The sequence below is a fragment of the Tachyglossus aculeatus genome, chromosome 23, assembly GCF_015852505.1.
Source record: "Tachyglossus aculeatus isolate mTacAcu1 chromosome 23, mTacAcu1.pri, whole genome shotgun sequence".
NCBI classification, from domain to species: domain Eukaryota; kingdom Metazoa; phylum Chordata; class Mammalia; order Monotremata; family Tachyglossidae; genus Tachyglossus; species Tachyglossus aculeatus.
This window is the reverse complement of record NC_052088.1, coordinates 13,143,871-13,288,049: the sequence shown is the minus strand read 5'-3', so window position 1 is coordinate 13,288,049 and position 144,179 is coordinate 13,143,871. Positions and strand designations below refer to the sequence as shown.

General features: G+C 43.9%; 2 protein-coding genes across 3 annotated transcripts; both read right to left on the bottom strand.

Moving 5' to 3' along the window:
- Positions 1–5,861: 5,861 nt before the first annotated feature.
- Positions 5,862–36,931, bottom strand: GCNT4 (glucosaminyl (N-acetyl) transferase 4). 2 transcript variants are annotated; one of them, XM_038765764.1, is made up of 2 exons: positions 36,903–36,931; positions 5,862–8,983 (listed from the first exon to the last, which is right to left on the bottom strand). In XM_038765764.1, the coding sequence occupies exon 2, from the start codon at positions 8,980–8,982 to the stop codon at positions 7,615–7,617; it is 1,368 nt and encodes a 455-aa protein (XP_038621692.1). In that variant the 5' UTR covers position 8,983; positions 36,903–36,931; the 3' UTR covers positions 5,862–7,614. The 2 variants fall into 2 exon arrangements, with proteins under 2 accessions (XP_038621692.1, XP_038621693.1); XM_038765765.1 differs by lacking the exon at positions 36,903–36,931 and adding an exon at positions 9,241–9,256.
- Positions 36,932–49,176: 12,245 nt separating this feature from the next.
- On the bottom strand, positions 49,177–143,335 carry ANKRD31 (ankyrin repeat domain 31). Its single transcript, XM_038765988.1, has 25 exons — positions 143,134–143,335; positions 138,206–138,279; positions 134,003–134,079; positions 130,161–130,207; positions 128,923–129,017; positions 127,804–127,850; positions 123,191–123,859; positions 120,661–120,929; positions 118,472–118,596; positions 117,294–117,452; positions 111,300–111,442; positions 105,792–105,936; positions 104,760–104,806; positions 100,447–101,266; positions 98,544–98,789; positions 89,505–89,696; positions 83,312–83,454; positions 81,526–81,688; positions 80,248–80,366; positions 77,921–78,008; positions 75,330–75,426; positions 68,826–69,870; positions 66,852–66,992; positions 61,241–61,340; positions 49,177–50,447 (listed from the first exon to the last, which is right to left on the bottom strand). Exons 1-25 carry the CDS (start codon positions 143,328–143,330, stop codon positions 50,287–50,289), a joined length of 5,409 nt encoding a protein of 1,802 aa, XP_038621916.1. The 5' UTR covers positions 143,331–143,335; the 3' UTR covers positions 49,177–50,286.
- Positions 143,336–144,179: the final 844 nt, after the last annotated feature.

Here is a 144,179-nt window from a genome sequence, read left to right as displayed (position 1 = left end):
GATAACCAAGTCCTACATGGGGCTCACAGTCTAAGTAGGAGAGAGAATGGGTATTAAATCCCCATTCTGTAGATGAGGGAAGGTCCACAGAAGTTACGTGACTTGCCCAAGGTCACATAGCAGGCATGTGACGGAGTCAGGATTAGAACCCATGTCCTCTGACTCCTAGGCCTGTGCTCTCTCCACTAAGCCACACTGCTTCTCCGGCTACTGCTTCTTAGGAGCCAGGACTTGCCTCACCAATGCTTTGACCTTTTTCATTACAGCTGCATAACTACAGTATAGACATCGTATCCCTTTAATTTCACATTAATTGTTACCCGTAAAATGCCACATTATGTTTTTTAAGTCATTGTAATTGATGGAAGAAGTGGGTTGAAGATTTTCAGAGTGGGAGGGATTATGAAGCTGTAATGGCAGGTAATTTCAGTTGTTAGCCGAAAAAAAAAAAAAAAAGGCAAATATCCACACAGGAATACTGTTGGGAACACAAAGCTAACATGATGGAAAATGCATTTCTGATCCAATTTTTTCTGTCCTGGGTGGGGAGGTATGTAAAATCATACTGACAGAAGAGAATTCCAAACCTGAATTCCCAGAAACAGACAATAATGGGGAAAGGACATTGGGACATTGTACAAATTTACTGACAATAAGAAAGCATGCCCATCAAAGTTTAAGATAATATGCCAATTCTCCTAGATCTCTTCTGGATTCATCGTTCTTTGTTCACTAAGGCACCTACAGATCCAAAGCACGTTTGTACATATTTCCATACCCTATCAATCAGTGGTACTTATTGAGCACTTACTCTGTGCAGAGCACTATACTAAGCACTTTGGAAAGTACAAGTCAACTGAGTTGGTAGACATCATTCCTGCCCAAAAGCAGCTTAGTCTAGAGGGAAAAGCCCACAGTGACCTATTTAAGCAGATTCATTTACATGTCCATTTTTTTCTCTTTTCTTCCAGTAAATTATTTTCCAGAAAATAACGCTCATGGTAAATTCCCTGTAAACACCATTGATTAATTGATTGACTCCAGGTTAAAGAGGAGGATGAAAAATGTTTCCTTTAACTTTAGTTAAGAGGAAGACTCTGTCCCTTTTTTCAGACTAAGGACTTTTGCTAAACCTGAAATCCATTATCCAGACTGTACTCAATTCAGAATCTAACCAGAAGTCTATGCAGAAAAGTTGGCAGACACTAGGCATATCACTGTTGCATTCTGATTTCTTCTCTAGCCTCGAATTCCCTCCTCTTTCATATTATAACACACCACCACATTCTCCATCTTCAAAGCCTTATTAAAATCACATCTCCAAGAAGCCTTCCCCAAATTAGATAAGCCCTCATTTCCCCTACTTTCTCTCCCTGGCACTTGAATCTGTAGCTTCTAAGCACTTGATATTCACCCCATTCTCCACCGCACATCAGTCCTCATGGTCTTCATCAACGGTATTTACTGAACGCTTACTGTGCGTAGAGCACTGTACTAAGCACCTGGGAGAGTACAGTACAACAGAGTTGGCAGATGATTCCTTCCCAAAACGAGCTTACAGTCTAGAGGGAGAGCTTACACATGTACCTATCTGTAATTTGTTTAAATGTCCATTTCCCTCTCTAGACTGTAAGCTCTTTGTGGGCAGGGAACATGTCTTTCAATTCTGTTGTATCGTACTCTCCTAAACACTTACTACAGTGCTCTGCACACAATAACCACTCAATAAATACCATTGATTAATTCTCTGCTTCCTTATTGTGTACAGGGTTAAAAACATGATTCTTAAGAATAAATTAATCTTTGCTATTAAGATCATTAGTGGAACCAGATCTGCTATGAGGAACTGCCTCACTTTTTGGCCATGTTAACACTGAATCTACCTTATGTTAGGTTGAAAATAACTCTCAAGTCGCCTCTTTCATAAAGGGACAAACCATATCTAACTTACAAGCAACTAACCTGGGGGATTTGAGACTCCAGAAGTACTTTTCATCACAATTTGGCCCAAAAAGGTTGAAAGCATTAAATTGAAGTTATCACTGGTTTGTACTGAGCACCCTAATCTGTGCTTAACACTATCTTAGGTGCATGGGGGACATTCAGAAACAAGTAGAAGATGTGACCTCTGTCTTCAAGGACCTTACAGTCTAATGGGAGAGTCGAGCAAACACAAGGGGTCAAATACCCAGTAAATGAAAATAAGTGAATATCTGTAAATAAACACACTTGGATAAATAAATCAATAGCAAATAGAAAAACAGATGAGTACATGACAGGTGGCTGATGAGATGGCAGCACTGAGAAAATAGGGGCATTATTCCTTTCACAGAGAAGTTTTCTTCCTTCCTAAATGTTTACTCATAGACTAATGTATTGATTTTGTGTTATGGGAATAACCCAGATGGCAGGGAGATTGCTGTTTGATCTGTAATTTTCTGTCAAAAAATTTAACATTTCACAGACTTGTCATTTTCCCTCTTCCCCTTTTACCCCACTGCCAGTTTCTCTTCTTTCCTAGAATCTGCAAACTCCTCCACACCTCATCAATAATCACAAATCCCTACTCTTCTCAGAATATTTCCTTCATTCCCTAATCTTTTCCAGACATATGCCTAGAAATCAATCAATGGGATTTATTACCAGTTTACATGTGCAGAGCACTGTACTTAGTGTACTAAGTATTTCTAGGATGTAAACTCCTTGTGGAAATGTGGAAACTCATTTCATTCATTCATTCAATCGTATTTATTGAGCGCTTACTGTGTGCACAGCACTGTACTAAGCGCTTGGGAAGTACAAGTTGGCAAGTTTCACAACTCCTTTGTGAAAATGTGTCTACCAACTCTGTTAAACTATTTTCTCCCAAGTGTTTAGAACTGCTCTCTGCAAACAGTAAGTACTCACTAAATACCATTGATTAATTGATTGGGAGAGTACAAGACAATAGAGTTGGTATACACGATCCCTGACCTCAAGGTGCTTAGCGTCTTAGAGACTTTAAGTCTAGAAATTTTCCTCTGCAGGCCCTAAGAACCCCTACATAAATTATGGTGGATTGACAGGAGACTGCATAGGTTGGGACATATCGGTTTAGAAAACCCTTACGAAGAATTTTAAGTTACTGAAGATTGAAACCAATGCTTCCATTAACACTTGGTGGGTATCAAATGTACCCTGAGGCCCAACCTCATTCCACATAAAGCCAACTTTATTTTTAAATTCAGATGAGAACATTTAGCAGCACTGCACTACAAAAAAATCCACCACTAATATGTCTAAAATCAATCCGATGAAATGATGTATTTGAAAACCACAATCCACGAGGACTTAAGAACCATTCAATCAAAATGCTAGAAAAAACCATCATCATCTGTCATTACAGTAATAGTAGGCATTTACACTTTACAATTTTTAAGTGCCTTACAATAATCATTTTCTAGGAAATGTCAAATATACACATATTGTCACAATTTTTTCAAGGGCAAAGGACATCTTCAATGACACATAAATAGAAATTACATTTAAGAATACCAAAAAATGGAAAATAGCAGTGACATTGATTTTCAAATCTGTTTGACCCCACAGTGGTCTGCACATATAACACAGATGCATGTGGTTGGCTCAGCTCGTGACTCTCTCAGACTTCAAAACATTTCTGATCTGAGTTCCACAAGCCTGATCTCAGCTCTACAGAGCTTACAGTCTCAATACAACACATTTGATGTACAGGATCATCAAATGAACACACGATACTGTGAGAGACAGGAAAAGGAGCAAAGTTAAAAGGCTTCACTGAAAGAGCAGGTTTTAAAGCAGCATGGAAGGAGGTACCTGAGCGACTGCTCCCCCAAATCAAGAATGATGGGATAAAAGGTGCTCAGCCTTTGGCTTGGTGAAGAAAGATGAGAAAATAAAATTGGATGTGCCAAGATGGCAGAGACTGAGTCTTTTATTAGTTTTTGCTCATTTTATTGGCATTGGGCGACAGCTCCATCAACATTAAAGTTTCAATCAGGTAAACTGAAATAGAAAACAAAGCATGAAGCAGAATCAGTATGAGGAAATCCTTGAGGGCACTGTTTTGGGGTTTGTCCTTCAGCACGAAGGCTGGAATGAATCCCCCAACGATCAAGAGGCAAAATTCAAAACCACTTACTTCATTACAAAACATGCATCTCATAGGCCTAATGTGGGTTTTTTTCCTCATCAAATTGGGGTCAGTTTGTTAACACTCCTTAATACAGATGAATGTTTCATACTGAACTAGTAGACCAGCCTGGCTGGTTGACCTGCAAGTGAAAAACACCTTTAGGGAGTGGGGATGAGGAGGGAAGCAGAGTGGTCTAGTGGCTAGAGCCCGGGCCTGGGAATCAGGCAGAACTGGGTTCTAATCCTAGCTCCACCACTTGTCTGCTCTAAGACCACGGATAAGTCACTTCACATCTCTGAACCTCAGTTACCTTTTCTGTAAAGTGGGGATTAAGACTGTGAGCCCCACTGTGAGACAAGGACTGGGTCCAACCCAATTTGCTTGTATGCAGCCCAGCACTTAATGCCTGGCATATAGTAAGCATTTAACACATGCCACAATTATTATTACAGAAGGAATGGCTCCTCTTGGGATCCCATGGACTCAGTACCCCTCACTGTAGAGGACGCTGATGGAGAAGTAGGAGTTAAGTTTTCTGTCAGATTCCTCAGCTGAGAAAGAAGCTATTTCCTTGTGGGCAGTTATTTCCTTTTGCCTTCTGCTGTACTCTCCCAAGTACTTAGTACGCTGCCTCACATTCTGTAAGTGCTCAGTAAATACCACTGACTGCTTGATAAAGGAGAGCTTTAATTAACCTTATCCCTTGTGCCCAGGCAGAAATGCCAACGGACTGCCAAGGCATAGTGGCAAAGCACGGATTTGGGAGTCAGAGGCCATGGGTTCTAATCCCGGCTCCGCCACTTATCAGCTGTGTGACTCACTTAACTTCTCTGCCTCAGTCACCTCATCTGTCAAATGGGGATTAAGACTGTGAGCCCCACGTGGAACAATCTGATTACCTTGTACCTATCCCAGCATTTAGAACAGTGCGCGGCACACAGTAAGCGCTTAACAAATACCATCATTATCATTATTATTAGGGATAAGAGTATTGGATTGGTTGCTTCTGATGACTGAAAGCCTAGAGAAGAGGATGAAAGGGAAAGAGAGGAGAGGAGAAAGAAAAGAAATCCCACTTAGCAGCAAATATCATGTCCTTTTTCCATAAGAGAACTAAAGTGCATATAAGTGCACTGTTTTTATAAACAAAAACTCAGACATAACAAAAGACATACAGAAGTTCTTCATACTGTCTTCAAACAGGTTGGTTTTATTTTGGCCTAAATTACTGTTGGGCCCCCTCTGGTCAATTCAGAGGCAGGCTCTGAAACCCCCCCAAACACCCAACCCAAATGACCTTAAGTAGCACATCGTACTGAAAGTTAAAAACTGGAACCCCAGCAGCCCCTGTTGCCACCTCTTCACAACCCCCACTGTCCTGGAGGCAAGTGGGCTTGGGTGGGGAGGAGGAAGGGGTGGCAAGAGTAAGAGCAGGCTTTTGGGGAGGAGGCGTCCAGCCAGCCACTGGCAGTGATGCTGGGCATGCAGTCTGGGGCCTTGGGGAGGAGTAAAATGGCAAGGGATCCCTACTACAGTCAGCACTGGTGACTAAAGAGACCACAGACCATGGGAGTTGGAGGCCAGAGCATCCCCAGAGCCCCAGAATGCCCGTTCTGAGATGTTCTTGTACCCGAGACAGGTTCAGGACAGCAGCTTCCTGAGGGAAATGGTGAAACTCTCGAACTTCATCCGTAAAACAGCCCCCAAATCACTTCAAGCATAACCCAGTCATGGTAAAATTGCTTAGCTTCACAGTGAGGCAGCGTGACCTAGCACATGGGACTGGAAGTCACGAGACCAGGGTTCTAGTCACCGACTTGCTGTGTGACCTTGGGCAAGTCACTTAATCTCTCTGAGCCTCAGCTTCTTTATCTATACAACGGAGATAAGAGACCTGCTCTCTCCACCTCTTAGATTATGAGCCCAGAATGGGAGAGGGACAGTGTCTTGTATGTATCCCAGTCCTTAGCCCATAGTAAACACTCAGTAAATACCATTAAAAATAGTTCCCCCCTTGAAGGTAACCTATGTTACAAAGTACTTAGGAGTGGAATCTGGACATTTTCTATACTCTAATGACTTGGTATATTAGAAAAAATATCTTTTTTTTCTGTAATGCGACGCAGGGTGGAGAGGCAGGAGGTATTTGCAAGTTCTGGAGGTTGGAAACTTCTACAGTAATAAAAAATTTGAATTGCTCCATAGGAGGTAAGTTTCAAGGAAAACTTTCCCTAAAAGCAAATTTAAAATGATCAAGTTAATTTAGAAAAGTTGTCACTTTTCACACCTACTGCCTCTTTCCAGAAAATTTTACAGTGACTGTTAGCTTGACAGTTCAACCCACAGAAACAGCACCGAACCCATAGGTATATATCTATTATAGAGGAAGGAACTGTTTCTTGAATTGTTAAACTGTGTTTCCTGGAAGCCTCCTGTTTTGACTCCTTGGCATCTTAATCAATTCTCACTTTAAAACACCACTGTCTGCTAGAGTTTCCTTGATACTATATTGTAAAAAACAAGCCCTATTAACTAAAAAAAACAAAAAACCCAAAAAACCAACATGCAAATCTGGCTCAACCTCTATAAATATCAAACTAGCCTATTTTGCCATTTAAGGTAACACCAACCTTTGGGTTGACTGCAGGAGAAATGGAGTTCCATTTTTAGTCTTTGTGCCTGGTGTGCTTGTTAAAAATGGATGTTCTTAGAAAAATATAATTGGTGAGAGGCCGCTTGGGCTGAGCTGGGTTGCAGTCTATCCAGACTCCAACGTTTGCTGATATTCTTTTCTAGCTTCCCAAGATTATGAAATCTTACCTGCAATGGTCAAGATAATGGGGCTTTTGGCCATTAGGAAGAGCTGCAGATGTAAAATTTTATCCAGCTGAGGATAAGTTTTCAAGAAACACTGGTCAGTGAGAATCCCAGACCCGTGACTACCGCACTGCGTAATGTGGCACGTGAAATCCCATGAATCTTCCTGAACGCATACTCCCTGCTCCCAACCCTCAATCAACTACACCCCCAAGAGGGGCTCAATGCCCTCTGCCAATTTGGCGAACTACATGGTATGCCAACTGCCTTGGCAAGAAATTGGACATCTTTTCACACTCTCTTGAGGTAGCAGACAAGGGGTAGTCCTTCATTCTAACATTTCCAAGGTTCAGAGAGCAAAGGTGACAGAAGCAATCACAAACGGAATGTTCTTCACAACTCGGATTGAGACGCCTTTTATGTATTTCGCTAGCGAGCCCCCAAGCTCTCCCACCAGCCCTGGGCCTCTTCGGACCTCTGCGAACAATAGTAAAGATATTAAGGTCACGGTGTGAGGAGGGATGTTCCTGAACAACTGCTTCAGGGTGGAACGCAGCACACTATCATTATTATAATGATACTATGACTCTTTATCTATTAACTTGGATTTTCCAATGCCCTTAGGGCCTGCCCAGGGCAGGCTTTTAAAGGGATGTGGAGAGGGAACTTCTCAACAGAAAGAGCTTTTCTGAAGACAAACTGACCCACTCCCATTGTTGCTGGGCAAGCTTCTCCGCCAGGCATTTGATGATAATGGGATCCACCTTGGAGTCGAATTTATTGGCAAACCAATGACCGTACTTCAACAGCCACCTCAGTTCCGCTGCCCCGTAGATACACACACTGCGGAGGTGGGAGCCAGTGCACGGGGGATAGAGGTGGTCTTCCAGGTAGTTCCATTTGACGAGACGGGTTTTACTCTGCAGATCGGTGATGTCCTGGGCTGATCGGGAAATCTCCCCAGGGATTCCTGGGACGCGGGTCAGGGTGGCCCAGAAATGTTCATCTGGGGAATAGGTGTCCTTAGACCAGTGGAAAAAGTCCTTAGCTAGGGAACTGTTCACAGCGTATTGGGCGAATGCTCGACTTACAACGAAGTAGGCACTGCCAACAAAAACCTCAATGTTATGTGGCGGTGGATTCTTGGAAATGTTTGTTCTTACAGGCATCTGCATGTATTCGTAAGGCACGCTTTTCAGTTCATGGCGATAAGTGAACCTCTCCTTTTTGCTCTCGCTCGGCTTCACAGTCTCCAGCATGTTGGCCCCTTGGAGTTTCTTCAGCTCCGAAACCAATTCGAAGTTGGACTTCAAAGGAAAGTCTTGTCCACACAGGTTAATCACATATTTCCAGGGAACTGAAGATTTCATCAGGTCTGACAAGCAATTGAGGTCAGCTTGGAGTCTGGAAATGTGAGCATATTCCACTCTCTCTAATTTGGACGCAATGAAAACGTTGGCGAAGCACTTAGCTAAATTGTCCATGGCAAATTTGAAGGTGTCAGGTGACTTCAGGTCATAGTGGATGCAATAAACGTTGTGTTGGTTGTATATCGTGTGAATGAGCCGTTCAACCATAATTGCTTCTTTGTGAACCACCAGAGAATAGGCTATTGGGAATCTTTCCTCCTCTGGTGAAACAGGCTTTAGGTGATATCTTCTTATGGTCTGATAAACCTTGCAGTCACTTGTCATCGCAATGACATCTTCATCATCTAAATCAACGATGTCCTTTTTTCTTATCTCTAAGGTCTTGCCAATTTCCCCTGGCTCTTGCTCATAAACATAAGAACAGTTCACTTCATATTTGAAGTCGTTCCTGACATAGGCATACCTGTTTCTAACTAAAGAGGAGGTGCTTAGGGAGTGCTCCACGAAATAAATGTCCTTTTTAGGGAATAAAATTTTTTTAACGTTCAGAAGTTTTAATAGCGAGACTAACCAAAGGGTCAAGAAGAGGACAACGATCTTCTGTCTCAAGGGGTATTTTGAGGGACACTTGTATCTCTTCATTCTGTGGGGAGAAAAAGGGAGAGAACGATTGAATTATTATTACTAAAGAAAATCAGACTCACACTGATGCCGCAGCTCTTTTATCAGGAGACTTCAAAACAGTGATGTGGACCAATCAATAGTGTGCAGAGTACTGTACCGAGCATTTGGGAGAGTACAAGAATTAGTAGATAGGATCCCTGCTTTACAGTCTAGCTAGGGAGATAGACACTATGTAGATATCGTGGATAGGAGGCAATAGAGTTTAAAGATATGTACATGAGTGTGGAACATGTTGAGTACCCAAGTGCTTCAGTGGGGTACAACTGCTGAGTGGCAGTTGGGGGGGGGGGGGGTGAGGGAGATGGCCCAATCAATGATGGCATAGAGGTTGGGGGTGGGCGGGGGGGGTCTGTTGGCCAGAGGAAAGAGAGAAGTCAGCAGTGTGGGAGACACCTTAAGGAAGTAAGAGAAGAGGGGCCTCCTTTCTTCTCTCCCCAGCAACTCTGGGCTGGCTGATTTCCCGGCCTTTCTTCTCCTGGACGTTGACTGGCCAGAAGTTCTGGATATCATTCACAGGTGTCTTTGATAAACAACCAACATCTAGACGGAGCCAACTGAATAACTGAAAAAAGGCAGTTCAGGACAATGGTTGGACTTGATTGTCTTTGTTACTGTACACCTTCAAAGGTACTCTGGGGAGGTGGGAGTCAATCTGGAAAATGTTTTCATAGGTTTAAACTGAAGTATATTCTGGGAGCTATGTGACATTCTGCTGCCATCTTTATTCTGAGTTTACTTTTAATTGTTCATCAGGCAGAAACTCCTCACCCTGGGCTTCAAGGCTGTCCATCACCTTGCCCCCTCCTACCTCACCTCCCTTCTCTCCTTCTCCAGCCCAGCCCGCACCCTCTGCTCCTCCGCCGCTAATCTCCTCACCGTACCTAGTTCTCACCTGTCCCGCCATCGACCCCCGGCCCACGTCATCCCCCGGGCCTGGAATGCCCTCCCTCTGCCCATCCGCCAAGCTAGCTCTCTTCCTCCCTTCAAGGCCCTACTGAGAGCTCACCTCCTCCAGGAGGCCTTCCCAGACTGAGCCCCTTCCCTCCTCTCACCCTAGTCCCCCTCTCCATCCCCCCCATCTTACCTCCTTCCCTTCCCCACAGCACCTGTATATATGTATGTACATATTTATTACTCTATTTATTTATTTATTTATTTTACTTGTACATATCTATTCTATTTATTTTATTTTGTTAGTATGTTTGGTTTTGTTCTCTGTCTCCCCCTTTTAGACTGTGAGCCCACTGTTGGGCACGGACTGTCTCTATATGTTGCCAATTTGTACTTCCCAAGCGCTTAGTACAGTGCTCTGCACACAGTAAGCGCTCAATAAATACGATTGATGATGATGATGATCAGCTGACTTGGTGCAGATACAGAGTACTCCCTGGCGGTCAAGGGATATCACTGTGATCTTTTCTGCCGCCAAAAGAAAGTACAGGGAAAGTACAGGATAAGAATGAGCCAGTGAAAATTGGCAAGAGCTTAGAGATAGGAAAAAAGGACATCATTGAAGATGTCATTGCGATGATAAGTGAAAGACTAAGACTGAAGGAGCAGAATGGTGTTGTGGAAAGAGTATGGGCCTGGGAGCCAGAAGGTTGTGGGTTCTAATCCCGGATCCACCACTTGTCTGCTGTGTGACCTTGGGCAAGTCACTTCACTTCTCTAGACCTCAGTCAGGGATTGAGACTGTGAGCCCCACTTGGGACAGGGACTGTGTCTAACCCGATTTGCTTAGATCCACCCCAGCGCTTAGTACAGTGCCTAGCACATAGTAAGCACTCAACAAATACCACAATTTTGGTTATTACTGAGTCTCAGCCAGAGTTGGGCCCTTTGAGCCCAGCTGCCAAAGGGGGTCAGGTGAGGGTATACTTGAAGATCACTTCATTTGCTTTCATGGACAGGGTGGGGAGAAAGGAGACAGTAGTATCGGTATGGAATCCAACAAGAGTTCTAGTCACATTTTGCCTCAAGTATAAGGGTGTTTCCTCTTGGAATGAAGTTAACAGTCATTTACACATGGCTCCAACCTCTTAGATAGAAGTTGGAACTGATTGACAGTAAAAGAAGAAATTGGTAATTCTGGGAGGAAAATCTGGCCGTGTAGAGGAAAACAGAGTGAGCAAAAAATCCATGTGAATAATCTCTGAGAGTCATCCTCTTGGTAAACTATTTCTTACTTTATAAAACTTGTCGGAGCTCCTGCTGGATATGCCATATGCATGTACACTCATACAAAATGCCAAACTCTCCCCCCGCTACAAAACCCCCACAAAACCTTGAGTAAATCTGAATAACACAAAACAAACCATTTCAAATATTTTAATAACCTAAATTGAAAAGCATGGGCCTCTTGAAAGGGCTAATTCAAGCTTGAAAACAGTAAAAGTGTTTCTGCCACGGCCACCTTCAGTTGGTTCCCTCATTCCGCTGACCTAAGTACGTATAGGGCAGACAAACATAACAAGCGACACTGGGTTGAGGGTGGCACTGGGTAACAAGAGAAAGAGAAGGACGGGGCTCATGATGAGATGGGAGAGGGAGAACCAAAGAGCACTCTGACCATGCTGCTATCAGACAAAAATTCCTCACCACTGGCTTTAAGCGCTCAATAACCTTGCCCCCTCCTACCTCACCTCACTACTTTCCTACAACCCAGGCCCGACTCTTCACTCCTCTAATGCTAACCTTCTCACTGTGTCTTGATCTCGTCTATCTCGCCACCGACCCCTCGCCCACGCCCTGCCCCTGGAACGCCCTTCCTCCTCAAATCCGACAATTAATTACCCCCTTCAGACCGTTATTGAGGGCACATCTCCTCCAAGAGGCCTTCCCTAAGCTTCCCTTTCCCCTTCTCCCACTCCCTTCTGCACTGCATTGACGTGCTCCCTTTGTTCATCCCCTCTTCCCAGCCCCATTATATATATGCAAATTATCTGTATTTGTATTCATGTCTGTCTCTCCCCCTCTAGACTGTAAGCTTTTTCAATCAATCAATTAATCAATCATTTGTATTTATTGAGCACTTACTGTGTGCAGAGCACTGTACTAAGCGCTTGGGAAGTACAAGCTGGCAACATATGGAGACAGTCCCTACCCAACAGTGGGCTCACAGTCTAGAAAGGGGAGACAGAGAACAAAACCAAACATACTAACAAAATAAAATAAAATAAAATAAATAGAATAGATAGGTACACGTAAAATAGAGTAGAGTGGGTAGGGAATGTGTCTGTTTATTGTTGTATTATACTCTCCCATGTGCTTAGTCCACTGCTCTGCACACAGTACGTGCCAATAAATATGACTGAATGATTGAATTCTAGAAAACAGTAATGCTGGACAAATTGGGTGGTTGTGGAATACAGAATTACCCCACATCAAGAAGCCCTTTTGGCACTGATGTCATATGAATGGGCCTCTATCTTGTGGATTCCTGTCCATTAGTGTCCCCTGTTCTTCAAGAGGAAAGAGGAAGATGCACTCTGCTTTTACCATATTCTGGGCATGGGCTGAGTTTTTTCACCACTGTAATTTTTCTTCCATAAAGCCTGGACAGCTTGCCAAAGCATTTTTTAAGCAGTTCGATGTTTGATCTTCCAGAGTTCCTTTTTATAATCATGTGAATCGGGAATAAATCTTGGGGAATATTGAGTAGTGTTTATTTTGCTTTTCTTGTATTCCTCTTAAGAGTTCAATCAACATACTTAGGAACGGATAAAAGTGAATCTTTAAGCCAAAGGATTTGATAAAAGCCTGCCTCAGGGCATACTTAGCCAGATTCTGGCATCAGCTATGCCTTGGCATTAGTAAATAGATGAGTAATTGGTGTCAGAATTAGACAAGAGAAACTGATGGAAGAATTTGGCTCATGTTAACTGTAAACTTCTGAAGAGTTTTAGCTAAGAAAAAATATCCTGCACATATAAAGCTTTCCTTCTTTCCTCTTTGAAATCTTGAAATTAGCAATGTCTTAAGCTACCTGCATTTGAGATTTGCTCTAGCCTAATTCAGGCCTCATTTTGACAACTTTGATTGATTGATTAAAAGCTCCCATGCGGTTTACTGGGAATACAAAACACAAAGACTCAAACCCCAAACCAATTTACAAAAACAAAGTCATTTTGTTTTTAGTCAATCAATGCTATTTATTGAGAGCTAGGGGTAGGGCACTGTAATAAGCACTCAGGAGAGTAGCAACAACAGAGTTAGCCGATACATTCCCTGCCCACAACAAGCTTTTAAGAAGTGAGCCCCCGTTAAGGGAACTAATTTGAAGCAGTTCTTAGCAACAACACACTGCGTGAATAGCCAGGACAATTTTCTACTAGGGCAGAATGGCAACCTTTTAAATAGGGGAAGGAATAAAAATGCAATGCGGGATATTCTACAGATTCTACTACCAATCTAAGAAAATTTCCTCGAGACCAGTACTGCCCATGTTGTTTGGGTTGATGAAATCTGATCCCTTGGTCGGCAATGAGGACTGGGTTGGAGAGGGGTGAAGGGGTGCTTAGACTCAAGCCCCTTTAATCATTCCTTTTGGGTCCTGGAAAGAGGCTGGGGGATTGAAGGAAGTTTGAGAGGAGACTTTGTGGCTCCAGGTTTGGTGTGATGGCATCTTTAAATTTCTACCTCCCTGAGTAGTATGTAAGTATGTATGTAAGACAGATTGGAAGCAGCATGGTGTAGTGGATAGAGCATGTGGTGTAGTGGGAGTCAGAAGGTCGTAGGTTCTTAACCCAGCTCTGCCACTTATCTGCTGTGACCTTGGGTGGAGAAGTCACATCACTTCTCTGTGCCTCAGTTACCTCATCTATAAAATGGGGATTGAGACTGGGATCCCCATGTGAAACAGGGACTCCACCGCAGTGGTTTAACAAATATACCAATTATTATTATTATTACTATGGGCAGAGATCTTGTCATCTTCCATTACACTTTCCCAAGTGCTTAATACAGTACTCTGCACACAGAAGGTGGTCAGCAAATACTACTGTGTGACTGGTTGGTTGGACAGAGACTCCAGGGATTGGGTCCACAGTATCCCTTATTATATGTGTCTGGTTCCCTGGACCCTTTGGCCCTGTGTTTGGTAACTATTGTTCTCAAGAGACACACTCCCCCTCTTCCCCGCCGCCCAGCTATCTTTCTGTGAAACAGCTTGGTGTAGTGGAAAGAGCACGGGCCTGGTTGTTGGGGGGGAGGAGGTCATCCAAGGACAGGGGCTCTGCATTTGTCAGTCATGTGACCTGGTGCAAATCATTTAACTTGTCTGTGTCTTAGTTTCTTCATCTGTAAAATGGAGATTAACACTGTGAGCCCCATGCTGGGACAATATTCTGTCAACCCCTGCCTTTAGTACAGTGCCTGGAACATTGTAAGCCCTTAACAAATACCCTCCGCAAGCCGAAAAAAAACCAACAACAAACTTACACCACACTGGCTCCTAAACCGTGGTGAAGTAGGAGACTGTCCTCCCTTCAGATTCATTTCCTCTCAGCCCAAGGCAAGGGTAATGAGAGAGGAGGGGAAGTGAGCAGAGCAGTCCATGACATCATGATGCTGCAATGCACTGTTGCAACAGCACAGAATTCTAGGGTGGTGAATGCTGCTTTAAATGGGTCCTTATGGCCAATCAAAAGATAAGTCCGTATGAAATTCTATGTTAGGTCTGATTACACTCTAACGCCACTTTTCCCTGGAGAAGCAGTATGGCCTAGTGGATAAAGCATGAGTCTGAGAGTCAGCAGGACCTGGGCTCTGCCACTCATCTGCTATGTGACTGTGGGCATGTCATTTCACTTCTCTGTGCCTCAGTTCCCTCATCTGTAAAGTGGGGATTAAAACTGTGAGTCCCATGTGGGATGGGGACTGTGCCCAGCCCAATTTGCTTGTCTCCAATCCAGCACATAGTAAGCATTTTAAAATACCACAGTTATTATTATTATTATTATTCCCTTTGTGTCCTTAAAATAAGCATAAGCCAGCGAACTTCCTAAAACTGGATTTTTCTGATCAGCACAACTAGCCAGCTGTCTACAAATTTAAACTGCTCTGCTGACTATGAGAACCATGGAGTGTTTTCTTTCTAAAATCAAAAACTTTGGTAATAAAAGTTCTTTATGTTGCAAAACTATTTCAACAACCCAAAAGAACTTGTTCTATCATTTCTATGGAGAAAATCAACTCCAAGGAGAATGCAAATTCTCAACAGTGTTGAAGTATTTGTTGCTGAATTGTACTTCCCAAGCGCTTAGTATAGTGCTCTGCACACAGTAAGCGCTCAATGCGATTGAATGAAGTATTGAAATTTGACCAAGCACAAACAGACAGCTTTTTTTTAACCCTTCAGTATATTGATTTATAAATCACAAGATAAAATGCTGCCCCAAAGCAGACAGAAAAATCAGATGCCAGCCCATTTAGAGATATTTTTATTTTAGACATTCATCCCTGAAGTCATTCAGAACTGAAATCACCCTGTGAAGGTTACTGCCTGCTTCACATTCACAAGCTCTAAGGCTATAGTCAAGACTAAAATAAATGGTATTTTACACCCTTCTTACTACCTCAGAACTTATGCCTTCACAACCTCATAGCACTTTTGTTAACAATTCAGTACTCTTTTAAGCACCTGTTGCCGTCATCTCCCCCCACCCCTTGGAGGCAGGGATCCTGTCTCTTACCTCCACTGTACTCTTCCAAGTGCTTAGTACAGACTTCTGTACACAGTAGGTGCTCAGAAAAAAACTACTTCTCACTGAATACGCTTACATATGTTAGAAAATTCACAAAAAGGACCAACTTTGGCATTATTGTGACTTATTAACAAATTATTTTTGTTTCTTTTAAAATATGCATGTTGCCAAAAAGCCTCTAGTACATGTACTAAGAAACCCAATTAAATAATGGCAACAGCCAAATTTCAAAGCAATTTAGGGTCGTGGTAATAGTGGTATTTTCTGAGCCCCTCTTGACTGCAATGTACTGTAATAAGCACTTGGGAAGATTCAGTGGAAGCAAAACATACACTACCTCCCCACAAGGAGCTTACACTCCAATGATGATGATGACATTTGTTAAGCACTTACTATGTGCCAAGCACTGTTCTAAGCACTGGGGGGATACAAGGTAATCAGGTTATCCCACATGGGGCTCACAGTCTTAATTCCCATTTTACAGATGAGGTAACTGAGGCACAGAGAAGTTAAGTGACTTGCCCAAAGTCACACAGCTAAAAAGTGGTGGAGCCAGAATTAGAACCCATGACCTCTGACTCTCAAGCCTGTGCTTGTTCCACTGAGCCACGCTGTTTCTCTTAATGGGACCACTAACAAGGAGGACTTTGCAAGAATGGGAATTCCAAAAAAACGGTCCTTCCTGGAAAATGTTCCTCTCAAATTTCAACCTCTAAGGATTGTTAGAAAGCACACGAGGCTATTTATTCTCCAGAACCAGAGTAAAAGCGTATTAATTCAGGATTTAAGAAAACTAACCCCTAAAAACCCCAAAGTTTAAAAACTCTGTTAAAAGTGATCTAACTTTCTGATCACATTTCCTCATTTCATGACTCTGCAGACTATTACTGTTTATAGGCTCTGGTATACCAAGTCCTGGCAGATCTCAAGTTCTATGCCAAGATCAGAGATCCCCCTGATCTCTGAGTGCCCTTTCACTGCTGCTCTGGTAAATTAGCTACAAGTAAAACCTGCCCCAGAAAAGCTTCCTAGTGCATGGGGAAACAGTTAACTAATTTCTATAAAATGGTGCTAAAATGGTCTTTTCAAAAAAATAAAAGTTGAGCCCATGTCTCCCCACTCTTCAAGAGCCTCCAGTAGTTGTCCATTCTCCTCTGCATCAGAGACTCTTCATGAGCAGCTTTAAAGCAATCAGTCACCTTGCCCCCTCCTACCTCACCCAGTCTGAACACTTAGCTCGTATAATGCCAACCTACTCACTGTTCCTCGATCTCATCTATCTCACTGCTGACCCCCTGCCCAAGTCCTGCTTCTGGCCTGAAACTCCCTCTCCTTTGATATGTCATTGAATGTTTTTTTATCAATTCTGTTATACTGTACCCTCCGAAGTGCTTCGGACAGTGCCCTCCACCCGGTAAGCACTCAAAACGACAGATGGATTGATTTACAACAAACCACCACTCTCACCTTCAAAGCGTTATTGATGATGATGGATTTGTTAAACTCTTACTATGTGCACTGTTCTAAGCGCTGGAATAGATACAAGGTTATCAGGTTGTCCCATGTGGGGTTCACAGTCAATCCCCATTTTCCAGGTGAGGGAACTGAGGCCCAGAGAAGTAAAGTGACTCGCCCAACGTCACACAGCAGACAAGTGGTGGAAGCAGGATTAGAATCTATGACCTTCTGACACCCAGGCCCGTGCTCTATCACGCTGCTTCTTTATTAAAATTACACCCCCTCCAGGAGGCCTTCCCTGATTAAGTCCTCATTTCTCCTACTCCCCCTCCCTTCTGCTTCGCAGATGCACTGGATCCGAACCTTTTGAGCACTTGATGATCACCATTATTCATGGTGTTTTTTGAGCGCATACTGTGTGAAGAGCACTAAGTGCTTGGGAGAGTACAATACAGCAGAACTGGTAGATGGTAGACACTTTTCGCCTCCACAATGATCACCCCACCCTCAGCAATTATGTCCATATTAATAACTTCTTTTCATGTCCGTCTCCCCCTCTAGACAGCAGAACTGGTAGATGGTAGACACTTTTCGCCTCCACAATGATCACCCCACCCTCACCCTCAGCAATTATGTCCATATTAATAATTTCGTTTCAGGTCCGTCTCCCCCTCTAGACTTTAAGTGCCTCGTGCAGGGAATGTGTCTGTCTACCAACTCTGTTGGATTGTACTCTCCCAAGCATTTAGTCCAGTGCTCATTGATTGACTAATGCAGGTAGAAGCGAAAACAACAGCAGGCACTGCAAGCCACAAACATTTCAGCACAACAGCTGTCAGCCTCAGTATGTCTGCAACGCAGCCAGGACTCTGCCAGAGGCCACCCACCCACCCACAGGTGAATTTCATCAGTGGTAGCGTCTTCTTTGAGAATGAAGAGGTTATAGATCTAGATCCATATGCGTAAGGTGTACAGTGAGAATAAAAATTCAGCACCAACTCAAATCATTAGATTACATTTAGAAAAAAAAATTGCAACATTATTTCCCAGTAGGTACTTTGTGGAATTTACTGGTGAGAAGCAGCCTAGTCTAGTGAAAAGTGTGCAGGCTTGGGAGTCAGGGGACCTGAGTTCTAATTCCCACTCCGCCGCTCGTCTGCTGTGTGACCTTGGGAAGTCACTTCGCTTCTCTGGACCTCAGTTTCCTCTTCCGTAAAATGGGGATTAAGAGCATGAGCTTCATGTGAGACGGGCACTGAGTCCAACCCTATTATCTTTTATCTCCTCTAGTGCTTAATACCGTACTTGGCACATAGTAGGCACTTAAATGCTATAAAAAAAGAAAGTCCTAAGAATCAATTATATGATGCCTGCACAGGCATTTCTCTCCTGACGAATTCATTTATTCATTCAATCGTATTTATTGAGCGCGCTTACTGTGTGCAGAGCACTGTACTAAGCGCTTGGGAAGTACAAGTTGGCAACATAGAGACTGTCCCTACCCAACAGCGGGCTCACAGTCTAGAAGAAGACTGTGAGCCCCCCGTGGGACAACCTCATCACCTTGTAACCTCCCCAGCGCTTAGAACAGTGCTTTGCACATAGTAAGCGCTTAATAAATGCCATTATTATTATTATTATCTAACTGGACATAATGAGTAGAAGAAATCAGTATTCTAGCTGAAGCTAGAAGAAAAAGGTTCTAAAAGGTACAGTACCTGCTTCTTCGATCTGCCTGGGTTCTTTCAGCCCTCAGCGAAGACAGGGAGAACTACTTGCAGGGACTCTGTTGTAGCCTATCTGGGTGATCGCTTTAGGGTGGCCACACCCCTGTTTGCACACTGGTTTTCCTGGGAGGAAGGGGAGGGGTGAGTGATGTAGGGGTGAGCTCTGACCTTTGTCATCCTTCCTTGGTCCTACAATGATACCCTGTGTCAATTTGCAAAGGCCCCAGCCAAGCCAATCTTGGGTTGAGAAGGTTAGGGCTTTATTCTGGCTAGACCTGACTGTCCTTAGTGAGGTGAAAAAGGGAGGGAGGAATGAAAGGAGGGAAAGAACCTGTTCAAATAATAATAATAACAATAATGACGATGACATTTATTAAGCGCTTACTATGTGCAACGCATTTAAGTGCTTACTACGTGCCAAGTACCGCATATGCTATCTTGATAGGGGAGATCCCACATCCTTTAGGTTGCAGGCCCCCTCGGGGCATTTTGCTTCTGTTGTACACTCCCAAGTGCTAAGTAATAATAATAACAATAATAATAATGGTATTTGTTAAGCGTTTACTATGTGCCAAGCACTGTTCTGAGCGCTGGGATAGATGCAAGGTAATCAGGTTGTCCCACGTGGGGCTCACAGTCTTAATCCCCATTTTACACATGAGGGAACTGAGGCACAGAGAAGTTAAGTGGCTTGCCCAAAGTCACACAACTGATAATCAATCAATCAATCAATCATATTTATTGATCGCTTACTGTGTGCAGAGCACTGCACTAAAGTGCTTGGGAAGTACAAGTTGGTAACATATAGAGACAGTCCCTACCCAACAGTGGGCTCACAGTCTAAAAGGGGGAGACAGAGAACAAAACCAAACAGACTAACAAAATAAAATAAATAGAATAGCTATGTACAAGCAAAATAAATAAATAAATAGAGTAATAAATATGTACAAACATATATACAGGTGCTGTGGGGAAGGGAAGGAGGTAAGATAAGGGGGATGGAGAGGGGGACGAGGGGGAGAGGAAGGAAGGGGCTCAGTCTGGGAAGGCCTCCTGGAAGAGGTGAGCTCTCAGTAGGGCCTTGAAGGGAAGTGGTGGGGCCGGGATTAGAACCCATACCCTCTGACTCCCAAGCCCGGGCTCTTTCCACTAAGCCACGCTGCTTCTCTACAGTGTACAGAGTACAGTTCTCTGTCCACAGTACTCGCCAAACACTGTTGTTTAATACACATAACTGATTTAACACAAACCTGGCACCCCTCTCTGGGGCTCCCTGGAATTGCAGACAGAGGAAATGCTGGAGCCCAAAATCAATCGATGATATTGATTGAGAGCTTACTATGTGCAGAACACTGTACTCAGCGCTTGGGAAAGTGCAACAGACTTAACAGACACCTTCCCTGCCAATAACGAGTTTCCCATAAGGTTCAGATTAAACTGGGGATTAAATACCTTTTGTCTCTTCCTCTTGGACTATGAGTCCCTAGTCGGTCAGGGACTATGACTGACCCGACTGTACTTTATCTACCCAAGTGCTTAGTATTGTACTTGGCAGGTAAGTAAGCGATTAACAAGTCTTCGAATTCTGTTGTATTGTACTCTCCCAATACAGTACTCTGTATATTCATTCATTCAATCATATTTATTGAACGCTTACTATGTGCACAGCACTGTACTAAGTGCTTGAAAAGTACAATTCAGCAACAGATTCACTCATTCATTCATTCATTCAATCGTACTTATTGAGCACTTACCGTGTGCAGAGCAATCAATCAATCAGTCGTATTTATTGAGCACTTACTGTGTGCAGAGCACTGTACTAAGCGCTTGGGAAGTACAAGTCGGCAACATATAGCAAAGGTCCCTACCCAACAACAGGCTCACAGTCTAGAAGGGGGAGACAGACAACAAAACAAGTTCACAGGCATCAATAGCATCAATATAAATAGAATTACAGATATACACATATCATTAATAAAATAAATAGAATAATAAATACAAATACACACAAGTGCCATGGGGCAGGAAGTGGCAGAGTAGAGGGAATAGGGGCGATGGGGAGGGGAGGAGGAGCAGAGGAAAAGGGGGGGCTCAGTCAGGGAAGGCTTCCTTGAGGAGGTGAGCTTTCAGTAGGGCTTTGAAGGGGGGGAAGTGTGCTAATCTGGCGGATGTGAGGAGCATATAGTAAGCACTCAAATACCATTGATTGATTGACCACAATAAACAATTATAATAATGACAATAATGATAATCTGGTCTGATGGGCTTTGGCTTCCTTCTCCAAAGCTCAGGGGCCCAAAGGGCTAATGAGGGAAGGCAAAAATGGGGATTCCTTACTGCTTGCTTACTTTCTCTCCTAGACTGTAAAGTCGTTATGGGCAGGGAAAGTGTCTGGTAATTCTGTTGTACTGTTCTAAGCACTCAGTACAGTGCTCTTTGTACATAGTAAGCACTCAATAAATGTCACTGATTGACTGATTCCTTCTAAGCACTCTTTCATTCTTTAGCTTACAGAGCACTCCACCCCCACATCCCTAGAGAGAGTCAAGACTCGCAGCCGTTTGGTCTTTTGAGACTTCGAGGGGCCCTGGGGGAAGGGTGTGTTCCGGGAATCCCACCCGAACCCCTCCCCAAAGCAAGAAATGGGGGCACCCTGGTGGGCTTCCAAATATTTCCTGCTTTATAATAATAATAATAATAATGATGGCTTTTGTTAAGCGCTTACTATGTGAAAAACACTGTTCTAAGCACTGGGGGGATACAAGGTGATCAGGTTGTCCCACGGGGGGCTCACAGTCTTAATCCCCATTCCACAGATGAGTTAACTGAGGCTCAGAGAAGTTAAGTGACTTGCCCCAGGTCACACAGCAGACATGTGGCAGAGCTGGGATTAGAACCCACGACCTCTGGCTCCCAAGCCTGTGCTCTTTCCACTGAGCCATGCTGTATGTTCCCTTTAAGTAGTAATGCACACTTAGCAATGCAGTTAAAGTACTTTAAGACGATGCATTGTCCCAGTTATCAGGGTATTTAAAATTTCCTTTTTTGAGTTACCAAAATCATTTGTCGTTTTCAGCATCCCTTTTTCCTCTAGATAACTTCCGCGTAATTCTTATTATTATTGTATTTGTTCAGTCCTGACTATGTGTACCGTACTAAGCACCATTCAAGATAAATCAGGTTGGACACAGGCCCTGTACCACAGCGTAACAATAGTAATAATAATGATGGTATTTCAATCAATCAATCAATTGTATTTATTGAGCGCATACTATGTGCAGAGCACTGTACTAAGCGCTTGGGAAGTACAAATTGGCAACACATAGAGACAGTCCCCACCCAACAGTGGGCTCACAGTCTAAAAGGGGGAGACAGAGAACAGAACCAAACATACCAACAAAATAAAATAAATAGGATAGAAATGTACAAGTAAAATAAATAAATAAATAAATAAATAGAGTAATAAATATGTACAACCATATATACATATATACAGGTGCTGTGGAGAAGGGAAGGAGGTAAGATGGGGGGATGGAGGGGGGGCGAGGGGGAGAGGAAGGAAGGGGCTCAGTCTGGGAAGGCCTGGAGGAGGTGAGCTCTCAGCAGGGCCTTGAAGGGAGGAAGAGAGCTAGCTTGGTGGAGGGGCAGAGGGAAGGAGGGCATTCCAGGCCCGGGGGAGGACGTGGCCGGGGGTCGACGGCGGGACAGGCGAGAACGAGGTACAGTGAGGAGATTAGCGGTGGAGGAGCGGAGGGTGCGGGCTGGGCAGTAGAAGGAGAGAAGGGAGGTGAGGTAGGAGGGGGGCGAGGTGATGGACAGCCTTGAAGCCCAGGGTGAGGAGTTTCTGCCTGATGCGCAGATTGATTGGTAGCCACTGGAGATTTTTGAGGAGGGGAGTAATATGCCCAGAGCGTTTCTGGACAAAGATAATCCGGGCAGCAGCATGAAGTATGGATTGAAGTGGAGAGAGACACGAGGATGGGAGATCAGAGAGAAGGCTGGTGCAGTAGTCCAGACGGGATAGGATGAGAGCTTGAATGAGCAGGGTAGCAGTTTGGATGGAGAGGAAAGGGCGGATCTTGGCAATGTTGCGGAGCTGAGACCGGCAGGTTTTGGTGACGGCTTGGATGTGAGGGGTGAATGAGAGAGCGGAGTCGAGGATGACACCAAGGTTGCGGGCTTGTGAGACGGGAAGGATGGTAGTGCCGTCAACAGAGATGGGAAAGTCAGGGAGAGGACAAGGTTTGGGAGGGAAGACAAGGAGCTCAGTCTTCGACATGTTGAGCTTTAGGTGGCGGGCGGACATCCAGATGGAGATGTCCTGAAGGCAGGAGGAGATGCGAGCCTGGAGGGAGGGGGAGAGAGCAGGGGCAGTGTATTTGTTACATGCTTACTATGTGCAAAGCACTGTCCTAAGTGCTGGGATTGATATAAGGTAATCAGGTTGTCCCATGTGGGGCTCAGCCAATCCCCATTTTACAGATGAGGTAACTGAAGCACAGAGAAGTTAAGTGACTTGCCCAAAGTCACACAGCTGATAAGTGGTACAGTCGGGATTAGAACCCACGACCTCTGACTTCCAAGCCCGGGCTATTTCCACTAAGCCACACAGCTTCTCTAAGTCTAAGTAGGAAGGAGAGCAAGTAACCCCACTGGTCAGTAAGTGCCTGGCACATAGTAAGTGCTTAATAAATATCATAATTATTATTAGATCAGTCATAGTCTCTGTCCCACATAGGGTTCCCAGTCTAAGAAGGAGGGAGGTCAGTGGTTAGGTGAATAATAGTAATAATAATCATAGTATCTGTTAAGTGCTTACTATGTGCTAGGCTCTGTACTAAGCACTGGGATAGATACAAGCAAATCTGACCAGACATAGTCTCTGTCCCAAATGGGAATCACAATCTTAATCCTAATGTTATAAATGAGGTAACTGAGTCCCAGAGAAGTGATTTGCCCAAGGTCACACAGCAGACAAGGGGCAGGGCCAGAATGAGAACCCTTCTGACGTATGGGCCCGTGCTCTAGCCATGCTGCTTCTCTGGAAGTCAGAGGACCTGGATTCCAACCCCAGCTCCACCACTTGTCTGCTGTGTGATCTTGGGCAAGTCACTTCACTTTTCTGGGCCTCAGTTACCTTATCTGTAAACTGGGAGTTTCAATACCTGTTCTTCCCCCTACTTAGACTGGTGAGCATCATGTGGGATAGGGACTATCTGACCTGATTTATCTTGTATCTTCCCCAGCACTTAGAACAATGCTTGACACAGAGTAAGCGCTTAACAAATGCCACAATTACTATTACTATTATTATCACCATCATTATTACTGGGAGAGCTGTAGGCAGTTGCATTTGTTTTCACCCCTTACAGCATTTAGGGTGCGTGTTTCTTGTGAGACCTACAAAGCACTGTTGAACAACATATCGGAGAAAAATGAATTAGAAAAAGGGATATTTTGCAATAGGAGTTTAAGTTTCCAGCTCAAGTCCAGGCAAGAACAGTGATCAGTACTTTCATTCTTTCAATTTTATTTATTGAGCACTTACTGTGTGCAAAGCACTGTACTAAGCTTGGGAAGTACAAGTTGGCAACATATAGAGATGGTCCTTACCCAACAACGGGCTGTACTTGTGAGTGGATCCTGATTTTGCAGAACCCTGAACCCCCCGCTGCAGTATAATCGGCCAAGGTGCTAAGTGCTCTGCAGCATAATTTGTAGCCTCCTGAAATAAGGCCAGCACTTGCAGATACCTTGGTTGCAAGTTTAACCTGTCCAATCACAGGCAGGCTGGTTGCACAAGTCAAATTAAATAGAATTTCTCTAAAGTGAGCCATTCCTGTTTCTTCTTCATAGTATGTATACTGATTAAACTAATACCTAGCAGCACTATTTATTTGGTGAAGGCACTTAACGTTACCATTTACAGAGGCTTCCACCCCTACGTAATTGATCAGTCTCCTGGATACTCTGGTGAGTAACAATGCTCAAGTTGCTAGGCCCTGAATTTTCAACAGTGCTTTCTGTTTAGGTTTTTTTTCCCTTTACCTGCCTAGCTAAACTACAAGGATCTTACCTAACCTCTATTCTAACCATCCTGTAGCAAACTTCACCTCACCACCACCTCCTCACCATCCTTGACTCTGCTCTCTCATTCACCCCACACATGCAATCTGTCACCAAATGCTGTCGATCTCACCTTCGCAACATCGCCAAGATCCACCCTTTCCTCTCCATCCAAATGGTTACCACATTAGCACAATCACTCATTCTCACTCTTCTCATCGGGAAGCAGCGTGGCTCTGTGGAAAGAGCACGGGATTTGGAATCAGAGGTCATTGGTTCAAATCCCGGCTCCACCACTTATTAGCTGTGTGCAGTGTGCGACTCTGGGCAAGTCACTTTACTTCTCCGTGCTTCAGTTACCTCATCTGTAAAATGGGGATTAAGACTGTGAGCCCCTCGTGGGACAACCTGATCACCTTGTAAACTCCCCAGCGCTTAGAACAGTGCTTTGCACATTGTAAGCGCTTAATAAATGTCATCATCATCATTATTATTATTATTCTATCCCGACTGGATTGCTGCATCAGCCTCCTTTCTGACCATTCAACCTCCTGCCTCTCCCCACTTCAGTCCATACTTCACTCCATTGCCTGGATTATCTTTCTACAGAAACGTTCAAGGCACGTCACCCCCACCTCAAAAATCTCCAACGGTTGCCTATCAACCTCTGTATCAAATAGAAACTCCTCACTATTGGCTTTAAAATTCTCCATCACTTTGCTCCTTCCTACCTCACCTCCCTTCTCTCTCTGTATATCCCAGCCCACACCCTTTGCTCCTCTGGTGCTAACCTTCTCCATGAGCCTCGTTCTAGCCTGCCTCACCACCAACCCCTGGCCCACATCTTAACTCTGGCCTGGAATGCCCTCCCTCCTCAAATCCTCCAAACAATCAATCATTCATTCATTCAATCGTATTTATTGAGTGCCTACTGTGTGCAGAGCACTGGACTAAGCACTTGGAAAGTCCAAGTTGGCAACATATAGAGACGGTCCCTACCCAACAATGGGCTCACAGTCTAGAAGGGGGAGACAGACAACAAAATAAAACATGTGGACAGGTGTCAAGTCATCAGAATAAATAGAAATAAAGCTAGATGCACATCATTGACAAAATAAATAGAATAGTAAATATGGACAAGTAAAATAAATAGAGTAATAAATCTGTACAAACATATATACAGGTGCAGTGGGGAGGGGAAGGAGGCAGGGCAGGTGGGATGGGGAGGAGGAGAGGAAAAAGGGGGCTCAGTCTGGGAAGGCCTCCTCGAGGAGGTGAGCTCTCAGTTGGGCTTTGAAGGGAGGAAGAGAGCTAGCTTGGCGGAGGGTGCGGGCTGGGCTGTAGAAGGAGAGAAGCGAGGTGAGGTAGGAGGGGGCGAGGTGATGGAGAGCCTTGAAGCTGAGAGTGAGGAGTTTTTGCCTGATGCGTAGGTTGATGGGTAGCCACTGGAGATTTCTGAGGAGGGGAGTAACATGCCCAGAGCGTTTCTGCACAAAGATGATCCGGGCAGCGGCGTGAAGTATAGATTGAAGTGGGGAGAGACAGGAGGATGGGAGATCAGAGAGGAGGCTGATGCAGTAATCCAGTCGGGACAGGATGAGAGATTGAATGAGCAGCGTAGCAGTTTGGATGGAGAGGAAAAGCGCTAGGGTAGATTCAGATTGGACACAGTCTGGGCCTCACGTGGGGCTCACAGTCTATGTAAGAGTATGATTTAATCCCCATTTCCCAGATGAGGAAATTGGGGCACAGTGAAGTGACATGATCTGCCTGAGGTCACAGAGCAGGCAAGTAGCAGAGCCCCATTAGAGCTCAGGTCCTTTGACTCCCAGGTTCATGGTCTTTCCACTAGGTGAGGTCATTCTTGAAGAGAAATAGATGTAGAAGTCTAGGAGCACATCTCACTATTTTGAGTCTAGGGGTGAGTGGCAGGCTGAGCTTGGGATGGGAGGGGAAGTGCTTCTCTCTCATTCATTCATCCAATCATTTTTATTGAGCACTTACTGTGGGCAGAGCACTGTTCTAAGCACTTGGGAGAGTACAGCATAACTAGCAATAGACAAATCTGCCCACAATGAGTTTACCCTCCCAACCCCATTCGCCATCTGCCCCCTCCCCTCTCAGCCAGTCTAACTCCCTTCCCAGCTCCTGACTGACCATGCCCAGAAGCATCCACTTGTAGCCCCGGAGTCTTCTGCTACCCCTGAGAGGTGCTGCTTGCAAGGACTGCGATTGTCATCCATGGGTAGGATGGAGGGAGGATGTGGGGAACTGCTCAGTCCTGGGCTATGGAAAATAAGAAGTTTTAATTGTCCTGAGAGTTATTCTCAAGAGACTGAGGCAAACTCTTAACAGGACTGTCCAAGGAAAATCAGAGAAAGTGCCCCCATTTGGAGACGGTCTATGTTTTCCACCCTCATCTATATTGGCTGCCTTTTTTTCTTCCATATACCTGATTTGGAAGGAGGGCTAACTGGGTTTTCTTTAATAATTAAGTTTCACAAAGCCAAGTTGTGGGTTCTTCTTCTCTTGGACTTTCCATTTTTGCAAGGTGAATTCTCTTATATTTAAAGCCACGGAAACTGTGCAACCTCTGATCTGTAGCCTGAGCCGATATTTGTGGTCAGGTGATTCCTAGTAGTAGTAGCAGTAATAGCAGTAGTAGTAGTCATTCATTCTTTCCTTCAATCATATTTATTGAGTGCTTAATGTGTGCACAGCACTGTACTAAACGTTTGGAAAAGTAACAATGCAGCAATAGAGACACAATCCCCTGCCCGCAACAAGCTCAGTCTAGAGAGCGTGCATTCGATCTGTCAAGCCATCACCAAATCCTGTCAGTTCAACCTTCACAACATCTCTAGAATCTGCCCTTTCCTCTTGTTGTCCACAGCGGACTTGACATGACTGACCCCATTTTGTGTATGCTGACAGTAACCCTCCATTTCTGCAGGCTGAGAGAACAAGTCTGTACAGGATGCCTTCAAGGCCATCAACAAGTAACACCCATCCGAAGAGAATTTACATCACTATTACCTATCTATGCAAGGCCATAGGGCACAAGAATTTACATCCCTATTACCTATCTATGCAAGGCGTGGGAAATGGAGAACAAAGATAATTTGTAACATCCTGCCGGTCCCAATTCCTGAAATTCCTGAAATTTCCAAATGCCCCCTCCCATGTTGCTGTAACTCAATAAAAGACACAGTGATATTGGGATCGGGGCTGCTTGTCACTCGTACCTCTCCCGGGAGGTGAACGGGCAGGTAGCCGCTTTCCTTCTTTGCTGCTCTATCGGAACTCATGTCTTCGAGTCATTTTTCCTATCTGCATCACCACCCTGGGTTCAAGAACCCTGTGGCCGATTTACACTGATTAACCTATTTTGCACCCTACTTGTCGATAACACTCTCCATCCAAACTGCTACCACGCTGATCCAAGCACTTATCCTAGCCCGCTGGACTACTGGCATCAGCCTCCTCACTGACTTCCCTGCCTCCTGTTTCGTGCGCCCCTCCACCCAGTCCATAATTCATTCTGCTGCCTGGATCATTTTGCAGAAAAACTGTTCAGTGTTCATCTCTCCACTCAAAGATCTCCAATAGTTGCCTATCCACCTCCACATCAAACAGAAACTCCTTACCATCGGCTTAAAGGCACTCAATCAGTTCGCCTCCTCCCACCTTACCTCGCTGATTTTCTAAGACAACCTTGTCCACACACTTTGATCCTCTAATGCCAACTTACTGTGCTTCCATTTTTCTATCTCATCACCTATCCATTGCCTACATCCTTCCTCTGTCCTGTATGTTGCCTAAGCTCCCCCTCTAGACTGTAAGTTCGTTTTGGGCTGGGAACCTGTCTACCAATTCTGTTGTACTGCACTCTTCCAAGCACTTAGTACAGTACTCTGCAAACAGTAAGTGATCAATAAATACCATTGACTGATTGGCCTGGAACTCCCTCCATCTCCATATATGACCACCACTCTCCTTACCTTCAAAGTCTGGTTAAAATCTCCTTCAAGAAGTCTTCCCTGATTAAGACCTTTTCCTCTACTCCATCTCAATCAATCGTTTTTATTGAGCACTTACGGTGCACAGAGAACTGACCACTTGGGACAGTACAACAGACTTGATAATAATAATAATAATAATAATGATGATGGTTTTTGTTAAGCGCTTACTATGTGCCGAGCATTGTTCTAAGCACTAGGGTAGGTACAAGGTTAACAGGTTGCACCATCTGGGGCTCACAGTCTTAATCCCCATTTTTCCCAAAGTCACACAGCCAACAAGTGGCGGAGCAGGATTTGAACCAAAGACCCATTGCTCCCAAGCCTGGGCTCTTTTCCACTAAGCCATGCTGCTTCCCTAATGGTAGACTCATTCCCTGCCCACAAGGCACTTGCAGTCTAGGTGGGGAGATGCACAAGACATTAAGTGCTTAGTACAGTACTCTGCACATAGTAAGCCCTCATTAAATATGAATGATGTGCTGTGGGGCTAAGGGTTGGGTGAATAAAGGATACAAACCCAAGTGCAAGGGTGACGCAGAAGAGAGAGGGAATAGGGGAAATGAGGGCTCATTTGGGGGAGGCCTCTTTGAGGAGGTGTGATCTTAATACGGCTTTGCAGGAGGGGAGGGGAGAGTGACAATGGTCTGTCAGATATGAAGGGGGAGGTAGTTCCAGATTCGAGGCAGGGCATCGAGGAGAGGCAAGAGGAGATCGAGGTATGGTGAGTAGGTTGGTGTTAGAGGGGCGAAGTGACCAGGCTGGGTTGTGGTAAGAGAAGCAGGGGCAGTTTTTTTAGAAAAATGATCCGGGCTGCAAAGAGCGGTATGGACTGGAGTGGGGAGAGACAGGAGGGCAGGGAGGTCAATGAGGAGGCTGATGCAGTAATCAAGGCGAGATAGGATAAGTGCTTGAATCAGCACAGTAGCAGTTTGGATGGAGAGGAAAGGAAAGATTTTAGCAGTAGTGAAGGTTGAACTGACAGGCTTTGGAGGCAGATTGAATATGTGGATTGAATGGGAGAGATGACTGGAGGACAATGTCAAGGTTATGGGCTTGTGAGCCAGGGAGAACGGTGGAGCTGTCTACAGTGATGGCAAAATGAAGGGGAGGACAGGGTTTCGTTGGGAAGATGAGGAGTTCTGTTTTGGACATGTTGAGTTTGAGGTGTCGGCGGGGCATCCAAGTAGAGAGGGCCTGAAGGCAGGAGGAAATACGAGACTGCAGACTTGGAGAGAGATCAGGGCTGGAGATGTAGATTTGGGAATCATCCACATAGCTGAAGCCAGAACTGAGCCTTGAGGGACTCCCACAGTTATGGTGTGGGAGGCAGAGGAGGAGGAACCCATTAAGGAGATTGAGAAGGGGCAATCAGAGAGGTAGGAGGAGAACCAGGAGAGGACAGCGTCAATGAAGCTGAGGTTGGGTAACATTTCCAGGAGAAAGGGGTGGTCCGCAGTGTCAAAGGCAGCTGAGTGGTGGAGGAGGATTAGGATGGAGTAGAGGTAAGGAGATCTTTGGTGACCTTTGAGAGGGCAGTTCTGGTGGAGTGAAAGGGGCACAAGCCAGACTGGAGGGGGTCAAGGAGAGAATTGGAGAAGAGGAAGTGGAAGCAGAAGGTGTAGACACCCTTCTGCAGTGCCTAAGCACTTTAGATCTGTACCATTTGAGCACTTGCTATTTACCCCACAGCACTTAGGTACATACCCATAATCTGTTCCTTTCTATTAATTTCTGTCTCCCCCTCTGGACTATAAGATCACTGTGGGCAGGGAACGTCTCAACCAACTCTGCTGTATTATCCTCTCCCCAGTGCTAAATAATAATAATAGTATTTGTTAAGCTATGTGACAAGCACGGTTCTAAGCTGCTGGGATAGATACAAGGTAATCAGGGTGGACACAGTCCAGGTCCCACAGTCTCAATCCCCATTTTACAGCTGAGGCAACTGAGGCACAGAGAAGTTAAGTGACTTGCCCAAGGTCACCCAGCAGACAAATACAGTGCTCTGCACACACTAAGCATTCCATAAATACCATCGATTGATTGACTGACCAATCCCTGGAAATTTTAACCTTTCCTGTCATTAAGATGACTTGCTTGATATGGACTCCACTCTAGCTCCGTCTTTTGACTCTACAGTGCCTGATGCTGCCGTTGTCTTCGGCCATTAATCCTGTTGCTAGCTTTCTGAAGCAGGATTTTGAAACTCTAATTCATGCTGTAATTCTATCTTCTTTAGAGGCATCAGCAATCTGAAATTCAATTTGGATTGTATCTATAGTCTCACCTGGAAAAATATATATTTACAGAGGTCTTTTAAAGTGAGTAAATTATTCCACTTTGTTTAAAATCATTTCTCTCTGGGCTCACATACAAAGGAGCTTTCAGCTCCCGTTATTCTGGGTTCATACTGCACTTGTCCTCAGTCTTTTATAGGAATTAAGTCCTTTGAGGCTATTATTTCCCCTATATCTTTGAAGCTCCAAGTGAGGGCTGCCAAGTTGGTTTCACTACAGAAAATCAAAGGCCAAGACAAAGCTTCATGACAAAGCTTCGATTTCTTGTTTTGGGAAAGGATCGAGAAACTGCATACATCACTGAAAATTACACGATGGGTTTGGAGTGGACAATTTCTTGTTTCTTAAGTATGTTCAAACAGTCGACTTTGCACAGAATTGAGAGACTAAGCAGGTGAAAGGGAAGTCAGTCAATCAATTGTATTTACTGAGCACTTACTGTGTGCAGAGCATCAGGCTAAGCGCTTGGATGAGTACAGTACAGAGTTGGTAGACATGTGCCCCTGCCCCCATGGTGCTTACTGCCTAGAAATGACATTTGTAGGGTCACCATTCACAAAGCCAGTTGCCAGGTTTATTGCAGGAATTTTAATTATCAAACTAAATATAAGCAAGTCTGCGTATAAAACAAACGGTCCTAATCCGACATAGTTTTATTTCACCGTATTGCTTTTAAAGAGATTCTAAATGAATGCCACTCTGTGCTCCTACCTATAAGATATAACAGCTAGATAATTAAATGTTTTTACTTTCAAAGAGCTAAGCATTTAACATCTCCTTCAAATCTTATTTTGTCCACAACAAAATAAGTTCCTTAGTCTTCCTTTTAGTTTCGTTGCCGTCTGCCCTTCAGACCAACACAATACATCTACCGGCTTCACTTCTGGTTGAAAATACTGTCCAACAATCAATCAATCAATCAATCAATCGTATTTATTGAGCGCTTACTATGTGCAGAGCACTGTACTAAGCGCTTGGGAAGTACAAATTGGCATCACATAGAGACAGTCCCTACCCGATAGTGGGCTCACAGTCTAAAAGGGGGAGACAGAGAACAGAACCAAACATACCAACAAAATAAAATAAGTAGGATAGAAATGTACAAGTAAAATAAATAAATAAATAAATAAACAGAGTAATAACACAATACAAAACCAATTCAACTTTGCCTCGCGGCAATTTTTCGCACATGGGATGGTTTTAAAAATAAGAATACAGTTGAAGAAACGTCATTCTGCGAAAATTGCACTTCATTTTAAAGAATTAGTTTCCCCGCAAACCCTGGGGGAAAATATCCCCCACGGGTTTGGCTACGCGAGCGTGTCCGCCAGTCTCGGGGGTATCGATGGTACCTGCCAAACCAACTTCTGCTGTCTGCTCCTGTCCAGTGTTTCCTTCAAGCCCTCCCTCTCTGGCTTCCAGCTGTTGCATCCTTAATCTTAAATGTCGATAAATTTTGGGGAAAAACCCCGGGAGTGGTGTGGGCCAGCCTGGCCCGGCTTCTCTGGTCCCCCCTGCCTGCCGGGGGAGGGGAGATGATGATGATAATAATAATAGTATTTGCTAAGCACTTACTGTGTGCCAAGCACTGTTCTAAACGCTGGGTGAGATACAAGGTTATCAGGTTGTCCCAGGTGGGGCTCACAGCTTTAATCCCCATTTTACAGATGAGGTGTGAGGCACCGAGAAATTGACTTCCCCGAAGTCACACATCTGGCAAGCGGCACAGCCAGGATTAGAACCCACGACCTGCCTCCCAAGCCTGTGCGCTTTCCATTTAAGCCACACTGCTTCTCGTGGGAGATAATAATAATAATAATAATGGCATTTATTAAGCGCTTACTAGGTGCAAAGCACTGTTCTAAGCGCTGGGGGGGTTACAAGGTGATCAGGGGCTCACAGTCAATCCCCATTTTACAGAGGAGGTAACTGAGGCACAGAGAAGTGAAGTGACATGCCCAAAGTCACACAGCTGACAATTGGCGGAGCCGGGATTTGAACCCATGACCTCTGGCTCCAAAGCCCGTGCTCTTTCCACTGAGCCATGGAGCTTTGGAAACCACCCCCGCAGAGGGAAGACAGACCCCCTAAGACCTTGTGACCCCTTGGTCCCCCGCGCGTGGGGCCTGGGAAGCCAGGGCGGTGCCCAGTGGGTGCCCATTAATGCCCGGTGAGTGTTTCGGCCGGGGGCAGCCCGGCTGTGCCAATGGGGAACATGATCCCCATGAGATCACTGAGAGCTCACCTCCTCCGGGAGGCCTTCCCAGACTGAGCCCCCTTTTTCCTCTCCTCCTCCTCCCCATCCCCCCACCCTACCTCCTTCCCCTCCCCTCAGCACTTGTATATATTTCTACAAATTTATTACTCTATTTTACTTGTACGTATTTACTATTCTACTTATTTTGCTAATGATGTGTATATAGAGAGAGAGAGAGAGAGAGAGAGAGACAGACAGAGTGGCTCAATGGAAAGAGCCCGGACTTTGGAGTCAGAGGTCATGGGTTCAAACCCCAGCTCTGCCAACTGTCAGCTGTGTGACTTTGGGCAAGTCACTTAACTTCTCTGTGCCTCAATTACATCATCTGTAAATAATAATAATAATGGCATTTGTTAAGTGTTTACTATGTGCAAAGCACTGTTCTAAGTGCTGGGGGGATACAAAGTGATCAGGTTGACCCACGTGGGGTTCACAGTCATCATCCCCATTTTACAGATGAGGTAAAATGAGATGAGAACTGAGGCTCTGAGAAGTTAAGTGATTTGCCCAAGGTCACACAGCAGACATGTAGTGGAGTCGGGATTCGAACCCACGACCTCTGACTCCAAAGCCCGTGCTCTTTCCACTGAGCCACGCTGCTTCTTTAAAATAAAGAAGCCACACTGCTTCTGTAAAATGGGGGTTAAGACTGTGAGCCCCCCGAGGGACAACCTGATCACCTTGTAACCTTCCCAGCGCTTAGAACAGTGCTTTGCACATAGTAAGCGCTTAACAATTGCATCATTATTATTATATAGCTTTAATTCTATTTGTTCTGACGATTTTGACACCTGTCTACATGTTTTCTTTTGTTGCCTGACTCCCCCTTCTAGACTGTGAGCCCGTTGTTGGGTAGGGACCGTCTCTTTATGTTGCCGACTTGGACTTCCCAAGCGCTTAGTCCAGTGCTCTGCGCACAGTAAGCGTTCAATAAATACGATTGAATGAATGATCCGCGCCCCCTCCCCCTTCTCTCGGGCCGTTCCTGTCGGGGGGAAGGGGACAGGGGGAGAGGGGCGCGCTTGGAGATCTCCCAGCGATTAGCGTTGGGTCCCTCTTTGCGGCCTGCGGGAGAGGAGTGGGGGGATCCGGGGGGTCGGAGGGTCCGGTCCTCCAGAGGGACGGTGGGAGGTCCCCCAGGCCTAATAATAATGATGGCATTGATTAAGTCCTTACCATGTGCAAAGCACTGTTCTAAGCGCTGCGGAGGTTACAAGGTGATCAGGTTGTTCCACGGGCACAGTCTTCATCCCCATTTTACAGACGAGGGAACTGAGGCTCGGAGAAGTGAAGTGACTTGCCCAAGGTCACACAGCAGACATGTGGCGGAGCCGGGATTAGAACCCACGACCTCTGACTCCCAAGCCCGGGCTCTTTCCACTGAGCCACGCTGCTTCTCTAATAATGATGGTATTTGTTAAATCAATCAATCATATTTATTGAGCGCTTACTGTGTGCAGAGCACTGTACTAAGCGCTTGGGAGGTACAAGTTGGCAACATATAGAGACAGTCCCTACCCAACAGTGGGCTCACAGTCTAGAAGGGGGAGACAGAGAACAAAACCAAACATACTAACAAAATAAAATAAAATAAAATAAAAGCGCTTACTATGTGCCAAGCACTGTTCTAAACGCTGGGGTAGATACAAGGTTACCAGGTTGTCCCACTTTGGGGCTTACAGTCTTAACCCCCATTTTCCAGATGATGTAACTGACGCCTTAGGAAAGTGACTTGCCCAAAGTCACACAGCCGACAACTGACACCTGTCTCCATGTTTTGTGTTGTTGTCTGCCTCCCCCTTCTAGACTGCGAGCCAGTTGTTGGGTAGGGACAGTCTCTGTCTGTTGCCGACTTGTACTTCCCAAGCGCTTAGTACAGTGCTCTGCACACAGTAATAGCTCATTAAATACGATTGAACGAATGAATGAATTGGTGGAGCCGCGATTAAAACCCTTGACCTCTGACGCCCAAGCCCGGGCTCTTTCCACTGGGGCACTATTACTCTATTTATTTGTACATATTTATTCTATTTATTTTATTTTGTTAATATGTTTTGTTGTCTGTCTCCCCCTTCTAGACTGCGAGCCCGCTGTTGGGTAGGGACCGTCTCTAGATGTTGCCAACTTGGACTTCCCAAGCGCTTAGTCCAGTGCTCTGCACACAGTAAGCGCTCATTAAATACGACTGAACGAGTGAACTAATTGGTGGAGCCGGGATTAGAACCCGTGACCTCTGACTCCCAAGCCCGGGCTCTTTCCACTGGGGCCTTACTACTCTATTTATTTGTACACATTAATTCTATTTATTTTATTTTGTTAATATGTTTTGTTGTCTGTCTCCCCCTTCTAGACTGTGAGCCCGCTGTTGGGTAGGGACCGTCTCTAGATGTTGCCAACTTGTACTTCCCAAGCGCTTAGTACAGTGCTCTGCACACAGTAAGTGCTCAATAAATACGATTGAATGAAGGAATGAATGGCGCCCTCCCCGCTTCTCTCCCTTCCCTTCCCATCCCGGGGCGCGGTGCCTTTCCCTCCGGGCTCGGCCGTGGCTCAATAGAAAGAGCACCGGCTTTGGAGTCAGAGGCCATGGGTTCAAATCCCGCCTCCGCCAATTGTCAGCTGTGTGGCCTTGGGCAAGTCACTTACCTTCTCTGTGCCTCAGTTCCCTCATCTGTAAAACGGGGATGAAGACTGCGAGCCCCACGGGATGGCAACCTGATTCATTCATTCAATCGTATTTATTGAGCGCTTACTGTGTGCAGGGCACTGTACTAAGCGCTTGCGAAGTATAAACCGGCGACAACCTGATCGCCTTGCATCCTCCCCAGCGCTTGGAACAGTGCTTTGCACATAGTAAGCGCTTAACAAATGCCATCATCATTATTCTGGTTATTAGCGCAGAAGTGCGTTAGCTGAGGACTTCACCTAGGGAGATGAAAAATTTATTGTGGAAGGACCCTTGGAGGTGGTGTGATTAAGACTGTGAGCCCCCCGTGGGACCACCTGATCACCTTGTAACCTCCCCAGCGCTTAGAACAGTGCTTTGCACATAGTAAGCGCTTAACAAATGCTATCATTATTATTATTATTATTAATGGCCAATCCATCCATCAATCAATCCATGCATCCCCCGATGGCCCCGCCGCCGGGCCGCCAACTTTGTCCCAGGGAGAGAGCGGGAGCGTTGAGTGAGTGGGAGGGGGGTCCGTCCTCCCCTCTTCTCCCCGGGATGGGGAGGATTAGGGTCGGGGGTCCCCCACGGCTCTCCCTCCTCCCTTCCCACCCCCGGAGCTCCAGCTTGTCCCGGCGGGAAAGCGTTGGGAAAGTGGGGGGCCCGGGGTACTTACAGGGGCTGCAGGGCCCTCGCCCTCCTCGCCGTCCTCTCCGTCCTGCCGCCTCCGTCCCGGCCGTGAGGACCTTCCCTCTTCTTCCCACTTCCCTCCTCTTCCCACTTCCCTCCTCTTCCCACTTCCCTCCTCCTTCTTCCCACCTCCCTCCTCCTTCTTCCCACCTCCCTCTTCCCCCGGGGCCGAGGGCCGGGGGCGGCTCGGGCTCCGCCGACCCCATGACGTGCTGGAAAGAGGAGGCGCCCCGCCCCTTCCCCATTCATTCATTCAAATCGTATTTACTGAGCGCTTACTGGGCGCACAGCACTGCACTAAGCGCTTGGGAAGCCGGCAACAGATAGAGACGGTCCCTACCCGACAACGGGCTCGCAGTCTGGAAGGGGGAGACGGACGACAAAACACGGAGACAGGTGTCAAAGTCGTCAGAAAATAATCACGATGGCATTTATTAAGCGCTTACTATGTGCAAAGCACTGTACTAAGCGCTGGGGAGCCCGCTGTTGGGTAGGGACCGTCTCTATATGTTGCCCACTTGGACTCCCCAAGCGCTTAGTATAGTGCTCTGCACACAGTAAGCGCTCAATAAATACGATTGAATGAATGAATGGGGAGGTTACAAGCCCACTGTTGGGTAGGGACTGGCTCTATATGTTGCGAACTTGTACTTCCCAAGCGCTTAGTACAGTGCTCTGCACACAGTAAGTGCTCAATAAATACGATTGATTGATTGATCAGGTTGTCCCATGGGGGGCTCACAGTCTTAATCCCCATTTTACAGATGTGGTAACTGAGGCCCAGAGAAGTGGAATGACTTGCCCAAAGTCAGCGTGGCTCAGTGGAAAGAGCCCGGGCTTTGGAGTCAGAGGTCGTGGGTTCAAATCCCAGCTCCGCCAACTGCCAGCTGTGTGACTTGGGGCAAGTCACATCACTTCTCTGGGCCTCAGTTCCCTCAAAGGGAAAATGGGGATGAAGACTGTGGGCCCCACGTGGGACAATCTGATCACCTTGTAACCTCCCTGGTGCTTAGAACAGTGCTTTGCACATAGTAAGTGCTTAATAAATGCCATCATTATTATTAGAAGGGGGAGACACAACAAAGTAAAACATGGAGACAGGTGTTAGAGGCGCCAGAACAAATATAATTAAAGTTATATGCACATAATTAACAAAATAAATAGAATAGTAAATATGGACAAGTAAAATTCATTCAAAATCGTATTTATTGAACGCTTACTGTGTGCAGAGCACTGGACTAAGCGCTTGGGAAGTACAAGTCGCCAACATATAGAGACTGCCCCTACCCAACAACGGGCTCACAGTCTAGAAGGGGGAGACAGACAACAAAACTAAGTATGTAGACAGGTGTCAAAGCCGTCAGAGCAAATGGAATTAAAGTTATATGCACATCATTAACAAAATAAATAGAATAGTAAATATGGGCAAGTAAAATTAAGAGTAATAAATCTGTACAAATATATATACAAGTGCTGTGGGGAGGGGAAGGAGGTAGGGCGGGGGGGGTGGGGAGGAGGAAAGGAAAAAGGGGGCTCAGGCTGGGAAGGCCTCTTGGAGGAGATGAGTTCTCAGTAGGGCTGTGAAGGGAAGAAGCATCCTCCTTCTTCTCCTTCTTTTCCCGCCCATCCCGGGGGCCAGGCTGGGAGAGGCGGGAGGCCAACGGTCCCGCCGGCTGGCGTGGCCCATGTTACCCACCAATGCCCCCGGTGCCCCCGGGCCTGGCCGCCTCCCCCGGGAACCTAAGGGGGCCGGAGCAGGAGGGGAAACTCGGGGGGCCCGGAGCCCGGCAGCCCTTGGCACTGGCGGGCTGCCCTGGCCTGCTTCTGCTATGCCTATTGGAGAAGGATGCCAGCATGCCAGCCGGCCCTTGGAAGGAAAAAAAGGCAGGAAGGGGCACAGGGTGGGCGCCTCCTCCTCTTTAAGTTTGGGTGCCCGTGCCACCTCCGCCAACCACCACCCTCCCATTGCGTTCCCGGAGCCCCTCGTCCCGACAGCTCTAGTCCGCCACTGAAGCTGCCCGGGGACCAACTAAGAGGCAAACAAAATGATTTTCTGCTCCCTGGCCTCCTCCCCCTGACTCCCTCGTGTCAGAAATTCTACTAGACCCTTCATTTGCCCTTTTCCAAGTCGTTTCCTACCAGTATTATTGGTTTTCTCCCTACTAGTACAGTGCTCTGCACACAGTAAGCGCTCAATAAATACGATAGAATGAATACTAGGGGTCCCTGAAAACATTACCCTGATTCAATTTCTGGTTCCACGCGTTGACTTTTTTTTTTTAACGACATTGGTTAAACTCTGACTCTGTGCCACTATGCTAAGGGATTTGATCAGGTTGGATGGCCTGGCTGACCCCTATCCCTGGGGCATGTGTGTTTCATCTGCCTCCAATAGATCCTGGACTTTGAGGATGGCACCAAAACCAGAGATAAGAGCTTCCCTTTCTAGTCTGGTGGTTAATAATCGATGAAATTATTGCCCTATGGAGAGGAGCCGAGAGGGAAAACAAAGAGGGCATTTTCTCAGTGAAAGTAAAGATGTTTGAAAGCTGAGAATTATTTTAAAAGTCTTGGCAGTGGTGTTCAATAATCATCCCAATTGGAAGGGTGGGCAGTGCCAATGTTACAGCTTCTGTGCCACTTAAACAAACTAGCCTCACCTTCAAAGTAGCAGCATGGTAGTGGTTAGCTACAACTGAGCCTCTACCCATAGCTCCTCATGGGCAGGGAATTTATCTACCAACTCTGTTATACTGTACTCTTCCAGCACTTAGTAAAGTAAGTGCTCAATAAATGTAGGGACCGTCTCTATATGTTGCCAACTTTACTTCCCAAGTGCTTAGTACAGTGCCCTGCACACAGTAAGCACTCAATAAATATGATTGAATGAATGAATACCATTAAGAAGCATTCAATTGTATTTATTGAGTGCTTACTGGGTGCAGAACACTGCATAAGTGCTTGGGAGAGTACAATGCAACAATAAAGAGACACAATCCCTGTCCACAGTGAGCTTACAGTCTAGAGGACTTTATGCTTTACACTCAGTCAGGAAAAGATGCAGAAGGGAAACAGACAGAGATACTTGAGAAGCTTGCAATTGCCGGGTTCACGGCTTTAACACATAGGAGGACCACGGGGCATTTATACTTGGTTTAAGTCTCAGAGCTGGTGCAGCAACTCATAAGCATTCAATAGGGCAACATTCCTACAGTAGACTGTGAACTTGTTGTGGGCAGGCAATGTGCCTGTTTGTTGTTGTGTTATACTCTCCCAAGCCCTGAGTACAGTTGCATACAGTAAGTGCTCAATAAATATGACTGAACGAATGAATGAGTCCCACTTAATCTTGCATTAGTCCTGTGCCCTACACCTGGTGCCCCAAACCATTAACCAGCTGTGCTGTTGGGAGAAAGCCAGCCCTTTCCCACTTCCTGAGGACTAATGCCTACTGGTCCACTACGATGCCGTGCATCTAATCGACCTTGTGACTGACAACTGAAGCGGTGTGGCCTAGTGGAGAGAGCATGGGCCTGGGAGTTAGAAGGTCCTGGGTTCGAATTCTGGCTCCACTGCTTGTCTGCTGTGTGACCTTGGGTGAGTCATTTCACTTTTCCGGGCCTCAACTAACTCATCTGTGATGTGGAGATTAAGACGGTGAGCTCCAGGTGGGACAGGGACTGTGTCCAATCTGATTAGCTTGAATCTACAATGTAGTGAACCCAGGAGCAGTTCACCCTGCCTTCAACTTTGTAAGTCCCAGAAGTTTCTTCAGGCCCCTGCCTAGAAGGCCAGATCTGTTCTCTAGCGCCAGCTTAGTCACCGTGCCCCGACCGATCTCATCTATCTCCCGGCTGACCCCTTTCCCACATCCTTCCCTTAAACTGGAACTCCCTCCCCCTCCATATACACCTGACCACCACTTTCTCCACTTTCAAAGCATTATTAAGGTCACATGGAAAAGCAGCACGGCTCAGTGGAAAGAGCCCGGGCTTGGGAGTCAAAGGTCATGGGTTCTAATCCCGGCTCTGCCACTTGTCAGCTGTGTGACCTTGGGCAAGTCACTTCGCTTCTCTGTGCCTCAGTGACCTCATCTGTAAAATGGGGATTAAGACTGTGAGCCCCACGTGGGACAACCTGATTACCTTGTATCTCCCCCAGCACTTAGAAAAGTGCTTGGCACTTAGTAAGCACTTAACAAATACCATCTCTATTATTATCTTCTCAAAGAGACCTTTCTCAATTAACTTCTCTTTCCCCATCTAACTCTCCCTTCTGTGCATCTATGCACTTGGATCTGTGACCTGTGGACATCTAATATTCACCCCACCCCAATGCCACAGCGCTTATGTATATATTTTTAAATGGCATATTATAAATTATTTTTTCATATTAACACCTGTCTCCCTCCGTTAGACTGTAAGCTTATTATGGGCAGTGAATGTGTCTGCTAATTCTGTTCTACTCTCCCAAGCGCTTAGTACAGTAAGCATTCAATAAATACCATTGATTGACTGATTGTTTGGGGGCTATAATGGGTGTTCAGCTCTGCCCTTTAAGGTGGGTCTGAGATCCCAGACTGAATCCTAGAGCACTAGACCTAAACATCCAAGGCCGCTCCGGAACCAAGTTGATCTGTCCAGACTGCTTTCCCCAGGGTCCCCCTGGGGTTGGATTGGCCTCCACAGCTCACTTTGCAAATGTCCTGGAGAAGCTACCTGGAAATTGCCCCCCCACCCCTCATACTCTGTCCCACTATCATTTTATAACATTGCATAATAGAGAAGCAGTGTGGCTCAGTGGAAAGAGCACGGGCTTTGGAGTCAGAGGTCATAGGTTCAAACCCCGGCTCCGCCAACTGTCAGCTGTGTGACTTTGGGCAAGTCACTTATCTTCTCTGTGCCTCAGTTCCCTCATCTGTAAAATGGAGATTAAGACTGTGAGCCCCCCGTGGGACAACCTGATCACCTTGTAACCTCCCCAGCACTTACAACAGTGCTTTGCACATAGTAATCGCTTAATAAATGCCATCATTATTATTATTATAAGACTATGAACCTCACGTGGGACAGAGACTGTGTCTTGTATATTCCCCAGAACTTAGAACAGTGCCTGGCACATAGCAAGCACTTAACAAATACCATTAAAAAAAAAACCAAAGACGAGCTAAAGTGGTAAGGGGCTGATTAGTTTGACATCAAGCAGATAAAAAATTCTGGCACAATAATCCTTCAGAGATGGGGTAAAAACATCCATTTTACTCAATTGGTATTTATTGAGCGTTTATTACATGCAGAACACTGTAGTAAGCATTTGCAAGACTACAATGCAACAGTTAGCAGACGTGTTCCCTGCCCACATATATTTTAACCCACTATCTGAATCAGTTTAGCACAAGCCATTGTATTGGGGCATACTTAATAGCTGAATTTCCTAGAGTTGACTATTATATCAGGACCCAGAAGTCAGTTTAATGGCCTTATTTGATCTTGCTCAGGAGAAGCTACAAATGACAGGGACTTAAATGCCTGTGAGTTCCATTGGGCTCTCCCATTACAATGGTAGGTCTTTGAGGGCAGGTACCACATATTTCACTTGAATCGTATGCTCCCAACCACCTAGTACGGGACTCTGCATATGGTAGATGTTCAGTCACAGTTGTTTATAATAATGATGAGGTTAAGTTCATAAGAGCAATTTCCAGTTCTGATACTTAATAGGGAAGAAATGATGCCCAAGAGAGCCTGTCCATCCCACATTTTTGAAGACAACCCTTCGCGTAGCATTCACACCAAAAGCAGGAAACCAGGCTGACCTGAACGTTGCTAATATTGCATGCCTGACATGCATTTCTGCCCGATGTGCGCTTCTCCGCTTAGGAAGCAGGGTCTGGGTTGTGACTGGGCTGAATCTTCCAAGCGTTTTCAAGGGTGACTGCACATTGCATGCCCAGTAGTAATAGAAGATGTCGACTACCTTGAGTTTTTATAGTGGTCATCTCAAAGCGTTTGACAGAAAAAAAGAAATCCAACTAAGCCTCGGGGATCCGGAGAATGTAGGTAGCAAATGACAAGACTCAACTGAACTTGGGGAAAGAAATGCAATGAGACAACTAGATTGTGTTTTGAATCAGATAAAGGGTACAGCTTCCCAGAAGAAGGAACAGTCAGCAAGTGCACCTGCCAACCCCTCCCTGCTGAGGTTTTCAATTCTATTTCACAAACGTGTGGGGCATAGTCTCACTCCAGGACTCTGTAGTCCTCCTGGGTCCGACTATTCAGAGAATTGATTTTCTTCTTTAAGGCATCGCAAAACATCCTCTCCATCTTGAGTGTCAACTGTTTGAGCTTGGCCTCCTATAGAAAGGCCCTGAGAGGAGCAGCCTGGGGGCCCGAGTTATAACCAGCTGGGGCTTCTCGGGGAGCACACGGAGGATCCAGCTAAACCCTGCAGACTGTGGAGTTTGGGACTTTAATGGGGTGTGGGGGGTTAAGGATGGCAGCTTTCCATGGGACCGCAGACCTGAAGTTTCTTTCTGGTGGGTTTGGAAATAAATAATTGAGAACAAGGGCAATTTTTCTTGGTTTGCTCATAATACGCTGCTTAATCAAATACAGATTGGTCTATAAAGTAAAACAACATTTCTGTGTTTTCCCCTCTTTTGACAAGTCATTTTGAAAGCAGTAACAGCATGAAAGACTTTGCATTTCTGACAAGCAGGGGTGGTCTGTGCAGGTGGGGGTGGTGTGGCTGAACTCAGCAAGAGGCACCTGAAGGATCTCAGGTGTTGTAGAATATGCCAGCACCAGCTGATGATGACTCCCTTGAGCTGAATTTGGTTGCCCTCTCAGGGTTGGCAGGGACCATGCTGAGGCCGATGGGGACATGTTTTTGCTATTTGGAGGGAGTAGTGGGTGGGGCTGGTGGGCAAGAGGTGTCCCATTCCTTCTCTCTCTCTTTTTTTTTAAATGTTATTTGTTGAAGTTCTTACTATGTGCCAGGCACTATACTAAGCAGTGGGGTAGATATAAGTTAATCAGGTTGGACACAGTCCCTGTCCCATATAGGTCTCACTGTCTCAATCCTCATTCTACAGATGAGGTAGCTGAGGCAGAGAGGTTAAGTGACTTGCCCAAGGTCATACAGCAGAGAGGTGGCAGTGCTGGCATTAGAAGCAGCATGGCTCAATGGAAAGAGTGTGGGCTTTGGAGTCAGAAGTTATGGGTTCAAATCCCAGCTCTACCAATTGTCAGCTGTGTGACTTTGGGCCAGTCACTTAACTTCTCTGGGCCTCAGTTCCCTCATCTGTAAAATAGGGATGAAGACTGTGAGCCCCCCATGGGACAACCTGATCACTTTGTAACCTCCCCAGTGCTTAGAACAGTGCTTTGCACATAGTAAGTGCTTAATAAATGTCATTATTATTAGAACCCAGATCCTTTTGACTTCTAGGCCTGTGCTCTTGTCCACTAGGCCATGCTGCTTCTCTCTTGACCAACTGCTATGACCTCTGATGACCTCAAGAACAGGGACTTAGAGGGGAAGAGGGAGGAACAGCAGGACCAGTAGGAAGGGGTGCGTGTGTGTGTTGCCTGGGTCTGCCTTATCACCTTTTTGGACCAATTTGGGCCAATCTGGAACTGATTCAGAACAGGTGCTTGAAAGAAGCTGGTGTCTGCCCTCATGAAAACCCTGACTGAAGTTGGCTTAAAGCAGTGCCTTGTCCCATTCTTTGGTTCACCCTTTGGCATTAATCAATCAATCATATTTACTGAGCACTTACTGTTTGCAGAGCATTGTTCTAAATGCTTGAGAGAGTACTATATAACAGAGTTGGTAGATATGCGAAAAGTATACAGTAATTGTTAAGGAAAAACGGCTTTTCTTCACATAGACTGAATGAAAAAACAGGCAGGAGGAAAAAGAAGGAGAGCACTCAGGGGTGCTTGTTGTGGGCAGGGAATGTGTCTGTTTATTGTTGAATCGTACTCTTCCAAGTGCTTAGTACAGTGCTCTGTATGCAGTAAGTGCTCAATAAATACAACTGAATGAATGATTGAAAGTGCTATCAGGCCCCTTTAGCACTGCCATCCAAAGCCACTTAAGATTCTATTACTGTGCTCAGCTGCTTGTCATTAACCCTCAACCAGAAGTCAAAAGTCATGGGAAGCCTGTGTGGGAGACTCCCTCAGCTCAGATAAACCATTACTCAATCCTTCTGCCTCGAACCTCCTAAAGGAGAAATCAGAATTCCTGAAGAGTGAGTCCACATAGGTCCAGGAAATCAAGCAAGCCGGAAAAAGCCCAGCCAGAAAGGGTTGTTCAACCACTTTGACAGACAGGAGTTACAGTCTGTGTTCTGCCCGGATCTCAGTCAGAAAAGAAGCGGGAAATGCTTGACTTTAGTTTCCAGGTTCATACATCATTCACCAGGCTAGCCCACCACTCGGAATGATTTATACTTCATAAAGTGCTTGGGTGAGACTGGATGGTTTAATGGAAAATACTTGGTGCTGGGAGTCAGGAGACCTGGGGCTCACGGTCTTAATCCCCATTTTACAGCTAAGGTGACTGAGGCCCAGAGAAGCGAAGTGACTTGCCCAAGGTCACACAGCAGACAAGTGGTGGAGCCAGAATTAGAACACTCAGGCCTGTGCTCTATCCACTAGACCATGCTGCTTCCCAGAGTTGGCAGACACGTTCTCTGATCACAGCAAATTTACAATCTAGAGACCTGGTTCTAATCCCAGTTCTGCCACTTGCCTGCTGGGTAACCTTGGACATGTCATTTAACTTCTTTGTGCCTCAGTTTCCTCATCTGTAGAATGGGAATTAAATACTTGATTCTTCCTTTCCTTTGTAAAATGTCAAACCCATAGGGGAAAGTCTGTATCTACGCCAAATGCTTAGCATATAACAAGCACTTAATACCACAGTCTGTACTATTATTATTACTGGCCTGATATTAGGCCGGCCATTTGATAACACAAGGGAGCTGTTTCAGTAGGTGTGCGTGGTTTGTGGAGGTCGGGGGGAGAAGAGAAACAACTAAATAATAATAATGATGGTATTTATTAAGCGTGTACTATTTGCAAAGTGCTGTTCAGGGGGTCATGTTTTTTAGACTGTGAGCCCACTGTTGGGTAGGGACTGTGTCTATATGTTGCCAACTTGTACTTCCCAAGCGCTTAGTACAGTGCTCTGCACACAGTAAGCGCTCAATAAATACGATTGATTGATTGATTGGGTTCTAGTTCCCACTCTGCTGCTGGTATGGCCTTGGGCAAGTCACTCACTCTCTCTGGCCCTCCACTTTATCATCTGCCATACTAGCTCTCTTCCCTCCTTCAAAGCCCTACTGAGAGCTCACCTCCTCCAGGAGGCCTTCCCAGACTGAGCCCCCATTTTCCTCAGCTCCTCCTCCCCTTCCCATTGCCCCTAACAGGAAAATAGAGGTAGGGCCAACCCTCTTAAGGGCACTCCAGACCAAAACAAACCTATTTGGGACTGATCCTCATCTAGATCTCTGCCTCTGGACTGTGTCAGAACCAGGTCAACCTCTTGGGAGCGGGAAAGGAGAAATTCATGATGTTGGAGTTTCCCCATCAGGACGGACGGAGGAGCTTCGGTTCCGGGACTTCAGAACCAAGAAGAACCTAGAAATTCATGATGTTGGAGTTTCCCCATCAGGACGGATGGAAGAGCTTCGGTTCCAGGACTTCAGAACCAAGAAGAACCTAGCCAGGGGAGCTGATAATAGTGTTAGTGGCTTGGACAGCTTCACTGGTACTTTCTCGGCCCTGCCGGTCATTTTTTTTTTAATTGTGTTTGTTAAGTTGTGCCAGGTGCTGTACAAAGTGCTGGGGTAGATACAAGCTCATCAGGTTAGACACAGTCCCTATCCCTCTAGCTGTGAGCTCATTGCGGGCAGGGAATGTGTCTGTTGTTGTGTTGTACTCTACCAAGTGCTTAGTACGGTGCTTTGCACACAGTAAGTGCTCAATAAATACGATTAAATGAACGAATGAATGAATCCCACGTGGGGCTCTGTCTTAGTTCCCGTTTTACAGCCGACAGAATTGAGGTATAGAGAAGTGAAGTGACTTGCCCAACGTCACCCAGCAAACAAGCGGTGTATTCAGGATTCAAACCCAGGTCCTCTGAACTCCCAGGCCCACGCGCCTTCCACTAGGCCACACTGCTTCAATGAGGGAGGGCGATGAGAAGGCCGATAGGGCTGTGGTGCATTGTGAAGTGCATGTAACGTCTTCTCCCAGTCAGCCAGCCACAGGCAGAGCTGAGAAGAGAACCCAGTTCTCCTGATTTAGAGCAGTGTTCTCTCCACTGAACCCACGGCAGGCCTATGAAGAAATTCCCAGTGTTTGCTGGGCATTTGCCTCTTGGCCAGACATCAGCACATTTTGAAGATATATCGAGAAAGTGAAATTTAAGAGTCTGACCTCTTAAATGAAATTAGCTCCCCTTGCCTGAAAAAGTAGAGCAATGTGCTTTCTAGAATTCCACAAACAATAAAGGACTTATATTTTAAAATTTACAAAGACCCAAATAAACCACAGTATTGGATCTTTCCCTAGTCAAAAATTACAGTCAGGGGAACTGGACACCCTAGGAAAATTATAATAGGATTACAGAAATCTAACCAATTTTCCAGAGTGTGCAACATGGGGAAGATAAGAGGGAGGAAAGGAAGGGGATGGAGTGACCATCTTTGCTTGGTTCATACGCTGTGATGTGCAAAGCAAGCCTTCCTCAAGCTTTACTCTTGGGATCTCTGAAGGGAAAATGAAATTAATTGATTTCTTTAAACTTCCGCTAACAGGGATTTTAGAGAAACCTGAGGTATGTTGTTAAAAAAAGTGATGCATTTTTACATTCTGTGAACATAAAAGGAGAGACATTCCTTCCCTTCCCTAATCACCAGTCCCAACTTTCAAAGTTTTCCTTTTCAGAAACATAGATTGAATAGATTGCTATTGAGCAGAAGAAATGAAAAGTAGGAAGAAAAACTGTTTGAAAGCAAGGGAGTATAAGTGCTATCGTCTGTGTACTCCAGGGTGTCCCTGTTATAATCACCAACATAGATTTTTTTTTAATGTTCAATTCTTCGACCTGCAAGTGAGGGAGAGTAGGCAAGGATAGAAGAGCGTAGGGTGGGAAGGTGAGGGTAGAATGAGGACTAGACTGGTGTAAATATAGGCAATTCAGAGAGATTTTCCCCACAAAATAATACCCATTCTCCCTATTGGTTATCAATACTAACTCTGCCATTCAAATTTTACTTTTTAGTACAAGTACAGGATTTTGCAAATATAGAACAGCAATTCCTCCTAGCAGAAAACCTCCTCTCTGATGTCACTGGTAGGGCTATAATTTATGCAGTGACTATGGATCTGGAAAAAGAGTTTGACTAATTTGATCAGTTACAATAATTTCAATTTATTGCTTGGTTTACAAACCCCATGTCCAGAATACGAGCAGAGCTCCGTGTGGAAAACCTCAAAGAGAATGTGGCTTTGAACTTTCAAATGTGGAATTTTCAAGGTAAAAATCAATTTACAAATCAAGTCACAGAGAATCAGATGATGAGCTCTTATGCCTAGCAGCCTAGTTTCCCAGCCCGGTTCTCTCAGGCTGTCCCATACATAATAATCAGTTCTTATTCAGATCTTGGGTCTTGGTGGGCTGGTGTAGAGAAAGCCGGGTGGGAAGAACTGTCCTTCTTGGAAAAGTCACACACCGTCGCCCTCAGAATGCACTGCCCTCCCCAACTCAGTGTGGCCTATTGGAAAGAACATGGGGTTGGGAGTCAGAGGTCATGGGTTCCAATCCCACCTCCTTCACTTATCTGCTGTGTGACCTTGGGTAACTCACTAAAATTCTCTGTGCCTCACTTCCCTCCTCTACAAATGGGGATTTGGTACCTGCTCTCCTTCCTACTTAGACTGTAAGGCCCATGTGGGACCTGATTATCTTGTAGCTACTCTAGTGCTTAGTACAGTGCTTGGCACATAGTAAATACTTAACAAATACCACAATTATTAACTCAGATGCAGCTAGTTTTAGCCCAGAAACAGCTGCAGCAGGGGAAATATGGAGTAGGAGCAAAGAAGTACCATCAAGTTGGTCAGAGTGGGCCCTTCTGATGATGACTCCGGGAGAGCAGGGAAGGATCCTTTAATCCCAAAGTTAAAGCAGTCCTGAAAGTCACATTCAACAGTTTTAGTGAATTCATTCTCTGCACTGCGGAGACAATGTATTATTTTTAAGATTAGTCAGTAAACCTTCCAAAAGGTGCAAAAGGTCATATTTGGGTCAACTCAAGGCTGAGTGTCCTTAACTACTGAGTATCCTTAACTCTAACAAAACCGCATAAAATAGGTGAGCTGCCATTGCTTTGGAACTGATTTTTAATTTAAGAAGCACAAAAACAGCATTACTGGGTATACTATGAACATTTAAGAAATCTGGAATATAGGTGTTTTCATGGCTTATCTCCTTTTCCCCGCAGGGATCATCATATTAAATGCTTACAATACCAAATGGGCTGTTATTACAACGGTTATTATAACAGCTGGGATTTGAACTGTGGATGCTGTCAAAAGCCTGGTCAGTGAATTCCAAGACTGAGCCAGTATCCTTTTAGACCCCCAACTTACACAGTTTATCCTCTGATCCCTTCCCCTGTCTAATTCCCCAGAACTGTGAACATCAACTTTAAAACTTGACTAAAAACTATTCAGAAAGTCTGAAAAAGGACCATTTAGCAAGTAGTATCACTTATCTTTAGGGATTACCCTAAATCATTTAAGCAAAAATAGGCTGCTTATAGATGAAATCCCCCAAATCTTTGGTTATCTTTAAGGTAACTGAAAATGCATGGAAGAAGTCATTTTAAAATGCTAGTTTCATGATGACTTCATAGGCTTTCACATCAGAAGAATTTTTTTAAAACTGACTGTGTACTAACATGCCAAATTTGCTTAATGATTTATTTCATCTATTCCAGAAATCACGAATTAGGCCAGCTGAGCCAATGGTTATTTGGGAGAAGTCTCTGTTAGCATTTATTATCACTAGGGGACACTACATGAAAAATTATCTAATATCCTTATAAGCAACTTGAAAGGTAAAGTACGGTTCTTGGTATCCATTTGGCACAATGGATGGAGATCTTCCATTTCCTTATATTAATCTGAGTTCATAAAGATTCCAGATCATTTACTAACAGAGGACTTCTACCTCAGAAGAGGATTTACTAGACTGAAGAAGGTAAAGTCTGAGTTTTGGATAGCAATACTTTAAGTTAATAAATAATTAAGAAAAAAAAACTTGTTACATTCAGGGTCTTCTTAGAAGGCGAGCTCCTCACATTCCACATAGAATTGCCACTGCTGATCCATCATGTGGCTAGGCAAAAGTTCTTGGTTACTTATTAACAGCATTTCCTTTAGTTGCAGAATATGGGTGATATCTGGCTTTGAAGTCCACTGGCTGGATGATCCTGTATAAGCTAACAAAATGATAATAATAAAAGTGTGGTCTTCCAACTGTAGGAATAATGCTCTGTTTACAGTATTATTTTACAAAATCACTGCACTTAAAGAGTGGCTGTATATGAAGAAAGACATACATTGGTTTTGGGGGTCCAAATGACCTTCTCCCCTTACTCCTTTTTGATTACCTCTCAGGTGAGCAGCAAGGAAAGCCTGTGTCTGTGTGCATACAGCTGCCTTACTTCACTCACTGGTTTAGGAGACCCTGCAGGGATTTCACCGGCAGAGCCTGGAACACTGATGATGTGCTCTGGTAGGCCAGGGATTGGGAAGGTTACCAGAGGAACAGTTTGTGGGGTGGAAGCTGTACAGTTTTTGGCTCCTTTAAAAACTTCAGTGAGGCATTTTGGAAAGGGGCCGGCAACCCCTTCTGAGAAGCAGCGTTGCCTAGTGGGAAAAGCCCCAGGCCTTGGAGTTCTAATCCCAGCTCCTCTCCTTGCCTGCTGTGTGACCTTGGGCAACTCATTCAACTTCTCTGAGCCTCGGTTCCCTCAGTTGTGAAATGGGGATTCAATACCAGCTCTCCCTCTTTCTTAGACTGTGAGCTTCATGTGGGACAGGAACTGTCCCCCGCCTGGTTAATCTGTACCTACCCCAGTGCTTAGAACATAGTTCTAAATTAAAGCACGTACTAACTTTTTTGGTTTTTTTATGGTATTTGTTAAGGGCTTACTGTGTGCCAAGCACTGTTCTAAGTGCTGGAGTAGATACAAGGTAATCAGGTTGTCCCACATGGGGCTCACAGTCTTAATTCCCATTTTCCAGATGAGGTAACTGAGGCCCAGAGAAGTTAAGTGACTTGCCCAGGGTCACACAGCAGACAAGTGGCAGAGCCGGGATTAGAACCTGCATCCTCTGACTCCCAAGCCCGGGTTTTTTCCACTAAGCCACGCTAACAACTCACAAAAAAACCCTTCAGTTCCTGAGCCTTGTTCATGTTACTAAACTGTTACAAACTGTCTTACCCCCGGTACAATTACAAATCACCAAACGGCAACTGTGGGAGGAGGCTGGCTTCTAAAGAGGAAGGTGAGAGGGGTGCAGCAGTTTTCAGCTGCCTTCATTACACCTTATTGAACCCCTCTCTCAAGGCCCACTAACCCTCAGCACAAATGAGCTGTTGTGCTCAAGCATCTCATGAGGCTAGATGAAAAATGTCCTTCGTAGTTAAAGACAACACCCTCTAGACTGCGACCTTGTTGTGGGCAGGAATGTGTCTATTTATTATTATACTGTATTATACTGTATTATCACAAGTGCTTAATACAGTGCTTTGCACACAGTAAGCACTCAATAAATGTGATTGAATGCATGAATAAATGAACCACTGATGGTAAAGTTTGCCTAAGAATGTGTGTGTGGTTGAAAAGGCCAATATGGGGCCCATGGTCCCAGCTATGTCGAGCTCACAGAAAGGTTATCCCTTGTTGTGGTGTTGTGCTTATTAATTATTATATAATGAATAATAATAGTATTTGTTAAGCATTTGCTATGTGCAAAACACTGTTCTAAGTGCTATGTTGGCAGCATCTAGAGCTGTTAATTCTTTTGCCTCCTCTTCTCCATTGTCATTAGGAAACCACCCAGCCCGCAGCCTTGAACCAACTGGATTGTTTCTCCTCCAATTACAAAGATGTGTGATTCTGGTTAGAATCAAGCCTAGAAGAAGTTCTTTATTCAAGATTAAACCCAGCTTCTGCTGTTCAGTGGTCACTGAAATGAGGTCTACAGAGTACTCATGCATGCAACTTCATTTCACTTTGTAACAATGTCTTTTGTAGGATGTATTTACAGGAGACAACTGCAAGGCAGGATGGAGCAAAGCAAGGCAGCATAGAGGGCAGAGCAAAATCATTATTGATTTATCAAAAGTGGTTTAGCTGTAATACTGAACAGAAAAATTGGTCTTATTACAAGTTATGTTATGGGAGTCCTAAATAACTAATAAAAATTCACATCACAGATCTTGCAAATATTCTGCAATTCATCAGTCAAGTGTCATTTTAAAAATCCCCAGAAGAAGTCTGTGAAGACCATGTAATAGCCCGTGGCAGTGTCATGCAGTGTCACGGACTGCCTAATGGACTGAATATAGTGGAGTTTAGAATAGTTTTAATCTAGGTAGGGTGCCTTGGAACTCTGAAAAATAAATAGAATAGTTTAGATAAGAGCCAATACAGTGTTAACATTTAGCAGACTATGACCTCTGGCCTCTGTCTCTAGAGACCTTGGCTGACTTGGAGTATTAGATGAAGTTTTTCTTTTATATTACAAAAGTCATGAATATTAGATGAAACCATACAATTCTTGAATATTGCATTTCATTTTTCCCACTCCAGCCAATTAGGATCTACATTCTTCTGTCTAGTATTAGGCTGCTACCAGCCTGGCAGCTGCCCTGCCTTGGGTCTGTGTCTCTGCCATGGTGGGGTGTAGGGGTGGGGGAGAGAGAATCATGAAAGTGAAGGCTTGAACCCCGATACCTCCAGCTCAGTTTAGAGAAGCAGTGTGGCATAATGGACAGAGCACAGCTCCGGGAATCAGAAGGACCTGGGTTCTAATCTGGACTCTTCAACTTGTCTGCTCTGTGATTTTGAGCAAGTCACTTCATTTTCTGTGCCTCAGTTACTTCATCTGTAAAATGGGGATTAAGGCTGTGAGCCCCATTTGGGATTTGGACTGTGTCCAACCTTAGTGCAGTGCCTGGCACATGGTAAGCCCTTAACAAAAATAAAAAACAAAACAAATCTCAGAATGTGGGGTCAGTAGCAGAGCCTGGGAGCTGTAAAGAACTGTCCTAAGCCCTGAAGAAATGGGCTTCAGAGACCCACTTTCACAATAGGGTTTCTAGAACCCCAGGCACATGAAGATAGGGAGCACCAAAGGAAGGGGGCCTATTTATGCTGTCCTCTGGTTTGAAGATGAGGCTGTTTTTATAAGTGTGAGTGTCTTTAGACACTTAGCCCTATAACTCCAACTTACTCTTTGTACCTCAATCTTGTCTAAACACAGACTCCTTCCTCTGGCCTGGAACTCCCACTTCGTATCTGACAGATCACCACTCTCCTCATCTTCAAAATCCTCCTAAAGTCACATCTCTTCCAAGAGACAACCCCCGACTAAAGCCCTCATTTCCCCCTCCCCCCTTCCCTCTGTCTACACATTTGGATTTTTCCCTCTTGGGCCTTGATATTCACCCTACCCTCAGCCTCACAGCATTTATGTACATATCGTCACATTCTGCCATTTCTCCCATCTGTCTGTCTCTTCTGCTATACTGTAAGCTCCTTCTAGGCAGGGATTGTGTCTGCCAACTAGATTGTATTGGACTTTACCAAGTTCTTAGTACAGTACTGTGCCCCTTGTAAGCACTCAAATAATTACCAGTGATTGACTAAGTGGTGATTGTTTATCCTGAGTAGCATAAATATTTCTCATAGGAAAAAATGACCGCTCTGGTCCCTTGAAGACTATCACTGCCCGACCTATTTAACACAGTCATGAATGAGCTTGCTTTCTCGATCGAGTTATGCTGAAGACCGAGCTTGAGAAGATGGAGCCAATTTGGTTTGGTCAGACTTTTGGCTTCAGCCCCCTCCTCCCACTCAGGAGAAGGCTCGAAAAGACCTTCCTGGGTGTGGAGGGTAAGCGGGCCACTCAAGGGATCTTCTCCTCATAGCTCATCTGGCTGGAAAGCAGGTTCAGTGTGATTTTTCCTCTCCCTTTCTCTCAGTTCATTTTAACTCAGCAATTGGCAATCAAATATGATAAATTCTTATTATAGTGCTCTGCTCTAAGTAAGCACTCAATAAATACCACTGACTGATGGTACAGTGGCCGAATGGCATGGGGCCCTGTGCAGGGGCATATTGGGTTCCCAAGGGGAATAGAGGTGACGATGCAACTCTTGCTAACTTTTCAGAGTCTTCAACATCCCCTGAATGTAGCCTGGAGCCGGTCTGGTCCCCAACTTGTGCCCCTGATACCCTGTGGAGGTGGACACACATTCATCCAATCGTATTTATTGAGCGCTTACTGTGTGCAGAGCACTGTACTAAGCGCTTGTGGCACAGACAGAAGGAAGTCAAAGGACAGTGATAGTTGAATTGAGCAAGTCAGATCTCCAAAGGGGTCAGTCACCTCAACTAGAAGGGGCACCGATTTAGAAGTGAGTATCAGTGCCAGCCAAAATGATTTGGTGTGCCAGTCTCTGGTAGTAGTATGGGAGTTGCCAATGCCTACTCTATTCCTTTTTACTTTCTGGCTTTGGTGTTGAAATACACATTTTCTATTCTTTCCAATATAGCTACAGGTCACCCCTGAACCTTTTTTACATCTACTTACTCTTTTGATTAAATGATTGCATGTGGTATTCATAATGCATCCCTGTGTACAAACATACCCTGCCCCCTTGCCACACATGCACAATCTGATTCTACTGCAAAGCAAAATGCTTTAAAATTTCAACAGATGGTAAGAAAATACAGACTCTGTAATCGTGCAGTAAAAAAATAAAAACAAAACCCTCAAGTATGACTCTTTCAGTAGAAAGCTCATTGCCCTTTTATAGAAAGTAAAACTGGAGAATAATTGTGGCCATGGAACGTTAAATGACTTGGTATTTAGACTGCGTGAAAAAAATCAAGCCTGGATTTTAATCTGTGAGCCTGGAACATCATATGAACATAAAAACCCTATGACTGAAGAAAACAGAACTGTACATTTTGCTTTTGTATAAAAACTTAAGAGGGCCCCTACAATTCTGATAAAAAACTTCCTGATTTGGTTTTGCTTATTTGGCCTTCAGATTTTATGTTTAAACTCCCTGAGGTAAGATTAATGTTATGGGGACAGGTAGTGTGCCTTAAAATGTATTTTGTGAATTAGGAAAATGTTATTTTCTTAAGAATTTATTCGTGTTATCAGGAGGAAGTTTAAAATAGGAAAGGAGCAACAGTGTTTAATGCCAACTTAATTTTGGAGCCTTGGACTGAGATCACAGGCAGATTTCTTCCTGAGGTGTAGAAACATTAGCATGCACTCAATATCACAAAAATTTTTTTTTAATGGATTTGCATTCATATTTGTGCTGCATTATGTCCGTAACCTTGGAGTTATCCTTGACTTCTCTCTCTCATTCAACCCACACATTCAATCCTTTACTAAATCGTGTTGGTTCCACCTTCACAATATTGCTAAAAATCCACCCTTTCCTCTCAATTTAAACTGCTACCACATTAATACAATCAATCATCCTATCCCACCTTGCTTACCGTATCAGCCTCCTTGCTGACCTCCCAGCCTCCTGTCTCTCCCCACTCCAGCCCATACTTCTCTTTGCTGCCTGGATCAATTTTCTAGAAGAATGTTCAGGACATTATGTTGCCAACTTGTACTTCCCACGTGCTTAGTACAGTGCTCTGCACAAAGTGCTCAATAAATATGATTGATTGATTGATTGACATGTTTCCCCACTCCTCAGGAAACTCCAGTGGTTGTCCATCCAGCTCCGCATCAAACAAACGCTTCTCACCATTGGCTTCAAAGCACTCAATCACCTTGCCCTCTCCTACCTCACCTCGCTACTCTCCTACTAAAACTCAGCCCGCACACTTCACTCCTCTAATGCCAATCTTCTCACTGTACCTCAATGGCATTTATGTCACCACTGACCCCTCGTGCACGTCCTGCCTCTGGCCTGGAATGTCCTCCCTCCTCAAATCTGACAGGCAATTACTCTCCCTTGCTTCAAAGCCTGATTGAAGGCCCATCTCCTCCAAGAGGCCTTCCCTGACTAAGCCCTCCCTTCCTCTTCTCCCACTCCCTTCTGCGTCACCCTGACCTGCTCCCTTTATTCATCCCCCCCACAGCACTTATGTACGTATCTGTAATTTATTTATTTATATTAACGTTTGTCTCCCCCTCTAGACTGTAAGCTCACTGTGGGCAGGGAATGTGTCTGCTTATTGTTATATTGTACCCTCTCAAGTGCTTAATACAGTGTTCTGCACACAGGAAGCGCTCAATAAATGCAACTGATACATATATACCTGTATATATGTATATATGTTTGTACATATTTGTTGCTCTATTTATTTATTTATTTATTTTACTTGTACATATCTATTCTATTTATTTTATTTTGTTAGTATGTTTGGTTTTGTTCTCTGTCTCCCCCTTTTAGACTGTGAGCCCACTGTTGGGTAGGGGCTGTCTCTATATGTTGCCAACTTGTAACCTCCCAAGCGCTTAGTACAGTGCTCTGCACACAGTAAGCGCTCAATAAATATGATTGATGATGATGATGAACTGAATGAATGAATGAATTACATATCCTTCGGCATGAGGAGAGGTACACTGACCACATTTCAGTGAAGAAAATCTTCCTTTGAGTTATTAATTTTTAACAGTGAGTCATTGGGTCATGGGCCACTTTGAGGAAAAGAACACAGCTGTTTTTCCTGGAAATGCATGTGTTTTCAAATGATGAGCCCTGTCAAAGGGATATCATAATTATTGCACATTAAGTGAAAGAATTTAGGAGAAGGACATTTTCTCTTCCTCTGAGTTAAATGAATTTAGTCTAATGTGCTTGAGTGCCTGGATGCCATGGTGATAAAGAACAGAGAATTCAAAAATAAGGGATATAAAATATATAGGTAAATACAGAAATGGAAAGCTTTCTTAATAGAATGTTTGCTTTAAGTAGTTTTGTACTCTAAGAAGTTTTAAATAAAAAGCATCCATGGTCATGGTCGGATCCATGGTCATGGGTTCGAATCCCACCTCCCCCACGTCTGCTGTGTTCCCTTGGGCAAGTCACTTCACTTCTCTGTGCCTCAGTTCCCTCAACTGTAAAATGGGGATTAAGACTGTGAGCCCCACATGGGACAACCTCATCTCCTTGTGTTCCCCCCAGCGCTTAGAACAGTGCTCTGCACATAGTAAGCGCTTAACAAATACCAACATTATTATCTCTTATTATCCAGTGGGAACATTTCCTACCCCTCTTCCAATTTTATTCTTTGAGAATGAGCATCATAGGAGGTGAAGGGTTCACTTCCTCGGCCCTCCTGGTAGAAACTAAGGAGGAGGATCTTCAAAGGATCAGTCATGTGGGAGTTAATTTCCTAGTAGACAGCCACAGAAATGTAGTCCTGAGTCATGTTGCTGCTTTTTAGTTGAATAGGGGCACATCAACAGTTACAGTGACCACAGCATCACTTTGATCTGCTGAGCTTGTCTATGAAAGTGTGAAAAAAAAAAAACCAGCCCACAAAAGGTTTTTCTTTCCCCCCCCATCAACCCTCCCCACTGGTTAGTGTCACGGTCATCATCAAGGATCAACAAATATGGAGGTCTGTTGCCTCTGCCATGTTAAAATGTCAACAGTGTCACCTTGAAACTGAAGGACGACTACCTCGTGACAGTGAGTTTCACCCACTGAATGGGTGATTCAAGAAACTGGTGTGACTAACAGTCTCTTCTTTACTACAGGGATTGTATTCAGCTGTGCCGTCATACTTGTTAAGTCACTGGCACTATATTTAATTCCTCCTCTTACTTTCATCATCATCAATCGTATTTATTGAGCGCCTACTGTGTGCAGAGTACTGTACTAAGCGCTTGGGAAGTACATTTCATGGCCATCCCAGGGAGGAAACTCACCATCCCCTCTTCTGGGTGCTGCAGGCAGTAATGAACTGTTCGTCATTCCTGTTTCCCAGCACTCCAGTGTTTGAGGAAGGGTTTCATTGAGTCTTCAAAGTTTTGTTTGCATGCTGGAAGTTGGCCTGGGTTGTGGAAAAATGAGCTCGTGCAGCCCCACCCAAAAATAAGCCCCTGCCACGCCTCTGCTGATGGTCTCCTACATATCTTTTGTTTTTACCGGAACGGTGAGGGGCATTTGGAGCTTCAAAGCATAACTGTGCTGTTTTCATGCGTGGGTCTAAAGGTTTTAATGCTTTGCCCAACCCCTAAACCGTAATGGCAAGAGCACAGGCTTGAGAGTCGGAGGATGCGGATTCTACTTCCATCTCTGCCACTTGTCTGCTGTGTGACCTTGGGCAAGTCACTTAGCTTCTCTGTGCCTCAGTTACCTCATCTGTAAAATGGGAATTAAGACTGTGAGCCCCACGTGGGACAGCCTGATTACCCTGTATCTACCCCAGTGCTTAGAACAATGCGTAGCACACAGTAAGCGCTTAACAAATACCCTAATTATTATTATTATTATTCAGAAATTTTAAAATCCCATTATCCTCTTTTTAGGGGCATTTGTCCCTCAGACCTACAGTAAGGATTCTCAATCTTCAACACCGAGGACAAAGCAGGCATCAACATCACTTTGGGGGTAACAGCTATTATTTCTAAGTCTCCCCGACTTGTATTTTCTGTTTTATTTGTATAATCAGAAAAATAGATGCATGCACTATTGGGTCAGACTAATCCATCCCAGAATTCTGTCTCACAGTGGCACCAAAAGATGTTTGAAGCAACATTACGATGGCTGCCCTTCTAGACAACCAACCTCATGGTTGGGGAGGTAGCATTAATCATCCCTAATATTTTTGTCTAATAGCCCACATCATCCATAACTCTGTCTTCCTTGAGTCTATCTAAACTACACAAACTTTTTAACATCGCTATATTTTTCCTCTAATCCATTATTGACCTCGTAGCTATTAATGTATCCAAACCTTTCTTGATCCTAGTACCATTTTCTGGTAAAAAAAACAACAAAAAACCCAAAAACATTCCCCGTTTTTACAGCCCTTTTGGGTGAGGAGGTATTTTGCACTGCTCTTTCACCAGACTCTCAGTTATGCACCACTTGCTATTTTTCCTAATTAGATTTAACATTATTTTGCCATTTCTTATCTTTTCTCTTTTTCATTTCTCAAAATTTTACCTCCTTTCTCCAATTCCCCTTGGGCACTCTGCATGGATCAAAGGCTGGGTCAAGAACAAAGAAGACTCAGCATATGGCTGGTGGAAAGGGCCTGGGTTTGGGAGTCGGAGGACTTGGCTTTACACCCAGCTTTGCCTTCATTTGATCTGTGATCCTGGGCAAGTCTGGGTCTCAGTTTCCTCATCTGTAAAATAATATGTATAAGGGAAGGAGGGGGACCTGCAGTTTTTGGGGGGAAGAAAACCCATAATCAGAAACTACTTGTGCAGTTAACAGAGAAAGTAGTACTCTATAGTAAGTTCCTAGAAATTCCACTTGGGCTTGCTTAAGTATGTGACTGTATTGTTCTATCTATTAAAAAAAATCACTGTTTTGGGAGAATTAGGGAAATGCTAGTCGTGACCCAACCACTCGGTCTTTCAAAAGGATGGAAAGAGCTCGACCTGGGGAAGAGGAAGAGAACAAAGAGGAAGGCTGGTGAAGCAGTGGAGCTGAAGGGGAAAGTTCCAACACAGGGGACTCTGAGGAACTCTCCCTGACGAACTCTCCACAGGCCAGGTGGTTGGCTCAGCTTTCCACCTTCTCCCCTTTGTTGAGGATAAAATTAAAATGGGGTGGGAGGGTGCTTATTGTAGCTGAGGACCTGCTGTCCCATATACCTAAACCCAGTCCTTCTATAATAAGGAGGTTGCATTCTTGCAGACCCCACAATAAAGGAATTTCACACTGAAATACCAAATGTCCGATATCCCGCTTTCTTTGCACACAATCTGTTTCTTCTGACCCTGTCATACTGTATCCAGATAAGTCCGTTTTATTGGAAAATTTTTCCCAAATTTTTGCCGTCAGTTTCCAACCAAAATCATTTTAGCAGAAATGATTGTACGATATATGTATAATAGTAATCCCCTTATATTGGAAAGGGAGAGGGGAGTTGGGAAAAAGCCTTTTACCTAAGGTAGTTCTCAGGAAAATATGAAGTTCAAGACAATATGATTTAAGAATACTGGATCTCAAAGTTATTCACATATCACGTGCAATTAATTACTTTTTGGATATTCTAGAACACACTTGGCTTTCCTGTATTGTCTATTACGGCCCAATGGTCAGTGGCAATGATTCCAAAGCTAAGCTAAATTATTCAACGCAACAATAGCAGATATCTTAGCACCTCAGTTGGCAAGAAATGCAGGCTCTTTGTCAAGAAAATAATTTGAAATGCAGATGAAAAAGCTGGGACTGGAAAGACAATTCTATCAAAAAGAAGCCGTGAATCTTCTTTCTCAGGCATCGGGACATACAGTTTCCTGGGGTTTTTTTTTAGACTCTAAAGAATTTCATGAAGAAAAGTGAAGAGGGAATTAGAAGGCCAAGTTGAAAGGCATCTAAAAGCCTGGAAAAAATGACTTCCACTCAGCACGGATATCTGGTTTAGCCAGCCCCTCTCTCAGGAAAGGTTGGTAGCGATTGCTCTTTCCTCCGTGGCCTGACCAGAAACCACTTCCTTCTGGTGGGGTCAACTTCTCAGTTGGCTTTCCTAAGACTTGGCTAGTTCCATTAGATTCATGCAGAAAGTCCAGCACCCAGAGTAACAATCAATTATGGATTTGCTTTCAGTGAATGTAGGACTCTCTCCAACTCCTGGCATCAAGACCAGGGGAATAAGATTTCTTTTTTTCCTCACCATCCAGAAGAGTTTCAGTACAGACTGTGGTGAGAAAAAGGAATTGGATCAGGGCTAATTCTTGCAATGGATGTTTTCAGGGTAAGCCATAGCTCAAAAGGAGTAGTCCATGAAACATCTGCAGCCCTTCCAACCGGACCGAGAGTTGTGCATACCTGGTGGGCAGGGCTGGTTTGGCGGAGGCAATTTTGGTTCCACAGGTTTGTGTACTTCTTCAGAAACGTACTTAGAAAGCTCCTTCCCAAGATAGGTTACCTAGGCATTTTCAAAAACAAAATTGCAAGACCATAAGAACTCTCTGGGACAAAGAGACCCATTTTTCTTCATCTGCAAATTTGTTAACTGTACAGTCATAGCACTCTATAAATAATACATACTGAAACCTTAAGTCAGTGCACTGTGAAAAATACAGACTCTTACATTATTAGAATGGAACTGAAGACACAGGCTCATGTCTAGATGTTAGTGTGGGGATGCACTCTTGCCTGTTTGTGAACTTGGGTTACACCACTTAGCCCAGTGGGCAGCAGAGCTAGGTATAATAGGGGATGAGATAGCTTGGCAGGAGCAGTGGTAATGAGTGGCACGTTATGGTAACTGGTAGATTCTTGCAGGCGAAATGCAGGCATGAACCTCTCCAATTTAGAATGGTCCAGGAGATGTTCTGTCACCCTGGGTCATACCTGGCTCAGGGGACCCTTGCGAGATTCGGGGAAGTCCCGGGATAGTTCCACGACTGGTTTGACCAATGGTCCATCCAGCCCCGAATTCTGCTTGGAGATTAGGGACCTAACATTTGCTATCCCTAACTTTTCCTTCTGCAGCCCTGTCTTTCCTTCTAATAATCCATTATGGACTGCTCTCCCTGGAATCTATCCAAAATGCTTTTCGACCCTCTGATCTGCACGACTTCCTCTGGGGATGGACTCAGCCGCTCCATGATGAAACAATCCCCTGGATCCCACCCAATCTAGACCCAAGCCCCTGGGGTTGCTCTGAAATCTGAGATGGTGGGAATCATCTTTGGAGCCTCCAAACTCTGTGTGGTGAAAGCAAGAGTCTGTCATCTGGCAGTGTGGTGCGGCCTCTAGCATCTCATTCTCTATTGTATTCTCCCAAGCGCTTAGTACAGTGCTCTGCCCACAGTAACTGCTCAATAAATACCACTGTTTGACTGTTCAAAATCCATAATTTAGTATCTGTCTCCCCCACTAGACTATATGCTCCTTGTGGGCAGGGAATGCGTCTACAAAATCTGTTCTACTGTACTCTCCCAAGTACTTGGTATAGTGCTCCATATGTGGTAAGTGCTCAATAAATTCCATTGATTGAGTGAATGATTGACCTGCACCCAGAAGAGCATAATGAACCCTGCTCTGGGAAAGCTATGGATGATCTCACAGTAAGCACTCAATAAATATGACTGAAAGAAGAAAGAATGAATGATCTTGACCCATCACATGTTTCCCTATGCCTTCCTTTTGCTCTGGAGTCAAAACCTGTAGGCAAAAAAGTATTTATTCATTCATTCATTCATTCAATCGTATTTATTGAGCACTTACTTTGTGCAGAGCACTGTACTAAGCGCTTGGGAAGTACAAGTCGGTAACATATAGAGACAGTCCCTACCCAACAATAGGCTCACAGTCTAGAAGGGGGAGACACAGACAATAAAACAAAACATGTTGACAGGTGTCAAGTCATCAGAATAAGTAGAAGTAAAGCTAGAAGCACATCATTGACAAAATAAATAGTAAATATGTACAAGTAAAATAAATAGAGTAATAAATCTGTACAAGCATATATACAGGTGCTGCGGGGAGGGGAAGGAGGTAGTGTGGGGGGTGGGGAAGGGGAGAGGAAAAAGGGGGATCAGTCTGGGAAGGCCTCCTGGAGGAGGGGTGGGGTATCAAGTTTTGGACTCCACTAATGTGCTGTAGGATTATATTTGCATATCAGTTATTATTATTATTGAGCTCAATTTCCTAGCCTGGCCCAGATTCCTCCTTTGCCGGGCCTCTGCAGGCCTTCCCCAAATCCGAGCACTTTGTTTCTAACCAAAGGTGTCTGAATGTCGTATTGATTACTGAGCATTTGAGGGTACTTTAAATTTGAGAAACCCAGGTTTCTGAATGCAAGTACCCCCCAACCCCTTCTCTTCGTTGCCCCCTGACCCAGCCCAAACTACTATATTTTTATACAATCATCCTCAATCCTGCTCACATCCAATTGGGCCTATATAAGTCCTGCCAAAAGAAAAATAGACGGGGGCCAAGAATAGGCTTGAGCTGAGTCTCTGCAGTGTTCTCTACCTTTCTGACTTTAGATAGAACCAACAGTAATGTGACATGAGGAAATCCTATTTCTTTTGTTGAGAAACAAAGTGATGCCAAGCGGAGGCTAAATCTGTGATTTCTTGAAATCTCACTCCCTTGCTCAAGTGTGATGGAAAATTGAGTCTGGTTAATATTCTCAGTCCTGAGCTACCTCTAAATGTCGTTTTCATTGACAGATGTAATTGAGCACTTTACCATATCCATCTTTCCCGTCACAGTTTGTACTAAGCGCTTGGGAAAGTACAATAAAACCGGGTTGGTCCACAACGATCTTACAGTCTCTTCTTCTTCCCAACTGGAATTTATTTTGTACTTGGCTCCTTAATGGAAGAGAAGCATCATGGCCTAGTGGAATGAGCATGGGCCTGGGTATCAGAGGACCTGGGTTCTAATCTCAGGTCCACCACTTGTCTGTTGTATGATCTTGGGGCAATCACTTCTCTGTGCCTCAATTCTCATTCTCCCTCCTAGACTGTGAGCCCCATGTGGGGCAGGGCCTGTGTCCAACCTAATTAACTTATATCTACCCCAGCATTTAGTACAACACAGAACAGAATGAATGAACAGTATTTGACACACAGTAAGTGCTTAACAAATACCCCCATGCAAAAAGAAAGAGATGTTTTCTACCTCTAATGTAATCTCTCAAGAATTTAGAACGGTGCGCTCTGCACACAGCAGGCACTCAAATATTATTATTGATTGATTGATTCACTGCTACTGCTGCAAGGACCCTGCTGGGAACCAAGCCCTCAGGCCTGAGCCTGATGACAAAGAGAGTCGTGGGGTTCCCCTGAGACTGTGTTTTCACCAGCAAATGCACAGCTACATTGGCCCTCTTCCCTGGGCCATCAGTCACCTGGAGAGCAGGAATCCAAAAAGTTTTCCAAGTGTCCAAGTTTTTGGTGGGGTGACAAGCACAGATCCATCTGGTCATTTTCACAGATGGCTTTGAAGGAGTAAAGCACAATATGAATAGGATTATGGATTCCGGAAGGGAAAGTTTCCCCTTTATACATTTGCTAATATGCAGCATAAAGACCCAAAACTTCATGCTCTTTGAATCCTCTGCATTTTTTAAGGAAAACCAAACAATTGTATCCCCGGAACAGGTCCCTGGTTCTTTAGGGACTGAACTACCTCATTTAAAAAATAACAACAATAACAACAGCAATAATAATAATGATAAATAACAACAACAATAATAATGATAATAATAACAATAAGATTTGTTAAGTGCTTACTGTGTGCCAAGCACTGTTCTAAGCACTGGGGAAGATACAAGATATTCAGGTTCGACACAATCCCTGTCCCTCATGGGGCATACAGTCTAAGTAGAGGGAGTAGGATTCAATCCCTATTTTACAGATGAGGAAACTGAGGCACAGAGAAGTGAAGTGACTTGCCCAAGGACACACAGCAGACAGATGATGGAGCTAGGATTAAAACCCATGTCCTCTGACTCCCAGGACTGGGCTCTTTGATAGCTTGCCACCAGGCAGCTATTGGTTGCCATGTGGCAGCCATGGAAGTCTTTGAACAGACACATTAAGTTACAGTTACAGACACTTTTCGGCTGTGGGATGAAGCCATTACAAGGTAGCACTAGCTTGCAAAAAAAGGGAAGGATGTTCGGGGGCTCTTTTATATAGTCTTGTCTCAGACATTCCAAGGGAGGAAAAAAACACCCAGTACTCACAGGTTTATTTAAAGATCACTGTGACACAAAAAGGCATTTTATCCAAGAAGTGTTTCTCAGGTGAAAAATGCATTTGAAAAGCACTCTGAAGATGAAAATTGATGTGGTGTGGGGAGGGCAGGGACAAGGCCTGCCCCTAGAAGGAGGGACAGCCAGAGTCAGAGGGAGGGCAGATACTCTCTGTGTAGCGGCCAGGTATTTCTGCTGGGAGAATGGATTCACCTTCCTGAATCCAGGTTAACAGGAAACAAGCTTCCCTAGTAATAATAATAATAATATTGATAATTACAGTATGTTTTATGCGTTTACTGTATGCCAGGGACTATTCTAAGTGCTGGAGCAGATACAAGACAATTGGGTTGATACAGTCCCTGTCCCACACAGGGCTCTCAGGTTTACTCCCCATTTTACAGATGAGGGAATTGAGGAACAGAGAAGTAAAGTGACTTGCCCAAGGCCACACAGCAGACAAGTGGTGGAACTGGAATTAGAAGCCATGACCTTCTGACCCCCATGCCCATGTTCTATCCACTAGGCCCTGCTGCTTCCCTACCATCTGGCCAGAGAGAGGTAACCTGTGCCGTCAGCTGCTAGACTCTGGCTGTGTGGCTGTGACAGAAAGCAGATTCACTGAACCCGTTTTTGTAGGTGGCAGCCGATTCCAACTGGGACAAGAGAAATGCTGTATCTAAGTGGCTGGTGTTCTTCACCGGGACATCCTGAGAAATGCCCTAGTTTAGTGACACTACAGGAAGTCCAGCAAATGATAGAGGAGAGGCTGCCTCACCCCTCACCATCTTGAAGAGAAGAGCTTGGGGCCAAGGAATTGTACCTCCCATATTTGACCAGAAAGCCAGTTGGCAAGGCTGTCCCATGGCAGTGTGGGGCCCAGGACAATGTTTTGTGAGGCTCTCACTTCTAGGCTTGGTCCCCAGAGAGAAAGGAGAGGTTAAGCACTGGAATTCCCAACTGATGTAGTCATTCCACTCCTCAAACTGCTTCCCCTTCGCTTCTGGGAGCTGATTTGGTCCCATGGTTCTTGGGCTGGGAGGTGAGTGTGGTCCTCTACAGGGCAAGGCTCAGGGCAATTATCCTGATATGGAGTACCAATGGGCGGTCCTGTTTCCTGGGCTTGAAGGAGCCTGACCTCATTCTCCTGGGGAATTTGGTCCCCTTGAGAGGCAGTGTGGCCTTGTGGAAAACCACGGGACTGGAAGTCAAGAGATCTGGATTCTAGCCCAGCAAGTCACTGAACCTCTCTGTGCCTCAGTCTCCTCACCTTTAAAATGGTGATAAGATACCCATTCTCCCTGCCTCTTAGACTGTGAGCCTGGGTGGAATAAGAATTTCATCAGGTCTGATTATTGTGAATCTACCCCAGCACTTGGTGCTTGGCACAAAATTACTATTAATATTTTCATCGTTCATTGTTATTTCATCATTATTACTATTATTTAGCACCACCTGGAGATGGGACTTGAAATACCAGCAAGAGCCCCGAGACTTTCACAGATCTCAAGCTTACAGAAGCCAACGGAGTAATATCACGCACTTTTCCAGCAGCCTTTTCTCCCTGTGCTAATGGGTTAGAATTGGTTTCAGTTGTTCTTACAACCAATCATTCCAACCACTGGTCATGTAACAGGTATCCAGACAGTACAGCGTACAATCTCACCCTTGTTTGAGAGAATCTGTTCCTTAAGAGACTGTTGAAAAAAAGTGACTCCCTACCTTATTCCACACGTACTTCCAGGTCACATAAATATTACTTCCTAGGAGTTGTTTAATCCAGGCAATAGGGCTGATATAAATATTTCCGCTCTCATCCTTCACTTTTCCATTGGGCAAAATACTGGCTTTATAACTGAGGTTCTAGAGTGGAAAAAAGAAAGAATGAGAGGTTAACAAAGATTATCTTTTGGGTGAAAGAAACAACATTGTGAAATCCTGTTCCAGCTAAATTGGAGCAGCTATGGTGGCTAATTTTGTATCTTGTCTTTGCAGTCAATTATATCTGGACATGGGGGGACAGTGGTTGTGCAGATAACGGAAAGCACATTTTACAGAATATTATCAACTTCACTGTTCCCACACACCAAACATTTCACCACAGCTGCTAGAAAGAAGTCAGTGAACTGGGTTCACCTCCTTGATTTCCCCTTATTCTTTCTGGTGAAGGTGGCTAATGAGCAGGGCAATATCTAGGAGGGATATCACCAGAGGAAGAGAGAGGAATAGGAAGGATTTGGTTAATTCACTAACTGGATAATCTACCCCTGAGAATAGTAGTAGTAATAATAATGATGATTATAATAATAGCATTTTAAGTGCTTACTATGGGCCAAATACTGTATTAAGTGTTGGGCTACGAACATACAATATGATCAGATCTGAAGGTTTCTGTGCCACCTGGGTCTCAAAGGGAGGAAGGGGGGTGAGGAGGAAAACCGGTATTTAATCTCCATTTCCCAGATGAAGAAACTGATGAGATTCAAGTGTATTTAATGCGTTTAAGAAGATGGAGTCAATTCTGCCATGAAAGCATGCTTTCATGACATTTTGGGCAAGTCACTTAACTTCTCTGTGCCTCAGTTACCTTATCTGTAAAATGGGGATTAAAACTGTGAGCCCCACATGGGACAACCCGATCACCTTGTATCCCCCCCAAGGCTTAGAATAGTGCTTTGCACACAGTAAGCGCTTAACAAATGCCATCATTATTATTATGACATGCTTTGGCTAGAAGGCAATATAGTCTTTCAAGCATCTCTGTTAATTGCAGTCTCACAAAAAAGGAATACAGTAAAATTACTGGGGTGTGTGCCTTGGGGCCTAAGTCAGAAGGAGTCAAATGGGGCTGGGGCCAAGTTGAAGGGAACCCAAGAACCAGGCTGGAAGGGATAGGGACTAGAGAGCTCGGGCCCGAGAGTTAGAAGGACCTGGGTTCTAATCCCGGCTCTGCCACTTGTCTGCTGGGTGACCTTGGACAAGTCACTTCACTTCTCTGTGCCTCAGTTCCCTCATCTTTAAAATGGGGATTAAGACTGTGAGCCCCGTGTGAGACAGGGACTGTGTCCAACCTAGTTACCTTGTATCTACTCCAGTGCTTAGTACGGTGAGCACTTAACAAATACCATAAAAAAAGCAACCCAGGCATTGATCAGGAAGGGAAATGGGAAGGGAATAGAGCTAGAGGGTGTGAGCTAAACAGGCCCTGCCACAATCAATCAATGGTATTTATTGAGCGCTAACTATGTGCAGAGCACTGTACTAAGCGCTTGGGAGAGTACGATACAACAGAGTTAGCAGACCCATTCCCTGCCCGTAACGAGTTTAGAGTCAGCTTGGAAGGAAGGAAATGGTTAGGGATTGGCAGGGTCAGGCAAATGCCCTGGCCCCACAATTTACCCGCTTCTTTTCCTCTCCCACAGCTGTGTGGCCCAGGGGAGTTGCCAGTGGGAGAACCAAATCAGCCTTCAGGGTCAATGGTTCATGAGCATGGTCTGATGAGGGATGTGGGACAGGGGGTTAAGAAGTGAAAATATTACACCTGTAACTGTCATCTCCTCCCACAGACTGACAGCTCTGAACTACCCAATTTGCCCTGGCCCTGGTCTACTTTGGAATGGTCCTGGAGATTGGTGACTCATGGCTACCTCACAGCCCCCATTCTGAGAAACACCGTGTCAGAGATAAAGCAATGACCTGCATCTTGAATTCCAGAACATCTTCTCCTGGCATAATCTTTCCTTGTAACATCAGATCACGGATCCTCATGTTCCGCCTTTCTCTCTCTGTTCTGTGGTTGGAGGATTGCTGTTTACTGGGTTGGCTGGGTGACAGTGGGGTGAAAGAGTTTTGGCTATCATTTGCAAGTCCATCAGCTTGCGTCGACTTGGGATGATCCGGTTTGGTTTTAAGCAAAGCTTCCCTGCCTCCAAGTGGGTCTCCGTGATCCACGGGCAAAGGTCTCGATGATCTTTCGGACCTTTCCGTAGATGGCTCCTGGGAAGCTGCTTTCATACTGGTGCCTCCTGGTGAATTCCAACAGGCAGGAGCCTGGCTACAGGCAGCGGTTGGCTGACAGGAATTCTTTTTGACAATTTCGCTTGTTGCCCCAGAAATATTCGATGTTCTGGTTTTTGCAGAGGGATCTGGGGATTCACTTTCTTTGGGTGCAATTTCAGAAAGATGATTTGCCTTTCGCTTTGAATATTTTGTTTGACTAATGAAACCTACAGGTTCTAATGGAAATGCTCCCATCTCGGTGATGTCCGGGTAGTGGGGTGTTGAGGTATGATCTGAGGAGCCTCCCTCAGCCTTCCTTTTAGCTGTCTGATCATTTAAAGAACATTCTTCCTGGCCAAGTACTTCTTCTGTTTCCTCCTCCCTCATCCAGCTGTTTGGACTTTGGCTGTCCGCCTGATCAAAAAACCTACTTTCTGAAAACAGCTGTGTCTCAGAGCTGCTTCCAAGAGAGCAGCTAGTGGCAGGGCTCAGGGGAAGCGAAGCGGCCGAAGGGTGCTTTGTTTTCTCAGCAGCCACAGGGTTCTGCTTGTCGTCGTCTCCGCGGCTGCCCGAGCTGGCGGCTTGTTGCCTCACAGAAGCTTGTTTCATAGTCTTGAAGTTCTGGATTTTATGGCTTACTTCTCGCTGCTTGTGAGCCACAACCAAAAGTCTCTTCTGTCTCGAAGCCAGGTTAGTTAGTTTCTCCTTCAAAGCCCCGGCCCTAAAAGAGTCCTTGGAAGTCCTACGGGACCAAATAACAAACAAGAAGGTGGAAGAGTGAGTCCAGAATCCAAAAAAATCCAACAAAAAACAATTAAATGTCAAATGTTGGATTACTTTCAATCTAAAAAAAAAAAACCAGCCTCTTTGAATCTCCTCTTGGGGAGCCAAGCCAAGAGGGGAACAGCGCAGCTGAGATGAGTTCAGCATTTTTAAGGGAGGAAAAACTTGGGTTCAGGCAGATTGATATTGTTTATAATAATAATAATAATAGTTATGGTACTTGTTAAGTGTTTACTATGTGGTAAGCACTGTTCCAAGCCCTGGGGTAGCTACAAGCTAATTGGGCTGGACACAGTCCCTTTCCCACATGGGGCTCACACTGTTATCTACATTTTACAAATGAGGTAACTGAGGCACAGAGAAGTGAAGTGACTTGCCCGAGGTCACACAGCAGACATGTGGCGGAGCTGGAATTAGAACCCAGGTCCTTCTGACTCCCAGCCCCTGAAACCTGCTGTATCAGTCCCATTCATTAGCCCTAAAAGAGAACCAAATTTAATCAAATGGCCCCCAAGTATCACTTGCAGCTTATTCCCATAGAAACAGCAGGGGGGCCCATGACACACAAGTGTGACAGGCTGGAGTGGAACCTAGACAGTGAATGCTAAAATGGCTCTCTCCCCGACAGTGATGATGATGGAGTTCCCACTGAGGACAAATGAGCCTCAGGCCTGACTTCAGGACCTGGGTTCTAATCCCAGCTCCACCACTTGTCTGCTGGGTGACTTTGGGCAAGACACCTACCTTCTTTCTATCTCAGTTACCTCACCTGCAAAATGGGGATTAAGACTGTGAGCTCTATATCGGGCAGGGACTGTGACCAATTTGATTATCTTGTATCTACCCCAGAGGTTAGTACAGTGACTGGCACATAATAAGCGCTTAACAGATACCAAAGAAAACTAGGCCTCAGCCACCTCCATCTGACAGTTCTGCAGAAGCTGGAGCTGTGGCTTTGAATGCTCACACTTGTAACTCATCTTGTTGTGAGTTTCAGTGCTACTACCAAGGCCCCTCAGGAGCAAGTTGCCTTCTGTTTCTATTTCCCAGACTTCTGCCCCTGCAGGGTTTCCCCTAGGGCCTACCTTGGCAGTTTTAAAGTTCACAGTGGGATGAAGCCACTACTCCAAGTCAGCTATGACCTGAGCTCAAACAAATCAATCACCCAACTAATCGTATTTATTGAGCCCTTCCTGTGTGCAGAACACTGTACTAAGTGCTAGGGAGGGTATAATGTAACAGAGTTATATAGTCCCTGTTCCACAAGAATCAGCATGGCCTAATTCATTCAGTCGTATTTATTGAGTGCTTACGGTGTGCACAGCACTGTACTAAGCGCTTGGGAAGTACAAGTTCGCAACATATTAAGCACAGGCTGGCTCTGCCATTTGTCGGCTGTGTGACCCTGGGCAAGTCACTTTACTTCTATGTGCCGTTACCTCATCTCTAAAATGGGAATTATGACTGTGAGGCCCAAGTGGGACAGGGACTGCGACCATTCAGATTAGTTTATATCTATCCCAGGGTTTAGTACTGTGCCTGGCACATAGTAAGTGTTAAACAAATACCATTTAAAACAGTAAAAAACAGAGTTGATCACATGTTCCTTGCCGTAAAGAGCTTAAATTACCACTTACTTGATGTCCAGTGCCTCTGCCTTTGTTTGACTTATCTTTTGGGTAGCTCTGCTTCCTGTCTTTGTTTGATTTACCTTCTCTACTTCCTAAAGCAGTTGGAAGCAGTTCTCCCCCTCTCCATCCCCCCCCTTACCTCCTTCCCTTCCCCACAGCACTTGTATATATGTATATATGTTTGTACATATTTATTACTCTATTTATTTATCTTCCTTGTACATATCTATTCTATTTATTTTATTTTGTTAATATGTTTGGTTTTGTTCTCTGTCTCCCCCTTCTAGACTGTGAAAACACTGTTGGGTAGGGACCGCCTCTATATGTTGCCAACTTGTTCTTCCCAAGTGCTTACTACAGTGCTCTGCACACAGTAAGTGCTCAATAAATACGATTGATTGATTGATTGATTGATTACCTAATTCCCTGAAAGGGATGGGACTCCCACTCTGGAAAGCTGCAGGCTGAGAGGGGCCATGATTAAAGCCCATAAAATTATGAAGGGAGAGGCCTGGACCAACAGGAGGATGAGAGGGGTACCCTTGAAGCTTGAAAGTGGAGAGTTAAAAACAAGCAAAAGGAACCACTACTTCATCTAGTTAGTGCTAATCACACGGAATTCATTACCGAAGGAAACTGTGCAAGCCAAAAAGATCAGGGAAGCTCAAGAGAAACATAACGGGATAGTGAAAGGGAAGTTAGGGCTGTAGAAAAGGTGACAGATGGTATATCCCTAACCATTGTTCATGGAGGGTAGCCACTAAATGGCTAGTAATTAATTGTTGAATGTTTTAAGCGCTTTCTAGGTGCCAAGCACTGTGCTAAATGCTAGGGTATTTTCAATACAATCAGAGCAGACAAAGAACCTGTCCCACATGGGGCTCACAGTCTATGGGGAAGCTGCATGGTTTAGTGGATAGAGCAGGCCTGGGAATCAGGATTTTACCACTTGTCTGCTGGGCAGCCTTGGGCAAATCATTCATTCAATCATATTTATTGAGCGCTTGCTGTGTGCAAAGCACTGCACTAAGCGCTTGGAGAGTACAACTCAGAGAGACACTCCCTGCCCACAACGGGATCACAGTCTAGAAGGGGGGAGACAGACATCAAAACAAATAAACAGGCATCAATAGCATCAATATAAATAGAATTGGAGATATACATACATCAGAACAAGTAAAACAGGCATAAAATACATAAATAGAATTATAGATATGTACATATATACACAAGTGCTGTGGGGCAGGGAGGGGAGGTAGAGCCAAGGGAGCGAGTGGGGCGAGGTGGTGGGGGGAGCTGAGGGAAAAGGGGGCTTAGTCTGGGAAGGCCTCCTGGAGGAGGTGAGCCTTCAGTAGGGCTTTGAAGGGGGAAGTGTGATTGTTCAGCAGATTTGCGGAAGAAGGGCATTCCAGGCCAGAGGTAGGACGGGGGCCAGGGGTCAACAGCGGGACAGGGGAGAACGAGGCACAGTGAGAAGGTTAGCATCAGAAGACAGGAGTGTGTGGACCGGGACGTAGAAGGAGAGAAAGGAGGTGAGGTAGGAGAGGGCGAGGTGACGGAGAGTTTTGAAGCCAATAGTGAGAATTCATTACAACTCTCTGTGTCTCATTTCCATCACCTGTAAAATGGGGATGAAGACTGTGAGCCTCATGTGGGACAAGGATTGTGTCCAACCTGATTAGCTTGTATCTGCTGCAGTGCTTAGAGAGGCAGCGTGGCTCAGTGGAAAGAGCATGGGCTGGGGAGCCAGAGGTCGTGGGTTCAAATCCCGGCTCCGCCACTTGTCAGCTGTGTTACCTTGGGCAAGTCACTTAACTTCTCTAGGCCTCAGTTCCCTCATCTGTAAAATGGAGGTGAAGACTGTGAGCCCCACGTGGGACAACCTGATTACCTTGTATCTACCCCAGCGCTTAGAACAGTGCTTGGCACATAGTAACTGCTTAACAAATACCAACATTATTATTAGTAGTAGTAGTAGTACAGTGCCTGGCACACAGTAGTGCTTACAGTAGTAGTACCATTAAAAAAGTGGGGGTAGTGAAGGGAGAACAGGTATTTAATCCCCATTTTTTACAGTTAAAAATACTGAGGCACAAGTAAGTTAACCCAGCAGGCAAGCGGGGATTAGAACCCAGGTCCCTTGAATCCCAGCTCTGTGGCATTTCCAAAAGGCTACGCTGCCTCTCAAATGATTCTCTTGGTTCCTCCTAGTGTTCTGTAGCCATTGGTCTGACCCAGATGGTATTTCTTATAGAACTTAAGGAAACCCGCTCACAACTGGGGAGCAGATGGATGTTTTTGTTGATCTTTGGCAGTAGCCATTAAATGGTAGCCGACCCCAGCAAATACCAGCAGAGGTATCCATAAAATGTTAGTTTAAAAAAACCCAACAACCTCAGCATAAGCTTCTAAAAGTTCCCTAGAAATAACCCGAATTAAATGAAAAAAAACTTTAGAGATTGTATTATTAGAGATGGCAAGAGCTAGATCATAGTCTTAAAAAAAGTTTGAAGGGAGTGACAGCATCGGAGATCTTTTTTTTTCTAGACGTCCGATAACATCCCAATTTCTTAAAATGTGGCAACAATCTGTTGACTGCTTCCTCCAAGGATCTCAAAATAGTAGTGGTATTGTTATTGTTCCTAATACTTCTTAGGACTTTCATGTTTAAATTTCTTTTGTTAGATTTCCAGGCACGGCCTGTGAGAACGTCTGCCAGGTGCTTCTAAAGATGTGAGCCAAATCATTGTCTTTCCTCCAGAAGCGCTGCTGCCAGTGAGAATGGGGCAGAGTAAGGGCAGCGTGGGTGAGGGACTCCTTAGGGAGCCTCCACAAACACAGGGCAGCCTCCATCTGGGGACTTTCCTTAGCCTTCACCTTTTCTAATGGTAAGACTGTGCTTCCAAGTTCAGAAACATCTAGCCAATCTCAGATCCATGGCATTTGTGTTTTTCGAGAAGGTTTCTTTTTTTAAAAAAAATGGTATTTGTTAAGCTCTTACCATGTACCCTGCACTGTACTGAGCACTGGGCTAGATACAAGCTAATCAGGTTGGACACAGTCCATGTCACACATGGGGCTCACAGCCTTAATCCCCATGTTACGGATAAGGTAACTGAGGCTCAGAAAAGTAAAGTGAGTTGCCCAAGGTCACAGGGCAGACAAACGGCGGAGGTGGTATTAGAACCCAGGTCTTTCTCACTCTCAGGCCCATGCTCTACCCACTGGGATACCTGCTTCTCAACTTGCAGAGATAATTCAAAGGTAGCAGGGTGATTTCTGTATCATCCCCTGGTTGCAGGACCCTGTGGTGCATCACCAAGACTTTCTCTGTCGAGATTTATAAGCACATGTTCATTCATTCAATCAATCGTATTTAGTACAGAGCACTGTACTAAGCGCTTGGGAAGTACAAATTGGCAACATAATGAGACAACTTCTTCCTAGGATGGTTAGCTAAAGCTCTGTAGAAAGCAGGAGATTCGTTCATTCAAGGAGATGGACTGAGTACTCTGCTGAGACACTGTCCAGCCCTATGATTTTGTTGTTTTCCCTGGAAAGTAGGGTGAGGCCTAGCATTTGTGTATCTAAAATTCCCAACTCTAGCTCAGTGTTTCCTAGACTGAGAACTCCTTGTGGGCTGGAATCATAACTACCAACTCAATTGCACTGTACTCTCCTAAGCGCTTAGTGCCATGCTCCGCACCCAGTATCTGCTCAACAAATACCACTGATTGATTATTATTAGTCATATCTTTTAAAACCCTAAGAAACGAGATTTACTTACCTGTATCTTTTAGCAAGTTTATCTCTTTCCTCCTTCTGTTTGGCAAGCACATCATCCAGAAACGCTTTGATCTGAAGCATCTTCTGACTGTACTGTTCTGAAGGCAGGTGAACAGAGGTTATAAGGGAAAGGATAACACATTCATAGGAGACAACCAACTTGCACTGTTTCTTCCAAAGCCACTGGACCTGAAGAATTCTCCTTGCCCCAAACTGTGTACATTAGTCATGCCCATGACTCCCATGGCTTACTCCCCCATCCTCTCTTGGGGAAAGAGAACACCTGTATCTGCCAGCAGCAGGCACCTTCCGGAATTCCCCACAAAAGCTGACTCTGATGAAAGCAAATGGAAAGACAGTGAGAACAGAGCAAATCTGATTTCTTTTAAGTCCCTGAACCCGGAGAGTTTCATTAGAGCTCCTGCCTAACTTTCTGAAGGCCCACCTTCATTTCTCCTACCTGTTAGGCACTTGGGCAAGTGTTTATTTTCATTCATAAGTAACCAGAACCCATCAGGAATGAAAATGAGGGGAAGAGGAGAGGTCTGGAGGACAAATGTTCAGTGAGCTTTCTAATTCCTGTTATGCAAACCAGGACTATGTTTGGGCATTGTAGAGCCAACAGCATAAAGTGAATTGCTTGCTCCTGGTGCTTTTGGCATCTTTTCCCCAACGCTGGGGAACACTGGGAAAGGGGAAGTGGGTATGAGTGTGTGCACGTGCCCAAGTGTGCTCAAAATGATTCATATGATGCCTCGCACCCTCTTTCCACAAATACATCCTCCCCCGTAATATCTTTTTTAATTTGGCCCTGCCTAGCTCGTTGACAGTTCTCAGGGCTGGGGCAAGGAGGTGTTAAATCCCCACTGAGTGTTATGTTTTTAAAGTTATGGTTTCCGGACTAGATGTTAAGATTGGGATGAGGAAGTCAAACCGGGAGGGAATCAAAGAGGACATTAAGTCCAACTCTCCCATTGCTTAAAATTCTTTCCTGGTAGTATACTGGGCAATCTCTCTGTCTCTCATGCATCATGCGTGCACACAAAATAACAAACTATTTTCACCTTCAACAGTGACCGGAGCAGCAGCGGAGAGGAACATCCTGAGAGAGCTTCTTACACCTGCTGAGCAGCCCCGCTCTTCTCTGTGCTACTGCCACTGCTACAAACACTTCTCGTGTTTTCTGGCGAAGCAGATGCTGCATGCAGCGGGACCCCGAATGTCTGACATCAGAGAGCTGCAGCAGCAGCTGCCCTATCGGCCCAGAGCCAGATCCTGGCTCCGGGAATGGTGGAATAGGCAACTTAGCTGCATCTTCCTCTTCCAGCTTCCCTGCTACCCTATCTTCCTGGTGTCCTGCGGGTCACACCCCACCTCACCGGGACCCTGGGCTTGACATACCTGGTCGGCTGCATTGCTGCCTACGTTAAACAGAGCGGTGCTAAACAGTTCTCGAGTGGCCCAGACAAATTACTGCTCCTTCTAAGGTACTCAGCTCTTAGGTTCTGGGGGAATCAGGTGCCAAAGACTAAACAATGTTACAAACAAGAATTGGGATGAGAAATGAGCAAATCACAGACAAACAGGGGACCCAATAGAAGGCTCAGCTTTGTACCCACAAAACTGATGAAGGGGAGTCCCCTGGATGAGCCTCTCCCTGCACTTCTAGCACTCCCATGCAGGCAAGCACATTCAGTACATCGAGGAAGACAACTAGAAAAACAGTTCCACTTATACCACGGGCCTAGCCTTGGAGTTTGCACACTCCCTATTTAAGGGTGGGCCCAGTCTACTTAGGTCATGAGTTAGTTCAGCGGGATCAAAGAGCTTAGGTCAAAACCAGTGAGGGTTTAGGGAAGTTGTGACCAGTGAAGCAACAGGATAAAGAAACGGAACCAAATTTGCTGTGGTCACTGACACTGCAAGCCACAACCAACTAACCTGAAAGCCCCCACAAATTTATACATCAGGAAAGGCTGAAGATATCCTATAGTCACAGAGCCCTGCTGTCTCTATTTCCAACATCCTTCAGTTACCTTACCCTGTTTGAACTGAGAGGCCAATGAGTAGCATACTGGCCTCCAGACAGCATCCGATACTTTTTATCTCCCCAGCTAATCAATATCTCTGTTAACTTCACGTATTCCTGGCCCGGGTTCCTAGACCCTGTGAATCACCAGCACTGTACTTCTGGGTTAAGGTGATCACTCTTCTCAGATTATCTTGTTTTCTGGTACAGTTCTCATTAACTTTCTCCCTTTCCTGGATCAGTGAAACTCAAATATTCTCTCAAATGAGAGAAATAAAGGCACTCTTCAAACCATGTGGTCAGCTCAATAAGGCCTTACATTTGTACATTTTGTTTTACAAGCAGACACTGAGTTCTTATCAAGACCTGTTACCACGGCTCACACAAGGATTTACCATTATTTTAGAAAACAGTCTCTCATTCATTCATTCAATTGTATACACTGTGTGCTTACTGTGTGCAGAGCACTGTACTAAGTGCTTGGGAAGCACAAACCAGCAACAGATAGAGACGGTCCCTACCCAACAATGGGCTCACAGTCTCACTGAACCTAATTAAGTTACCTGAGTCTTCATGAGTTCTTATTTCAAACTGCAGTAGGTTTTCTTGTTTCTCTTCAATGTCTTGTAAAATGGCACTGATGCTTTCATGCTATGGGACACAAACATTACGAGCTTCAGAGGGGACCGGGGATGCCAATTCAGAAAGAAATTGAGGAACTATAGGAACTGAGTAAATAAAGTGTCCTTGGTTGAGGGGAGGCAACTGGTTCCCTTTGGGTTCCAAGGTCCCAACTGTACTCAAGCCTTCCCCACACTGCGTGGGCGGCTGTGAAAATATCAATCAGTGGTATTTATTGAGCAATTACTCTGTGTAAAGCACTGTATTAAGCGCTTGGGAGAGTACGAGTACGAGTATGATACAAGAGAGTTGGCAGACACCTTCCCTGCCCCAAAGGAGTTTACAGTCTAGAGGAGCTTACACACTATGATTATGTTTGGATAAAAGTAAAGATAAATGGAAATTTTTCGAGTGGGATGCAGGTGGCACTGCCCACTGCATACTTAGTCCTCTGGACTGTAATCACATTGTGAGCAGGGAATATGTCTACCAACTTTGTTATACTGTACTCTCCCAAGTGCGTAGTCCAGTGCTCTGCACACGGTAAGTGCTCAGTAAATACGACTGATTGAACAGCTGCTAGTATACACAGACTGGAGTTGTGAAAGCAGATTTGGGTTTTTTTTTTTAAAGTCTATTCAGTAATCACTTTTTCCTTCCCTTCTTCCTACTCTACTTTTATCTAATGTCCACCACCTCTATGTCTTCTATCTGTCATTATTACTCTCTACCTCTTCCACTCACTCCCATCAGTCAACTGATGGTATTTATAGGAGTGCCTACTGAATGCAGAACACAACAGAAGCAAGACACACACTCTCTGCCCACAATAAGCTTATTTATTTACGACTCGGAAGAGAAGCAAGAAGAAGGTTATAGCAGGAAGTGGTACTTCCTGAACCATCTATGTATGTCTTACAAACCCTATTGCTTCAGCACCAACTCATCTACATATCCCCTTTTCCATCTTCCCCCATCTGTAAATTAATTTTACATCTGTCCCCCCCATACTCGAATATAACCTCTCTGAAGGCAGGCAACGTGTCTGTTAAATTTATTGTACTCTTCCAAGTGCTTAGTTCAGTGTTCTGCATGAGGCGGCACTCACTAAATACCTCTGATTCACTGACAGTGCAAAAATATCAGGAGAGCAATAACTGAATGCACAAATATACAAATAAAATATATCTATGTACATAAATGCTAAGTATAGGAAGAAAGACACTGTGTCACTTAGCATCCACTCCTTCATCTCTATCTCCTTCTCCCTTTCACCTCCTTACCCCTCCATCTTTTCCTTCTTAATCTTTTATTACTGGTTGTTCATCAATTCCATACTGCTTTCTTGGCCGGGGAATTACCTTTGCAAGAGGCAGCCTCAAAACGCATTTGTTATTTTTGTTGACAAGGTGCACAGAAAGTTCATTTCAAATCTGCTAACTGACCGCATCTCTTCTTTCATCATATCTGTCTTGGCTCCTCCTTCTCTATTAACCCTGGAGTTATTTTATAACAGTGTGTGCCATATAGTGAGTACTTAATAAATACAATATCAATAATAATAATAATGAATAATAAATACAATCATTATTATTATTGTTATGATATGTATTAATCACAGGTCTTTTAAAACAAATTATTTCTAGGGATATGACCTCATATTGAAACCCATGTAGTTCCAGTGTTTCCTCCTTGTATTTTTTGAAAGTACTATGCTCTTTAATATCATTCTGCTTTTTGGGGAGCTATTCTCCACAAAGTACAGTTTAGTTCACCTAAAGAGATGATGAACACCACACGGTCTGATATGAAAGGTCTAAAGTCGAATGAACCAAATTCTCTAGGAGTGGGGTTGTCCTTAAATATCCTACCCAGGTGCCTTGCCCATGTGCAGCTGGGACTACAGGGGATCAGACTAGCTTAAAATCCCTTTAAAAGTCAGAAAGGTCCACTAGCAGCCCTGTAAGTGTTGAAGCTGGGCATAGCAGGTGACCTGCAACTAGTTCAAAGTCAATCAAAAAAACCTAATTTTTCTTGGTTAAGACAACTCTGCACTGCCTGACAACCATAAGAGAGAGAACACAACACAATAGATCCTGCCCTGTCACCTAGCCCTTGAAGGACTTAAAGTTTGAGAACATGGCACACTTGTGTGAGACAGAATAACATTTTCACCTTGCCCTTACAATTGCTATCAATAAGAAAGGTTGGCACAACAGGAATGGCATTTTCATTCCTCATCAACCGTGTGGCTAAGAATCTTACTCACAGTTGGAGACGTATTTCTCATTTGGTCTTGGTTTGAAAATGAAGGTAGATCAACATCTGTACAGCCATGACAATAGCACTGTTGTGATTTTCTTGACCTATTAGATGTTTCCTCCCCTTCTGAGAAAAACCAAAATCAAAACAGAAAGCACAATGGCACATACAAACAATTCTCCATTGATTCACAGCAACAGAGACTGGATTTTAGCCAATGATTTCACCTATTAAGTCTTTCAAGGTTCCAAGCAAATAACACAACGAACTGATTTGAGTTGCATCTACTCTTCCAGCCCCTGTTCACCTTCTCCTTCAGAGGTGCTAATGATCAGTGACACAGCCAGCACAGACATGTCAGGGAGGAGCAGGAAGAATCCTGGATAGTCCATTTTCCACAGATTTCAGCCATAAATAATTGAGCATTGGTTTTAGAGTCAAACGTAGGAAAATAGTTTCATCAGTCTCATTTAACTGCCAATTATACAGACTTAAAAACACTTTAATCAAGTGGTAAAAAAAAAAATTTTCTCAGCAAAAACATACATTCTAAAAATACTGATGAAATGTTTCAAGCAAATTAATTATTTTTCCTTTACGAGAAATTGGTTCCAAAGATTCACAGTCTGTATGAAATTATGCCCTACTTAAAGATTCCAGTTGTAGATACTGAATTGTGGATGGCAGAGGCCAAATATACCTGCAAACTGCCCATTTAGGAAGAAGTTCAAAAATGAGATTGTAATTATTTGGATTTTATTTTAATGTTCTTGGGTCCAATGACTAAAAGTGACTCTCCTTGGTGACCAGAGACCTAGAACTATAACCAAATGTGGTAATGCTCATTTTCCAGAAATCCCTCCAGGACTTTCCAAATGAAGGAAATACCCATCTGAAATGAATCAATTCATATTAGAAGTGTTTGCTGTTTGTTTTACGGTACTTGTTAGACGCCTACTATGTGACAAACACTGTTGGGATCGGTATAAGTCAATTAGGTTTGAATACAGTCCCTGTCCCGTATGAGGGCTCAAAGTCTTAAGTAGGGGGGAGAACAGATACTGAATGCCCATTTTACAGTTGAGGAAACTGAGGCACAGAGAAGTTAAGTGACTTGCCCAAGGTCATGCAGCAGGCAATGGCAGAGCAATTGGCAGAGCCAGGATTAGAAACCAGGTCCTCTGATTCCAAGGCCAGTGCTCTTTCCACTAGGCCACAAAGTGGCATGGTGTAAGTTCAATTTACTAAATAAAAGTGTGAATCTTTAGAGAAAAATCCCAAATACCTGGATCAATGGTGCTTGCATAACTAGATTTTCTAGTCTCACGAGGACCAAAAGACTTCAACAACATCTTCATCTTCTCATCGGTGGCTTCATCCAAAGCACTTCTCTCACGGTCATCCTTTTGCTTCGGATTTGCTCCATACCGGAGCAGAATCTCAGCAGCCTAGAAAATATTTGCTCAGTGTTGTAGCAGCATCTCAGCAATTATTCGTAACATCACAATATTAAAAGTAGAAAAAAGACTAGGCGTATGAATCTTGGGTCAATCAAGTATTTAGAGGAACGTGAACAGAGTTTACAAACAGTCTTTAAATTATACAGTGATCAAAGGGATTAAACATTGCAATCTCATGAGGCTCACTTTTTTGGCCATATCTATTCTTTCTCATTTCTGGCTAATCTTTCCCTTTCCAATTTCACATCAATCAATTGTATTTATTGAACACTTACTGTGTGCAGAACACTGTACACGTGGTTGGGAAAGTACAATACAACAATGTTGGTAGATGTGATCCCTGCCCACAGGGAGTTTACAGTCTACAGGCATGTTCCCATAATTTGTCACTTTGAATAATTCCTCCTTTCCCATCATTTCTACTGTTCTTGAACACATTCATTCATTCATTCAATCGTAGTTATTGAGCGCTTACTGTGGTGCAGAGCACTGTACTAAGCGCTTGGGAAGTACAAGTTGGCAACATATAGAGACGGTCCCTACCCTGAGTTGGTGGCATCAACTCCAGTTTCTTAAGGTCCAAGATAAAAGAGTCCCAAGGCCAAGAGGTACAAGTTCAGGCACTGATCCACATTAGCGGCTGAACTCAGATAGGAAAATTTAAGTCTCTACTAAGTAACACATAATGATTTTGCTAACTTCTTTAAAAAGCAAATTCAGGCCGACCAGGTTTTTTGAAGGCAGATGTACATTTTTAAAATACTTCATTAGGAACAACTGACTTCTAATGTCACAAATCGAATACCTATATATACAACTGTTAAACACCAAAAAGTCGCTCCTCGTTTGCTTTCTGGGAAAGACATGAATTCAGACCTCGAGATCTTAATTTGTTTTAAAACTATATTCTAGTTCTGAATATCCGTCCTAATCCCAATTAGACCTTTATTTCCTCTTTTCCCACTCCCTTCTGCATCAAATTTGCACCCTTTATTAACCCTTCCCTAACCCCGTAGCACTTACACACACATCCATAATTTATGTATTAACATTAATGTCTGTCTCCCCTTCTAGACCATATGGTCATTATGGGTGGGGAACGTGTCTATCAACTCTCTCATACTGTACTTTCCCAAGTGCTTAGTACAGTGTTCTGCTCATAGTAAGCATTCAGAAAATAGGATTGATTGAATATATGCAAGCATTTCCTGCTGAATGGAGAATTGCAGTGATATTTTGATTGTACTACGTTTATCTATATATTTACGTCAAAGTGATTCCTGAATGTTAAATTTCAGTGTTCATAATTTTCTTCTGTCTCCAGAGTTTGCTGTTGCTCAAAGATGGACTTAGTAAGATGTGGCTTTGATTACCTGATTATATTAGACTTTGTAGCTTGACTGATAAATGTTTTTCGTTGTTCTATAAATACTGAAAAGGAATATAATTCATCTTAAAATATATTGCCTTTTTAATTCACCTACAAATTCTCCTGTTCATTTCAAACAGACTGGTGTATCCATTTGTTTTAGCTCTCTCTCCAAAAGAACCTAATTTCCTCTCCCTGTTTTCTTGAGAAGTACAAAAATGGAAAGGTAATAAGCATTTTACCTTTAAATGATTGCCCGAAACAGCATCATGTAAGGGTGAGATCCCATCCAGGTCATTACTGTTAACATTTGCCCCAGCTTTCAATAGTTCTACGATAATCTTGGTAAATCCCCTCTTAGAGGCCTCATGCAGTCCTGTCCGGCCTAACAAAACAAAGAAGACACAAGTTTTCATTCAAGTATCATTCGAGGAGCAGTGTGGACTAATCGGTAGAGCACGGGCCTGAAATTCAAAAGGATCTGGGTTCTAATTCCGGCTCTGCCACTTATAGGCTGTGTGATCTTGGGCAAGTCACCTCACTTTTCTCTGCCTCAGTTACCTCATCTGTAAAATGGGGATTAAGACTGTGAGCCCTATGTGGGACATGGACTGTGTCCAACCTGATTATCTTGTATCTACCCCAGCGTTTAGTACAGTGCCAGGCACAGAGCAAGCACTTAACAAATATCATTAAAAAAAGTTTGAGCGCCATAAACAGAATAAGCACTGTAGTGACTAGTACTCTTCTGTATTCATGTGGCTAATCTTGGATTTTTTTTGCATATAATGAATGTGAAACACAAAATCACCCAGAAACATAAATAGCTTTTAAGAAATTGAAGCTGAATTTTCACTGTAATGAATTAACCTCATCAGAAATGCTGTTTAAACACACATTTCGAAGCCGAGTTCTTGCAAAACAGGAAAACCAATGAAACCAACCTGAAGGTGAATTCCGTCAGGGTCAACCCAGCTAAATTTCTCAAAATAACAATACTTGAAGGCTTACAGGGGCCCAAACAGAATAAATAAGCTCTATTTTCCCCAGTCCTGAGTGTTGTGAGATTACTGTAAAGCACTAAACCAGGAAGTGGGCAAATGCCCCGACTCTGAGAGTTACCTTCAGATTTTCTTAGGCTGCGAACACTGTTTGGGACGGGGCTGTCGGATCTGATTATCTTGTATCTAACCCTGAGCCTAGCACATAGTAAGCACTTAATCTTACTATTAAGATTATAGTTATATGACCCAGGTCATTTTGACTCCTAGGCCTAGAGTCTATCCACTAGACCACGCTGCTTCTCACACATTATTTGCTCTGCATAAAAGAGGTGCTCAGTAAATATTCTTGATTACTAAACCCCATAATTTCAATTCTTCAATTTGAAGACCTAAGACCACTTAAAGCCTTCTCTTAAATAAGGGAAATAATCCCAGAACTTTCTTTATAGATTTTATTTCCTAAACCTTTAATGATCTTCCCCCCTCTCTCTTCTGAATCATCTACAAGTTCTTGACCTTCTGTTTTAGCTACACAGACTAGAATGGATCACAGAACTCTCAGAAGGTTCTGACAAAGGTTGAATCTAATAAATGGATAAATGTTCTCTTCTTATTTTGGCATCCCAGAAGCACATTTTCTCTTTCCAACCCAGCACCACACTACAACAATCATGTTTATACCAGGTTTAATGGAAAAGTTTTGTGTAGGGCATGAACCTAAGGCTTTTCTGTACTCGCGCTGGGTAAAACAAAGAGTGGCCCGATGATGTTTGGAAAATCTCCTTGAAAGAGGTTGGAAATTCTAGAGACTAGTAACTTCACTCCAACTTTTTTTTGACATTTGCTAAAGCACCCAAATAAGAATTCTGCTTTACAGTTTTCCATTGCATAAACAATATGTTACACAAACATTTTTTTTTTGGTGGGGGGGGGGAAGGAATCACAGGCAGTAGAATCTGTAACCCTATTGTTACCAGCGTTTTCTCTCCCATCCAGTTTCCTTCAGTCTAGCTGAAAAACGGAACACAAAGTTCTGCAGGGAGATTAGGAAAAGAGAAAGTGTGGAGTAAGCAATGTACTATGTCCCTAAAGTTCCTCTTAGTGGTTGATCTCATGAATCTCTCCCCCATTCTGGAACATACATTTCCATTTCTCTTTCTCTCTGCCAGCCCTCCCCCTAACCCTTTTTCTCCTTTCTAACCATTAGTGGCCTATCTAGTTGTAAAGAGAAGAGTTGTCCTTGGGTGGATACGGATCTGGCATTAACCCCTTTTTTCTTTTCAGTCCTACCTCTTTCTGTGGTTTGTTTCCTCTTTTTCTATCTTTTTGTCTTCATGATCCAATAATAATTATGGTATTAGTTAAGCACTTACTATGTGCCAAGCCCTGTTTTAAGCATTGGGGTAGATATAAGATAATTGGGTTGATACAGTCCCTGTCCCACAGGGTGCTCACAGTCTTAATCCCCATTTTACAGATGAAGGAATTGAGGCACAGAGAAGTTAAGTGACTTGCCCAAGGTCACACAGCAGGCAAGTGGCAGAGTCGGGATTAGAACCCAGGTTCTCTGACTCCGAGGCCTGTGCTCTTTCCGCTTGGTCACACTGCTTCTCGTGTGTGTGTGTGTGTGTGTGTGTGTGTGTGTGTGTGTGTGTACACCAGAACCTACTTAGAGAGAAATCTCTATCACAGGCCATAAATTAAATAACCCTAAACTAAACCTCGGGAATACTATAGCTTGCCCTTTAAGCATATCTGACTATTAGGGAGTAATTTAGGCACTGGGGAGACTCTACATTGTTCAGCCCACTTATTCCTCCCCGTATGGGAAAATCAGAAGAAGGCGGAACTAGAACAACAATAATAATAATAATAACGGTTAAGGTCTTACTATGTGTCAAGCACTGTTCTAAGTGCTGGGGTGGATACAAGATAATCGGGGTTGGACACAGTCCCTGTCCCACCTGGGGCACACTAAGTAGGAGGGAGTAGGATTTACTCCCCATTTTACAAAATGAGGAAAACAGACACAGAGAACTTAAGTGACCTGCTCAAGGTCACACAGCAGACAAGTTAGGGAGCCAGGATTAGAACCCAGGACCTCTGACTCCCAGGGCCGGGTTCTTTCCATTATGCCCCACTGCTTCCCAATCCACTTGGATACCCAGCGCATCCTCACATGAGAGGAAAGAGGACAACACAGCAAGTTCATCATTCTCTGTTCCTCCTGATTTCAGGCCTTGCACTGCCAAAAAGGGGGATGCACAGGCTGGGTTGGGGAAAAGTTTGGGCAGAGACACTAACCACACAATTATGGAGGGATGCTAGTTCCTCCTCTGGTGGGGCATCCCTACCCACAAAGCAGTAGTAGTAGTAGTACCAATGGTATTTACTGAGAGCCTGCTGTGTACAATGCACTGTATGAACTATACAAAGCGCTTGGGAAAGGATCCCAAAACCAGAAGACATGCTCCCTGCCCACAAGGAGCTTAAGATCTAATGGGGAAAATGGACACTTAAATATTTACAAACAGTGGAATCAAAATAAATAATTAAATGTACAACTGAATGTAATACATATACACTTAAGTGTTCAAGCTGGGCTGGTGCCACTTGGGATGTTGGGAATTTATCAGAGAAGGTTGGCTGGAGGAGATGTGTGAATGGAGAGGGACCGACATAAAACTGCAGAAACTGGAAATTACAGAGGGCATAGAGAGAAGGGGGCTAGAAGGAGAGCCACCCGATCAGAGGACCATACCCGCTAGCCAGTGCTGGCTAGGACTCAGGAAATTTCCCTATCAATCCCAGCTGCTGCCTAGGTAAGCCATTCATTTCTTTTTTCTCCCCTGCCCTTTCCCTCCTCACCCATTCCTGCAGCCCTGGGATCCCACCCATGCCCCTATGCCATAATGACCTCCTGCTCCAAAACCCAAGCTTGTCTGCCCTTTTCTGTTTGTTTCCACTTGGGCTGCCTTTCCAACTCTGTTCTAGTCCTTACCACCCTGGACACCAGAGCTGGAAGACAGGAATAAGGATTGAAGGGAGCAGGACAAGTTTTTAAAACAAAGGCTTGTGGAGCAGGTTTGGAATGTCACGGTCCAGGACTGGCATGTTAGGGAGGGATGAGAGTGGAGAGGATCTGCCCAAAGCCAAGGGGATGGGGAGGCAGATTTCCAGAAGGAATCTAGGGTAAGTGGTCACAGGGTGGTAGGGGAAAGGCCAATTAAGGAAAAAAAACATTCTTAATGGCTTATCTGAAAGAGCTCTAGCAGTGTTAACGGAAATTTCCAGTTCTGGGCCAATGACAACAATACACTGGCGACTGAGCACTAAAGAGTTCCTGACATCCCTCTGCCAAACTCTCATCTCCATTTTTAATTAAATGAATAATAACTATTGAAAGTATCAAAAATTCTAAAATATATATTTCCCTTGTGGGAAGGACTACTCAGTGTTTGTGGTTCTGTCCATTTCTGGGGACATTCAAAAATTTTTGTTTTAAAAAATGATCAAATTGCTCTAGTGTTCTTTGTGGCGCAAGCTACAGAAGTAATGCAAGTTATGGGTAGCCTATGAAACACTACTTCTCCCGTATTAACTCTCCTGCCCACGGCCTGCATCAACTATTCCAATGTTTAACTCCCTCCTCAAACCTTCAGTGTCTCCACCTTCTCCTGATGCCAACTGCTTGGCTGATAAAATCAAAACCATCAGGCCCCAAAACCTCCCTTAAATCTCCCATTTACCCTGCCAGCTCCCTCTTGCCCCTCCATTCACTCCCATCTTTCCTGGCTATCTCCCAAGAGATCTCCCACCTGCTTTTGAAATCTAAGCCCCTTCACCTGTGCCTCCAACCCCATCCCTTCACAGATTATCAAAAAACACTTGTGTCCACTCTTCTTCCCTCCCTCACCACCATTTTCAATTGCTCCCTCTGTGATGGCTCCTTCCCTCTGCTTTCAGACTCATATGGCCCCTATCCTAAAAACCCCTCTCAACCCCACTGCACCATCCAATTATCACCACATCTTCCTCCTCCCATTCCCGTTCAAATACCTCGCATGAGTTGTTTATACCCACTGCCTTCAATTTCTCTCCTCTAACTCCCTGATTAACCCTCTACAATAGGACTCCTTCCCCTCCACTCCACCGAAACTGTTTTCTCTAAGGTCATCAATGGCCCCCTTCTCGCCACATCTAATGGACTATATTTTGCCCTAATTCTTCTAAACCTCTTGGCTGCCTTTGACACAGTGGACCACCTCCTCCTGGAAACATCAGTCCTCCCTCAGTTCTCCTTCTAACTCTCTGGCTGTTCTTTCTTGGTCTTTTTCGCTGGCTCTTCTGCCTCTCACTGCATAAATTTGGGTATCCCTCAAAGGTCAGTTCTGGGTCCCCTTCAATTCCCAAATTAAGTTCACTCCCTTGGGAAGCAAATTTGCTCTCACGGCTTCAACTGCCATCTCAACCCTCAAAACTACATCACTATCCACACCCAACACTATGTCCTTTTATACAATCTCACTAAATACTGAAGTCTACCACAAAGTTAAGAGACATGATCGCTCCACTAGACTGTTGTAAGCTTTTTGAGGGCAGGGATCATGTCTACTGACTTTGTGGTACTCTGCCAAGCATTTACAGTGATCTGCACAGAATGAGAGTAAGTACTTAATAAATATTATTGATTGATTGCCACACATGACCAGGTTCTTGCAGAAATTTGCAGAATCTATGTAGCTGTTGGGCCTTTGAAAATAAAAACAGCAGACAAATGTGCCCAGGGCTGCCTCAGTCCGGGCAGGGAACAGACCAGCTAAAAACTGGGTGAATGGCTACCCTGGCAGCCAATTAAAATGATTCACTGCACAAGTAAAGGGGATGGTTTTCCTCTCTGAGTGTTGCAAACAAGGCCAGAATAAAGAGGGGAGAGGCAAAAGGAATAACAGATATAGTGCCCCACACCAGTGTCTGATGGCTCTGGTCAAAAGCACTATTCAAGCTCAAGAGAGAAAAGTGACTGTTGGGTATGTGATTGGAGATAATAATAGTGACGGTATTTGTTAAGCACTTACTATGTGCCAAGCGCTGTTCTAAGCGCTGATGGCCCTGATGAAATCCCTTATCCTTCCAAGTGCTGATGGCCCTGATGAAATCCCTTATCCTCAATCATTCTTGAATGAACAAGGCTCTAAATTAATTGAAGGCAGGCAGGGGCTTCCATTCCGCTTTCCTATGTGTCTAATTGAGTGGTCTGTCCACAGTATGGGCTCAATGACTATTATTCATTGTTTGATTTATTTAAAAGCAACCCATGTTCCCAAATCATAATTATCTGTTCCTAAATTCATAAAGAAAGAACTTTAGTGTCACTTTAAATGCGCCGAATCTATGAAGCAGAACCACTGGAAAAAAAAAAGACCCAAACCTGCATGATCCTGTTGATTTACGCGGGCTCCAGACTCTATTAGTGCTTTCGCTAATGTCAAATCTCCTTTCTCAGCAGCTGAATGTAGACAGTTCTCCCCTTGAGCATTTCTCTCGTTTCCTTGAGTGGTTGTTTCCCGAACAGACCGAGTAGGCAAGCCCCTGCTTTTCCCTTTGCCCAATTCTGAAGGCTCTAAAGACACAGAAGTGGATAAAGAACTTCAGCAGGAAGGTTTTTTTGATTACCATTTATGACATCTCCAGTATCATTATTTTAATGCATAACTTGGAAATGTTTTTGGCAATATTTTTTCAGAAATCACTAACATTATAGGCCACTACTTCCAATAAGTCTTGATTAGTACTCTACAGCTGAGAGCCTTACTTGAATTTTAGGGGAAACTGAAGATATTCCAATGGCTAGACTGCGTTTTGGGGTGGATGGCTCGCCCTGGCTTACTTATAGCTTTCTGGCAAAAACATGACTGCATCTCACCATATTCATGTGCACCAAAGCCATGCCCGTGAGCCAAATATTGGCATTTCTCTTTATGTGTAACTTGGGGAATCATATAACTCCAAGCACACTGGTAATGATAATGACATTGTCAAGTTACTTTGAGCGACACCTACAATTCTGACTTTATACCTGTTTCAGATGTGCGAAACTTGGGTTTCAATTTTTCAACACTGACTTCTTTTATGGCACTAGCTCTGGGGATGAGAGCAGTGGTGGGAGCCATGGAGAAAGGGGAGAAAGTTTAAAAGGGGTGGGGGTGAAGTAATAGAGGTTGGAGTGTGGGGGTGGGTTGGGGGGAGGTTCCCTGATCACCAGGCAACATCACCAGCGTCGTCATGTCCATTTTACTTTCGGTGAAGTAAAAACTTGGTTATATTAACGTGAAACCTCTATGACTCAATATCAATACATCAATCTAGCTACGTTACTCATTTATAATTGACTGAGTGCAGAGCTCTGAGTCATTTCGATGAAAATAGGCCCCAAGCTTGACTCAGGAACAAGTCACCCATTTATAACACTTTTTTCCTATGGAAAAAATTGGTTCTGGCTTACATCATTTTAACTTTAGATGCAGTTCTTAGGAATCAATTGTAAATCTGAGGATTGCTTGCATAGACAGGGTGGGTTTCACTTGATAAACCAAAGCAGCCACCTAAGGGGGAGAAGTGGCCTCGCAACTCAATGAGGATTTTCTATTCAGAACTTTGGGAGCACGGCAATTTTGAGATCCACTATTTGAAAATGGTTAGGAGATTGCACTTATATGTTTTTACTATTATTGTATTTGTAACAAGGGATCCCGTAGATCTTTCAAAATGTTCCGCATCACCTCATTTTACATCATGAGCGTGGGGGAGGCCTCCTTTGGGAGGGGTGACAAATTGTTTTTCCACCTCAGGCCAGACCAAAGGTCTGAAGTTGGCTCTGTTTACAGAGCTATCAATAAACATTGATCATATACTCAAGAATATCATCTAAATAGGTAAAGCCCCAAGAACGTAAGTAGTTTTCCTGATGGATTTTTTGAATACAAATTTAGAAGATGTTCTTGGGAAGAGCAGAGAGTGAATCTTCTAACTCTACCAAACCCTCTCAAGTGCTTAGTATAGTGCTCAGCTCACAGTAGGTGCTTAATAAATACTTTTGATTGATTGAGACCCCCCAAATTGTTAAAATACAATTTTTCTCCAGTAGATCATGTAGCATGCTTTCGCTCTTGATTGATCAGCAACCGCTCTGTTGTACTAACTCTGTCCTATTGTACTTTCCCAAGCACTTGGTACAGTGTTCTGCACACAGTGAGTGTTCAATAAATATCACTGATTGATTGTTTGTAGGTGCAGTCTTCATCTCTCCAGGATAAAAGCTATATTCACAACTTACCTTTTACACAATCTCTTGACCCAGGCTGCCAAACCACAATGCCTCCACTGCCATCCTGCTGACTCTTCTGGCCCCTATCAGCACATACACTAGGGGATCTTGACCCTCACAGGGATGTACATGATAACAGTTTCTTCCATTACTCAAGAAAGGGGGTCTGATGGCTTGCAAAATCAATACTTATACAACAAAGAATTTCCTTTTTTCCTGAAACTTTAAACCCAAGCTCTAAAGACAGAATTGGTGATTGAAACTGTATATCCAGCTATTGAACAGTCCTGGGAGTTCACCGCTCTGTGAGAAAGCCAAGCGTTAGAGCATTTTAAAAGCTGCTTTTCAAATACTTCACCACCAGTTAATGGGCTCTTGTATCCCCTGGACCAAACCCACTCCATGGCATGACGATAGGCATTTGGATAATTGCAATAGCACTTTCAGGCCACTTCGGCAATAGGGAGAAGGGTGAAATAAGCTCCTGTGGACTTCAAAGAATGAAAGCACTTCCCTAAGTGCTTAATTCCCAGTGGGGTCTGCCTTAGGCCCACAGATGCATCTTCTTGATGCTTCTCTGCACCTTCAGGAGGGTGTGAGCAGCAAAGGGAGCAGACCTTCATTTGCTTGGACCTCGCCTCAGGGAAGAGAGTTGATCTTCAGAAGTCAAAGGGCTCTGCAGCTTCCTGTTTCACAGGCTTCCTATTTGGCCCTAAGCTTCCTTCCCCCCAATCCACGGAGGGGCTATATCCAGGGAGCAACAGTCCCCTCTCCCAACTATCCCAGAAATTGTATGTGCTGGCACTCCAGTGCCTGCTTTCCTTGAAAAATAAAGTCTATTCCATTTTTCCATTTCTTCATTTTGACAGCAACACTTTGGGAACTGCTGCTCATTCCTAAAGCAAAGCTACTGTCCTAAAATGGCAGTTCTGTTACTTGAGCTGCAGAATGCTCTGTTGCCCTTGTGCTTCGTTGGCTTCAGATGGCTCACTGGGATGTGGCTCAAAAATACTTCTGCTATAATAGCCCAGGCTTGGGATGGTGCCTGGACTTTCCTCTCTAACCCCATCATTCTGATTGGCTTTTTTTTTTTCAAGAAACCACGACAGGGTCATGCTTTCCTCTAAATAATAATAATAATAGTATTTGTTAAGCGCTTACTACGTGCGAAGAACTGTTCTAAGCACTGGGATAGACACAAGGTTATCAGGTTGTCACATGTGGGGCTCACAGTCTGTCTCCATTTTACAGATGAGGTAACTGAGGAACAGAGAAGTTAAGTGACTTGCCCGAAGTCTCACAGCTGACAAGTGGCGGAGCAGGGTTTCAGACCCACAACCTCTGACTCCGAAGCCCATGCTCTTTCCACTAAGCCATGCTGCTAAGCGCTTAACTGTGTGTCAGGCACTGTATTAAGCACTGGGGTGGTTCCAAGTACATCAGGTTGGACACAGTCCGTCCCATGTGGGGCTTACAATCTCAATCCCCATTTTACAGATGAAGTAACTGAGGCCCAGAGAGGTGAAGTGAATTGCCCAAGGCCACACAGCAGACAAGTGGCCCTTTCTTCTCTCATTTATCACCATTTTTCATCGGGCCACCTGACTTGGCACACCTGACTTGCTATCTGATCAACTTTTAAAAGTTACTGTTTCCTATTTCATTGCTTTCAGGAGCACCATATAAGTAATACCTAAAATGAGCTGACATTTCATCAAATCTATTTTCTTCTAATGAAAATATTCTAAAAACATCTCAGCCCTCTGCCACTCTCTTAACAGAATCAAACTTGGAAAGCCTGTCATTTCACTGAAGAGTGAAAAGTAGCAACTGTGATTTGGCAGTATTTACTAAAAAATGCATTGCGATCAATTAATAAAAGTATTTGTGTGTCTACTATGTGCAGAGCACTGCACTAAACCCTCAGACTACAGAACAATAAAATTAAATTTACTTTTAACTTCAAAGTCAAAGTCAGAATCAATACTGAACACCTGAGGAAAAAAAAACTAATTGAAATTTAAAAAGCAGAGTCTTGCTGAAGCTTAAAGAGGGTCTGGCAAGAGAATTTCAGATATTACTGATGCCACCCATTTGAGTTCAAAAATAACTAGGGGCTATCAAGCAAGGGATGGAATGGTTTAAACGTATGTGTACAGAGGGACCCTCAGAGGCAAAAACAAGGTAAACAAGTAATATCTAAATGGTCCAATATTTTGTGAGAACTGTCAGAGGCCACTCTGGTCTGGACTCTGGGGCCTCTGTCATTTGGAGGATCGCAATGATTACTGTATCAGCCTCCTCTCCGATCTCCCATCCTCCTGTCTGTCCCCTCTTCAATCCATACTTCACGCCGCTGCCCGGATTGTCTTTGTCCGGAAACACTCTGGGCATGTCACTCCCCTCCTCAAAAATCTCCAGTGGCTACCAATCAACCTACGCATCAGGCAGAAACTCCTCACCCTGGGCTTCAAGGCTGTCCATCACCTCGCCCCCTCCTACCTCACCTCCCTTCTCTCCTACCACAGCCCAGCCCACACCCTCCGCTCCTCTGCCGCTAATCTCCTCACCGTTAGGCCTCGTTCTCAGCTGTCCCACCATCGACCCCCGGCCCACGTCCTCCCCCTGGCCTGGAATGCCCTCCCTCCGCACATCCGCCAAGCTCGCTCTCTTCCACCCTTCAAGGCCCTACTGAGAGCTCACCTCCTCCAGGAGGCCTTCCCAGACTGAGCCCCCTCCTTTCTCTCCCCCCATCCCCATCCCTCCGCCTTACCTCCTTCCCCTCCCCACAGCACCTGTATATATGTTTGTTTGTATTTATTACTCTTTATTTTATTTGTACATATTTATTCTATTTATTTTATTTTGTTAATATGTTTTGTTTTGTTCTCTGTCTCCCCCCTTCTAGACTGTGAGCCCACTGTTGGGTAGGGACCGTCCCTATATGTTGCCAACTTGTACTTCCCAAGCGCTTAGTACAGTGCTCTGCACACAGTAAGTGTTCAATAAATACGATTGAATGAATGAATGAATGGTGTCAGGTGATGGCAGGGATATCGGCTACCACAGTTAGCCGACGAGGTGGTGTGGCGTAGTGGAAAGAGCCTGGGCTTGGGAGTCAGAAGTCGTGGGTTCTAATCCTGGCTCTGCCACTTGTCAGCTGTGTGACCACGGACAAGTCACTTAACTTCTCTGTGCCTCAATGACCCCATCTGTAAAGTGGGGATGAAGACTCTGAGCCCCATGTGGGACAACCTGATTACCTTGTATCTACCCAGTGCTTAGAACAGTACTTGGCACATAGTAAGCGCTTAACAAATACCAATATTATTATTCCCCCTTCTAGACTGTGAGCCCACTGATGGGTAGGGACCGTTTCTATATGTTGCCTACTTGTACTTCCCAAGCGCTTAGTACAGTGCTCTGCACACAGTAAGTGCTCAATAAATATGACTGACTGAATGAATGAATAATGAAAACCTTCTTTTCTCCTCTACCCTTTCCTTCCCAGTTTGCCCTTTCCCCTTACCCTTTGCCTAACCTCCTTTTTCTCCTCCGCACTTCCTTCCTCTTTCCCACCCTCCCTGTCTCCTAACCTCTTCTTTCTCTATCCCACTTAAGGGAACAGAATTCTCATTGCTGCAGAGAGGGTTTAAGGAGCAGAATTTCTAGCCCATATGTCACAGCTCTGCTCACTCCTTAAACTCCGCAACTCTCAGACCAGGCGTGGAAGTTCTTACTTGTGGGGATCCTGCACTCAGGGGCCTGACTGGCTTTAAAAAACTTACTGGGTAATCTTTAACTCTGGGAACTGGGTTCCCCAGCATGAAGGTTGAAGAGCTTGGCTGGGGGAGTTTGGGAAGGGAAGGAAAAAGGTTTGAAGAAAACGGAAGCTCCTCTACTGCTGGCTGTTGTTCACATGTAGCTCTGTTCAGGCTCCCGTCAGTTCCATCCTTCAACTGATCCCCTAGATGGACCATGGACTTGGCCTAGACTGGCCTTCACGAGCACCAATTTGCCAGGATTGGCCCTGCCCCACTGGATTTCCCACCAAAATGGCCAATCCCTAAAAGTGGGCAGCCCTGGTGGCCTGCCCACTTTCCCCACCTCAAAAACTTGCTATGCTCCAAGTTCCTCCCTGTATCCCCTCAGGCTGGGATGCTGACCTGACTCTCTAGAACTTCTAACTTAATAAAGGAATCCTTTTCCTGGGGCCCCAAACTTTTTTTTTCTTTTTGTCTACTTGACCTCTTTGGCTCCTGACCAACCCTCTTTGAGGAATTTTGAAGCCATCCTAACATTAACTTGAACACCTTATCTGCCCTTCCTGCCACTATTAACAGCATGCAGGTCTACAACCCTTTCTGACCTTCTTTTAACCTTCCATTTCCCTAGGTCGCTAAACCGCATGTGCTACTCAGGGTTTACCGCGAGACACCACACATTCACTGTGCCAGCAAGCCAGTATCTGTCCCTAGGGAATGGCCCCTCTGAGTGGCTCGAGCATCCAAACTGCAGGGAGCAGGGGTGGCTGTGGAGATGTCCTCAGTACCCTGTCATTTCTGTTTCCTCCCCTGTGGATGTTCAGGAAGACCCCACCGCAGGTGGACCCCCATGGGGGCTGCACTCCTTTGGCACAGGAAGGTACCAGGATTACGGACCTTTTGGCCTTGCAGCCTGGTCCCCAAACTGCTGCCTCGGGGACTAGTCGATCGTATTTATTGAGTGCTAACTGTGTGCAGAGCACTGTACCAAGCACTTGGGAGAGAACAATATAACAGACACATTTCCTGCCTGCAACGAGCTTACAGTCTAGAGCCCCAAGCAGCTGATTCCTACCACTTGTGGGCTCCCTGAGAATGGATCCCAGAGTTTCCTAGCCTGGCTCAGGGCTGCTAGAACCACCTGTCCACCTTTCCATTCTTTTCTTCCTCCTGTCTGTATGAAAGAATAATAATAATAATAATAATGGCATTTGTTAAGTGCTTTCTATGTGCTTTCTATGTACTAAGCGCTGGGGGAGATAATTGGGTTGGACTCAGTTGCTGTAGGGCTCCCAGTCTTAATCCCCATTTTACAGATGAGGTATCTGAGGCACAGAGAAATTATGTGACTTGCCCATTCACACAGAAAACAAGTGGTGGACCTTAGATTAGAACCCAGGTCCTTCTGAATCCCAGGCCCATGCTCTATCTGCTTTGTCTATCTCCCCCTTCGGATGGCAAGCTCTTCGAAGGGAGGATCTGTGTCTTTCACCTCCATTGAACTCTCCCTAGCAAGTACAGTGCTTTGTGCACAGTAGCCGTGGAATAATGAACCACTGATGGTTCATAAGTGTCCTCTACACTGGTCAGAAGTGACGGGGTTTTCAGACTTTGGCAGGGAAGAACAGAAAGTGGAAATATACCTCTGAGTTCCTGGACAATGCATTTCTGAAAACATATCAGGGCTTCACCGGGGGGCTGCAGTATAAACTCTTCAGCAGCATTTCCCCAGAAAACTGTAGCTCTGCAACCGTAACGCTGCAAAGGCTTACCAGGGCGCAGATGTCCCCACATCAAATGCTCTGTGCCCTTTTATCCTGTTACCTCAAACATCTTCAAAATGTGCCTGTACCTACACTAGCGGTACCATAGGGGCAGACCCAACTCTAGTTTCCACATTTCTTAACGGACCAGATGTGTTTTGCTTCCTCTTCACTCGAGCTGAAAGAGGATTGTGAAACAGCAAGGGGTGTTATAATAATTCAGGGTCAGGCCGAATATCTTGCAGGCAAACATTCCCTGGCGACGCTTGATGAAATTACAGAAAATTTAGAGTGAGTATACTGAATTTGCTTCCTGATTTCAGTTCAGCCCTTGTCCAGAACCTCTAGTGGCTGCCCAACCACTTCCTCGTCAAACAGAAACTACTTACCACTGGCTTTGAAACACTCAATCAGCTCACCTCATTTTACCTCACCTCACTGATCTATTACAGTCCAGCCTGCACACTCTGCTCCTGTATCGCTGGCTTACTCATTGTGCCCCAATCTCATCTATCTCGCCTCTGACCCCTTTCCCACATCCTCTGCAGCCTGAAACTCTTTCCCCCCTTCTATATGTGCCAGAACACCACTCTCTCCACCTTCAAAGCGTTAATAAGATCCCATCTCCTCCAAGAGGCCTTCCCCGATTAAGCCCCCTTTTCCCCGGTTTGCTCTCCCTTATGTGGCGTCTATGCATTTGGATCTGTGACCTCTGGACATTTGATATTCACCCCACTCCCAACCCCACAGCACTTACTTATGTATATATCTTTAAATTATATATTATAAATTACTTATTCTTATTTATGTCGGTCTCCCCCTCTAGACTGCACGCTCATTATGGGCATGGAATGTGTCCGCTAATTCTGTTATATTGTAATCTCCCAAGCATTTAATACAGTGCTCTGCACATAGTAAGCGCTCAATAAATACTGGTTGACTGATTGATATGAGAAGGCAGGTTCTCATGAAATTTTGTAATACCAGTGGCCAATAAAAGAGAGTCGCCTGAAGGTTCCTAATTTTCCCTTCTTGAAACAAGGGCTAAGAGGCAGCCTCCTGAGGGAATCTAGGAAAACTCTTCATGACCTCCCCTATTCCCTACTGCCTAAGCCACTTTTCCTGTCTGACTGGACTTGGAAGAGACGGTGCTAAGGATCTCTGACTTCTCCCTTAGAACCAGAAATGTGGTGGAAACCACCATTCCGGACTCTAATGAAGAGCAAAGTGACTCTTGTATTCTCATCATTACAGTATTTATTAAGCACTTAATGCTTAGCATTGTGTTAAGTGCTGGGATAGACAACTCATCTGGTGGTGAGGGCTCATAGGGCTTACAGTTGAAGAGGGAGAGAGGGTAGAGCAGGTATCTTTATCTCCCTTTCTGGATGAGGAAAGTGAGGCACCAACAGATTCAACGGTTTGTCCAAAGTCACACAGCACATCAGTAGATAAATTGGGATTAGCACTCAAGTTCTCCTACCTCCCGGCCTCATGCTCTTCACACCAGACCAAGCTGCCTTCTTTTATGATTCATCTACTCCAGACAATCCTTCTATACCCCAATTTCTTTCAAGGATTCAGTAAATAATTAAGATAATACATTAAAAATGTACCTGAAACTTCCTGTCCCATTGGGTTATATGGTGCCCAATTAATTGAATCCTCATCCACATTGCAGGAGGAACACAGATCTTGACCGAGGAAAGTCTCCTGGAGGTCCTGCCCCATTCGGACTCCTTTTTCTTGGATTTGCCAACGTGTGTACATATTTGCCCCTGAATGGTTTTCTGTGTTTCCTCCTCTACTGCATCCTTCATTATTTCGCTCTCCAACTATATGACCAGATACTCTGTCGTCACCTGAAAAACAGAATCACCTGGAACATCATGACTCTCATCAGGTTCAGAAATATTACAATAGCTATATTAATGGATGTCAAAAGTCACACTTTGTCAGGGTTTCTGAACTACACTGCATTATCTTCTAATTGGGTATCTACACCTTTGGGAGATATTTTCACACCAGGAGACTTATGTTCACTTCATATTATTCTATTGGAAATGTACTATACTGACTGCATCAACTGACAATTTCCTGCTCTGATCACGTGGTTAGATGTCCTGATTGTGAGTGGTGTCCTGAAAAGAAGCCTGTTCTACTGAGGTTATAGACTGATAGAAATATAGTATACTGACTTCTGTCAAAATCATTGAGCGGCTATCTTCTAATAGTTACCGTATTCCGGGGGGAAGCTGACATTTCATTTGAAATCAAGCCCTAGCAGTAGCTCCAAAACAGACCTAGTCTATAGAGCACAGGCCTGAGAGTCAGAAGGTAATGGGTTCTAACCCCGGCTCCACCACTTGTCTGTTAGGTGACCTTGGGCAAGTCACTTTACTTCTCTCTTCCTCAGTTACCTCATCTGTAAAATGGGGATTGAGACTGGGAGCCCCACATGGGACAGGGACTGTATCCAACCCGATTTGCTTCTATCCACCCCAGCGCTTAGAACAGTGCCTGTTACAAAGTAAGTGCTTAATAAATACCATTATTATTATTATTATTATTTGTTGGCATAGATACATCTTGCCTGACATGGGCTTGCTCAAGGTTGCGGAGGTCAAGAAAAGCCGCAGTCAATTAAAAAATCCTAGTTGAAATGGTTTGCCATAATGTAGATTTTCGAGAGGTGTTGTGAAAGAATGTGATTACAGAATTAGGCAACATTCTTCCGATAGTGTGAGCCTGTTTGGGGTAGGCATCCTGTGTTACTGAAGAAACTGCTTTTGCGCGCATGGGTGTGCATGAGGTTTTGAAAAAAACACAGAGCTCCTCATCATAGAATTGGGTGGGTGTATTTTTATTAAATACTAACACAACCACCCATGTTCAGAGAAATTTCTTCCTCTGATGCTTGAAGATATGGGAGGGGGGTGGTGATCCTGCAAATTATTATTTATATTGCTATTAAAATGTAAATCTGGGTGTTGCATGAGCTGACTTTCTGGAGAGGCTAGCCCCTTCCTTTCAGCTTCAATCATGTTTTCAGGAGGTTGTTCAAATACGGGTTTGGCATTCTTTGTATGCCTCTCTTGAATTTTCTCAGTGCAATTTCGATCTAGATTTTGTACGTCACTGGCCTCATCTCTTTGAGAAGCTAAGTAATACACTCCTCTGGTGGCGTAGTGTTCAGGGCTTTTAGATGCACTGCTTCTCATAGTAAGGAATGACAATTTTTGTGGAAAAAGTGTCCCTGAATTAAGTTGAGGAGTTTGCTCAGGATGCTCAGCTAAGCCTTAGGAATTTACCCTACACCTGCTTCGTTCACTGTCTGGTTCAGATTCAGGTATGACGGAACAATCTGAATCAGAAAAGTTAACCGTTTCCTGTTGTGAAAGAGTAATTGGGATGCCAAAGTTTGACCAGGCATTCTGTAAAGAACGGCATTTTGTGAGCAAAAAGTGTTGGAAACTTGATTCTTTGTGTTCATTTTAGACATTTCACAATTGCTCTGACCTTTGTAATTATCATAAGATATGAACTTCTGGGATAGTAGGTTTTTCACTGAAATGCAGCCATCCACATTTTCTTCTCCAACATTCTCACCAATGCTGTTCCTGCTTTGGCTTGCAATATCATATTCATTGACCCACAGAGGGTTAGGTCTATGCCTTTGAGACATGCGACACTGCCCTGTAATCAGGACTGGTAGCTTTGCTTCCAAGGAACGACATGGTTGAGGAAGAACTTTCTTCGATGCTGCACACTCTGAGTTGAGGAAATCTACTTTTCCTCGACGGTCTGATGGATCTCTGCTCTTGAAATGCATTTTCTGGACTAAGGAATTCCCACAAGCCCTTTTCTTCCTCTCTGAAACCAAATTAGCCTCAGTCTCCTTTCGGATGTCATTTTTGGGGGTCTTTGCTGACTGGTCAGTGAGTCCCGAAATACCACGGCCATTCCGGTGACTACGGGGCTTTTGGGTTGCAGATCTAGTTATTCGTCTTGAAGAAGATATAACTCCTTTCATGTTGCTGATGCTGCTTTCACTCACAGGCTTAGCCCTTCTGGAAGTTGATCTTGTTTTTCCATGGGCAGTCTTATCTGGGTTGTGGTCTCTGGCCTCTTGGGTTCGTGTTTGCCTTGGCCCAGCATTTCTTTTGTCATCTGTTGACTGCTTAGTCTTAGTTCGGGCCAGTCTTCTTGGTCTTCTGGGATCTGATGATTTCTGATATCTAAGAATCATACGGATTCTTCGACTAACATTCGCATTCCCCTGCCTTGTCTTTCTGGAACTGCCCCGCTGAACGTGGCCTTTCTGAATGGGCTCTAATTTCTGTGGAAAGAAAACATAGGTTAACTTAATTTTCAGATGAAGTACCACACCCATTAACTCTGGTGTGCTGGTATTAGTCTGTCACAACTAGATCAGACCACAGGGTCTGCTGTGCCATGCCGGATCAGGCAATTTCAAATAATGAATAAGACATTAAAAATAAGAATACTAAATATTTTTTTAGAATAACTTAACTAGGGAGGAATGAAGGTAATGTACTCATTATATGGTCTACTTCATTTTCTCTAATGTGCATTTTTCTTCCCTTATATTTTTAATACTATTGAGTATTATACATTAAATCCTTCTAATAGTCTCTGCAAGCCTATGCAAATAAACCAAAGTTAAAATCAAGACAGTCCCAAAGGTATATTCCATTTGGTGGGCCTAGTTTACTATTAGGGCCCACCCCACCACATTTTCTATTAATGATGATGATGATATTTGTTAAGCGCTTACTATGTGCCAAGCATTGTTCTAAGCGCTGGGGGGGATACAAGGTTGCACCACGTGGAGCTCACAGTCTTAATTTCCATTTTACAAATGAGGGAACTGAGGCACAGAGTAATTAAATGACTTGCTCAAAGTCACACAGCTGACAAGTGGTGGAGTCGGGATTCGAACCCATGACTTCTGACTCCCAAGCCCGGGCTCTTTCCGTTGAGCCACGCTGCTTCTCTAATCTCCCTAAAGTTCTGGCCCACAACCACAGATAATTCTCCCTACCTTCCTACCATATTAATTTCAGCACTTTGGGAATAACCGTAATAAGTGTGGTATTAGTTAAGTGCATGCTATGTGCAGGTACTGAACTAAGCGTTGGGGTAGAGGTAAGATTACCAGGCCCCACATGGGGCTTCACAGTCTAAGTCGGAGGGAGAACAGGTACTGAATCCCCATTTCACAGATGAGGAAACTGAGGCACAAAGAGTTAAGTGACTTGGTGAAGGTCACACAACAGGTACGGTCAGGGGGAGCCGGAATTAGAGCCCAGGTTCTCTGAATCCCAGGCCTGTGCTCTTTCCACTAGGTCATGCAGCATTTTTTTTTGATGGTATTTGTGTAAGCGGTCACTATTTGCCAGGCACTGTACAAAGCGCTGGGTTTGATCCAAGCTCAAAAGGTTGGACACAGTCCCTGGCCCACGTGGGGCTCACAGTCTTCATCCCCATTTTGCAGAGGAGGGAGCCGAGGCCCAGAGAGGTGGAGTGACTTGCCCAGGGTCACACAGCACAAGTGGCGGAGCCAGGATCAGAACCCAGGCCATGCTGTTCCTCTGTGAATGTGACGATCAGCCAAGTTAGCTTCCATCAAGGCCCTACTGAGAGCCCACCTCCTCCAGGAGGCCTTCCCAGACTGAGCCCCTTCCTTCCTCTCCCCCTTGTCCCCCTCTCCATCCCCCCCATCTTACCTCCTTCCCTTCCCCACAGCACCTGTATATATGTATATATGTTTGTACATATTTATTACTCTATTTATTTTACTTGTACATATCTATTCTATTTATTTTATTTTGTTAGTATGTTTGGTTCTGTTCTCTGTATCCCCCTTTTAGACTGTGAGCCCACTGTTGGGTAGGGACTGTCTCTATATGTTGCCAATTTGTACTTCCCAAGCGCTTAGTACAGTGCTCTGCACATAGTAAGCGCTCAATAAATACGATTGATGATGATGATCTCAGCAGCAGCAGCAGGAAGAGAAAAGGATGAGCAGGGACAAAACTGTGCAGAGGAAAATAACAAAGAGAAAAATGAAGAAATGAGAAAGGAAAGGGGGAAATGATATCCTCATTTTCATGGAGGTGCTGGAGCAATTAAGCCATTCTGCTGTGAAAAGTGAGAACAGGGGTAGGGTGAGTCACAAATGTCCTAGAAACTCTGAGGGAGGGAAACAAACAAGGGGAAAGGAGGCTGATCCATTGGACTACGGAGTCTCTGAAACCTCTGCTGAGTCACTGCTGAAGACTAAAACATATTTACGAATTGGATCTTCTTTGAAATGGTTTCACAGACCAAAATAGGGACTATATAAAGAAAACTTATGATAAGTTTTTCAGAAACTTCTGTTTTAAAATATGCAATATTCGATTTCATTTGCTGACTATTTCATTCATTCAATTGTATTTATTGAGTACTTACTGTGTGCAGAGCACTGTACTAAGCGTTTGGAAAGTATAATACAGCAATAAAAAGAGACCATCCCTGTCAACAATGGGCCCACAGTCTAGAGGTGGGGAGACAGACATCAATACAAGTAAACAGGCATCAATCTAAATAAATAGAATTATAGCTACATACATGTCTCTACATACATATCTATGTTGTGGGGTTGGGGGGGAGAGCAAGGGGAGGGAGTCAGGGGAATGCACAAGGGAGTGGGAGCTGAGGAAATGTGGGGCATAGTCTGGGAAGGCCTCCTGGAAGAGGTGCGCCTTCAGTAGGGCTTTGAAGTAGGGGAAGAGTGATTGTCTGGCAGATTTGAGGATCTGCCCTACCGCTGTTGGGTAGGGACTGTCTCTATATGTTGCCGACTTGTACTTCCCAAGTGCTTAGTACAGTGCTCTGCACACAGTAAGCGCTCAATAAATACGATTGATTGATTGATTATTGTTATTATTATGTTCCAATTCCCAGTGGGAAAATCCACTCCTGTAAGCCACTAGACTCTCCCCAGAGCAAATTCAGCACTTGGTGATATTAGTTTCCTGCCTTCCCTAGGATATCTCTCTAGATTCTTTCAATTATAGAAGTGGGGACAGCCAGTCAGAAAACCTCAATCTTACAATGTACAGGAAGGTCCACTGTGGATTTATTGTTTAAAAACATAGTTTAAAAGATATCTTCTTTTTTTTCAATCTTTGTCTCTAAACACTTGGGTCACACAATTCCCATTGCATCAAGCTCCAGAGAAATAAGCTTATAAATGGTAATCTGATAGACTAAAATGTAAACATGTGAGAGAGTCAATAATCACAGAGATAGATGCCAGACGCAACCTACTTATTAATTCATTTTCTCCATTTTTCTTCATTCAACCCTGGGAGCACTGTATCCAAGGGGGAGACAAAGCTGATTTTTATTTTACTAAAAACCAAAATGGTAATTTCTGGGAAAAAATGAACTATTAACCCCATACTTAAAGGATTTCCTAAAGGTACATTGGGGAAACTGACTCCAGAGGTAATGTGCTTTCCATTAGTCAAAAGAAACATGAAGATCTGTAACACTTTAAGGCCCTCAAGAAGCAGAGAAAACTATAGTCAGGCCAGCAGAGATACTCTGGGTTTCAGTGAATGAACTGCTTTCAAAACTTGTACATCTGAGCTCAGTAATACCCACCGCATGATGGAAATACTATTTATAAGCATATAAAAGATTGAATATGTACTATATCCAAAGAATGTTTCACAGGTTCTTTTATCTTTTATGATGTACTATAAAATACCCAGTAAATGCATTACTGTAAAAAGGGGTTTTGCTAATTTTAGATTTACCTTGCGCTGGAGCGAAGTGTCTATGTCAAGTGACGTATTCTCTTGAACTGTAAAAATTAAAAAAAAGGAACAAAGTTTTTTTTAAAATGCTAGTCTTCAAGGAAAGCAAACATATAGTTAGCTACATGAAAAGAAAAGGACAAACAGATTCATTTATTCCTTCATTCAATCGTATTAATTGAGCGCTTACTCTGTGCAGAGCACTGTACTAAGCACTTGGGAAGTACAAGTCGGCAACATATAGAGGCGGTCCTTACCCAACAATGGGCTCACAGTCTAGAAGGGGGAGAAAGACAAAAAAACAAAACAGACAGGTAGCCAGATTAAGTAGCATTATGCAAATATTCTTGGTATTAAAAATCAGGATATACAATTACTGTTACCACACCTGGTAATCTCCACCTTCACTAGTAAATACAATCTTTGAAGAGCTGGGATCATTTATATAAGAAATGTGATATGCAGATATAGGTGATTGATTGACTTCACCCATAAGTCCCTAAACTTTAGGAAAGCTTTGAAAATGGCTGAAAGATAGACAATACTATAACTGTGATTGATGGCAAGAGCTTGGAACAGCTTGGTAGACTGTGAGCCCTTCAAGGGACAAGGTCTGTTTCTAATTCCTACCTTTCCCAGTGCTCAGTACAGGGCTTTGCACAGAGTATGGGCTTAATAAAGACTATTACTACTATTAATAGAGATGAGTAAGGGCCTCAGTAGACTGTAGGTTGGTAGAGTACTAATTTAGTACAGTAAGAGCAAAGTCAATCAAAATGATGGCATCTCACGGAAGACGACAGAACTTCACCAAAGTTCCACACACTATATCACACTCTAACAGGGAGTTTAAACCTAAACTCACCGAAACAAAATCTCCGTCATGTTACTTTAGTCTTTTCCCATCATATATGTGAACTAGCGAATGATGCTACTTGAGGAAATCTTCTTTAAAGAGGGAAAATGCAAATGTGATAGCTGAGGCTCTCCATCTCTACTACGAACCGACATATCTGGGGAGCCCATTCCCACCTGATCTTTGATGTCGTCTAGATTTAACGATGTAATTTTCCAGGAGCCGCTTGAAACTTGGGTCTTCAGCTGTATCCATAGCACACGCTCCGTTGTCATTTTGCAATAAGGGATCAGCTCCATACTGAAGAAGTAACTCTGTCACCTAGAGGAAAGTGGTTTGCAGGATTGCGTGAGTTTGTCTGCAGCATTCTGTACAGGACATGTCAAGCCCACAAACACACATGGACTGCATTTCCATTCACACTCCTTTCATGAATCTACATCTGCAAAAACATCCACATAATTGAATCCTAATAATCTAATTAGTCTTGAATAGCCAGATAATTGATGATATTTGGGTATTTTTTCTTATGTATCAAAGCCTAGCCTTATCTGGCCCCCTTAATGAGTCATTTCTGCACAAGGAGAAAACCATTTCTAATGCCTTCTTCAGGTCTTGATCTTCAAAAATGCAGCAAAGCCCCATTATCCTGAGCTCTTTGAGTGCTCTCATTTCTAACCAAACTCTTAGAATGGATCATAAATTCCCCTGCTGCATTAATTTCCTCCAAACCAACTCACTTCTCAACCCTCAACCCTCAACCCTTTCCACTCTGAGCCTGCTCTTTCTAAAGTCACTTTTGACCTTTTTATAGCTAAGTCCAAAAGGCTATATTCCATCCTGATCACCTCTGCTACTGTTGACGCTGTGGACCATTCCCTTTTGCTCGAAACACTATTGGGACTCGGTCTTGCTGACAGAGTCTTCCATACCCATAACAATCTTACAGTCTGGCGGGGAGACACTCACTCTCAGGGAGCTTATCCTCTCACATGGCTTCAACTACAGTCTCTAAGTGGATGTCTCCTAAATCTATCTCTCTAGACATCTCTCATGAGGCCTGCAAACCTCATCTTTCTGTGCCTCGAAGAAATCTCTGTTTTGATGCTAATGATGCCTGTCTACTTGTTTTGTGTTGTTGTCTGTCTCCCCCTTCTAGACTGTGAGACTGTTGTTGGGTAGGGATTGTCTCTGTTGCTGAATTGTACTTTCCAAGTGCTTAGTACAGTGCAGAGCACACAGTAAGCGCTCAAGAAATACGATTGAATGAATGAATGAATACCAGCACTTCAGACTCATGTCTAAAATAAACTCCTCAACTCTCCCCAAAAGATCTACTGTTCTCCCTATCTAGTAACTCTAAACTTTAAATCTAATCTCAGTCCAAAACACTATCATTCTCCCTTACCCAGAAGCCTGTAACCTTAGTATCATCTTTAACTCTTCACTACTGTCCTGCCTTCACATTCAGTCTACTGCCAAACCCTGCTGTTTTTTCCCACCGACACCTTCTGAATTTGCCCCTGCCTCTCCACCCAAACAGAATGTGGAGCTAGCAGGCTGTAGTCCTTACCAGTGGAAACTGTGAGTTCAATCACAATGGAGAAATGATTAAAAAGCTCAAGTTCCCTATGGAATTTGGAAAAGCATCACCTACTGTGTCCTCCACCTTTAGACAACAAAAATTAAAGAGAAGTGGAGACAGTAAAGGCTTCTCAAGCTAGTTCTGTACCTGGTGAAACAAGTTTCAAACAACTACCAGTTCTGACCACCCTGTCAATATTTTCATCTTTGTCTCCTCCACTAGAGTGTTGTCTCTAATAAAGCAGGGACCATGTCCTTTGTCATTTGTTTATTCTGAACTTCCCAAGTGCCTAGTAGAGTGCACTGTGCTGAGTGGGTGCTCAATAGATACTACTACTACTTTTACTACTACTCCCTTTGACTTGGCTTCTGAAATAATCTTCTTTATTTCCTTATTTCCCAGAAAATGACGTGTACTTTTGTCAGTATCCTCCAGAAATCCCAGGCCAAATATAACTTTTGACAAAAAAAATCCAGCAAGTGGAGGCCAAATTTAATTACCCTAACTTGCTTATGACCTGATTTTAGTGTGGATCTTATGCAAAAAAAAATATTTGCACCTTTTTCCAATACCACACAATTAAAAAAATGCGTATATATTTATTTTTAGATATCTAGATAAAACGGTAAAATTATTGCCCTGTTTTCAATCTGCAAATTTAGATTTTCTCCCCTACCTCCAACCACAAATTAGCTGTCCCTGAAAGAGAGGAAATTACTTAACTTTAATTATTTTCCTCTGAAGGAAAGTTGCTAAGCAGTTTCCCATTAAGTATTAACCACAAAAGAGATGGAAATGGAGATATGTAGCTAACAGGCTCTGACCCTTACCAATGGAAATTGTGAGTTCAATCACAGTGGAGAAAAGATTAAAAAGCTCAAGTTCCCTATGGAATTTGGAAAATCATCATCTCCTTTGTCCTCCACCTTTAGACAATAAAAATTAAAGGCAAGCGGAGCCAGCAAAAGCTTCCCAGGCTAGTTTTGTACAAGTTTCACCAGCTTGTACATGATGTTTCCTTTGAGGGAAGCAAAGGGAAAGTGCGTGGTTGGTGCATCACCCTTGCCTTGGTCTGTCTGGTGCCTTTCTTGGGATGACCAAACCCCTGCGTTCCTTCTCCATACACCTCGACCACCCCCCCGCCCAACACACACCAATACCTCTCTCTTCCAGGACGCCTCAGAGCAACCAGTGCGTGAAATCATAATTTGGATGGCTTCCTGTCTTGAATCTACATCTGGGGTATCTGCCATGTCTTAGTTACACTGGTGATAGCAACTGTGAAGAACATTAGACATAACGCTCCCCCAAAATTCCCACTGCGGAAGAGATGAGTTAGGAGACCCCTCTCCCCACCAGGGCCAACTTCCTCAACCACTTAATAAGCAGTGCAAGCCCTTTCCACTCGGCTCCGGTTTGGTACTGAACTACCGTAGCTGCTGGTGGAACCAGCTGCAGCTCAAGTGAATCAGGAACCAGAGTTGACACGTGTGGATTCAGTTGGGAGTTTCCCGTCCATTCTTGCAGAGTTCAACCTCAAAACCCACATGCAGGTGCAAGTGGGAAACAGCATGGCTTAGCGGATAGAGCACGGGCCTGGGAATCAGAAAGATCTGGGTACTAATACCGGCTCTGCCACTTATCATCTGTGTGATCTTGGGCAAGTCACTTCACTTCTCTGGGCCTCAGTTCCCTCATCTGTAAAATGGGGTTTTGACTGGGAGCCCTATGTGGGACGTGGATCATGTCCAACCTGATTAATGTGTATTTACCCCAATGCTTAGTACAGCGCCTGGCACATAGTAAGCACTTAACAAATTGGAAAAAAAAAATCCCCTCCTCCAGTGTTGCTTCTTGGAAAACACAAACCATTTTGGGATGTTTGTTCTATATTTAAATGATTATTTAATGACAATGTCAAACAAAGTCAAAGCAACCAAAAGGCAAGAATGGGCTTTCAGAACTCTTTCACAGGTTACTAATAAAACTTAAGAGTCTAAGAAAACTCTCTTTAAACAAGGCCCAAAGGGGCATCCTATGGAAAATGCAGGAAGGGAAGGAAAGGAAAGAGGACTTTGCAGATCATCATCTTTCCCCTTTGGGCACTGGCACATACATCCTAAAATTTTCACAGTCAGAGCTGGCAAGGAGGCCGGGGTCCACGGTGAGCTCTGTAGTAAATGCTTGGGAGAGTGCAAAACAGCAGAGTTGGTATTTTTAATGGCATTTGTTTTATGCTTACTGTGTGCCAAGCACTGGGGTAGATGCAAACTAATCGGGTTGAACGTAGTCCATATCCCACAGGCTCACACACTTAATCCCCATTTTTCAGATGAGGTAACTGAGGCACAGAAAAATTAATTGTCCAAGATCACCCAGCAGACAGTTTGGCGGTGCCAAGATTAGAACCAAAGTCCAGACTCCTGGGCTTGTGCTCTTTCCACCGAGCAACGCTGCTCTTCTATCTTACCATCAATCCCTTGCCCATGCCCTTCCTCTGGCCTGAAACTCCCTCCTCCCTCTCCACATACACCAGTCCCTCACTCTCCCCACCTTCAAAGCCTTATTAAGGTCACATCTCCTCCAAGAGGCCTTCCTCAGTTAACAGTGCTCTGCACACAGTAAGCGCTCAATAAATATGATTGAATGAATTAATGAAGCCCTCTTTTCCTCAACTATCTCTCCCAACCTTTGTATGTGGATCTGTACCCTTTAGGCCTTTGGTGTTCACCCCAGACTCAACCCCACAGCACTTATGTACAAGTACTCAATTTATTTGTTAATACCCGCCTCCCCTTCTAGACTGTAAGCCCTTTTTAAGCAGGGAATGTGTCTTCCAACTCTGTTGCACTGAACTGTCCCAAATGAGAAGCAGCAGCAGTGTGGAGAAGCAGCGTGGCTCAGTGGAAAGAGCCCGGGCTTTGGAGTCAGAGGTCATAGGTTCAAACCCCAGCTCTGCCAATTGTCAGCTGTGTGACTTTGGGCAAGTCACTTAACTTCTCTGGGCCTCAGTTACCTCATCTGTAAAACGGGGATTAAGACTGTGAGCCCCCCGTGCGGCAACCTGATCACCTTGTAACCTCCCCAGCGCTTAGAACAGTGCTTTGCACATAGTAAGCTCTTAATAAATGCCATCTTCATTATTATTATTATTATTATTATTAAATGCTTAGTGCAGTCCTCTACACACAGTAAGCCCTCAATAAACACCACTGATTGATGGATTGATTGCACTTTCACATAATACAAGAGTTGAATATATATGTACCTTACACTGAAGAAAAACAATAAACCCTGGGCTTTAACTCCAATTTTAGCCACCTTCTTCATATAGGGGGCAGGACTGAAGCACAGAACCTGCCATTCCCCAAAGTGGAAGATTAGTTTATCCTTTCAGGTTTGGTTAGGCTGGAAGCTCCGTGTGGGCAAGGACCACATCTCTTCACTTTACTGTGCTCTCTCAGGTGCTAAGCACTGTGTTCTGCCCACGGGAGGCCCTCAATCAATCAATGGCTTTTACCGAGTGCTTACTATGTGAAGAACACTCTACTAAGTGCTTGGGAAAGTATAAGAAATGACTGATGGGCTTTTTTACTCTTCAAATACCGTTTCACCCATATGCCACAGAAACCCCGGTGTACCACTGAAGTGAAAAAACAGCTGAACAGGTGAAAAAAAGCAGGAAAAAAACTGGAAAAAGATTCCTTCAGCCAAATTAAACTGCACTGATTAACAAATAATAACTAATCACTGACTCTGTCCAATCTACTCCAGTATCCTCCTCTTGATACAAGCCCAGATATTCAGAAAGTGCTCAAATTCTTACTGTAGACTCTCCTAATTGTACTGCACTGAAAATGGGAAACAGGTCTCCTAGGGCAATCTGTTGCTGCCTGAATCAAGTTCTGATGTCTTGAACTTCCAGTCAAAAGGCTACCTTCCTGATCAATTCGTTTAAACCACTGACCAGTAACTCTGAAGCCTCATTACATCCAGAGCCTGACATTCAGGAGCAGAATGGAATGATGCAGAAAAAGCCACTGAGTCTTTAAAGGCTTGGCAATTTTAAGACAGGAAGAAAAAAACAACATCCCACTACCTCAAGGTGCCCCATTTGTACAGCGTCTTGTATTGGGGTTGTGCCGCCCATCCCTTTACAGTTCACGTCAGCTCCTCTTTTCAATAGCTCATGTACTGTCTTGTAATAACCTTCCACGCTGGCTTCGTGAAGTGCGGTCCAGCCTATACACAAAAAGGGAAAGACAACATATGCTAAAACACTTAATCATCTTAGATTAGTCACATTTAGGTTATCTCTTTAAAAATACTTCAACATTAAAGCTAACCATGTGATAAGTCTTTAAATACTGGGAATAGTCATTTCTACAAAAGGAAAATAATGACCGTACTTAACAAAAATCTGAATTTACCCATGTCCAAAGCTGGGAAGATTTGTGGTCTTCAATCCTGCACAAACACTGAAAAGGGAACCCTACCTACCTGAGCCCTGAATGCTCTATGAGTATAGCAGCCCACAATATGCTATACAGCTCTAGTAGTAGAGATATAGGCATACATGTCCTCCTTATCTGAAAATCTTTTCATTTAGAGGACTATTGGCAGATTGCAAAAAATTTTTTATGGTATTTTTTGAGTGCTTACCATATGCCTGACACTGTACTGAGTGCTGGGGTAAATACAAGCTAATCAAGTTGGACACAGTCCCTGTCCCACATGGGGCTTACATTCTTAAACCTTAATCCCCATTTTACAGATAACTGAGGTACAGAGAAGTGAAGTAACTTGCCCAAGGTTACAAAGCAGATAAGTGGCGGGGCCAGGATTTGAACCCAGGTCCTTCTAACTTCCAAGCCCGTGGTCTATCCACTAGGCCATGTTGCTTCCTTCCTTCTGTGGGTCAAGTGACAACTTCTCATTCCTCTCCCCCTCAACCCCCTCCCCATCCCTCGCCTTACCTCCTTCCCCTCCCCACTGCACCTGTATATATGTATATATGTTTGTACATATTTATTACTCTATTTATTTATTTATTTTACTTGTACATATTTATTCTATTTATTTTATTTTGTTAATATGTTTTGTTTTGTTGTCTGTCTCCCCCTTCTAGACTGTGAGCCCACTGTTGGGTAGGGACTGTCTCTATATGTTGCCAACTTGGACTTCCCAAGCGCTTAGTACAGTGCACTGCACACAGTAAGCGCTCAATAAATATGATTGAATGAATGAATGAAAAGAGAAAGCAGAAACTCAATTTTCGTCTCTGTGTTTATGGGTTTAGTCTGAGCGGATCATCATCATCATCATCAATCGTATTTATTGAGCGCTTACTGTGTGCAGAGCACTGTACCAAGTGCTTGGGAAGTACAAGTTGGCAACATATAGAGACAGTCCCTACCCAACAGTGGGCTCACAGTCTAAAAAGAGCGTAGAGTCTAAGAGCGTATGTATCGTGGACAAACCTTGAAATTCATAATAATGAGGATCAAAACAAAAAATTAAATAACTAGCCTGACAAAAGCCACACAAACCATTTTCCTAATGCTATTCCTAAATCTAGCCCTAACCTTAACCTGAGTCTTAACACTAATCCTAAAGTCACAGCATTTAATTTTATTATGCTGCTGGTGGTTTTTGGCTTGACCGGGGTTTTAAAAATTTTGATCATCTGCCATGCAATTATTTGTAAATCTACAGATAAACACAAACATTCATTCAATCATATTTATTGACCACTTTGCAGAGCACTGTACTACGCACTTGGGAGAGTACAATACAACAATAAACCGACACATTCGCTTCCTAAAAAGAGCTTACAGACTGGAGGTGAGGAAACAGACATTAATATAAATAAATTACAGATATGTACATAAGTGCTGTAGGTCTGGGAGGGGGGTTGAACAAAGGGAGCAAATCAGGGCGACACAGAAGAGAGTGGCAGAGAAGGAAAGGGGGGCTTAGTCAGGGAAGGCCTCTTGGAGGAGATGTGCCCTCAATAAGGTTTTGAACAGGGGGAGAGTAATTGTCTGTCGGATTTGAGGAGAGAGGGCATTCCAAGCCAGAGGCAGGACGTGCGAGAGGGGTTGGTGGGGAGATAGATGAGACTGAGGCACAGAGAGAAGGTTAGCATTAGAGGAGCAAAGTGTGCAGGCTGGTTTGTAGTAGGAGAGTAGTGAGATGAGGTAGGAGGGAGCAAGGTGGTGGAGTGCTTTAAAGCCAATCGTGAGGAGTTTTTGTTTGATGCAGAGGTGGGGGGACAACCATGCATGCAGAGATGCACCCAGGTTCAAAAGACCATTCTAGCCTGCTGAAGTTTTTACTGACCCACAAACTTTTCACTAATTCTCCTGACACATTCCAGTATCACTGAAGTGAAGCACCTGAGGTAAGTGAAAAAATATTTTCAAATCCTGAAAAATGTTATCATGAGAAGCAGCCTGGCTTAGTGGAAAGAACCCGGGCTTGGGAGTCAGAGGTCGGGGGTTCTAACCCCAGCTCCGCCACTTGTCAGCTGTGTGACTTTGGGCAAGTCACTTCACTTCTCTGGGCCTCAGTTACCACATCTGTAAAATGGAGATTAAGACTGTCTACCCCAGTGCTTAGAACAGTGCTTAAGCACTTAAATGTCATTATTATTATTATTTTTATCATGCTCTATCTGTTCAGGCTGCACCAGTAACCTCCTTAAAAACCTCCTTAATGGCCATCTGTTTCACGAGAAGCAGCGTGGCTCAGTGGAAAGAGCCCGGGCTTTGGAGTCAGAGGTCATGGGTTCGAATCCCGCCTCCACCAACTGTCAGCTGTGTGACTTTGGGCAAGTCACTTCACTTCTCTGGACCTCAGTTACCTCATCTGTAAAATGGGGATGAAGACTGTGAGCCCCCCCGTGGGACAACCTGATCACCTTGTAACCTCCCCAGCGCTTAGAACAGTGCTTTGCACATAGTAAGCGCTTAATAAATGCCATCATTATTATTATCATTATTATTTCTCTGGACCCTAAACAGAATCTCCTATTGGATTTGAAGTTCTGCACCAGCTCTGTCCTGCTTACCTAGTTATTTTCTTCACCCGTCACCCCCCAGCTCGCCCTCTGCTCTCAGCTCAAGCTAATCTTCTAGTTTTACCTTACAGCTTTCCTGGTTCCAAACCTCTTCTCACACTGTTCCTCTTGTGCAGCCCTGCTGTCGCTCTTGTGGAAAGAGCACTGCTCTGAGAATCGGGAGACCTGGGCTTCAGTCCTGGTTCTGCCAGTTGCTAGTTAATGGAGATGAGCATAGCACATGGTTTTTGCAACATGCTGCCCCTGGCCCACCTAATTCCTCACTGCACCCCTTGATCCAGCAGGAATGTGACAGGATGAGACTGTGCAAGTGACACTGGGCAAGGCACTAGCATTACAATCAATTCCTTTGCATAGCATCCTGAGGTCTCAGGCCTGAGAATCCATCACCTCCGAGGCAAATTTCCTGATTAATCTCCAGGCACAGTAGCATTCATGAACAGATCTCTTAATTATTTGCTTTGCACATAGTAAGCGCTTAATAAATGTCATTAAAAAAATTTATTGATTGATTAAATATATACCTGCCTGCTTTCGTTTCTATGATCGGTATCTAAAGTATTACTCTTACTTCGCAAATTTGGCCATCTGTGATGTTTATCCCTCTCGTAAAATTGTAGGTTTCTTGAGGGCAGAGTCTGCGCCTTTTACTACTATTGAATGCTCCCAAGCATCTAGAAAGTGCTCTCAATTCAGGGGCTCAGTATATTTAAGTGCTTATTATATGCCAAGAACTGAACAAAATGCTGAATTAGATACAAAATAATCAGATTCCTCATGGGCCTCTCAGTAAGTAGGAGGGAGAACAAGTACTGAATGCGCATTTTGCACGAGGGAACTGAAGCACAGGGAAGTTAGGTGATTTGCCCAAGGATCACATGGCAGAGTCAGGATTAAACCACAATTATTATACCCAGTTGATGAAGATGATGGTGGTATAGTCTGCTTTCTTTTAAGCTTGGAGAAACTGATTTTAGACTCAGAGTTTTCTTTAAAAGAGTCTGGCCTTCTTAGGCAACAAACAGAGATTCAAAATGGATGAAATGCATCAATAGGGGCCTGACCAGACTCACACTGAGTAGTGTAGGAGGAGCAGTGTGACTCAATGGAAAGAGCATGGGCTTTGGAGTCAGAGGTCATGGGTTCAAACCCCGGCTCCGCCAGTTGTCAGCTGTGTGACTCTGGGTAAGTCACTTAACTTCTCTGGGCCTCAGTTCCCTCATCTGTAAAATGGGGATTAAGACTGTGAGCCCTACGCGGGGCAACCTGATCACCTTGTAACCTCCCCAGCGCTTACAACAGTGCTTTGCACATAGTAAGCGCTTAATAAATGCTATTATTATTGTTATTGTTATTATTATTATTATTATTATTATTATCACCTGGTGGTGAGCCAAGTAAGGTTTGAGGGAAGGGACTGGAAGGAGTGGAAGTGAGCCAGAAGAATGCCTCTACTGCAGGTAGAGCCTCAATCAGTAGCATTTATTGCCCATTGTGTGTGTACTGCACAGTATTAAGAGCTTGGAAGAACGGAACAGAGTTAGTAAAAAAACATCTCTGCACTCAAGGATCTTATAGTTTAGCCTCAGAACTCTCACAGAAAATCCCAGCTAGCATGAGCAAGAGCATAGGCTTGGGATTCAGAGGTCATGGGTTCTAATCCCGGCTCTGCCACTTATCAGCTGTGTGACCTGGGGCAGAGTTACTTAACTTCTCTGGGCCTCAGTTACCTCATCTGTAAAGTGGAGATTCATTCATTCATTCATTCAATCGTATTTATTGAGTGCTTATTGTGTGCAGAGCACTGTACTAAGCACTTGGGAAGTACAAGTCAGTAACATCTAGAGACGGTCTTAATTCATTCAGTCAGTCATATTTATTGAGCGCTTACTGTGTGCAGAGCACTGTACTGAGCGCTTGGGAAGTACAAGTCGGTAACATCTAGAGACAGTCCTTATTCATTCATTCCATCGTATTTATTGAGCACTTACTGTGTGCAGAGCACAGTACTAAGCGCTTGGGAAGTACAAGTTGGCCACATGGAGAGCCGGTCCTTATTCATTCATTCCATCGTATTTATTGAGCGCTTACTGTGTGCACAGCACTGTACTGAGCACTTGGGAAGTACAAGTTGGCTACATGGAGAGCCGGTACTTATTCATTCATTCCATCATATTTAGACTGTGAGTCCCACGTGGGACAACCTGATTACCTTATATCTACCCAGCGCTTAGAGCAGTGCTTGGCACATAGTAAGCACTTAACAAATACTATCATCATCATTATTATTAATCAATCAATCAATCAATCAATCAATCATATTTATTGAGCGCTTACTATGTGCAGAGCACTGTACTAAGCGCTTGGGAAGTACAAATTGGCAACACATAGAGACAGTCCCTACCCAACAGTGGGCTCACAGTCTAAAAGGGGGAGACAGAGAACAGAACCAAACATACCAACAAAATAAAATAAATAGGATAGAAATGTACAAGTAAAATAAATAAATAAATAAATAAATAGAGTAATAAATATGTACAACCATATATACAAACATACAGGTATTATTATTATTATCAATCAATCACATTTAGTAATCATTTACTATGTGCAGAGCACAGTAATAAATGCTTGGGAGATTACTATACATCAGAATTGGGAGACATGTTTCCTGTCCACAAAGAGCTTACAGTCAAGAGGAGAAGACAGACATTGGTATAAATAAATAAATTGTGGAAATGTATGTAAATTCTGTGGGGCTGAGGGAGGGGTAACTAAAGGGTACAAATCCAAGTGCAAGGGAGACACAAAAGGGCATGGGGGAAGAGGAAATGAGGGCTTGGTTCGGAAAGACCTTTTAGAGGAGATATGCCTTTGCTCAGGGGGTCGCGTAACTAATTTTACTGAACAAATACTCCTGAATCCACCCCACTTGGAGCTGAGCTCACATACCAAAACCCATATCACAGAACTACAACTTGGCATTACATTATAGGTGGAATTGCAACTTACCAGCGTAGTTTGGTCGGTTTACATTTGCACCTAGTTTTAGACACTCCCGGACAAGCTCTGAGTCACCTCTCGCAGCAGCTTTATGCAGGAGTGAGTCTCCATAAATATCTCTCCGGTTGATATTTGAAAGTTTCATTACTTTCCTGGGAGGTTCTTTCGCTGTAAAAACATAACATGAATGTCTGATAAACACAAATCTCTTCCCCATTTGCTCCTGAAACCACACCTCTTTTTTACAGTATTTTTAATGGTATTTTTTTTTACCACCAAAGCCTTAGTGCCACTGGGTTGACCTGATGCTATGGCCACCTGACACAATCTCTCTGCCAGAAAATAGAAGCTGGGTGAGTCTTTGGGTTTCCCTTGTTTCTTTTTTTAAAATCTTCCTTGATGGTGATGTAGTAGTATGAATGATAGTGTTCACTGGGTTCAGTGCCCTATACAAAGACTTAAAGTACCATTACCCCACTTTCTCTAGTGCCTCCTCACTGCCTTTCCGGCTTCCAGCACCCTCTTTGACCAATGCAGTGATCCTCCTTCTCTTTTCACTCACCCCAAACCTCCAAGGATCGTCTATTCCTCGCCACATCAAGCAGAAACTTCTGACCATTAAGTTCAAGGCATTCAATCAGCTCTCTCTTCCCTACTTATGCTAGTTTCTCTCCCACTTCACCCCTCTCAAGCCATCCTACTCTTTGTGCCTCATTCTCATCTCTCTCACCTTCAGCCTCTTGCTTATGCCCTTCCTTCTTCATGGAACTTCCTCCCCCTTCCCATCTTCGAAGCCCTTCCAAAATTATAAGCACTTGTAACCATGTTCATAAAAAAAAACTACAAATGTTTAATACTGTGTCCCCAAATGGGCCCTATATCCTTTTAGTATGCCCAAGTGTTCCATTCACTTGAACTGTGATTTTATGTGGTTTTCACTTTGGTCTCTTGCAATATTTTTTCCCCAGGTGAATGCAAAAAATGCGGGGGAAGAACTATATCTCTGGCATGTTCTGCCATGACTTTCCAGGATCCAAAAGCAAAGGAAAATGTTTGACTCATCATGAACAGTTACAAATTCCATTTCTCTTGAGACAGGCTTGGCAAAGCCATCTGCCTGAAGTTTAGAAACTGGGTTGGCAGCAGGAATGTAACCATGTTTAGTAAATGCCCAGCATGCTCCTTACCCATTTTATTTGCAATTCTTTTGCTTCTCCTTATCTCTTCACCACTATTTCTGGTTGAAGATGATTGCTGGCTTGACGGTGAGCATTCCCTTACTCTTTCATTCCGAACAACAGGATCTTGTGTTCTGGAGGAAACATTTTATTTGCAGAATTACTATTAACTTCTCCATAGATAATTTTAAGCGGTCATATTATATTTCAACCATAGGCCCCAACTTTCCATTGTGAGTCTGGGAGTGAAAAGATGCAGGCATTTGAGTGTGTGTGTGTGTACTGGGGGGGAATTAAGCCGGGAGGGGACAGACTTCAAAGGGAAAACAGGTCATAAAGTCACTAGTCTGGGTCTCTTTAACACTGACTAGGTTTGTCAAAGACTTGGCATGAGTGAGGCTGAAAGTCCAGCTCCAATAGTTGTGGGGACTCCCACCAGGGTGACTGGGGGACTGCCATTAAAAAAACTGGACCTCCAGAAGCAAATAACATCATATATTTTATGCCAGCATGTAACATGCCAATCTGTGGAAGTCTGTCCAATTCACCCAGAATCACCCTGAAAATAATGAATCAATCAATGGTATTTATTGAGCATTTACTGTGTGAAGAGCACTATACCAAGTGCTTGGAAAAATACATTATGATAGTGTTTACCTGGGAGACCCTTTCTCCTCACCCCCAATTGCTCTAGAGCCATTACATTCCCCTCCCAGGTCCGTGTGAACTTAGACACAGTTTCCAAGCCACTCCGTGGCAAGAGCCAAGGCAGAGGGCTGCTGGACACTGGAAGTAAATATAATGAATATAAAAGAGTAAGTCAGGTGAAAAACAGATTCTGCAATATAAAACCAAGCAAATGGCCACCTAACCATTGCCCCCTTACCCCGTGGAGATGGAACTTATGATTTCCACATAACTTTTATGATAATTCAGTCTTTAAAGTTGTTGAGGGGAACAAAGACACATGTCAGCATGAAGTATCATAAGCCTTGAAAAATCTGGATGGTGCATGAAGCCCCCAAAACAATCAGTTGTATTTCTTGAGCACTTACTGTGAACAGAACACTGTACTCAGTGCTTGGTAAAGTACAATATAACAGAGTTGGTAGATACACTCCCAACCCACAACCATCCTACTTAGCCCAGTCTTAATCTATCTTTTATTTAAATGTTTAGATTTAATCATTATCAATCAATAACATTTGTTGAGCACTTACTGTGTGCAGAGCACTGTACTGAGTGCTTTGGAGATTACACTACAACAGAGTTGGTAGACACATTCTCTGCCCACAATCAGCTTACAGCCTAGAAACAATTAAACACTTAAACATATTCCACCTAAGGGCAAGGGCAGCAGTGGTTAGGACACATTGTCAGGACAGGGCTGGGCAGAGGGAGAAAGCTTCGGGAGAAAGGGAATGACCCTCAGGGAGCCCTATTAGATTGTGAGCCCCCCGAGAGTTAGGAAGCAGATCTAATTCCCACCTTGGTATTCTCTCTCAGCACTTAATGAAGTGCTCTGCACACAGTAAGCGCTTAGTAAACACTGTTACTACTACCATAGTATAGTATTATAATAATGATAATAATAACAATAATAACAGTGGAATTCATTGGATTTGGCTCTCTTCAAGGAATCCTCACTATTTGCCCCACCTTGAGAACGTGCAGGTGACTGAATGTCAGAAATGGGGGGGAAAGAGGCATGGCACTAATATATCTTCTTTACAGCGAAATGACTTTATCTGTCTCCTCTTCTTTATGGTATCTGTTAAGTGCTTCCTATGTGCCAGGCACTATACTAACCGCTACGGTAGATACAAGATAATTAGGTTGGACACAGTCCATGTACTATATGGGGCTCACAGATTTAATTCCCATTTTACAGTTGGGGCAACTGAGGCACAGAGAAGTTAAGTGACTTGCCCAAGGTCACACAGCAGACAGATGACGGAGTTGGTATTAGAACCCAGGTCCTCTGGCTTCCAGGCCTGTGTTCTCTCTACTAGGCCACACTGCTTCTTCCCTTCCTGAGGGAAGATCAGAATACAGGCTAAACAGCACAACAATGAAGCAGACGTTGACTCTTTTTGCTTCTGTTCTGCCATAAATTGTCATTGACCCCACACTCACTGCACTCGCAAGATTAAGGAGTAGTTTACTCAAGGAGAATAAAACATCATTTGAAGGCACACCTCAAGTCCTCAGTGGGCCTCCGACGTATCCTGTAGGGGAGTGGTTTTTCGGGAACCTCCACTGGCTTATTATTTACTCCATCCATCGACGTCGCGGCATTTCTTGTTGCTAGTGTTTTCAATCTGGAGGATCTCCTTGCCGTACTTGCCGAATCTGTGGCAGTTGAAATGCCAGGGCTAATTTCCTTTCGATCTGAATTCTTTTCATTACTTGGCTCGCCACAGGAGATGACATTTTGAGGAGCCAAGGTTTTTGAATCTAGAACAACCTGGGAAAGCAAGTGAGCAGTATTAACAGGGATATCTGTGTCACGGGGAAAAGCAAAGAATGGCTGCTTACATTAGGTTATAAGCTCCTCGAGGGCAGAAAACCGATCATTCATTCATTCAATCGCATTTATTGAGCGCCTACTGTGTGCAGAGCACTGTACTAAGTGCTTGGGAAGTACAAGTTGGTAACATATAGAGACGGTCCCTACCCAACAACGGGCTTACAGTCTATCAATCAATCAATCAATCATATTTATTGAGCGCTTACTGTGTGCAGAGCACTGTATTAAGCGCTTGGGAAGTACAAATTCGCAACATATAGAGACGGTCCCTATCCAACAACGGGCTTACAGTCTAGAGGGAGGCTCTAATCGTATTCACTGAGCGCTTACTGTGTGCAAAGTAGTGGACTAAGTGCTTGGGAGAGTACAATGTTACAGAGTTGTTATAGTCTTCCAAGGGCTTAGTGTAGTGCCTAGCACTCAGTAAGCACTCAACAAATACATCTGGTTGACTGAATTCTGCTTGTGGGAGATAAGACCTATCCTCATTCGGTCCCTATTTCTCATTCTCCCCAGCCTGGTACTGTAAGCCAGTGGGGTCCTGGGGGTGAGGAGCTCAGGATTCCTCTTTCCTGCTGGGCTCTGGAGCTAGACCAGAGACTGGTCTCTCATGGCTGGGTCCCTGTGCAGTTAGGAGCTTGGGTGGGGTAAGCCAAAACCTCCTCTCACCTCCTTGGGGATCTGGGAGCTCCTCTTATCCCTCCCAGGGAGAAGAGAACTTCTCTTTTGTGTTCAAACCAGGCTCTGGGATGAGTCAGAGGCGTTTCTCTCCCTGGGCCCTAAGGTCGGCAGTGGGGTTGGAGAGGTAGGGACAGGGGGTGCTTACGCAGCTCAGCTGAGATCAGACAGTGACTTCTGTCCCTGGAAGCCACCCCCCTAGAAGTCCTGTCAATCAATCAATCAACGGCATTTGTTCCTGTCGATCAATCAATTAACGGCATTTATTGAACGTTTACTATGTGCAGAACTGTGTACTAAGAGCTCGGGAGAGTATAATAAAACAGAAGTAACAGACACAATCCTCCCATCTCCTCCCAGCTCCATCCCCTAGAAGCTCACTTACTTAAATGTAAAGTTGGCACCTAAGGCGGAAGTACAACACCAGTGGGAAAAAAATCACAACTTGAATTTCTTAGAGTCTATCATCGTCATAATCCACATCTTTTAACAGGTATCAACTATAGACAGAACATTGTACTAAGCAGTGGGGAGAAATCAAAGACGTGAACCTAGAAGAGTTTGCCTTTGTATGGAGGTACACAACCGACTGAAAAGCAGAAAGGGAGTCCTTGGACAAAACCCCACAGAAGATGCAGTGCTCTCCTGCCACATGTTTCAATGTTACCATGAGGGCAAAGGAATCCACCCCAGCTCCCCAAGCAGAGGTACAATAGGAGGGGAAAATCAGTGTTTGGAGGAAATGTAGGTTGGTGGAAGTCAGGAGACTTCTATCCCCAGCTCTGCTGTTGGCCCATGACCTCTGTGTCCCAGAGTTTTCTCATCTGTAAAATGGGAATAAGATACCTGCTGTCCCTTCCTCTTCAGACCCACTGTGTGGGACAGGTCTGAACTGATTGTCTTGGTATAATGCTCTGCACACAGTAAGCGCTCAACAAATACAACTGAAAAAATACAATTGAATGAACTGTCTTGTAACTAGTCCAGCGCTTAGCACAGGATCTGGCACAGACTAAGTACTTAATAAAAACCACATAATGAATTAATTAGTAGACTGGAATGGAGTCAGAAAGGAGACTGGGTGCTGGGAAGCAGTGTGGTCTAGTGGGAAGAGCACAGGCCTGAGAGTTAGAGGACCTGGGTTCTATGCCCAGCTCTGCCACTTGTCTGCTGCGTGACCTGGGGTAAATCACTTGACTTCTCTGTGCTTCTGTTACATCAACTGCAGAACGGGGATTCAACACCTGTTCTCCCTCCTACTTAGACTGTGAGCCCCATGTAGGACTGGGACTGAGTCTGACCTGATTAACCTGTACACATACCCCAGCACTTGGAACACGGCTTGACATAAAGTAAACACTTAACAAGTACCACAAAAATGCAGGGTGGTGGTGGTGGGCACTGGTGGGGCATCAATTTTTGAAAAAAACAAAACAAAAGTCCAATCCTTGTAATTTTTGAAAAAGTTGGAAAAATTGCAGTCCGCTCTCTTCCTCCCAAGTAAAAAGGCTGACACTTACTTGCTTATTTGATGGGTCCTTGACTTCAGCCTCGGCTAACTGCTGAACTGCTTCAAATGAGTGAACAGAGCATTCAGGCTCCAAATTATTCTCTGGGTTTTGAGTGCCACAATTATCTGTCTGAGTATGACTGGGCTCACTGTTGGATTGGAGCCCGCTACCTTTCTCTGCTCCTTGAGAAGTGGGCTCCGACCCGGAATCCGACAGAGTCTTGAGGACTATCTGCAGCTCAGCTGATAAGTCATCATTGTTCTCACTTTCAGAGGTCCCTGAAAAGAGAATCTCTTCCACACAGTCCAACGAAGGATTTGAAGGGAACACTTGCTGTGGACTCTCTGTCTCCCTGAGCAGCCTCCACTGGTTTGGGGGTTCCTGTGCTAATGTTCTCGGTTGGAAAGGTATTTCTTCCATAACCAATTCAGGTGACCCTCCCATACTCAACAGTGGCTTCTGAAAGCGATCTATTTTCTGGAAATCTCTTGCACACCAGGTCATCATGATGGGTCTCAGAGAATCTGGTTCCGAAGACAACATTCCTCTTAATGATGTCTCCTGCTCTTCTCCTCTGTAGGAAAGGGGAGTAGTGCTCCTCAAACTGATGCTTTCTTCACTGTAATACGGTGAATGTTGATAAGGAGCTTCAGGAATCCAGCGGAGCCAATTGTTTTCCTAAGAAGGAAAGCAACTCAGATTCAGAAGGTAAACTCAGAAAGAATTCACCAGCTTACAGAAATGTTTCACCAGTTAGCCCTCCCCTCTGACTTCATGGGCCGCATTGCTGAGATTTAGTTAGTAGTATTACAGATGTCATTGGACTGCACTATCACCAACCTCTATATAATAACCTTTCATGTATTTTTTTAAAGATATGTAAAAGTCATTACTCTAATAAAAAAAGTTTGCTGGCCAATCAACACACAATTTGGGGACTGCCTGGCTGTACAGATGTGAGGCAGAAAATGGGCTAAAAATTAGAACGTTTCACAGCTCAGCCTGAGTCATGAATTCTGGGGCTAACGTTTAAAAAAGCATCCCAGCAGTGGCTGCCAAACTAGAAAGTGTGTAAGGACGGAGAGGCAATTTTCCTAGAGTGCTCAGGACTGTGCCTGCTTCTGGCTCCTCAATTAAGAGGGCCGGAGAAAACTTGGAGGGAGCTCAGTGGAGCAATGAAGATGATTAGTCGACTTGGAAGAGAGGACCCATGAGAAAAGGCTAACAGAACTGGGATGGTTTAGACGACAGAGCAGAAGGTTGAAGAATGATTCACAACAGCCTGAAGCTGTTGAAGATAACCCAACAGTCACCTCTAGCACTTCCCGATCTACTTAATTCCCATCCTCAGTCCTTGGATATACATTGCATTTTGATGGACAAAAAGTACAAGTGTGCAACAGATTCTCTCTCAGACACCCACTCGTCGCCTCACCGTCAGTAACATCATTTTGAAACCGAAGGACAACTCTATTACACTCAACTGTTCAATCATTTATTCTGATTCCACTCTTTGTAAATATTCTATGTTGGACTACACTGTATTAGGTTCTAAAACCCCCTATGGGCAGGGAACATTTCTTGAACTTTTGGTACTTTCTCAAACAATCAGTATAAGGCACTGCATTTAGAAGGTTTTCAATAAACACTGTTTCTACTGCTGCTGCAGCGGTTACTACTATTAGAAGATAGAAATCAGTTATTCTATCTTTTCACTGAGCACAGAAAAAGAGTATTGCTATGTCCCAGTTAACACTCTTAACTGTTTAAGTGTAAACTGAGTGTTAAGCAGAGGAGTACTGAATAAAGTATTGTTTCCTATGGAAATAATGTAAAGTGCATTAATCATCATCATCATCATCATCAATCGTATTTATTGAGCGCTTACTGTGTGCAGAGCACTGTACTAAGCGCTTGGGAAGTACAAATTTGCAACACAAATTAATGTGTTCCCAAGAGCCATAAAAATGCCCAAAACAATATAAACATATTAAAAAACACTGTGGAAAAATCACAGTGGAGTTACATGATTAAATAGACTGTGAGCTTGTTATGGGCAGCAATTACTACTCTTTATTGTTGTACTGTATTTTCCCAAGAGTTTAGTACAGTGCGCTGCACACAGTAAGTGCTTAATACAACTGAATTGAACTGAAATAGCAAAGAAAATATAAACCCATAATGATACACTTTTAAATTACATTTTGTGAATATATATAGAGTTCAATTTTCAAAGTGTTATTTTTCACATTCTATTTATCAGAAAGGCACCTTGTCCTAAACCTCCCATTATCTATGCTAAATGTCTACAGTAAAGTCAAACTGTAAGCTCATTGTGGGCAGGGAATATTTTGTCTGCTAACTCTGCTGTATTCTCCCAAACAGTACAGTGCCTGCATATTGTAAGTGCTCAATAAATACCACCGATGAAGATGATGAGTTAATTATTGCAATCAAGTCAAAGTTCTTCAAAGGGAGGGAAATCTTAGTTATCTTGGTTAAGCTGAAGTTCATTAACACATTACTATCCATCTGAAAGAGGCTTGAAGAAGAATGGGGATGGCAATATGTGTGCTTGCTCTGAAGCAGGAGGGGAAGGATATTAACAACCAAGGAAGGGTATAGGGGTTGGAGATTTATGCAAAATGAAGTTTTAGAAAAATGACCTGGGCAGTAGAGTGAAGTATGAACTAGAGAAGAGGGAGACTGAAGGCAGGGAGGTTTACAAAGAGGCTAATGTAATGACAAGGAGCTTGGACGAACGTGGTAGTAGTTTGGATGGAGAGGAAAAGGTAGATTCTGAATATGCTGTGAAAGAAGAATCAATCAATGGTATTTAGAGAGCACTTTCTATGCGCAGAGTCCTGTTCTAAGCGCTTGGGAGAGTATGATCCAAGAGAATTAGCAGACACATTCCCTGCCCATAATGAGCTTACAGGCTAGAGGGGAACGACTGACAGGACTTGGTGACTGACTAAATATGGGGGTTGACGGGGGTGGGGGGAGAGAGGGAGAGGGAAAGGGAGAGGGAGAGGGGGAGGGAGGGAGGGAGAGAGAGAGAGAGAGAGAGAGAGAGAGAGAGAGAGAGAGAGAGAGAGAGAGAGAGAGAGAGAGGAGACAAGGATAATGCTAAGGTTACAGGCTTGGGATAATATGGGGAAGATGTGGTGCTGCATTCTGTGAAGGGGAAATTACAAGGAAGAGAGGAGTTGGGAAGATGAGTTCAAATTTGGACATGTTGGGCTTGAGGTGCCGATGAGCCATCCATTAGGGATGTCCTAGAGGCAGAAGGAAATCCCAGATTACAGAGCTAGAGGGTAGATTTGAAAGTCACTCACAGAGAGGTGATAGTGGAAGCTGTGAGAGACGATGAGTACTCTAAGGAAGTGTGTATAAAGAGAGTATAATAAGGGACCCAGGATTGAGTCTTGAGGAAGACTCACATTTAGGGAGAGGAAAGCAGAGGAAAGATGGTAAAAGAGACTGAGGAGGAGTGGTCAGAAGGAAGGAGGGGAACCAGTAGAAGGCTGAATCATAAAAAGCTCCAGGAATAACAACAGGGGCAGGGAAGTCAGACGACCTGGGTTCTAATCTTGGCTCTGCCACTTGCTTGTTGTGTGACCTTGGGCAAGTTACTTAACTTCTGTGCGTCCCAATTTCTTCAACTGTAAAATGAGGATTAAATACCTGGACTCCCTCCTACTTAGAAATGAGCCCCTGTGGGACAGGGATGGTGTTCAACCTGATCAAAATATATCTCCCCCAAAGTATCTCCCCCTTTCTATGTGTCAAGTGCTGTTCTAAGCACTGGGGATAGATACAAATTCATCAGGCTGGACACAGTCCTAGTCCCACATGGGGCTCAGACTTTTACAGATGAGGGAACTGAGGCCCAGAGAAGTGAAGTGACTTGCCCAAGATCATAAAGCAGACATGTGGCAGATTGGGAACTAGAACCCAGGTCCTTCTGACTCCTGGGCCCGTGCTCTATCCACCAAGCCATGCTGCTTCTACTGTGTGCAGAACACTGTATTACATGCTTAGGAGAGTACAACGCTAACAATAATGATTCATTAGTATCATTATCATCATCATCATCAATAATAATAATGAGAATAATAACAAAAGGGATCTGGGGAGGTAAGGGGTAGACTTAGGGGAATACATGTCTAATGGTGTCTGTTTTGACGTTATTATCAAATTACACTGACTCGTCACTTGTCACAGTCATCAGGAGAGGGGGAGGAGAGTTTGGAGAACTGGGTGTTTAAGAAGGGAGTTATAAGGTGGTGCAGGCAGTGGGCATAGGAGTCAATAAAGGAGAAGTAGTGTTGTTGAGCAGAGGGGAAAGCAGAAATACTGCAGATGAGTATGCCTTGGGGACGGCCAAGATTGGCCTGGGACCTGGATTTTTGCCAACATCAGCATAGGAGTGGAGGAAGGATACTGTGGAGGTTTTTAAAAGGGTCCCATCCTTTGGAGGTCTTTAAAAATAGGATTGAGGATCATCTATCTGAGATAGACTGGTTTGAGGGTGGGGGGATGGTCAAGACGGCCTTTCAGAGTCCCGTTCAGTCTTCTGATTCCAACATACATAGTTTCAGTGGTAGGTATAGACTAACCTTCATTTCTGCTCTTTGGCAAAATCCAGAAATTCCATCATTTAGGCCTGCAATGACAGCAACAATGAATTATGACTTTCACCTTCATTTGAACATTTATAGTTTTGGCTTTGAATTAAAGCTTATTTCTCTTGCTAGACTTTTTTGGATCCAGGTGGCTTTAGATCACTCTGAGTCCTCTTCTAAAGGAAACAGTGTGTGGTGAGCTCATGCCCATCCAAATTATCCAAATAATCAACCAAATAATTCAAGAAAAAAGAAAACTTGTCCTTTTATCCAAATTGTCCTAGATAATTGCAAAAGGGTAGATTTGGGCTGAGTCTTAATACCCTCAAACAAAAGGCAAAAAGCCCACATCTGCTTAGTAAAAGTAGAAAAAGGAAAGATGGAATTTAAAAAAAGGTGGAAGAAACAACACTTTCTAATCTCTGCGTAGGTACTCTTAAACAAAGGATGAGTGGGGAGCCCATTTAAGATTAGTTAAAAATAACTCAGGTGATTTACTGTACCACTGAGGGTCAGGCAAGATTATGAAGTTTAAAGTAACCACAAAAAAGCTGAATTCTAGGACCCAAATCCATATATCTCTGACCACTCCCGTGTCCTGAAAATTTTGATATTAAGAAAAATTTCAACTAAGTGGGACCCTGATAAAGGTGTCACAGGTAGCATTAGTAGTGGTGACAAGAGGGTGACCCTGAATCTACACCAACCATCAAAACAGAAAAATCTCCTTTTGAGAACAATCAAATGAAAGAGCTTTTCTTGTATAACTGCATGTAAATCTGGCTTTCACCTTCTCTAAATTTGCAGTCCTACTCTTTCCTCTCTACTTAACTACCTTGATTGAAAAAACCTCCCTTAAGCAATTCTTCCACCCCAGGGCAAAGCTTGCTTTGCCCCAACACCCTGCAGACTTGTGTAAGGCAGAAGATGGAGGATGAGGAGAAGAGTGGTCTGAAGTATCATTTGGACATTGCTGAGAACGTTCTAAAACCCCAAAGGAATCTCAAATAAAATCTCTGGATTTTAACTATGCCATCTAGTCATGTCTTCTATTTGTGGATACAATCAAAACTAAAAATTCCCCTCATGTTATTTTCACCCCAAACAACATACCCATTGAGGAGCTATCCTCAACATGCACTACAGAGTGCGGTGGAAAGTCAGCAGGAGGAAAGGTCGCCATCTGTGTCATATCGTTCTTTCCATCCCTAAGAGGAGAAAACCACAGATAGTTTTCACTTAAAGGCTTCTCATTTGCCTTTTTCCTAACCAGGCCCTCATCACGGCAGAACCAGGGAAGCAGCATGGCTCAGTGGAAAGAGCATGGGCTTTGGAGTCAGAGGTCATGGGTTCGAATCCTGGCTCTGCCACATGTCTGCTGTGTGACCTTGGGCAAGTCACTTATCATCTCTGAGCCTCAGTTACCTCATCTGTAAAATGGGGATTAAGACTGTGGGCCCCACGTGGGGCAACCTGATCACCTTGTAACCCCCGCCCCCCAGCACTTAGAACAGTGCTTTGCACATAGGAAGCACTTAACAAATGCCATTATTATTATTATTATTTTCCATTGCAAATAGATATCTTTGGGTCATTTAGCCATCCGGAAAAAGATTTACTAAGTGTCCATAATGCATGGGGTGTTGACAGAAATCTTCCATGGTGGAACAATTAGAATTTCAGTCTATATAATTTATCAGTCCATTGCAGGGAGTTGTTTTTTCTATTTGATCGTGGCCCTGGAATGAGAGCGACCCTGTATTCCAGTTGAATAGAAAAGGCTGCTGATTCCATTAATTTCAAGTTGGAGAGGTGTAGGCTGCTAAAAAAAAAAAAAATGGACAGGCAGATAAATTTCTGTACTTATTCATAAGACTGAATTTAGAATATCTAGCAGGAGCCACAATAAAGTCATAACCCAACTAGATTAAAATAAATAGAAGTCTCCAACAAATCACTGCTCTCCTTTCCCTCATTCTCCTAAAAGTCCACTAGTTGTGTTAATTCTAATATCAGTAAACCCCATGAATCTTTTCTTATTTCTCCGATGTTCTGAATTTGATTTGTTTTTATAAAACAAAAAGGAGTGAGCTGCTTTACCTAAGTCCCACTAAATCTTAATAAAACTACTTAGCTTAATGAAAGCAAATCTCATCTAAAATGACAAAAAACCCCACACATTTATAATTCTGAAACATAGCAACTATCCAACAATGCACAGAAACGCATACCACTTAAAAGCTGAAAATGAAGAATTATGTAAATGACATGAATATGCATGAGAAAATTTTACATTGGCAAAATAATGAAGTTACCCAGGCTGTAATTGGGCCAAGAGTTATTATACTCACGGTAATAAAGGCTGAGGCTGTTCAGTTTCAATCCTCCTTAGAGAGTGCTGAAAGAAATAGTAATGATATCAACTTGATGAATGTACATCCAGCTCAGCAATCTAAATAATTTATTTTTCAGCCTTCCCTTGCTTTAAGACTTAGATTCTGTGTAAGGGATGAAGGGTGGGGTAGGCTTATTTCTTGCTGTTTCGTTTTACTAAGAAGGTTCTAAAGCACCATCCTACATATCATTGCCATCATCGTCACCGACATGTGTGTCTACAGAGTGTGTAAAATACTGTACTAGGGTCCTGAAATTACACATCAAAAGGCTGAATAAAAGGAGTTGGGGTTGGGGGAGAGAGCTAGGGTGGCTGCCAACTGTCCTCACAGATACCAGACAAGTAGATACACGCATTATTCTGGGCCTTCAGAATAACTTGATGGTGTCCCATTTTGTGGAAGTACACTGATCTGGGGCACTCCTAGAGCATTTCTCCAGGGGACCCCTGAACCTTCGACTTGCTCCCAAGCCAGTGCAGTTCTTTCCCAGGTACGCATGAGCTCTAGTATATGTTCGAGCCATAAAAATCAGCATCAAGAACCATGACGGGAAGAGTCTCAGTGCTAAATTTTTATGTGGACATGAAAGCATCCGGTTCCATACCAGGCCCTAAACGGGGGCAGGCCAGCTGAAAACTGGACTGTCAGCTAAAAAAAACAGACAAATGGCCATCCCACGGGGAAGATAAACAGAGAAACATTAACTATTTAACTTTAAGCATTTAAACGTTAAAACAGGTTTGTCCCGCTAGGCACAAACTGAAATCCTTCTCTTTCTTTTCTTCCCCACTCAAAATCTGTAAGAGTCACCAATTTTCTAGTTTAAGATGATATTCCTTCTTTCGCTTCTGCTTTGTAGGGAGGAAGGATTGATTCTTCATGCTGTGATAGTGTGGTGACCAGCTGTAAGGGATTCAGGATAGAGGGAATGCATCTAGGTCGGGGCTGGCTGCTGGGCTTTAAGTTCTAGCAGGATCCCCTTTGGTGGTGAGTACAAGTATGCTAAGGTTTGAGATTTGGGCAAGGGAAAATACCCAGTTTTTTCCTGGATGCTGTACTTTCCTTCTCTCTAGCTCTTCTTGTTTCCTTTTCCTCCTCCTCTTCCTGTACCTCTCTCCCACTTCCTCTTGCCCTCAAAGTGACTTCTAGTCCAAAGGTTTGGTAATTTGGAAACTTCAAAAAAATTTAAACACTAAAATCATTAAAATCTGATGATGCACAATGGATAATATAAACCCCAAAATTCCAGGCACGTGCTTGTAAAAGAACAATAGAGAAGGAATGTTCTGTTTAACAATACACTCACTAAATTGCAGAATCTCAGGATGAAATCTAGACCGGAAACTCCTTGAAGTAGGGTGGTTTCCTTAGTGGATGAGTCTCCCAAAGCAATCATTATAATGCTTTGCACTTAATCGGTGCTCAGTAGATCCCACTGATGGATGATTAAAAATTCAGATCAACTGGGATTCCTCTCTACCATCCTTCATACATACAGATAGTGGGGAGACTCACTAAGCTTCAAGCCACTGCCTCACAAATCCTCCATTTCCCCAGACAAAAAGAGGCTCAGCTGCCTAGATCTTTGACTGAGGCACTGCATATGTTTCTGCTGCTGGGCCAACAAATCTAGGGTTCAGATAATAATAACAGTGGTACAGTTCTTGGCACATAGTAAGCGCTTAACAAATACCATTATTATTATTATTATTACCATGATTATTATTATTCAGATGACAGAGGCTCCTGGCAGAAGCCCCAGAAGCAGGCTTATATGCCCAATAAAATACCCAGGCCAAACTCTGACTGCGTGGACTTGCTGAGTGGGTGATTGTACTAAGCCTTTCTGACCATGCTTTGAAATCTGTTATTGATGTCTGATTTGGGAACTGAAATTTAGTGAATTGTTCTCCAGAGGAAAGATGTATAACCTTTGATAGAGCTTAAAGCAAATTTGGTAATGCTTAACTGGAAGATGAAAGAATGGTTTTATCATTGCTAATGTTGTGTTAATATCCATCATTCTGTGCCAATAGCTGTGCGCATTGGAAATGAATGAAAGTCACAAAACACCCTTGAAAAATCAGGTCTCCTGTACTAGACAAACAGACATATGTGTTCTTCATCCAGGTTACATAGATGGAGAACTTCTTCTTATCTCTCCCAATCCCTCTTTCCCTCTCCTCTTCTTTCCCTCCTTGTCTGCAATCTTGTTGTGGGCAGTGACTTTGTCTCACACCTCTGTTATATTGTCCTTTTCCAAGTGTTTAGTACAGTGCTCTGCACACAGCAAGCACTCAATAAATATGATTTACTGATTGATCGTTTGAACCCCTCGCTTAACCCTCTTTGCACATATCTCCCTATCTCTCTCCATCGCTCCCTCCATGTATTCCTATCTCTATCTGCCTGTACTAAATCCATCCGCTGCTTTCCTTCTCTCTACCCATTCCCCTTCCCTTAACTTCTTCACCTCTCCCTTCTTTCCATTCTTTAACAGGAATGGAAAAAATATTTTTCCTCATTTGCCTACTGCTTGCTTTGAGAAACACATATATTTTCTAAACTAAAGTTTTCACTATGCAAAAAGTCTCAGGCAGGGATTTGGGTTTCCCAGTTTTGAAAATAAAAAATGTTAAAATGGATATCATGCAAGTAATAGTTTCCTTCAAAGTTTTATTACCCTACATAGATAATTGGATTTAACACATCTGTAGTATGGAGACCAGTGCATGAGAAAGGAAGAGAGAAACTGATAACTGATTATCAACATCCTAATCAAAGTTCCTCTAAGGCTGGAAGAAGAGTTAGAGAATACTAATTGGCTGATAACCACCTCAGTACTGCAGTAAAAAGAAATATATATTGTATGAAATCAGATCCAGTGCATTCCTGGGGTAGAGAAGAGAAGAAAACTGCTTCTTCATGTACTTTCCATATTTCCTCCTTGGACAGAGCTTCAACCTGATAGAGAAGCAGCGTGGCTCAATGGAAAGAGCACGGGCTTGGGAGTCAGAGGTCATGGGTTCAAATCCAGACTCTGCCAATTGTCAGCTGTGTGACTTTGGGCAAGTCACTTAATAACGATGGCATTTGTTAAGCTCTTACTATGTGCAGAGCACTGTTCTAAGTGCTGGAGCACTGTTCTAAGTGCTGGGCACTGTTCTAAGCCTCAGTTACCTCATGTGTAAAATGGGGATGAAGACTGTGAGCCCCATGTGGGACAATCTGATCACTTTGTATCCTCCCCAACGCTTAGAACAGTGCTTTGCACATATTAAGCACTTAACAAATGCCATTATTATTATTATTATCATTATTATTATTATTATTTAAGGAGAGAATTAGCTCCCATCAATAACCACCAGTAGGTGTCTTTCTAGAAGTATTCCAAGGAAATTGCCACCAGGGTAGCAGGAATGTAAACTGGGTAATCAACCAGCCTCAATGCCCGCCCCCTTCATGGGGAAGAGAATTAGGTTCGTCAACACCACTATTGCCCACACCCTTTCCTCCTTCCCACCTCCACTTCCCAAAAGAAATTGAAGAGAAAGTGATGTAAAAAGAAGAGCTAGCATCTCCCAGTGCCAATGCCCAACAGTAGGTTTACTAAAGCAGTAGCAGTGGAGGGATGGGATGGCAGAGGCAACAGGAGAAGTTGGAAGACAGAAAATTCAAGCCAGATAAAGAAAGGAGAGTCAGAGCATCTCTGGCCATGTGCCATCTCAGCTCAAAGCCCCAGCTCTTGGCATCACCAACTGTTAGCGCTTGGTGGAACTACAAATTTAGTACATAACTGTTTTCATCAGGTCACTAGTCATCTGCTCTTGCAGGTCTTCTTTGTCCACATACTGAGCCTCTGAGGACAGTACTTCTAAAACGACACAAAAACACAGATCATGTAGTACCGTTGGTATGCTCGTTAAAAAAAACAAAAACATTTAAAAAGCCCTAGTGTTTTACGGAAATATCCAATTACCTGAAAAACCGTCTTGTAAATCACATTTTGCTGCTACTGCTTTGGGACTAGGATTTTAAATCATTGTACAGGAGGAGTGGAGAAATACAACCAACTCAGAGAAACCTTTATTTCAGACTCTGGAAGGGTACAGGTGCTATCCCCCAAAGTATGTAGATTTATTTTTCACAAGGTGAAATCAGCTCAACCCTTTGCTCCTCAAGCCCATTTCTGGTCAGGAGAGACTGGTCTGAGTGGAAAATTGAAAGGGCCTTCCTCCACAGATTTACATGGTGGGGGATGTAAGGGAAATTGTTTCCCCATAACTATGCCCCAGTGCTTAGAACAGTGCTTGGCGTATAGTAAGCACTTAACAAATACCATAATTATTATTATTATTACAAATATTCTGCACTACTACAATGTTCTGGCCTGGGACAACTTAAAGACTCAAGGGGTTCATGATGAGAAGTGTGATAACTGTGTGACCTTGGGCATTAGAACTTTGTCCTTGGGAGTAAAGAAAACATTAGGTATAGGAGGTGCCCAGGACCTATGTCATCTTGACCTTGTGGGCAGGGAATGTATCTACTAACTCTGTTGTTGTACTGTTCTCTCCCAAGTGCTTAGCACAGTGCTTGGCATACAGTAATTGCTCAATATACACAATTGATTCCTATACTCCCTGTCTGGTTTCTTTTCCCTTTTGATGCCCCTTTCCCAGTGTTTAGAAATTGGATGGGGCTTTTATTCCTCATTGCACATGCTCCGCTGCTTTGCAGAACAGGTATGCATGTGCAGTTTAGATCTACAGATACTGCATCTACCCCACAATTTTTAACTCTCATTATGCAACTCGACATTACTCCAGTAGTGCAGAGACAAAGGAAGAATTTCCGTCCTTTTTTTGTTCAGTCTTAACATCTAGGAGTTGCAGCTTAAAAAAGTTTATCCAATGGGCATGTTCAAACATGTTTAGAAGCAGCATGGAGTAGGGGATAGAGCACGGAGTCAGAAGGTCATGGGTTCTAATCCTGGCTCCTCCACTTGTCTGCTGTGTGACCTTGGGCAAGTTACTTAACTTCTCTGGGCCTCAGTTACCTCACCTGTAAAATAGGGATTTGAGACTATGAGTCACCCGTGGGATTGTCCCACCTGCTTGCTTGCATCCACCCCAACACTTAGTACAATGCCCAGCACAGAGTAAGTGCTCAATAAATACCATAATAATAATAATAATTTTTATAGATGGATAAATAAAATATAGGGTGGCCCAAGTTAGTACCCAGAGACGTAAACGGCCTTTCCTGTTGGGCAATTTAATTTTTAACCAGTCTCAAGTTTCTGTAGATGGCTGATTTGGCAAAAAAAAACTAGGTTCCAACTTAAACTGTTTTTGAAAAGGTAGGATACGTTGCACATAAATTAATCAAAGAGATAATGATGATATTCATTCATTCAATTGTATTTATTGAGCGCTTACTGTGTGCAGAGCACTGTACTAAGCACTTGGGAAGTACAAGTTGGCAACATTACAGACGGTCCCTACCCAACAACGGGCTCACAGTCCAGAAGGGGAAGACAGACAGCAAAACAAAACATGTAGACAGCTGTCAAAGGTGTCAGAACAAATAGAATTAAAGCTATATGCACATCATTAACAAAATAAATAGAATAGTAAATATGTACAAGTAAAATAAGTAGAGTAATAAATCTGTACAAATATGTATTCAAGTGCTGTGGGGAGGAGAAGGAGGTAGAGCGGGGGGGATGGCGACGAAGAGAGGAAAAAGGGGGCTCAGTTATCACTTTTGTCTTTGTCCAGCACTTTCTTTCTTCCAAAGTGCTTTCAAATTGATTGTCCCATTTTACCATTATCATTATTACTATTATTATTATCCCCATCTTATGGATGAGGGAACTGAGGCCCAGAAGAGTTAAGTGACTTGCCCAAGGTCACACAGCAGACCAGTGGAGGAGACACAGCAGATCCCACAGCAGGCCAGTGACCAAGGTGGGACTAGTACCCAAGTCTCCTGAATCTGAGACCTGGCCGCTTTCCATGAGGCCCTTTTGCATTATTTTTAAAAGCCACACTTCAGTTACAGCCCCACAGTCTAGTACTGAACAGGCACTCACTATAGGGAAACTCCGTCTGCTGGTCCTCAACTCTCTGGACCTCCAGATAAACCAAGCCATTTGGGGTTCAGCTTGCACGTGAATCAGAGCTCCATTCTGAACAACTCAGCCTCCCTGGAATACCATTTTGGCTCTTGGAAGTAATTGATGGGATTGAGTCCTTGTAAACACGAGATGGATTTCTCCAGCACTGTAACTGGGCCCGTTCCCCAGCATTCTCCACTGTTCTGATTCAACCTCTGAGGAACTCTGCATCACTTTTTGCAAACACTTGATGAGGACGATGGTATCTGTTAAGCGCTTACTATGTGCCAAGCAATGTTCTAATATCTCCCTATACCATTCCTGTGACTGGTTGCCTCCACGCTGTTGGACTGACTACATCAAGGATGGTGTGGGAGCCCTTTTAAATGTCTCCCCGGATTATCTGGGATCATCAGTTATTCAAATTACATCTGGCCCTAATGGTTTGGATTTCAGGGGTTCTTACTGATAAGTGTTATGCGGGGAAATTTTAGCACTTACCCAACAGGATTAGAGCAGTTTCTAAAACATAACTTTAGATTCAGAATGTTTATAGAAATTTTATAATGACATGATAAGGATTTGGCAGTAATTTAGCAAATGCTTCAGTACTTCAAACTGAAATGTAAACATTATGAACAAAAGTACGGCAAAGAACATTGTGATTTGAATTCCTGATTTCTGAATAGAGACCAAAATAGAGAATCTGCAGAGAATGTACACTTATAATTATGCTATTCAGTTCTCTGGGAAAACTGGCTATAACCAAGATCAGGGTTCTTCTAAATTCAGCTTCTATGACAGCCTCTGGAAATGAGACAATATTTTAATCCTTACTCATCACTGAGGCATCTGCCAGGCCCTAAAATTTCAGCTTTTGTAGATTTCTTCCTGGGTCCTAGACCCTGAGTTTCCTGACCACCAAAGTCTCTCCAGGTTGCTTCTGAGGGCCTGGGGAGACAACTACACTGAAACCTTTGGGTGGGAGGAAAAAGCTGCTTTTCTTTTCCTTCCTCTTCCCCTGAATACTCAAGTGATATAAAGGACCCTTCCACAGGGGTGGGAGGGGTGTCAGACTGATGTCCTACAGTCTCTGTGTTCAACCCTATGTTGACCAAAGTTAAATGGAACCAAACTGAATCTACCAACCTATTTCACATTTGACAAAATGCCACATTGTGTTTTTTCTTCATTTCACATGACCACCCTAATAATGCTCCACCCCGAAGGTGGAAAGCTCTGACTGTCAAGAGCTTTAGGACAACCCTGTCTGTAATGTCTGGAAGTGGGGGCATGACTGGGAATGGCAGGTGAGTCAGAGAAGAAGTATTGAGGTCATTCTGGTAGCTCCACCTGCAGCTTCAGATGATGCTTGGGTGATTCTCTGGATGGAGAGATGGGAGGTCACAGAGTGATGGCCAAGAGGGAGATTTCTACTACCCATTCAGATATGAAGAGGAGGAGAATCAAGCAAAATGTTATTACGTGCTCTGCACATAGTAAGCACTCAATAAATACCACTGATTGATTATTTTACTCCCTCTGGGCCATCAGTCAACAATACATGCATAGCCCTTGAGAAAGTACAGTACAATTAGTATACACGATCCCTGCCCACAGAGTCTGGTCCAGCAAATAGGCAGGAGTCTATTGGGTAAATAGCTACCTTCCTGCTGCCTCCCAGCTCTCTCTAGCCACCTTAACTGTCCCAACATGGGGAAAGGGGTAACTGTCTCAATACATCTTCAAATTAGTTAGAGGAGTGGAGAAGGGACTCTATTTAAAGTTGAAGCAAAGTAAAATAAAGCAACAAAAAAAAAAGAAAAAGAAAAAATGTCTAAAGACACATAATTCTTAGGAAAGTAGAATTGAATCTCACCTCCATATATTCCTGTGATCGCGGGTCTAAAAGTGAGCTGAAATGTAGAATCCGAGGCTTTGGCAACAGTTAACCTTTCAAATAAAAAAGAAGGCATAGGTTATTTGGAATAGAAGCTCCACTAACATATTGGCCAATGCCTAACAGTGTAACTCCCGTTTTCATTACATCAAAATCTATTTCAAATCTTTGGTGAACAGATGACGGGATTTCAATAAAGGGAATTTTATTCAATTCAAAATTTGTTCCAAAATGGAAAGGGCCTACTATACTCATATGCACGGCTTTTTAGTTTTTACACATTACCAAACACTGGGAATATTTTTGACAAGGGACAGCAAATTTTTTAAGAGTTTGGAGGAGAATGAGGGACACACTCTGTCCATGTCTGTCCAGAATCAGGCATATTTGAAAAGGATTTTTCTAGAAACATTTTTTTCCCCAGATTTGCATGGAAAAAACTTAACGTTCAATACTAAGATAAGGATCATTCATTGCAAATTCAGCTGATATTTTGGGGGCCATGGACCACTAGTCCCTTGTACCTCTGATAGCCTTATGCCCTCCCGGTAGAAGGGTAGCAAAGCTAAAGCTGATAACATTTAAATTATTTTTTAGAAGTGATTATTATCCCAACTGATCAGAGGAAGACCTCAGAGAGGTTAAGTGGCTTATCAAATGCTACACAGTAAATCACAGGCAGATGTAGACATAGAATGTTGGCCACCAGGTTCCTCATTTAATGCTGTGGTCACTAAACTGCATTGAGAAGCTCGAGACAAGCTCAGGAAATGTGATTTGGCTACTTTAAAAATGGAATGTTACAACTTTTAAACTCCACACAGTGATTACCAAGCAAATAATGGCAACTAATGGAATTCAGGGGTGGTGGAACTGTAGATTGGCAAGGTACTGAATCAAAATACTATAGGAACAATAAAAACATTAGTAAAAACAGTTAAGACTGGAGTTTTACATTTCATCTGAAGTACAATAGTACTACAAGCTGCAACTGTGGTTCATGAAACGATATCATTAAAACATCTTTTGAGTCAGTAGTTCCACTCTAATCAGTAGAGAACCCTGCAGTTGATTTGGGTCTTGGGGAAAAAAAAGTTGCTTCATTTAGTTGATTTATTATGATTATTTCTTCCAATTCTACTTATATTTTGCAAATTATCTTCTATTTTTCACCTTCCCTCAAATTTTAACTTCCTTTGAGGAAGACATTTTATATTCAAATGCACATCACAGGGCCTCAGATGTCATTTCTTAAAATTGGCATGGATGACAGAAACTAGGAAATCACCCGCCGCTGAGTTAAAAGGAAAAAAAAAAATCTAATGTTCTTTTAAAATAACTGAAATTACTTACTACAATTCTTATTTTAGTCCATGTAATTACAATTATGGCACTTGTTAAGCACTTACTATGTGCCAGGCACCGTACTAAGTGCTGGGGTAGATACAAGGTAATCAGATTGGACACAGTCCATGTCCTACGTGGGGCTCCGTCTTAATCCCCATTTTGTAGATGAGTTATCTGAGGCACAGAGAAGTGAACTGTCTTGCCCAAGGTCACAGAGCAGGCAAATGGCAGAGCCAGGATTAGAAACAAGGTCCTCTGACACCCAGACCTGTGTTTTTTTCAATGGTATTTTTTAAGCACTTACTTTGTAGCAATGTTCTAAGCACTGAGTAGATAAAGTTAATTAGGTTGGACACAGCCCCTGTCCCACATGGAGCTTACAGTCTAAGTAGGAGGGAGAACAGGAGAACTGCGGCCCAGAAAACTTAAGTCAACTTAAAACTTAAAACTTAACTCAAGGTCATGCAGCAAGCCCATGCTCATTAGGCCATGCTGCTTATGTTGGGCATTGTTACCAAGGGGCTTCCCAAAAGGGCTGTGGTCACCCACTGGCAAGGTTTGCAATGTAAAAGCGCCCACTGACCATCTTATGACAGACTGTAGATCTTAAAGAGTAGCACTAAGCAAGGGCCTCCACATTCAGACACATTTAACTACCAGCCCGCTTTATCTGCAGTAATTACAGCACTAATTAGGGTCCATGCCTTTCTTAGCTCCAGTTGGGGTTTCTGCCAGGCTTTACACCTCGCTCCCTTTGGAGTTTCAAAGCGATTAGCCTCAGCCATCTGACGGACATACAGGTTCTGACACGTTTCTGATTCTATGAATAGCCAGTCCTAGGGGACTGGGAATTTAAATCGGGATCCTTCTAATTTTGCTGTTGACTCTCTGGTATAACCTTGGGATAATAATTTAAGTCCTTGCCTCACTTTCCCCATCTTTACAACGGTGAATCTAGTACCCTAACAGCATCTTGGTGCCAAGATCAGCACCAGCAAGGATTGACCCGCTATGGCAGGTGGCTTTTCCCTAGTGACAAGATGGTATTTTTCTAGACTGCACACAATCAACAGGATAAACTGAGCACTTCTTGCAAAGCATTATCCTGGGCGCTTAGGAGGATGCAGTCGAATTAGTAGACATGATCCCAATCCTCATCACTCCCTTTCAACTTCTAGCCTACTGCTTTTCGACCCAAAGTGAAATTTAGAAACCAAAGGCTCCATATTGGCTAAAACTACTTCTATAGGACACTGCCAAAGCTAGCAACAACCCCACAGAGATGATTTGTTATGTACACATGCTAGCACTTCAGAGTGGCAGATTTGGGGGATTAAAAAAGTCAAATCAGTCTAGGGTATTTATGAAGCAAGTACTTGCATTCAGAGAACTGTACTATGCTCTTGGGAAAGTAAAATACACATTTCTGTAGCACCCTTAGCTCCCCAGTGAAAGGTTGCTAGGCAAAATCATTTCTATAAATATGCTTGAGGCAAAATGCATTTAATGGCATAGCAAATGACAGAACCTGATTGAGTTCCCTTTGTGGACGTGGTGAATAGTTTCATTATAAATCCTCTATTTTGGTTCTTTAGTACCAGAAAGTGTCTCTCTGTTTACTCAAAATCTCACTTTTCCAAAGTTTTGCAGCTGTACCTAATCAATCAATCATATTTACTGAGTACTTAGTGTGCAGAAAACTGTACTGTACTGAGAACTTGGAGAGTACAATGCAAAAGAGCATAACGTTCCTTACCCATAATGAGTCTAAGAGGGGAAGCAAGACACTTAAATAAATAAATTACAGATACGTACATAAGTCCTTTGGGCTAAATACAATAATAATAATGGTGGCATTTATTAAGGGCTTACTATGTGCCAAGCACTGTACTAAGCACTGGGGGAGATACAAGATAATCAGGTCCCACACTGGGCTCAAAGACTAAGCAGGAGAGAGAGCAGGTATCGAATCCCCAGTTTGCACATGAGGGCACTGAGGCACAGAGAACTTAAGTTACTTGCCCAAGGTCATACAGCAGACAAGTGGCAGAGTCAGGATTAGAACCCAGGTTCTCTAACTCCCAGGCCCAAGCTCTCGCCACTAGACCTCTCTGCTTCTCAAATGCCCAAAGGTTCCAGATCCAAGTGCACAGTTGACTCAGAAGGAAGAGGGAGGTGAAAAGGGTTTAATCGGGTAAACCCTTAATCTCATCCTACGTTGATAGCCTACTCATGAAAATATCAACCAATGCTTATAGCCTACTCATTAAATAATCAACCAATGGTATTTATTGTGTGCTTTCTGTGTGCAGAGCACTGCGCTAAGTGCTTGGGAGAGTACATTACAACTGAATTAACAGACACCTTCCCTGCCCATAACAAGCTTACAGACTAGAAGGGGGCTCAGAGACATTAATATAAGTAGAAAGTGGAGAAGCAGCATGGCTCAGTGGAAAGAGCCCGGGCTTGGGAGTCAGAGGTCCTGGGTTCTAATCCTGACTCCACAACTTGTCAGCTGTGTGACTTTGGGCAAGTCACTTCACTTCTCTGGGCCTCAGTTACCTCATCTGTAAAATGGGGCTTGAGACTGTGAGCCCCACGTGGGACAATCTGATTCCCTTGTATCCCCCCCCGCGCTCAGAACAGTGCTTTGCACATAGTGAGTGCTTAACAAATACCATTATTATAAGTGATTGACAATATATAATTCAAAGATATATATGTAAATGTGGAAAGAGCCCGGGCTTTGGAGTCAGAGGTCATGGGTTCAAATCCCAGCTCCACCAATTGTCAGCTGTGTGACTTTGGGCAAGTCACTTCACTTCTCTGGGCCTCAGTTCCCTCATCTGTAAAATGGGGATTAAGACTGTGAGCCCCCCGTGGGACAACCTGATCCCCTTGTAGCTGCCCCAATGCTTAGAAGAGTGCTTTGCACATAGTAAGCGCTTAATAAATGCTATTATTATTATTATTATTATTATTATTATTATTATTATTATTATTGTTAAATGCCTCTTAGGGTCCAATCTAGGTGGCAGGGGCCTTGGAAATTCTTCTCTGACTCTGGCCCTCAAGAGTAGTAGGGGAGCACAGAGGGGTCACTCTGTGTGTTCATTCATTCAATCGTATTTACTGAGTGCCTACTGTGTGCAGAGCACTGTACTAAGCGCTTGGGAAGTACAAGTGGGCAACATATAGAGACGGTCCCAACCCAACGGGCTCACAGTCTCCCCCTTCTAGGCTGTGAACCCGCTGTTGGGTTGGGACCGTCTCTATATATTGCCCACTTGTACTTCCCAAGCGCTTGGTACAGTGCTCTGCACACAGTAAGCGCTCAATAAATACGATTGGATGAATCATCATCATCATCAATCGTATTTATTGAGCGCTTACTGTGTGCAGAGCACTGTACCAAGCGCTTGGGAAGGACAAGTTGGCAACATGTAGAGACGGTCCCTACCCAACAGTGGGCTCACAAACATAAGGCTGTGTTGCAAAAAAAACCAAAACCCTATTTTCCTAAGTAGGTGTTGGGGTTTCCCTGCCATTTCCTAGCTCACCTGTTGAGGTTCAGCTCATCTTCATCCAGGTCACTATTTAAGAGGGACCCTGACACTATGGTCTCATCAGAGTCGCATTCTGAGGGAGCTCTTCCTTCCTCCATGTCCTGCCCTGTCCCCGCCCGCCCTGGGGGCCTGCCTCCTGAGGCCCCAATGGAGGAGGAGGAGGAGGAAGGGGGAAGAGGCAGACCCTCCATCCCACCGGGATTCCCCCCCTCTTCTCCTATCTTTCCCCTCCTCTTCCCTTCTCCTCTTCTTTCCCCTCGATTTTCTGTCAGACTAACGGGCCAGACCCGCCATGGCCGCCCTCTCAGGAAAAAAGCCGTTAGGCCGCAGGGGCCCCTCTGAGGAGAACGGCCCAGGCGGGCGCGGTGGCTTGTGGGAGTTGTAGTCCCCCTTGACGTTCGCCCAGGGCCCCACCTGGGGACCGCCGAGCCGGCGGAAACTACAACTCCCAGGGTGCATTGGGGCTCGGGGTAGGCGGGAGGTTTGAATTGGCCTCTCAATCAGTCAATCGTATTTATTGAGCGCTTACTGTGCGCAGAGCACTGTCCTAAGCGCTTGGGAATCAATCAATCGTATTTATTGAGCGCTTACTGCGCGCAGAGCACTGTCCTAAGCGCTTGGGAATCAATCAATCGTATTTATTGAGCGCTTACTGCGCGCAGAGCACTGTCCTAAGCGCTTGGGAATCAATCAATCGTATTCATTGAGCGCTTACTGCGCGCAGAGCACTGTACTAAGCGCTTGGGAAGTACAAGAAGCAGCGTGGCTCAGTGGAAAGAGCCCGGGCTTTGGAGTCAGAGGTCATGGGTTCAAACCCCGGCTCTGCCAATTGTCAGCTGTGTGACTTTGGGCAAGTCACTTAACTTCTCTGAGCCTCAGTTACCCTATCTGTAAAATGGGGATTAAGACTGTGAGCCTCACGTGGGGCAACCTGATCAACTTGTATCTACCCCAGCACTTAGAACAGTGCTTTGCACATAGTAAGCGCTTAACAAATACCAACTTAGGAGAAGCAGCGTGGCTCAGTGGAAAGAGCTCGG

Bases quoted from the DNA above. Each gene is read 5' to 3' on its own strand.
- ANKRD31 (XM_038765988.1), bottom strand. From the start codon at position 143,330: ATGGAGGGTCTGCCTCTTCCCCCTTCCTCCTCCTCCTCCTCCATTGGG. The intron at 83,455-89,504 runs GTTTGGGTCTTT...TTGTTTTGTTAG, and splicing joins AAATCAACAGGATCATGCAG to GCCGGACAGGACTGCATGAG. The intron at 69,871-75,329 runs GTAAGTAAATCT...TTGGTCCCGTAG, and splicing joins AAACTTGCTAAAAGATACAG to GACTTCCAAGGACTCTTTTA.
- GCNT4 (XM_038765764.1), bottom strand. From the start codon at position 8,982: ATGAAGAGATACAAGTGTCCCTCAAAATACCCCTTGAGACAGAAGATC.